The 144,179-nt window shown below is 39.0% G+C and overlaps 3 protein-coding genes across 3 annotated transcripts; 1 reads left to right on the top strand and 2 right to left on the bottom strand.

Moving 5' to 3' along the window:
• Positions 1-45,480: 45,480 nt before the first annotated feature.
• Positions 45,481-50,633, top strand: LOC117714362 (spermatogenesis-associated protein 31D1-like). Its single transcript, XM_034511085.2, has 4 exons — positions 45,481-45,691; positions 46,349-46,391; positions 47,214-47,274; positions 47,541-50,633. Exons 1-4 carry the CDS (start codon positions 45,506-45,508, stop codon positions 49,924-49,926), a joined length of 2,676 nt encoding a protein of 891 aa, XP_034366976.1. The 5' UTR covers positions 45,481-45,505; the 3' UTR covers positions 49,927-50,633.
• Positions 50,634-56,208: 5,575 nt separating this feature from the next.
• On the bottom strand, positions 56,209-64,488 carry LOC117714377 (putative serine protease 47). The gene is made up of 4 exons (XM_076938841.1): positions 63,034-64,488; positions 60,579-60,856; positions 57,801-57,964; positions 56,209-56,690 (listed from the first exon to the last, which is right to left on the bottom strand). Exons 1-4 carry the CDS (start codon positions 63,297-63,299, stop codon positions 56,373-56,375), a joined length of 1,026 nt encoding a protein of 341 aa, XP_076794956.1. The 5' UTR covers positions 63,300-64,488; the 3' UTR covers positions 56,209-56,372.
• Positions 64,489-71,459: 6,971 nt separating this feature from the next.
• On the bottom strand, positions 71,460-134,713 carry Slc71a2 (solute carrier family 71 member 2). The gene is made up of 12 exons (XM_034510408.2): positions 134,245-134,713; positions 119,400-119,495; positions 105,745-105,807; positions 90,316-90,443; positions 86,799-86,913; positions 83,839-84,057; positions 82,353-82,466; positions 80,766-80,837; positions 78,511-78,623; positions 76,109-76,206; positions 74,279-74,421; positions 71,460-73,358 (listed from the first exon to the last, which is right to left on the bottom strand). Exons 1-12 carry the CDS (start codon positions 134,353-134,355, stop codon positions 73,110-73,112), a joined length of 1,521 nt encoding a protein of 506 aa, XP_034366299.1. The 5' UTR covers positions 134,356-134,713; the 3' UTR covers positions 71,460-73,109.
• Between the last annotated feature and the right edge of the window lie 9,466 nt (positions 134,714-144,179).

The following is a 144,179-nucleotide window of genomic DNA, read 5'->3' as shown; positions in this document are numbered from 1 at the left end:
TCAGTGTGAGAGCTACTTTCTACTAGAGCTGTGCTCTGATCACTCAACCTAGTTTCCAGAGTACATCATCTCTGTGAATTAAATTGTTGGATTTATACTGAATTTACATATGATTGTGTTGTGCTGGTAATAACTCGGCATTTATCTGAAGTCACTAATTTTTATTTTGATTTAAGATTTCCACTTTACTGCTACTTTGACTTTTATTTTATTTTATTAGATATTTTATTTACACTTCAGATGGCATCCCCTATCCCCACTCCCCCCCACCCCCCTTAGGAAACCCCTATCCCATGCCCCCTTTTCCTTTTTGCATTTATACATTTTTTAAAAATGTTAATCATAGGCTTTATAAGTTTGGAATTGTTCAATCAGAGGTGTAACCCACTGACCGACCTAGATATAACAACTACCTTTGACTGGTGGAGATACATGAATATCTGCCTCCCTGTCTCCCCCCTCTTTCTCTCTTTCATCACCTAGCTTCTCCTCTCCTTCTTCTTCTCCTCTTCTTACTCCTTTTCGTCCTCTCAGTACTCCTCCTACCTTAGCTCCTCCTACACATCACCCTTCCTGTTAAAATGAAACTTTTCTCTCAAAATACAATTAGAGCATAATTGTGCAATTTGTACCAGTGAGGTACAGGATAGTCCTAATACCCAGTCCATCCTTTTGTTGACTAACCAGCTCCTCTGTCATCTATTCTAACTAGAACATTTAGTTCTGAACCTGGCTTTAGGATGAATGTCAGCTGACGACCATCCACTCAAATCTTTTCTCTTAAGGTCAATAGCTATATGTTTTCAACCCCATCAAAATCCAGAATGACTGAGTTAACTATAATTGTGGGAAGCACAAATCATAGTTTCTAAAACTTAGCCAATTTATAGAGACCTCTGACCACCTGGACACTCGCTCTACTTCAAAACGTTGGAGCATCTGTTCTTCTGCCTTCTAGCCCAGGATCTTCTGACAGACCTTAGTGCTGCAGAATTAAGGGCTGATTACTCTGTCTAGGCAGATATAATCAGTCGACTATTCTGCAAGTGTGTCCTTTTCTGGACAGTAATTTGTCTGTAGAAGGAAAGTGGCAATTCTTGCCTAGTGGCTGTCTCACCACAAATGGAATAACTCCAAGGATGCTCAATTTCTTCTTAGAATTCAATATAGGAAGCTGTCCGGAGCAGACAGGTCTCTAATGAAAATGAACATTAATACTGAAATGTTTGTCATGTCAATTCTAAGGATTTCTGATGTTTTGAAAACCAGCTATCCATGTAAGGTAATCTGGACTGTTGCCTGTTAACTCCACTCAGCTATTTCTAAATAAAACATAGAGAACACCCTTATAATAAACTCCAAGTCATGAATTTGCTATAGTCCCTTAACTCACAGGCTGACCTTCTCAAATCAGTTTAAGAAAGTTAAAGAAGGACTGGGTCTAAGCTTTGTATTCCTAAATGTGTTCTACTGGTACAATGCCTATGAGAGTAACAATATTCGTCTCACTCTTATATCACTAAGAAGCTCATGCCAATGAAAACCTTAAAATTTGTAAACAAAGTAAATTGGTGCCATTTAAGAATTTATATCTTCATCTTGATATTAATTATACAGATTTCTACTAATAGGTTATGGCTATGCAATAAACCCTAGCTAATCCTCTCTATTCCGACAAAACCACTACTTTTCCCTAGAAAGACAGCCCAACATTTACCACCTTAGTCCCCATGCCCAGGAATAGGGGCGCTGACTCTTCATTAGCTTCTTCAAGTTGATTATGGGCGTTGAAATATTAGAAGAGGAGTGGGGGGGAGAGCAAATTGACAATCCTCTGATGCTGTGTCTTCACTGCCTCCAGATGGAATTCCTGGACCTCAGAGGTCTGAGCAGGTCTGCCCAGCTTGCTTGTTGAGTAGATACACCAGGGCTGATCATTCTGCAATATACAATTCTCAAAACAAATTTTAGTATCAAGATAGTTTTTTTTTAAAGAGGGCTGACATTTTATTAAGAATGTTGGTTCTACCCGCTTTTCTATTTTTTCTCCTCTTTTATTGGATATAATATTTACATTTCAAATTTTATCCCCTTACCATATTTCCCCCACCACCAAGGAACCCCTTATCCCATTCCCCCTCCTCCTGCTTCTATGAAGGTGTTTATCCACCTACCCCCAGCCCCCCTCCCTAATCTCAGATTTCCCCCCCCCCAGTGCTCAGCCTTCAGGGTACCATTGACCTTGTCTCCCACCTATGCCCAACAAGGCCATCCTCCCCTACATATACTGCTGGAGTCATGTGCCTCTCTATATGTGCTCCTAGGCTGGTGGTTTAGACCCTGGGGAGCTCTGGCTGGTTGGTATTATTACTCTCCTCATGGGGCCACCAGCCCTTAAGGTTCCTTCAATTTACTCTCTAACTCCTCCATTGGAAACCTTTGATCAGATTAATGGATAGCTGTGGGTATCTGTCTCTGGGTATGTCCGACTCTGGGAGACCTCTAAGGAGACAGCCTTATCAAGCTGCTGTCAGCTTTCCCATCCTGACATCCCTATCAGCGTCTATTTTTGGTGACTTTCCATGGAATGAATACCCAGATGGAATGGTCTCCCTACAACCCCCCTTCAGATTCTGACCCACACTTTGTGTCCATATTTGCTCCCTTGGGTATTTAGTTACTCCTTCTAAGAAAGACCTAGGCATCCTCACTTGTTCTTTCTTCTTCATGAGCTTCATGTCATCTGGTAGTTGAATCTTTGTTGTTTCAAATTTTTGGGCTAATCTCCGCTTATCAGTGAATAAATACCATGTGTGTTCTTTTGTGATTGGGTTACCTCACTCAGGATGATATTTTCTAATTCCATCCATTTACCTAAGAATTTCTCGAATTCATTATTTTTAATAGCTGAGTAATATTCCATTGTGTAAATGTACCACATTTTTTGTATCCATTCCTCTGTTGAAGGGCATCTGGGTTCTTTCCAGCTTCTGGCTATTATAAATAAGGCTGCTATGAACATAGTGGAGCATATGTCTTTGTTATTTGTTAGGGCATTTTCTGGGTATATGCCCAGAAGTGGTATAGCTGGGTCCTCAGGTAGTGCTATGTCCAATTTTCTGAGGAACCGCCAGACTGACTTCCAAAGTGGTTGTACCAGCTTGCAACCCCACCAACAATGAAGGAGTGTTCCTCTTTCTTCACATCCTCGCCAGCATCTACTATCACCTGAGTTTTTGATCTTAGCCATTCTGACTGGTGTGAGGTGGTATCTCAGTGTTGTTTTGATTTGCATTTCCCTGATGACTACGGATGTTGAGCATTTCTTAAGGTGCTTCTCGGCCATTCGAGTTTCCTCAGTTGAGAATTCTTTGTTTAGCTCTGTATCCCATTTTTAATGGGGTTATTTTGTTGTTTGGCTTCTAATTTCTTGAGTTCTTTGTAAATATTCGATATTAGCCCCCTATTGGATGTAGGATTGGTAATGATCTTTTCCCAATCTGTTGGTTGCCATTTTGTCTTGTTGATAGTGTCCTTTGCCTTACAGAAGCTTTGCAATTTGATGAGGTCCCATTTGTCTATTCTTGATCTTAGAGCATAAGCCATCGGTGTTCTGTTCAGGAACTTTTCCCCTGTGCCTAGGTATTCGAGGGTCTTCCCCAACTTCTCTTCTAATAGTTTCAGTGTATCTGGCTTTATGTGAAGGTCCTTTATCCACTTGGAGTTGAGCTTTGTGCAAGGGGATAAGAATGGATTAATTTGCATTCTTCTACATGTTGACCTCCAGTTGAGCCAGCACCACTTGTTGAAGATGCTGTCCTTTTTCCACTGGATGGATTTAGCTCCCTTGTCAAAGATCAATTGACCATAGGTGTGCGGGTTCATTTCTGGGTCTTCAATTCTATTCCATTGATCGTCCTGTCTGTCTCTGTACCAATACCAAGCAGTTTTTATCACTACTGCTCTGTAGTACAGTTTGAGGTCAGGAATGGTGATTCCCCCAGGAGTTCTTTTATTGTTGAGAATAGTTCTCACTATCCTAGGTTTTTTGTTATTCCAAATGAATTTGTAAATTGCTCTTTCTATCTCTATGAAGAATTGATTTGGAATTTTGATGGGTATTGCATTGAATCTGTAGATTGCTTTTGGCAGGATAGCCATTTTTACTAAATTAATCCTGCCAATCCAGGAGCATGGGAGATCTTTCCATCTTCTGAGATCTTCTTCAATTTCTTTCTTCAGAGACTTGAAGTTCTTGTCATACAGATCTTTCACTTGCTTGGTTAGATTCACTCCAAGATAATTTATTTTATTCGTGGCTATTGTGAAGGGTGTCATTTCCCTGATTTCTTTCTCTGCCTGTTTATCCTTTGAATAGCGGAAGGTTACTGATTTGTTTGAGTTGATTTTATATCCAGCCATGTTGCTAAAGTTGTTTATCAGGTTTAGGAGTTCTCTGGTGGAAGTTTTAGGGTCACTTAAGTATACTATCATATCATCTGCAAATAGTGAAATTTTGACTTCTTCCTTTCCTATCTGTATCCCTTTGACTTCCTTTTGTTGTCTAATTGCTCTAGCTAAGACTTCCAGTACTATATTGAATAGGTAAGGTGAGAGTGGGCAGCCTTGCCTAGTCCCTGATCTTAGTGGGATTGCTTCAAGTTTCTCTCCATTTAGTTTGATGTTGGCTACTGGCTTGCTGTATATTGCTTTTACTATGTTTAGATATGGGCCTTGAATTCCTGATCTTTCCAAGACTTTTACCATGAAGGGATGTTGAATTTTGTCAAATGCTTTCTCAGAGTCTAGTGAGATGACCATGTGGTTTTTCTCTTTGAGTTTATTTATGTAGTGGATTACATTGATGGATTTCTGAATATTCAACCATCCCTGCATTCCTGGGATAAAGCCTACTTGATCTTGATGGATAATTGTTTTGATGTGTTGTTGGATTCGGTTTTCGAGAATTTTATTGAGTATTTTTGCATCAATATTCATAAGAGAGATTGGTCTGTAGTTCTCTTTCTTTGTTGGGTCTTTCTGTGGTTTAGGTATGAGTGTAATGGTAGCTTCATAGAATGAATTGGGTAGTGTTCCTTCTGTTTCTATTCGATGGAATAGCTTGAAGAGGATTGGTATTAGGTCTTCCTTGAAGGTCTGAAAGAATTCTGCACTGAAACCATCTGGCCCCGGACATTTTTTGGTGGGAAGATTTTTAATGACTGTGTCTATTTCTTTAGGCGTTATGGGACTGTTTAGGTGGTTTATCTGCTCCTCGTTTAACTTTGGTACCTGGTATCTATCTAGAAAATTGTCCATTTCATCCATATTTTCCAATTTTGTTGAGTATAGGCCTTTGTAGTAGGATTTGATAATTTTTTTAATTTCCTCTGTTTCTGTTGTTATGTCTCCCTTTTCAGTTCTGATTTTATTAATTTGAATGCTGTCTCTGCACCCTTTGGTTAGTTTGGCTAAGGGTTTGTCTATCTTGTTGATTTTCTCAAAGAATCAGCTCCTGGTTTTGTTGATATTGTGTATAGTTCTTTTTGTTTCGACTTGGTTGATTTCAGCCCTGAGTTTGATTATTTCCTGCCGTTTACTCCTCTTGAGTATACTAGCTTCTTTTTGTTCTAATGCTTTCAGGTTTGCTGTCAAGTTGTTAATGTATGCTCTTTCCACTTTCTTTTTGTGAGCACTTAGAGCTATGATTTTTCCTCTTAGTACTGCTTTCAATGAGTCCCACATGTTTTGATATGATGTGTCCTCATTTCATTTAAATCTAAAAAGTCTTTAATTTCTTTCTTAATTTCTTTCTTGACCAAGTTATCATTGAGTAGAGCATTGTTCAGTTGCCAAGTGTATGTCGGCTTTCTGTTGTTTTTGTCCATGTCAAAGACAATTCTTAATCCATGGTGGTCTGATAAGGTACTAGGGATTATTTCAATCTTTTTGTATCTGTTGAGGCCTGTTTTGTGACCAATTATATGGTCTATTTTTGAGGTATGGAGAAGAAGGTATATTCTTTTGTTTTAGGATGAAATGTTCTATAGATGTCAGTTAAGTCCAATTGGTTCATAACTTCTGTTAGTTTCATTGTGTCTCGATTTAGTTTCTGTTTCCATGATTTATCCATAGCTGAGAGTGTGGTGTTGAAATCTCCCACTATTATTGTGTAGGGTGCAATGTATGCTTTAAGTTTTAGTAACATGTCTTTTATGTATGTGGGTGCCTTTACATTTGGGGCATAGATGTTGAGAATTGCAAGTTCCTCTTGGTACATTTTTCCTTTGATGAATGTCCTTCTTTATGAAGTGTCCTTCTTTATCTTTTTGATTACTTCTGGTTGAAAACTGATTTTATTTTATATTAGAATCGCTACTCCCGCTTGTTTCTTGGAACCATTTGCTTGGAAGATTGTTTTCCAACCTTTTACTCTGAGATAGTGTCTGTCCTTTCCACAGAGGTGCGTTTCCTGAATGCAGCAAAATATTGGGTCCTGTTTACGTATCCAGTCTGATAGTCTATGTCTTTTTACTGGAGAATTGAGTCCATTGATATTAAGAGATATTAAAGAAAAATGAGTGTTGTTTCCTGTTATTTTTGTTATTGGCAGTGGAGATATGTTTGTGTAGCTACCTTCTTTTACGGTTTTTGGAAGATTACTTTCCTGCTTTTTCTAGGTTGTAGTTTCCCTCCTTGTGATGGAGTTTTCCACCAATTATCCTTTGAAGTGCTGGATTTGTGTTGAGATACTGTGTAAATTTGGATTTGTCATGGAATATTTTGGTTTCTCCATCAATAATGATTGACAGTTTTGCTGGGTATAGTAGTCTGGGCTGACATTTATGTTCTTTTAGGGTCTGTATGATATTGGTCCAGGATCTTCTGGCTTTTATGGTCTCTGGTGAGAAGTCTGGTGTAATTCTTATAGGTCTGCCTTTATATGTTACTTTGCCTTTTTCCCTTACTGCTTTTAGTATTTTTTCTTTGTTTTGTACATTTGATGTTTTGACTATTATGTGGCGGGAAATATTTCTTTTCTGGTCTAAACTATTTGGAGTTCTGTAGGCTTCTTGTATATTTATAGACAGCTCTTTCTTTAGGTTAGGGAAGTTTTCCTCTATAATTTTGTTGAGGATATTTACTGGTCCTTTAAGTTGGGAGTCTTCCCCCTCATCTATTCCTATTATCCTTAGGTTTGGCCTTCTCATAGTGTCTTGGATTTCTTGTATATTTTGGGTTAGTAGCTTTTTGTATTTGCATTTTCTTTGACAGTTGTGTCAATGTTTTCCATGGTATCTTCTGCACATGAGATTCTCTCTTCCATCTCTTGTATTCTGTTGGTAATACTTGTATCTATGACTCCTGATCGTTTTTTTTAAGTTTTCTATCTCCAGGGTATTCCCCCTTTGTGATTTCTTTATTGTTTCTACTTCCATTTTTAGATCCTGCATGATTCTGTTTAATTCCTTCTCCCGTTTGGTTGCATTTTCTTGCAATTCCTTAAGGGATTTTTGTGTTTCCTCTTTAAGGGTTTCTATCTGTTCTTTGAGAGTGTTATTTATGTCTTTCTTAAAGTCCTCTATCATCATCATGAGAAGTGATTTTAATTCTGAATCCTGCTTTTCTGGTGTGATGGGGTGTTCAGGGCTTGCTATGATGGGGGAACTGGGTTCTGATGATGCCATGTAACTTTGGTTTCTGTTGCTTACGTTCTTGCGCTTGCCTTTTGCCATCTGGTTAAATCTAGTGCTACCTGTACTTCTGTCTCTGATTGAAGCCTGTCTTTCCAGTTGTCTCGATTGTGTTTGGTCTTCTAGGAGTCCAGATGTCTCTGTGATTTTCTCCAGCTGCCCTGATTACAGTGGTATCTCTAGGATGCCTCAGGATATGGTGCCTCCAAGGTAGTAGTCCAGCTAGATGTCTGCTGTTCTGGGTGCAGTGTCTCCTCTTGGATATCTCAGGATATGTTGTCTGACACTCTGAGTTCATTTGTTCCTCTGTGGCTCTGGGTTGAGTGGACCTTCCAGTATGTCTCAGGCGGAATCCGGGGTCCACACAACTGCAGACCTGGTAGAGGTCTGGTCCTGGCCTCAGACCCGGGAGATGGGCAGAAGGGGGGTGCTAGCCGGCAGGGGCGCGGGGGGGGGGGGGGTATCTGCTGGATTCTGAGCACTCAGGGCACCCAGCTATGAGCTCAGGGTAGTATGTGGGTTTTCCTACCTAAAGCTGGTTGTTGGATCTGTGGATGCCCCAGAATGTCTCTGGCGGAATCCGGGGTGCACTTACCCTCAGGCCTCAGACTGGAAGAGGGTCGAGCGGCGGAAGGGGAGTGCTAGCGCTGGCTATAGGTTCTATGGATCCCCCAGAATGTGTCTGGCGGAATCCGGGGTGCACTCACCCACAGGCCTCAGACCGGAAGCTACTTTGACTTTTAAAAAGATTTGCCATGTTCTTTTCAGTAATATAAAATGTTGTAATTATAAGTTACTCTCTTTATAAATGATTACAAAATCTGATATGAATTAATTTGTAGGTCACTTTATACCCAGTCGACGTTACTGTGGTGTGAATTTGCAGATCAGGTTAATGTGTGCTTTTTCTAGATAATAACTTTGCTATAAAAATTAAATGAGAGCCTCCATTTCCATATGCTTATTTTTGTTGAGACTTTTATCACTGGCTCACCATTTTGGGAATCTAGGTCCTAAAAAGAAAGGCATTTGCAGATAATTTAGAATGTTTGTAATAAATATACATTAAAGAATAATCTGAGAGGTAATGTCCTTCTGGGGGCTATGATTGGTAGTTAAGCATGTCTTCCAATTCTTAGAAAGATTCTCTTTATGGAACCTGAAGTGACTATATTAGTCAAACAGGACTCCCAGTGGAGGAATGGAGACACCAACCCACCTAGAAAACTTTTGACCCCAAATTGCTTCTGTCTAAAAGAAATTCAGGGACAAAAATGGAGCAGAGACTGCAGGAATGGCTAACCAGTGACCAGCTCAACTTGGGATCCATCTTATGGGTGGGCACCAAACCCTGGCACTATTACTGATGTTATGTTTTGCTTATAGACAGGAGCCTAGCATGGCTTCCCCTTGCCAGCAGCTGACTGAGACAGATGCAGATATTCACAGCCAAGAATTGGACTGAGGTAGGGGACCCTTATGGAAGAGTTAGGGGAAGTGAAGAAACTGAAGGGGATGGCAACCCCATAGGAAGACCAACAGTGTTAACTAACCTTGATCCCTCAGAGCGTCCAGAGACTGAACCATCAATCAAAAAGCCTATACAGGCTGGTCCAAGGCCCCTGACACATATGTAACAGAGGGCTGCCTTGTTTGGCTTCAGTGGGAGAGGATGTGCACTTGATGCTCCAGAGAACTGAGATACCCAGAGGGGCACCCTCTCAGAGGCAAAAGGAAGGGCTTATGGGAGAAGAATTCTGCTAGGGGGAATTAAAAGGGGGATAACATTTGGGATGTAAATAAATAAAATAATTACTTAATTTTTAAAAAAGATTCTCTTACACCCCTGAGTAAATAAACCCTACTTATGCTCACCTCCTCACTGAGTCACTGTGGAAATTAAAAGCACTATACATACCAGTCAAAGATGGTTTTTATATCTAGGTTGGGTATTGGGTTACGATTCTGATTGAGCATTACCAAACTTATAAATCCTTTGATTAACATTTAAAAAATTGTATAAAAGCAAAAAGGAAAGGAGGGGCATGGGACAGGGATTTTCTAGGGAGGGGAAATGGGGAAAGAGGATGGCATCTGAAATGTAAATAAAATATAAAATAAAATTTTAAAAAAATAGAAAAAAAAGCACTATACAAATACACTACTCTGAGATCTTAATTACTAAAATGAACTTTGTCTAAGAGTTAGAGCCTGTACAAGTTAATTTGTGGGAATGAGCTGGAGACACCAGGGTAGGCCTGGGGCTGTGAGGACCAGGTTATAGCCCAATCTACAATTGCTGACCAAGAGTTTGGGTCACTGGAAGCTGTTTGGGGCCAGTATCTGTTAGGGTTAGCCTGGGCCCTGAATCCTCAGACTGTGGATTCATGGGGATTGTCTGAAACATCAGTTCATTGGTGTGAGCTTGGAGCCTGAGACCTTGTGGCTAATTTGACTTGACACCAGATAATGGATAAAGCTTTTAGTAACATTCAGGGTTTGTTTCTCTCTCCTTCATTCATTCAAAGTGTATCTCTTAGTGCTGTGCTGGGGGACTGGGGAATGAGTAATGAAAAAGTGTCTTCCTGCCCTCTACTTTGTATCCTTTCTTACTTCTGCCCCACACTCTTTTCAATGTTTCACCTTTATTTCCTAGCTCTTATGACAGTATTTATGCACACAGATATTTGTTGCAACTGAAGTGTTTTAGGATATGAGCTCCGGAAATCCCCATTTAATCATTTGCTGATGTTATTCTTTGCTGCTTCAACTGTTTTTATTTATTTATTTTTTTAGTATTCCAATGTATTATGAAAAGCTTGCAACATGACTCACCTTACAAAATTATTCTGAAAGCAGTTACTTTTTAAAATAGATGTCCCATGCTGTGAAATATCAACTAGGTCCATTGTTTTGCCTGCATCTTGACTCTGCTTTTAGACAATGTGTCACTGAGCATACATCACATTTAGCTTCATAGTGACAGGGAGATATTAAGAATTGGTTAACTACTGGCCTGCATGTAGCAACTTCTATAAACTTATAATAAAAGGTACATTTGTGAATGCATGGCTGCTTTGGGATTGCCCAGCTACTTTGAGAGCACTTAGCTGCTTTTCAAGCACCCAGCTGTTTGGCATCTATTATATTGCTAGACTCTCAACCTAGAACTGACCTTAATACATGCATGTAATTAAAATGGTATAAAAGCATAAAGGAGGAGGGGGGATGGGATAGGGGGTTCTAGGGAGGGGAAATGGGGAAGGGGATGACATCTGTATTGTAAATGAATAAAATATCCATTACAATTTTTTTTAAACTTCAATATATTTTTGTCATGTTCTTCCCCTTCTCCAATTCCTTTTTAGTCCTCTCTCCTCCTTAACCATTCAATTTTAAGTTCCTTCCACAAAAAAACAAAAACTCAATGCCACCAAGAAAAAAAAATAACCCCCTCTAAAAACAACTACAAAAAAACAAACAAAAACAGCAACAAAAAACCCCACCAAACTGTAACCAATAAAAGCAAACATACACACACACACACCACCACCACCACCACCAACAACAACAACAAAACCCTGTAGAGTCCATTATATGTTGGTTAACTACTCCTGAATATGATGTGTATTTTGGAGTGATTGATATACCCTGTCTCACTCCGTTGGAGAAAATTGATTTTCCCTCTCTCAGTTCAGTTGTAAATTTTTACCTCAGTGAGTAGGCTTTTATTAATTTATTCATTTTTAATATATAAAAATATATAACAAGACAATACAAAAAAAAATTACATCAAAGTTGAACAAGACAAACTAACAGAAGAAAAAGAGCCCAAGAAAAGGTACAAGTTTCAGAGACCCAGTTGTTAGCATACTCAGGAATACCATTAAAACACTAAGCTGGAAGTCATAATATATATTCAAAGGACCTGGTGTAGACCCATGTAGAAATTTGAATGACTGAAAAACACTTAAAGAAATGTTTAACATCCTTAGCCGCCAAAAAAACACAAATCAAAACTACTTTAAGATTTCATTCTACACCTGTTAAAATGGCCAAGATGAGAAAAACAAATAATAGCTCATGCTGGCGAGTATGTGGATTAATAGGAATATTCATCCATTTTTGGTGGAAGTGTAAACTCATACAGCCACTATGAAAATCGGCGTGGCAGTTCCTCAGGAAGTTAAGAATTGATCTACTTCCAATGGAAATGGAATTGAAGACCCAGAAATGAACCCACCAGCCTATGGTCACTTGATCTTTGACAAAGGAGCTAAAAGTGTCCAGTGGGAAAAGGTCAGCTTTTTCAACAAATGGTGCTGGTTCAACTAGAGGTCAGCATGTAGAAGAATGCAAATTGATCCATTCTTATCTCCTTGTACAAAGCTCAAGTCCAAGTGGATAAAGGACCTTCTCATAAAACCAGATACACTGAAACTAATAGAAGAGAAAGCGGGGAAGACCCTCAAATACCTAGGCACAGGGGAAAAGTTCCTGAACAGAACATCAATGGCTTTTGCTCTAAGATCAAGAATTGACAAATGGGAACTCATAAAATTGCAAAGATTCTGCAAAGAAAAGCACACTGTCAATAGGACAAAACAGCAACCAACAGATTGGAAAAAGATCTTTACCAACCCTACATCTGAGAGAGGGCTAATATTCAATATATACAAAGAACTCAAGAAATAAGATTCCAGAGAACCAAATAACCCTATTTAAAAAATGGGATACAGAGCTTAAAAAAGAATTCTCAACTGAGGAAACTTGAATGGCTGAGAAGCACCTAAAGAAATGTTCAACACCCTTAGTCATTAGGGAAATGCAAATCAAAACAACCCTGAGATTCTACTTCACACCAGTCAGAATGGCTAAGATCAAAAACTCAGGTGACAGCAGATGCTGGTGAGGATGTGGAGAAAAAGGAACACTCCTCCATTGTCAGTGGGATTGTAAGCTGATGCAACCACTCTGGAAATCAGTCTGGCTGTTCCTCAGAAAATTAGACATAGCATTACCTGAGGACCCAGCTATACCACTTCTGGGCATATACCCAAAAGATGCTCCAACATATAACAAGGACACATGCTCCACTATGTTCATAGCAGCCTTATTTATAATTGCCAGAAGCTGGAAAGAATCCTGATGTCATTCAGCAGAGGAATGGATACAGAAAATGTGGTACATTTATACAATGGAGTATTACTCAGCTATTAAAAACAATAAATTCATGAAATTTTTAGGCAAATGGATGGAACTAGACAATGAGTGAGGCAACCCAATCACAAAAGAACACACTTGGTATGCACTCACTGATAAGTGGATATTAGCCCGAAAGTTCACAATACCCAAGATACAACTCACAGACCACATGAAGTTCATGAAGAAGGAAGACCAAAGTGTGGGTGCTTCAGTTCTTCTTAGAAGGAGTAACAAAATACCCAATGGAGCAAATATGGAGACAAAGTGTGGGACAGAAACTGAAAGATGGGCCATCTGGAGACTATTTCACTTGGGTATTCATCCCATGTGCACAAAGCCAGAGGCTGATGTGGATGCCAGGAAGTGCATGCTGACAAGAGCCTGATATAACTGTCTCCTTAGAGGTCTGCCAGAGCCTGACATATTCAGAGGCAGATGCTGACAGCTAACCATTGAACTAATCAAGGGGTTCCCAATGGAGGAGTTAGAGAGAAGATTGAAGGAGTTGAAGGAGTTTGTGGCCCCATTGGGAGAGCAGCAATATCAACCAACCAGAGCTCCCATGGTTTAAACTACCAGCCTGGAAGCACACAGGGAGGAACCCATGACTCCAGCTGTATATGTAGAGGAGGATGGCCTTGTTGGGCATAGGTGAGAGAGGAGGTCCTTGGTCCCTTGAAGGCTGGATGCCCCAGTGTAGAGAATTCGAGGGCGGGGAGATAGGAGTGGTTGGATGGGTGGGGCACATTCTCATAGAAGCAGGAGGAAGGGGAATAGGATAGGGGATTCCTGGGTGGGGGTGGGGAATGGGGAAGGGAATAACATCTGAAATGTAAATAAAATATCCAATAAAAATTTAATTTCAAAAAATAAAAGTATAAGAAAATCAAAGTTCTCCAATTAGATATTATGCATTTAGTAATTACTTTGATTTACATATTTACACAAGCTCAAATACCTTAAAAAACACACATTTTACCAATAAAGATATTTATCCCCACTATCATTATTCTCTCCCAATTTAACATGACTCTGTCTCCTTCTTAAAACCCTTAAGGTCTACTTAGTGCTACCAGTAACTCCTCAGCTGGGGTGGGATAACCTGCCTACCTCTATCCTCTCTCTATGCTGCTATTCTGTCTGGATTTATCTTGTGCAGGTATTATGCATTTACTCACAGCTGCTACTGGTTTATGTGTTAAACTGCCCTGTTGTGTCTGGAAAATACCATTTTGTTGTAGTCATTCACTGCCACTGGCTTTTATAATCTTTCTATCTCTTTTTCTGCCATGATACCTGAGCCTTTTGGGGAGGAAATGATATGATACAGATGTCCTATTTGGGGCTGATCACTTCACAATCTTTTATTTTGTGAATATTTACCAATTGTGGGTTACAGTTAATCATCTACTGTCAAAAGAGAAACTTCTGTATATAGTGTTAATAGGTGTACTAATCTATTAGTATAAAAATAAATCACTAGCAATTAATTGAATATTATATCCATTTAGCAGAATAAGATCGAGAGGTTCTCCTCTAAGGTTTATGACCTACCTAGACTCAGGTTTTAGCCCTCTTGATGGTTCTGTCTTGTGGTGCAGGCATTAAATCTAAACAGCAAGTGGTTACTTAACTTTATATTTGTGCTACTGTTGTACCACTGGGCCTTTGTCAGACTGGTCATTATTGTAGCTTACAGGTTTCATACTGGGTAAGATTACTTTTCTTCCCCAGTAGCACACATAGCATCTTCTAGCACTATGAAAGCTAGTCAATAGGAAGAAATAGGTACTAATGGATCATGAAAGGTTGAGTGAGTGGGAGATAGAAGGGCAGGGTAGAAAAACTATAAGGAGTAACTGAAACTCTATTCAAATTTTTATAATATTTTTAATTCTTTTAAAAATTTCCCACAAATGAATTTTTCAGAATTGAAAATATACGAGCAAAAGACGAATAAGACAATGTCCAAATAAAGCTGTTTGAGACAAAAAGTCTACAAAAAATATTCTTGAGTTTGTTTTGTGTTGGTCATATACTGTGAACATGGAGCCTTCCTTGAAGTGTGGTTAATATACCTAATGAGACTCAATTAGAGAATAGTAATTTTTTCTTGGCAAGTAAGTACAAGTTGTGGTCAGATAAACCTTTCAGTCTCCTGCATAATTCCCAGAGTTCTAAGGTGAAGGTTTGATGGAGACATCCCTTTTAGGACTGAGTTCTCCTGATATCTGCTGGTGAGACTCTGTGTTAACTGCCATCTACTGTGAGATGCTGCTTTAGTGATGTATGAGTGAGGAACTGATCTATGGTTACAGCAAATATCGTTAGGAATTGTTTTATTGCTTTGTTTCTTTAGCAGAAGAATAGTGTTTGGTTTTCCCCTAGTGCTACAATCTGTCAAGTCAGTCATGGATTCTATCTCATGGACTGGGCTTTAAATCTAATCAGAGAGTGGTTAGTTAATTCTAAAACATCCATGACATTATTGCACCAGCCTATCTTACAGGCATGTCACTGTTGTTGATCACAGGCTAATTAGCTATGTTGATGATTTCCATTCTCTTCTGGTAATATTCAGAGTACCTCCTAGTACTTCATCTGGTAGTACTAAATGAATATTTGTCAGCCGTGAAACCTCTCATTAGTCACCAGCCCAAGTTTTTCATCTTTAGTGAGATGTTTAAGTGCTGTATTCAAGAACAGAGGCTAACCTCAGTTTGTGGAGAGCAACAAATAGTATTGGCAGTAGATTAAGCTGTTTGGAGGTTTCCATGGGGGTCTTTTTGGCCAGTGGCTTAATTAGATGTAACCCATTACTGGAACTGGAAGTTTTACTTAGCATAAGATATGGCATTGTCTTATCCATTATTTAATGGGTCAATTTTTAGTTCGTATATATTTTAGGAAGCTTCTTCAGTAGCAGATTTCCATATAGGCCTGTAAATGCCCCTCATTATTAGTTGATCTTCCCCACATTTCCTCCTTTCCCCAATCCTTTCCATTCTCTTCCCTATTTAATCCTCTCTCTCATCTCCCCTTGTATCTTTATAACAATATACTCTATTTCCCCTTCACTGGTATATCCTTTCCTGTAGTTATTTACTAGATGCCTAACCTCTGCAGGTATAAAAATTATAGTATGCATAACAAATGCTTAAAAACTAACAACCACACATAAGAGAATGCATAAAATATTTGCCTTTCTTAGTCTGGGTTATCTCACTCAAGATGATAGCTCCATCCATTCAACTAGAGATGTTGTAATTTCATTTTTAATAGCTGAATAATAATACACTGTATAAAAGTGCCACATTTTCATCATCCATTCATCAGTTAATGGACATCTAGGCTATTTCTAATTTCTGGCTATTGTGAATAGAGCAGCAAATGACTCTTAATGAAGAAGTACATCTGCAATAAAATGTAAAGTCCTTTGGGTATATATCTGATACTGGAATATTACTGAGGTAAATATATTCCCAGCTTCCTAACAAACTGCCACACTGATTTTCATACTGTCTATAAAAGTTTATACTCCCATCAGCAATGATCCCTTTCCCTGAGTCCTCTCCAGCATGAGATATCACTTGTGGTATTGATCTTACCATTCTGACAGGTGTTGGATGGAATCCCAGGGTAGTTTTGATTTGCATTTTCCTGATAGCTAAGGGTGCTGAGCATTTCTTTAAACATTTCTCAACCATTTGAGTTTCCTCTGTTGAAAATTCTGTTTAGATTTGTACCTTGTTTTTAAATTGAATTTTTGTTTTTAGTACATAATCTCTCAAGTTCTTTATATATTTTGGATATTAGTCCTCTGTTGAATATGGAGTTGGTAAAAAAATCTTTTCCTGTTCTGTAGGCTACTGCTTTGTCTGAATGATGGCATCCTTTGCCATTTTTCAGTTTCATGAGGTCCAATTTATTGTTAATCTCAGTGCCTATGCTAATGATGTTCTGTTCAGAAAGTCTTCTGTATCAATGAATTCAAGGTTATTCTAAACTTTGTCTTCTATCAGATTCAGTGTGGCCAGTTTTATTTTGAGGTTATTGATCCATTTGAATTTGTTTTGTGAAGAGTTGTGAATACGGAAGTATTTGCATTCTTTTACATGCAGATATCTGCTTTGACAGCCATCATTTGTTGAAGATGCTGTGTTTTTTTTTACAGAATATATATTTGGCGTTTTAATTAAAAAAATCAGGTGTCCATAGATGTGTGTAGATTTGTGTCTGGGTATACAATTCAATTCCGTTGATTAACGTATCTGTTTTATGCCAATACCATGCTTTTATTATTATAGCTTTGTAGTACAACTTGAAGTCAGAATTGTGATATCTCCAGTAGTTCTTTAATTGTTCAGGGCTTTTTCTCCATTTTTTGATTTCTGCTCAGGGATTATTTTTTGTGTCTTCTTGGATGTGGTTAATTTCTTTTTTTTATTTTATATTTTATTTACATTTAAGATGCCATCCCCTTTCCCCATTTCCCCTCCCTAGAAAACCCCTGTCCCATGCCCCCTTTCCTTTTTGCTTTTATACAATTTTTTAAATGTTATTCAAAGGCTTTATAAGTTTGGTAATAATCAGAAGCATAACCCAACACCCAACCTAGATATAAAAACTATCTTTGACTGGTGGAGACATGTGAACATCTGCCTCCATGCCCCCTCTCTCTTTCTCTCTCTCATCACCTAGCTTCTCCTCTACTTCATCTTCTCTCCTTACTCCATCTCTTCCTCTCAGTACTCCTTCCCACTTAGCTCCTCCTACATATCACTCTTCCTGTTAAAGTAGAACTTTTCTCTCAAAATACAATTAGAGCATACTTATTCCTAATTGTACCAGTGAGGTACAAGATAGTCCTAATACCCAGTCCATCATTTTGTTGACTAACCGGAACCTCTGTCATCTCTTCTAACTAAAACACTTACTTTTGATCCTGGCCTGTTTTTGTTGTTGTTGTTGTTGTTTGTTTGTTTGTTTGTTTGTTTTTTGGCTTTAGAATGAATGTCAGCTGTAAACCATCTACTCAGATCTTTTCTCTCAAAGTAAATAGCCAGGATTGGCTATGAGACTATAGGTCTTCAACCCCATCAGAAATCCAGAATGACTGAGTTAACTGAAGTTATGGGAAGCACTAAACATAGCTTCTAAAACTTAGCCAATTTATAGAGACTGCTGAACACCTGAAAAGCCCCTATACTACCGAACGTTGGAGCATCAAATCTTCAGCCTTCTGGCCTAGAGTCATCTGACAGACCTTAGTGATGCAGGATTATTAAGGGCTGATTACTCTGTCTAGGTAGATATAATCAGTCAACTATTCTACGTGTGTGTCCTTTTCTGGACAGCAATTTGTCTGTAGATGGAAACAGGCAATTCTTGCCTAGTGGCTGTAACGGATGTGGTTAATTTCTTGTCACTGAGGTTTTCTACTGCCTTCTGATGAGCTTGACTGGTAGAAATTCTTCTTTACCATGGAGTGTTTTTCTTTTTCTGTTGATTGTGATTGATAGTTTTGCTGACTGTAGTAGTCTGGGATGACATTTTAGCCTCTCATAGTTCGTATAACATTTCTCCAGGTCATTCTAGCTTTATGAGTCTCCATTGAGAAACTAGATCTTATTCTAGTGAGCATGCCTGTATATGTATGTTACTTGGCAATTTTTTCCTTAAGGTTTAGTACCTTTTCTTTTTTTTTTTTTATACAGCGATTAGATTACTATGTGTCCTGAGAAATTTATTTTCTGGTCCTGTCTATGTTCTGTATGCTTCTTGTACCTTAATAGGTACTTCCTTCTATAGGTTGGGGAAACTTTGTTCTATGGTTTTGTTAATAATGTTTTTTTTTCTGTGCCTTTGATATAGGTTTTTTCTCCTTCATCTATCCCTATTATTCAAAAATTTTGTTTTTTTCATAACATCCCATATATGTTAGATGGTTTTTGTCTGTATACTTTTTAGATTTATCATTTTCTTTGACTGAGGTATTCATTTCTTCTCCCTTATTTTCAACACTTGAGATTATCTTGGGCTGGAGAGATGGCTCAGCCATTAAAGGCTAGGCTCACAACCAAAAATATAAGATTATCTCTTCTGTGTCTTGTAGTCTGTTGGTAAGACTTATCTTTGAAGTTTTTGTTTGACTTCCTAAATTTTTTTGGTACACTTTTTAAGATTTATTTACTTTTTATATATGAGTAGTACACTGTCACTATCTTCAGACACACCAGAAGAGGGCATCAGATCCCATTACAGATGATTATGGGGCACCATGTGGTTGCTGGGAATTGAACTCAGGGCCTCTGGAAGAGTAGTCAGTGCTCTTAACTGCTGAGCCATTTCTCCAGCCCCAACTTCCTAAATTTTTTATTTACAGTTTTACTTCAGTTTGGTTTTTTTTTGTAATTCTCTTTCTTTGTTAAATTCTGTTTTGATGTCTTTAATTTTTTTCATTAGTTTGTTTAACTCTATTTTTGTGTTTCATGATCTTTATTATAGGATTTATTCACATTTTTATTCAATTTATCTATATTTATTCAAATTTCTTGAACATATTCATAATTTCTATTTTGAAGTCTTTTCTTGTGTTCAATCCTATATTGAATTTCTTAGGGCTTACTATAATATGGTTATTGCTAGGCTCTGATGAAAGCATATTGTCTTTGCTATTCATGTTTGTCTTTTTGTGCTGGCTTCTAGATAGCTGTAATTGTGATGACTGAGCTGTTTCTAGGTGCTGATTTCTGATCTTGTCATTTGTTCAGTCGGTATTTCATTTTTTGGTTGTTTTTTTCTGCTCTCTGGATTCTGGGCAAGTATGGTGGCTGTGGTATTTGTGGGTGGAGAATGCTTCTGCAGGTGTGTGGTAAGAAGAAAGGAATGAAGATGAACTAGGTGGAATGGTTGAAAAGAACTGGGGGAAAGAGCTAAGTGAATTGGGTCAGCACCAAGAGGTGGACTCTCCCAGAATTACAGGTAGGAGGAGGGGCTCTTGCAAGGAGGTTTCAGTAGGACTAAATCTGAAGAGATAGGGATGAAAGGGCTATTTGGGTCCCACCAAGAGGTAGGATCTTCAGTGACTGGAGTTGGGGTGGGATAGGGGTCCTGCAAGCAGGCTGTTACAGAGTTGAGAGTGAGACTTGAGAGACTGTAATGGAGAACAGGAAGGATAGTAAAATGTCACTTACCTGAGTCCCAGTCGAGGGTAGCTACTGTGAGTCTCTGGTAGGAAGTGTTTCTGGGTATCAGCAGCAGAAGAAGTAGAGATAGCTGCAGAGGAAGGCTGAGAAAGAGTCTAGAACAGTGGTTTTCAAACTTCCTAATGCTATGACCCTTTAATACTTATGTCGTGGTGACTTTCAACTATAAAATTGTTTGTTGCTACTTCATAACGGTAATTTTGCTACTGTTATGAATCATAATGTAAATATCTGTGTTTTCTGATGGTCTTAAGTAACCCCTGTAAGAGGGTCCTTTGACCTCCTAAGGGGTCACAACCCACAGTTTGAGAACCACTGGTTTTGAGAAAAGAGTTAAGCTTTCTACTCAGTTTATTTACATGCTTTATAGATTTGTTTAAATGCTGTGTGATCTAGCTATCTGGAAGGAAAATCATCTATATCCTAACACCACACATATAGAGAGGAATGGTTGGCAAGAAAAGCAATGGTTATGTTCCTTAATGGCAACAAGCCTATAAGGAAAGAATTAAGGGTATTCAAAATAAAAGTAAAGAGGAAAATTTCTAAAACAGTAAAAGTGTATAAAAGGCAGGAAAGAAACCCAAAGCTATGTAAGGGAATGCATATCTGTAATCTTATAACTTGGGAGACAGAGGCGGGCTGATCAGGAGTTTCAGTCATCCTTGGCTACATAGTGAATTTGAGATTAGCCTGGTCTGCAAGAGACCCTGTTTCCTCAACAAAAATGAATGAATGAATGAATGAATGAATGAGGATAAAGAAAAGAGAGAGAAGACCAGAAAAAGCACTTTAAACAGAACACATGTCTATACACAGATTTGAGTTTATGCCTTATCTTTGGTTTAAGGGTATCCCATGATGTAACAAAAATATCCATTCTTTTTCTCTGGTACAGATAGTATAGAATCTCACATGGACATTTAATTCATAGATATAAATTTCTTTTACACATAGATGAATTTTCAGAGGTACTCTTATGCATAATTTCTCAAAATAATTGATACAGGCAAGACGGTACACTGAAGTACTCATATACTGGCCTCTTGTGGTTATACTTGGCATGGTGTTAGCGAGTAATATTACCACACACAGTAGCCTAATGTAAATCCACTGTCTGCTTTTAATTAGGACCCTCATGCTACCTTTAGAAGGAGCAGAAAATAGCAGTCAGGGATATATCTACTACTTCTTGTGACCCTGAGACCACTATGTCTTATTTCTAGCTCAACCTGAACATTTCTTATATGAGAGGAAAGGGAATGTCAAATGCTGGGATGACTCCTTGTGTAACACTTTCCCCATTTTACCATGGGCAACTGAATCCGAAAATTCTAGAATAGTTTCTGGTTCATATACAGTGGTAAAAGTTTGTTTTTGAGCCTGAGTGTCAAGGCCTTAATGAGTCATGGTGGAGACTGTAGTAAGAGAAATGTGGAGAAAAATTCAGAGTCTGAAGACACCAGCTAAACTAGAGGCATCCAATTTGTGAAAGATGTTCAGAGAACAAAATAACCGGCCAGCAGTAGCTTATAAGAATTATAAGAACAATTGTAAAAACAGTTATTAAACAGTTAGGGTTTTAAATGCTTTTTTCAAAAATCAATAATGTATAATTTAATCAGTTTAATCTATAGAGTAACATACATTCCATGCCACTCTTTCCAATAAACCCCTCAGCTGCCAATTATTAGAGTCTAACCACTGTAGTCGGGCAAAGAGACAAAGAATACTGTTAAAAGTGCTGCCCATCACCAGGTAATTCTGGGTGCTCCTAAGCTGTGTCTCTCACACAGGAACTTGAAAGCTTTGAGGATATGAGAATATGTGTCATTTAAAAATACACCAACCAACTGCTGAACAAATAAACAAGCCCTAGATAGGAGAGGTCAATACCTAAGAATAGTTGTGTATAGATTCTAAATCATTTTGTTTCCAATAAAAACTTGATATTGGAGTGCAGAAAAAATGAAGGAAGTAGGCAAGATAAACTGCCCATAAGAATAACCAGAAACCGGGCAGTGGTGGCGCACGCCTTTAATCCCAGCACTTGGGAGGCAGAGGCAGGCAGATTTCTGAGTTCGAGGCCAGCCTGGTCTACAGAGTGAGTTCCAGGACAGCCAGGGCTACACAGAGAAATCCTGTCTCGAAAAACCAAAAAAAAAAAAAAAAAATAGTCATTATAAATATGTTCACTGATGGGATATGAGTTACTATGACAATGAGTCAAGGCTAAGGCTCTGGAGAATTGAATCACAAAGTTGGCATTCTCCAGGACCCCAGCCCTGGTTGGCATAACTCCTTAGGGCCAGCTTGAGGAAAAAGAAGACCAAAGTGATTCCTCCAGGGAGCATACATGCAGGCTCTGATGGCAAGCACTTCACAGTCACAATACCCAACTTAGCTGGACACGCTCCCCTCCACATTCCCCCACCCCCAAAATGGGTTTCCAGCTCATGTTCCCAGGTCTACTAATTAGAGTACTATGATATTGAATTAGCTCAGAGTACATGAAGTGGAGGCCAGAGAAGACTAGACAGATGGAGATAATTGAGTTCAAGACAGAGATAGCCAAATTGAAGCCAGTGCTGCCAGGAGATATGTGGAGGAGCTGCAGCAACACCAGAAGCAAGGATGTAAGAGAATATTCCAGAACTCAAGCATGTCCACAGTGACAAGTGGAGTGAGGTCTACCACCACAGGGAACAGTGTAAGACACTGAGGTGGAATAGAAAGAAAACTCAAGGGAAGCTTAGCATGCTTTTTGCAGATAGAGCATCAAGTCTCTACTAGGAAAGAAAAGCTGCCCAGAGTAAAGGCCTCAATGATATAGCAATAAATAGAGATATAAATGACTGGCTTCTGTTGGGGTGACATTTTTTTCACATTGTATAAAGGTGTGTCTCTGTATTTTCAATTGTTAATTCTGCATCAGCATAGAGCTAATTGTTGGCAGGATTGTGATATTGTCATTTCTATGGCCCATTATTGGGTTTTTAATTTGTCAATACTTGTCCTTCCACATCTGCTCAAAAAATGAAAGTCAGGCAGCCCTCATTACCTAAAGGCAATCCTATGAGATGGATCAGGTGTTGTCTTACTGCTCATTTGTTATAATAAAGAACAGAAGCAGGAGAATCAGAGAGAGAAGGGAAGGAACAGGAGGGACTAGAACAGGAGCTGGGAGGTAAAGAGCTAGCCACTTGGAGGGGATACAAGCCAGGAAGTCAGGTTAAGTTAGAAGCTAGCTGAGAGTATGCCCAGGTTTAAACTGTATAGAAGTCTCATGTCTTATTTAAACCACAAGCAGGGTCCATGAAAGTCCTGCGGTAGGTTCCTGTGATTAAGAAGGCCAACATATGCCAACTGGAGACCAAGAAAGCTGGTAATGAAGTCCAAAGACCCAGAGAACAGGCACTCCAATGCTCAAACACTGGAGAAGATGAAAATTCTGAGAGAATAAACCCATCCTTTCCTCTTTCTGATTGGTAATGTGTGTGTATTAATCAATTAACATTCTTGGAACTGTAAATGCGAGTTTGGAATCATATGAGCATTTAGGAAATGTGCCCAAGTTTCCAGATCTTCGAAGGCTCAAACTGTTTTTACCAGTTCTCTCAGCCTCACAGCTGAAATGCAGTGGTTCTGAATGACCTCACTTCCACTCAGTAGCTGCTTTATTTATGGGGCACTGTTCCATTGAAACACTTTGGTAGTTAGTGAAAAAAGGAGGTCCTGAGTTTGAAGATCAGGGAGGGGCATATGGGATGGTTTGAGGGAGGAAAGGGAAGGGGGAACTGTAGTAAAACCATAATCTCAAGCATTAAAAAAAAAGACAACACTTGTATGACTTCCAGATGGACAAGGTTGTCTTACATCTCAAATAGAATATGTGGTTTAAAATTTAATAATGTTTCCAAAACTGGTAATTCTATAGTAAACTAATTAGTCACTTATCCTATAAAATATAAATTTTTCCAAGGTAGTTACTATTTGAGCCTCTTCAAATAAAATTGAACGCATATGTAAGAGACACAATTTCCACCAATGAGTCTATATAACTTTATATTGCTAAAAATCATATATTTAGAAATTTCTATCGTCACTTTTATTCAGTAATTTGATCCAGTGCTCAGTCATAACCAGTAAATAGCCTAATTATAGTGACAGTTCTCCTAGGCACACAGAACTGTAGCTGAGAAAATGAAGACAGATTTTAAAATTCTTGTAAAGAGCATTCTGCCCTTTTTTGTGTTGCACTCTCTAAAGCTGAAGCACATGATCACTTCCTGAGACCTTTCCTTGAAATGGAAAAAAAATCCCTCTGAATTCCAAATATCAACTTCTACAAGACTACAGACTGTGGACACCTCAATTTAAAAAAAAATGTTATACTGATTATTTCTTTAAAATATTATTTAGCCCAAGGTCAGGAACAGATGAGTTCAGTCTGAGCACCAAGCTCCTCTTTGAGCATAATAGACTATGCTGCCTCAGAATGACATCTGAAAACTCATAAATGCAGAAATCCATTAAAAGTAACATTGTCCTTACCATTTGCCTTCTAGAATATCTTCAAGAATCAGCACAATCTAGTCTCTATAGTCAGTCTCAGACATTTTATAGCTTAAAAGTCATTACCAGTGATTTGCTTTCAGTATTGTCAAATATAATTTTGTTTGGAAATTGAATTTCATACTTACCTACATTTGTAAAATTAACTATCCTGTTACTTTCTTGTTTTAAGTCACAGAACTGCAATTAAAAAATTTTTAAAACCATTTCTAAATGCATACGTCACTTATAATACAATTCTGCAAAGACAAGCATTGCATCCATTATGATCTTTTAAATAGTTAAATACAGACATGCCAGTTTAAAATGTAAAATATTAGATTGTTATTTTAGATGCATTTAGAGTATTTGGCTCATTTTTATGATTTTGCATCTTAAAGAGACTAATTGATAGAAATAAAAGTTGTCTTATTAGATATTGTAATCTTAATTATTTGGGACACCCCTCAAAGATGGTTTACATTACAGGTAACTGATTAACCATGAATATAGCTGTTACTGGGTGCTTGCCCAACATGGTCAGAGAACTGGGCTTGATCCCTGTACCACAAAACTATTGGATAGTGCAGATTTTATTTTCTTCAATGGATTATCCAATTGATTAGACTATTTTGTGTTGGAGCCAAATTAGACATCACAGGTTGGGGGTGGCATGATGTGACTTTGAAGATTATATTTGTCCCTGGTCCTTGGTCTTTGTTTCTCTGCTTCTGAGCTGTCCGTGAATCAAGCAGCTTTCCTGAACCATGCCCTATGGCCTCAACACTGTGCCTCATCAAAGGCCTAAGAGCAATAGGGTGAGCTGTCCATTAACTAAGTCCTTTGAAGATGAGTCCATAAACATCCACTTTTCAATTTGTTTTTCTTTTTCTTTTTAATTTAAAATAAGTGTGTGCAGGTGAGGCTTACGAAAGAATATGTGTGAAAATTAGAGGACAGCTTTCTCTCTTCAACTGGCATCAAACATAGCTCATCAGACTTGTATGGCAATAGCTTTTACCCACTGAGGTGTCTTGCCAGTCCAAGCTGTTGTCAGGAGCCATAATGGGACAAGCTAATAACTAGAAGGTGATCCTCCTGAGATGGCCTGCTTTAAATTATTATATAATCTGTGACGGGTGCATCCTTATTAAGCAAAGCTGTAAGGGATTCATTTTAGGAAAGATTCCTGCTATTAATAGGCTTTTCCTGTTATTATTAAACATATATAACAATCACTAAGTAATAGCACACCCCTTTGGAGAAGATCTCTGCAGATCCATGAAGTTGTACTGTCTTATAGTGATGCTATGTAGACAAATAGATGACTTCTTAAGTTTTTATGATAATCCTATAAGAATTCCTAAAATTATATCAATGATTATTAAGCTCTTTTATAGTGGGACTGTTATTAGGTCCTTTTCTGATAGACAAAACTGCAATGAGAACTCTTCCAGTCTCCCATTGTGTCACCAGTTAATCACTCCTAGGTAGTATCCAGACTTTCTCCTACTCAGAGCACATTCCAAGAGGTTGTAAAACAATTAACCAAAGGTCATAAAAAGGGAACTAATGGTTTATTATAGGTGCTAGGACAGAAGATAAAATATCAACTGGGTTTATTATACAAAACTTCACTAATAACATAGTTGTAGTTTTAAACCTTCAGTGAACCTGTGGAGCTGAGACAGGTGATGGATGTTTAGCCAGATAATTACTCCTAATGGATATGCATGTAAACATTCTCTGTTGTAAACTTCTATTTCAATTTATGATTTGATTTTTTGTGTGAACTTGTGATGAATTTTGTAACATGTGATCATGTATTCTGAAAGGTGTATAAGTACTGAGGACAAAGAGATGAGAGATAAATAGAATAGAATTTTTTCTCTTTCCCTGGATAGAATAGAATTTTTTCTCTCCCCGACCCCCCAGATGAATTTTTTTCCTTAGAATAATTTTTCCCCTTTCCCCACTTAGGATCTTCCCATTTTCCCCCTTAGATAGCTTTCATAGGAAACTTTTTACAACTTAGTAATAAACACTGTAATCATTTTTCTAAGTGTCCCATTTTCTTCCTGCCATTCCTGACAAGCAGGTAGAAAGATAGAGCCATGTAGTTCCTACTGAAATAGTACAAAGGCTATTTACCCTTTGCTGTTTGAGGAAGAGGTGCTAAGTGTCAGAAACTGCAGTTTTTGGCCTCAGAAGATCACAGAAGGCAGGTCAGCTCCAATAGCATAGTAACTTAGATAAGTAAACGTTTTATTATACAGCAACCCTAAATATCTTGTAAAACAAAGTCTTACCCCCAATCTCACAAGACCAAGTCTTACCCTCCGCCTATGCTCTTCCCACTGTGCTACCTAGAGGAACCGACAAGAAAGAAGAATTCCCCCTCTGGGACTGGCCCTCAGCAAGCTGGGTTTTTTAAAAATATATTTATTTTATTTTTAGTTGTGTGTATGTAGGGATAGGTAGGGGTCTTGTGTAACATGATGAACTATGTTTCTGAACATGATGCAGATAGTGCAGGTATTAAGACCAAAAATTGATAAATAGGCCCTTGTTAAGTTAAAAACCTTTGTACAGCAAAAGATGACATCATTTGATCAAATAGATCCTGCAGAATGGAAAAATCTTTAAGAATTATAATCTGACAAAGGGTTAGTATCTAGAATATATAATTTAGAAAAAAACTGACCATAAAAATCAATTATGTGTATAAAACTAAACAGAAAGTTCTAAAAAATATAAAAGCAAATGGCTGAAAAATGTTCAACATCCTTAGTTATCAAGGAAATGCAAATTAAAACTACTTTGAGATTTTATCTTACCCAGGTCAGAATGGCTAATAGCATTAAAACAAATAAGAACAAATACTAGCAAGAATGTAGGGAAAAAAGAACACGTATTCACTGCTGCTGGAAGTGCAAATTGGACACTATGGAAACCAGTGTGGAGGGGCCTCACAAAGCTGAAAATAGATCTACCACAAGATCCTGCCGTACCCAAATGACTCTACATCTTACTGCAGAGATAGTTGCTCATCTATGTCCATTTCTCTTTATTCATAATAGCTAGAAATTGATAACATCCTAGATGTCCATCAACTGATGAGTAGATAATGCAATTGCAATGAAATTTCACAAGAAAATATTAGAATAATGAAATGATACAATGAAATATTATTCAACTGTTAAGAAAAATTAAATTATAAAATTTCCAGGTAAATGAGTGAAGCTAGAAATAATCACCCTGTGTGAGGTCCCAAACCAGAAAGACAAACACTGTGTATTCTCTCTTATATGCAAAAGTTAGCTTTTAAGCTTTCATTTACAATATCCATAAAGTTTAGGTGGCTGGCAAGAGATGGGAAATTCTTCCAATGAAGGAGAAAGAGGTTATAGTGTTTTAAAAGGGGGAAATTAGAACAAGGGGGTTAAATAGGGGTAGGGTAGGAGAGCAGGTAATAGAAGAAATAAATATAAACATTTATAAAAGATGAAAAGTCTAAAATATACTAACTTCCCACTGTGAATAATTGCATAGAAACAAAAAAAGTGAACCCCAAAGAAATAAGCAAGGATGAGTGGAGAAATGGTAGAGAAAGGATGGTGCAGAGCTTGTCTCACGGGCATGAGACTCCAGAGCAGGAATGTGGTACTTGAAGAAGGAGAGTCCTCCCCTACAGCAGTCCCTCAACCTCTGCTATATTCAACTTTTCTCCTGAACATCATCTATCCTTCTCATTTTGTAGACTTCATTGTTTCAGGAGATATATTAAAACGGTGGCACCCAATCTGGCTTCTGTTTCAGAGCCGCCATGTTCCCGACTAGCCTAGGTCTGTGGCCATGAGCAGCAGCATGTTCTCGCTCCTGTCACAGCTCAGGCCGCCGGTTCAGTCTGCAGGCTCAGGTGGCCAGAGACATTGACCCTGCTACCCACGAGATGCCAGCGTGGGAGATGGCTCTGCCAATCTTCCACGCTGTCTCCACAAGGCTGGGCTGAGCCCAGATCATCCCGCCATCCACACGGACTCAGTAAAAAATGAGACTCTAATGCTTAGATTAACCAAAGGCTTTATATGTTTGGTAATGCTCAATAACAAGATGCCCACACAATTGGAGGTGTTTCCCAATTAACTAACCTAGATATAAGTTGATACCCAGGACTGCTCTCCATCCAAGCGCGGTTCTCCATCCTCCTACATCTCTGCCTAGATCCTCTTGTCCCTTCTCTTCCTCTCCTTACTCCTTCCACCTTAGCTCCTCCCCACTTGTGGGAAATTTTCCCACTACACTCCACAATTGAGGGCTACACTAGATTTGCCCATCTGATCATGATGTACACTTGCCTTATAACCAAGTTTGATTAGGTATCTCTGTTTGAAACTGCTCAGTCTAATTGCATCATTTATTAAGCATTAATAAATATCAAAAACAGTACAGATCCTGGTAGAGACTCAAAATCTGGGCATAGTCTAAGGACTGTGCTACTCGCTGTTCAGAATTCCACTTCTGGCCCTTTTCAGGAAACAGCAAGGGGTCCAGATGGGCAGAGATGGCAGAAAAACCCAGGGCAACAACAAAATCACAACAAACAGCAATTCTGTGACACTTTAGACCTTCACCAAGATGTGGTCCTTGTGTCCAGCAGGCTGCCCAGATGACCAAGTAAACTGTTCTGCAACAGGACACACCAAGCTCTCAATGTTAACACTAAGCAATGGCATGCAGATCTGAGTAAGGAATTCTCTGCAACCTTAAGTGCCTGCTGAAATGAATCCCATCCACTCCAGTCATTTGCTTTATCTCTTGGAGCTCACTTTTGGGATTTGTAGACTTACCAACTGGGGACTAGTAGAAAGGTGCAGGGACCTCCCTTCCTGTTACCTGGCACCAGCTAAGCCCACCTGATCATTAGGTTTCTAAACCCATTTATTACTTTCATTTGAATCTACTTATTTTTTATTCATATCCTACAAAATCCCTGTTAAATCTGACAGATGTGACTTCAACTCTCATTATGATCTGTATTTCTCTATTTAAGGTGAATATGCTAACTTTCTATGTGCTAAGGCTGAGTTTTGAGATGTGAAGACACTTAAAGTTGTTTTCTTACTATGGCCCAATCTTCATATAGATTGATTTATGTATTTATATAGTACCAGCTCCAAAAATGCTTCCTGCCTGAAAGTCAGGTTTCCATAGCAGTGCAGCTGTTTTAGTTTATTTGGATTATTATTCTGTATCTCACACTTATCCATGTATTTCTTCTTATCTGTATTTAATATAATATTATAATAATAGAATTATAATTCAGGCCCAGTAATGCTATCCATAATGATAAGTCCTGACTCACCAAAACTATGTGAGGTAGTAAATGTTATTTTCTTCACAGATAAGTTGGTATCAATGTTTTATAGAATAATAGAAACTTCAGGATATTCATGCATAAGTTATCTCAAACAAGGCAGCTCTGGGAATTGAAGCTAGGGTCCATCATCTTCCTCTACTGTACTCCATACTCCCCGGCCCTGTATTTTGAGACAATATCTCTTGCTGAACCTTGAGCTTATCAAGTCTATTCCATTGGTTTTCCAATAAGCCCCCAGAATTCACCTGCCTTTACTTCCTCAGCCCTGAGATGACAGGCACACATCTCTGTGCCAAGACTTTTACATTGGTACTGGGGATCTGAACTAATATCTTCATGCTTGTGTAGCAAGCACTCTATCTCCCTGAATCCAGAATAAGCATTTTGTAAGATTAAGCCCAGAGCAATGAAGTTCCATTACACATTATTTACTTGATTCACTGTGGTAAAAATTATTAGATCTTCAGAATTTATTCATCATGTGACTGAAAATCCATTCCCTTTGAACCATTGCACCACTATTTCCTCACCTCTCAACACCTAGTAGTCATTATTCCTTTTATCAAATAGGGGTAAATATTTTGGTATTATATATGCTACACATAACATCACTTTCTCTGTGCCAGACTTCTTTCATTTAGTATAATACCTTCCATTTATGTCCATGTTGTCATTAATACCTAGGGCAAACTATGGATTAAAGATTTGATTCCAAACCTTGCAAATATAAAGTCTCCCATTACTATGCTCCATGGTATTATGTAGTTCAATAAACTGCAAGACCACCTATGTAGACCTGCAAACATAAAAGTCTATCATATGCCTCAGATTTTATAAAAAGACATGGGCTCCTATGAAGCTTCTCAGAAAGCCAGATGGTAAACTTTCTATATGTACACACATGCACACACACACAGAGATGCACACACACACACGCACACACACACACACACACACACATGAGCATACACACATCAGAGTGAGGAACATGAAAAACAGCCCATTCCCCCCCCTCCCCAGAACACACCATCTGTAATGAACTTCAAGGAGACAAGGTGCCTATCATGGACACTCATCACAAGGAAAAGAGTTCTCTCCCCCAGAAAACATCTAAGCCAAGTTTCTCCAGTGCCCAATCCCAGAGTGTGACCACAGCCTCTTCCCACACATAAGGCAGGGATGCAAGAGGATGAGAAGAATGATGAATTGTTTCTGAAAACTATGTTGGTGCCTGCCTCTCCAAAGGAGAAATCACACTTCCTAGAAGAAAGAGACTTCAATAGAAGGGGAGTAGAGTCACATAAAACCAGATAGGTGTGGACCAAAATACACTTTGATTTTAATTCATGCATTTTCTTTGCATGAATTAAATGTTCTTTGCAACTTACTTAAAATAATTATACCCATTTATGGGAAATGGAACTTACAATCCAGAAGGACAAAGTGAGAGCTTCCTTATTATCTGGAACCTGAGAAAGTTGACCTGGACATAGACAATAGAGAATGGTCACCATTAGCTGTAGAGGCATTGGGGAAGGGTTGATTAAAGGAGACAAAGGTTCAGAAGGGAGGAATCAGGAAACTATGACACAGCAGGTTCAGAAGTTAATAATAAGTACTATATAGTCTAGTTTCCAAAAGAGTTTCTTCATGTCTTTTCACTTTTAAGTGATAAGACTGCATGGGCACCAAGGCATGGAGTAAGAAATGTACCTGGTGTGGATTGAGACACCCTCAGCACGAACCAGACAATAACCAGACAGGTGGCAATGTGCCTGCATGTCTAACACAGAGGCTGTGTCTCACACAGGTGTAGGTAAACAAACAAACACAGTTTTTTTTCCACAGAAAATCCCAATTAGCAGGGAATCTGACTCAAAGCTAGTGTTTCATTTTATCCTTCTCAGAGTATGAACATGAGTAAAAGAATGCCCAAATCTGCCTTCTAACCCTGTCTTAGTTATTTTCTATTGTTGTGATAAGACAGCATTACCAAGGCAACTTCTAGAAGAGTTTATAATGGCAAATACAATTTCAGAAGACTAGATTCCATGATCATCATATCAGGGAACATGGCAGCCGACAAGCAGGCATGGCTGTAGGGAGGTGGTTCTGATGCTAAGGTCCTGTTTCCCATTTGGTTCTTCATCGATTAGTAAAGATGTCAGGGGCCAATTGCTGGGTGGAAGAAAAGAGGAGGCACTTCTGGGTCCCCGCAGGCAGATTAAGAGATGCAGGAGAGGAACGGAAATTTTTGCCATGCTTCAGGGGGATAAAGGGGCCAACCATGTGAGATCTCAAGTAGAGCAGCCTTAGGCCCAGGAGATTAGAAGCACAACTAAGTGGAGGGAAGTTTTGGGTTGCTGAACAAGAAGGTAACTGAACACCTAAAGTTGAGGGCAGATTTAGTAGGTGCTGAGCTAAGAATACTGGGAAGGGCACACTAGCTGAGGGAGATCAGGATTGCCCAGCCATTAAGCCAATAAAGCAGGTTGAAAATTGGGCAAGGTGCGCGTGTGTGTGTGTGTGTGTGTGTGTGTGTGTGTGTGTGTGTGTCTGTGTCTGTGTCTGTGTCTGTGTCTGTCTGTCTGTCTGTCTGTCTGTGTGTGTCTGTGTGTGTCTGTGTCTGTCTGTCTGTCTGTCTGTGTGTCTGTCTGTCTGTGTGTCTGTGTTTTTCATCTGCAGATCTGAGGGAACTGGTAGCACAGTCTGCCCAGAACATTAAAACAGGGTAGCAAAAGCTACATGCAACACATGGCCCTGGAGCAGAAACTGAAAGCTTACATCTTGATCCACAAGTGTGAAGTAAAAAGAATTAACTGAGACTGGAGTGGATTTTTGAAACCTCAAAGCCCACCCTCTGTGACACAAGTCCTCCAACAAGGCCATACTTACTAATCCTTGCCAGATAGTTCTATCAACTGGGGACCAAGGAATGAAACATGTGAACCTATGCGGGTCTTAGCCTCATCTTCAAAAGAGCATCAACTACTTGATGAACACTGACTCCTCAGATTTCTAGGCCAGGGCTTGGATGGGAAAAGGAAGATTTCCCACAGGAGGAAAGATTTCTTCCACCAGAGACACTATCACAACCTACCTACATATCCCAGGGCAGGTTAACCAGATTGAGAACACAGTCCCCAAGTAGCCTTATGCTCCAAGCTGATGATGTTCAACCTAGTGTCCATCTCTACAGTGATTACGTCAGAGTCCACCAGGTGTAGGTTGTGAGTCTTCTGCACTGGCTTTGGGAAAGCCTTTGTCCCTTTAGAGCTTCAGTTTCCCCCATGAAACTAGGCTGGCAGAAGCTCTCCTCATATCTGTGATGAGCTAGAAGAACAATCTTAAGTGAGGCCTTGGCCCCACATCAGTTACTCACTGTGAGATGTTACAGCTGTTGGTGATGACTGTGGAACCTATGTTCTCAAGTGGCCAGGTTGGTGGACAACTTCCATGGAGTAAGCATGGGGAGGCAGGATAATATGTAGTTAGTAGGCTGTAGGATTTCTGTGTTGGGCAGCTTTCTGACATCCTTTTCAGTATGGGTAAATCCTAAGACCAGACAGTATCCCCATAGAGAGATGTATCCCCTTGTTCCTCAGTCTGCTCTGGCTACTGTTGGTTTATCTTCCTGTGTTCATCATCCTTCCATTATCCCAGTCTTAGAGACCTAGGCCCACTGCATGATGTTTTAGCGAATCAGAAAAGAAAGGGTCACTTTTGGGTAGGAATGGTTGGCTGGGAATATGAGTACAGACTGGGGTAGCAATGAACACTTCAGCCTGATGACAGCTGGCATGAAGAAAGCCAACAGTGCCTCAAGTGCAAAGTCACTGCCCAGCCCAAGGCTGTTATTGAACCTACAGAGATTCTGCTGCCTTTGCTTCCATTCCAAAATAGTAGGATTAAATGCATGTGCCAACATACTCGGACTAAGACTATTTTATGAATGAAATGAGGTTGGGAAAAGAAATGCTACCATGTATTCTTCTGTGGACAGAAGGTAGTGGAGTGTGGAAGGCAGGAATTTGCAGGCACATGCCTAGAAACAAGTCATAGAACATGAAGAAGTGTAGCAGGATGGTATCCTGCTGCTGCTATTTTATTTGCAATAAGCACGGTGATTGGGGAGGAGCTAATGTGGGAGGAGCAAAGAGAGGAGAAGAAGAGGGGAAGGAAGAGGAGGAGCTGGCAGGAGAGGAGAGAGATGTAGCAGCCATGGAGAACTACACATGGGTCCAGAACAATTTATATCATAAAGTTAGATATTGGGTAACCACTCTAATTGTGTGGGCATTTTCTTAATTGAGCATTTCCAAATATATGAACCAATTGGATACCTTTGAGCTTTGAGAGTTTCATTCCATGGGGAGCCTTGGGCATGGTGGGTATTGTCCAGGCCTCAGCCAAGTATTGTGGAGACAGTGTGGTGGACTGGCAGAGTGAACCACCATGCTGGTGTGTCGTGGGTCCTGGCCGATTCTAGCTGTGGCCCACTTGGCTTCTGGCCACCAAACATTGTGGCCTGAGCTAAGCAGAGCTGCACTGCAGATTGGATAGCAGAGCTGTGCTGTGGCTTATAAATTTTTTCCCTTTACACAGAAGTTCCATTCCTAACCCTGCTCTCATGGGATCCCCAATTTGGATTCAGGGTGAGTAGCTTCTTACATAGCATAGATCCTAAACTTTCAAGCCCAACCAACTAACAGAGTTTTATACAGTTGGATTGAGTTTTATACAGTTGTCCACTATCTCTTCAGGCTGGCTCAATGGAGTATTATAGGTCAGTGAAAGTCTGGATCTTGAACCACCTGTAGCCTCAACAAAGCACTCCGTGGACAATCTGTGGTAGCTACAGTACCTCAGCCCCTGACTTTCATGTCTGTAATAATCTCTCTTTGTATTAGATTTCCAACCCATCCATGTACTTGCTACTCAAGAAGTATACCAGTGCCTTTGATTTGCCACCTACAAGAAGAGAAGCAGTAATTAATAGGCCCATGAACACAGCCCACTCACCAGCTGTCTGCCTGTATATTCCTCATGCTACTTGAGGGGACAGATAAACCCACTAGCAGCTAGAATGTCTCTGGACCTTTGTATACATTGCTGTCTACATAGCTGTCTGCCTTACAGCAGAGGAAAATGAGTCTCAAATAAGTTGAATAGCTTCCTCTTGGGGTCATAGCTTATTTGGTCAGGGAAATCTTTAAGTTCTGAACTAAGCCTTTGGTTCCAGTCACAATGCCTATAGTGACAAGGGGCTGAGTTCCTTCAAGTCCAACTTCAGACTTCAGATGTGGGAAGGTAGAGTGCACATGTCCAGGCATTGTTATTGGTGAACTGCCTCTGGCTATCTTCTTTCAGGAGCTTCTGCCAGAACAGCAGCAAGACCAGCTAGAATGAGCATGCCCTGCTGATGGAAGCCTATATGGTGATTCTGTTTCTAGCTACATGGTGGTTTATAAGACAATGTAATAGGATGCTGAAGGCTCTTCTTGTCTATAGGGGGAAACACCCAAATAAACGTACATAAGACTTAAGAAGTGGAGAAAGACTTAGCATCTGAAGCATGTAAGGAGTGCATGGGTGTTATTTCTAAAGCAATGCTCCTAGAAGGAAGAAAACGTGGGAATTTTATTTTGGGAGCCCATACATATTCATACAGGTGTGGATTCATTCCTGAACATGCTTAATGAGGGAGTTAACTATATTCCTGAGCATGCTCAGTAAAGGAGTACACAACAAGTACCAAGGCCAGTTCTATAGTGCCACAATTGCTCATGTGAAGGTAGTAACATGGGAAGGGCAGTACAAGCAACCTTTGTATGAGGTCCAGTGACCATCAATGGGTTCGAGCTCGGTTATAAAACGAAACACAAGAACCCATCAAAACTGTGAGGAGGTATGTGTTCTAGGCACATCCTTGTAGAAGGCAGCATGAATCCACAGTCTGTACCCTCAGATAAATACAGAGAGCCAGGTTAATGAAGGGCTCACACTGCTCACACATCAGGAGAGCAGACACAATTGAAGTTTTGGAATCAGCATATGTGATCTTCATCCTTTCAGCTTCAGTGCCTGGCTATACTGCCTTCAGTCAGAAATAACACTTATTCAAGCATGTGGGACTTGTGATTTTTAAGATGCTTTGGATGAGGAGTGTGGAAATACAAGAGGGCTGGATCCATGCCTTGTAGGAGGGAAGTGGAAGTGACAGTGTTAGAGATGTTCTCTGTCCTACACTATTGTTTAACCACTAGACTAGATTCTCCTGGGATCCTGCTGAGAAGCTTGGCAGAAGGGTCCACTCAACTCTCTTTGATATCTTCATCGATCACAGATTACTTAAGTAATGCTCTTCCTCTGATAGCTAAATCTCCCCTACCATGCTCTGAGTTCAGTGGATTGAAGATGAAATGTGCACAGACAACTGAAGAGTGAGCTCATATCTAGAGGTTATAGAGATCTGAGTCTGAAAGGATAAGTGAAGAGTGGCAATCATAGGAGGAATTGAATCAAGGGAAAGAGGGAAACTGAGCCATGTTCCCCAACATTGTTGGTCCCCTTGATCATGTTAGCTAAGTAGAAGATATACATTCAAGGACTCAGAGACATAGGAGTAGCCAGAGGTATTGAGTGAAGTGAGATCAGGTCTTTAAGTGTATCTGAGCTCCTTTTCTTTTAAAGCCTGATCTGTCTGTCAGACACAATCCAATTTTAGAAGTGAGAAATTCCCTGCCTTCTGCCTCCTCTAAAAAACACTCAAACAGAAATCCAGATACCTAACCTAGAGGCTCATAGCTAGATGCACTGTTAAGACTAGTATTACAGTGATGCACCCAAAACAGGCTGACAGTGTCCCCTAGCCAAGAATATATATCATGTAAAGCATAGCAACTCACCTATAATTAGGTGCCAGATATACATGTAACTTTTATTCACCTGATATAAATGTTGTCTGAGGCTTACTGCCGTAGTCTGCTAACCTAGGCCTAGTCCTAGAAACTTCTAGCCTCTGTACAATCTAATCTAAGCCTAGAATGTTTCCAGCTTCTGAGACTTGCTGCTGAATAAGTTCACCCCTTTCCAGCTCTTTCTGAAACTCTGGCTGGCTGGTTCAACTCAGCTGTTCTGGCTCAAATTCCTCTCCGAGATAACTGATTCAATCTGGCTTCTCTCAGCCTGGCCTTAGACTAACTCTGGCAATCTATTCTAATCTTCTGCCTCCTCATTCTCTGGCTCTTTATGTCTTCACTTCTGTCTAGCTTGTTCTCTTTCTGTAACCTGTCTCAGTGCAACTGTTCCAGTAAAACTGCTTCCTTTCTTTTTCTTTTTTTCTGTGCTGCTTTCTCTTAAGTAGCCTCTTTTTTTCTCTCTTCTCTCATGAGAGTTTGGCATATACTGTTTGTTAAATCTTTCTTGGATTAGTCACTTCATCTGCTATACACAATTAGACACCCCTTTCAAACATGAGTGCTTCCTTCTACAAACTAACTTTACCATCACAGCTTGAGACTAAAGGTATATACTAGGGTGTGTCTGTATTCCAGCCTGAGGGATTAAAGATGTGTGCCAAGGCTGAGACATATTACAACTAGAATCAGCTGGGTTTTTTAAAAAATAAATAACACAATCTTTGTATTCACAGTATGATCAAATATCTTGCGACAATCACTTAGGAGATAGACTAGCATCTAATAAGCTATTCAACTCCTCCAATAGCAGCAGATAGCCTCACTACCCTTTTCTAAACAAACAAGCTTATGTTGTCATATGGGAAATGTGAGGAGTCATGAGCCCTTTGGCCAGACCAGATGTGTCAGTAGTGGGCTCATGGTGCAGGGAACCTTTATATATATAATGGATTTTTATAAATAACCATCTATTCTTTGTTTATGATTAGAAAAAGACAGTGAATATATTCACTCAGGAGATCATCTTTGTCAGTGGTGAAGAGTAGAAGGTCAGATTCTTCCCAAAGATGACATCTGTGGAGCACAAATCTCTACTTCACAGAACTAGCCTGATTTGTCCTTTAAATGTTATCTGCAACATGCTTGGCACCTTGAGCTTCCCAGGATAACAGGTTATGTTTTCTCCCTACCAGAAAGCTTCCAAATAATCAGCACCTGCACCATGCTAACCAGTTCCTATTTCACTGTCCCAACAAGGCATACAAATAAACTAAGTCTTGCACCATGTTTTAAGTTAGTGTTGGGAGTTCACAGTCCACCAACATTATGTAATGCATTCAGGATTTGTGTGCCTTTCAGCATACAAATTGGGAGCAAAGGGTCAGTAAAGTTCAACACAAGGTTACAAAGCAAAGACAAAGCAGGGCGGGTAGGAGTTGGAGATTCCTGTCACTAGCAAGTCTTCCACAGTTCTGAAATCTACCCTCATTTCTAACCCCAGTCAGTCATAAGATACTGCCCTCTGCTATACATACACATAAGTCCATAAATTTCAATGATTCTTTTTTACCCTCAAATGAAACCCCAGAAAGCTGGAATCCAAGTCAGAAGAATTTGGGCAGCTTCTCCAGCACATCAGTGCCAAGAACTTACAGGAGAAAGATTTTGTAATAGGTGAGCTAGCCCATGCCCAATATTAATTGTGAAAAGCCTTTTCCTGCAATAATAACTTTTCTTGATTATATCACTAAAAATGTTACACTTCCTATAAAGCCTGCCTAAACCCTTTAGGAACCAAAGATTTTTTTTTCCTGCAAGTTAACTCCTACTGCCAGAATAGGATCTGAGAAATCCAGATGACTCTTGGGAATTCTACTTCCTTATTAAATTGTAGTTTGAGTGTCCTTTCCCTTTCTTGTACCATTTGCCCCTTGGTTAGAGTGGGTCATAAATGCTTTCATTATATTTACAATTAACTCACCACACATGACCAGATACAAAATGTGCAACTCTTATATTATCTGTCATGTTTGAATCTATGAAGCATATTCCACAACTGTTCATTTTGTTCCCAAAGTTTAGTACAAGAGATATCTAGAATGGACCTTTGTACTTCCTATGCCTATATGTTTCCTAGTCTACTAGAGTCTTCATCCTCTTCATTCCACTGAATTTCTTCTGGGCAAGACCAAGTAGATTTGTGAATCTACTTAATCCTAAAGCATCATCTTGTTCTCATGGACTGGACCTATAGGATATATCTGGTATTTTCTTTGATATCCTTCTTTGTCATTTTCCTTCCAAAAGGTGCCTTTCCAATCGCCATTGTTCATGGACCTTACTCTGATCACTCTATGAATGTGACATTTCTTTGCCATATTGAATCTTGGGCTTAAAGGGCAGGTTTCTATTTGTGTGTGATAAATAAAGACCTTGAAAACAAGGGAGGCAGGTTTAAACATTCCATCTGTTTCCACTTTTGTTTGAAGTATATATTTTCCTCTGAACAAGAAAGGGCTGAACAGCAAAAGATGAGGATGTCTGAGAATCAAAGCTTATGTAGAACATTATCAAAGCCAGAAGACCAAGTTTCATCCAGGTGAAGGAAGAAAGGTTGACATCTTCTATTAATGCTAGAGTCCAGTGTCATAATCTCAGGAACTACACAGGTCTGGGAACACTCTCAAGCTAACTTCTTAGCACTTATAAAGAGGTCTCACTGAGGGCATATTCACTGGTAGCCAGGCACTGAGACATCATCCTCACATGGTAGGCTCCTTCAGAGCTTCCAGAACTTGAGGTTACTTAACTCTGGTCAAAGAAATGAGTAAAAGTGGTGGTTGTCATGTCCATTAATACTCTTCTGCATTGCTAAAAGTAGACTGGCTTAGAGTCCCATGTGTTAAATATGGACAATGTAGAGTCAGTGATATCCTTGCGGAGAATGTAGTATGGTATGTAAGCATGAGGTGAGAAGAACATTCTGAATCTCTCTAGGTTCAGCACTGAGTATCTTTGTAATTGGAGAAGTAATTTTTACCCCCTGGGAATAACCTTTGTGAGCAAAAGATACGTCTATATTGCTCTTCTCCATTGGCTCCAATGAAAGCATGTGTTACAGTATGACACAAAATATTAAGTGAATATTTTTATACATTTCCCATGGAAAGTGGCATATAGAGTATGAGCATTTTTATTGCTCTGTAAGAACTTAAGTGACTTTTGGGCCCTTTTTCTTCTACACAGATTTTGGGATCCTTTGTCAAGCACACTAAGATAATTTGTTGTTTTTTTATGATTTATTCATTAATGTTCTTAGAATTTTGCTTATGTTGATTTCTTGTCCTAACATGTTAAATCTTTATAATCATTAAGATCTGGACTTATGTCCTTTGACTGTTAAATTCCTTATTATATGTCTTGCATTCTTTTAGTTTAATTCTAAGGGCTTTGACTATAGTCATCTTTCAGTTCATCATGAGGTTGATATCTTAGTGTCTGAATCTGTTCTGTGATGCTTAATGAAAACTGTGAAAGCAGATACCAAAGTGATTTACTTCATACTTCATTCAAAATGATAATATTCAGAATTCTCACTTCGTAAGACTAAGATGTAAACATCAACCATTATTTTGAACATTTAAAAAGCAGAGGCAAACATGTTTATTAAGAGCTCACTTTGTACCCAAAAATACATTATAAACTTATAATGTAAACAGCATTTGTCAAAAATATTTAAGGTTTTTTTAATATTCTTAATTTTTAAGAAGTAAATTAATTCAGAGACATTAACTAACTTTATAGGTGCCATCTAACTGTGGTGTCAGTATTCAAACTCAGGACTGCTCTACTGATTCTAAGTTTTATTAAATCCTGCTTTATCTGAATAAAATTTTGTGAGCTAAGAAAACATGGAATCCTTTAAATTTTCAAATAGAGACTAGCCATTTTAATCCCATCAAATAACTCTAGAGAGCTATACAAATGCTGCTAGCAGGTCATCCTTACTGTGTGTTTAATAAGTATTATTAAACAATTTTTTGCATTAACATCAGCAAAGGCTGAGACCTCCAATGGGAAGACAGAGTTAAGACCCCTCAATATCACAGCACCAGTGTTCAGTCTATGTATGATGCACCTATTTCCAATCAGATACTATTACTACTAATTCTACTACTACTAATAGCAATAATTTATTCTTCATTCTTCTTGGAACCTACTTGGAAATATTTTTGTCATCTTTATCTTGATGAAAATATTAAATTAATTAATTATTTAATGAATAATTTAATTGAATGAATTTAATTAGAAATTCATTTTCTAGTTTCTTTTAGATTATAATATATACTATGTCAGGTTCTGCTACAGCCCCAAATCTGTAGGCTAGTTTAAGACCTCCATTCCCCCCTAAAAAAAAACTGAAAACAAGAAAATTGACTTATTCAAGAAAGAGAAATGAAACAAAAGAGAAACAAGAGGTAGACTTTATTGGATGCAGACACAATGCCAATAAGCTGAGCCTTATTAATTGGTTCTTATATCAAGACTTGATTCATGGCACAATACATACTCAAACCACTCAGAAAGAAGTTAAGCAGCATGAAATGAAGGATGGTCTAATGCTTTGATTGAAGACAGTATATCCTTTGAGGTGTTTGTTGTCTATGATTGAGAATCTCCTTCTAGTTTCCATATCAGTGGCCTGACAATTTCTTTACAGCAGATGTCCTTCACTGCATGGAACCATTTGCTTTGATATACAGTTTGGGAGACTTGCTCCAGTGTGTTTATTTGAGAATATATTTTGAATATTTATAGTTTTACTTCTATACTTCTATCTATGTTACAGTTTCTCCAAGTTAAAAAAGAAAATGCCAAGTGTCCAATTTTAAGACAATTCAAATCTTGTCATTGAAGAATGTTAGTAACAGAAAAGAAATAAACATGTGGTCCCAACCAACACAAAAATACTGTGATGGGGGCTAGAGAGATCACTCAGTAACTTAAATGCTTAATGTGTGAGCATGACTACCTGAGTTCAAATCCAGCATCCACATAAAAAGCTGCGTGTGGCTACACACATACCTTCAACCCTAATGTTGTAATTGATGGAGAAAGGAGGATCATTGGGGCTAAGTGGTTGCCATCCTAGATCTAGGTTCAATGAGAAATCATAACTCAAAGGAATAAGAGTGGCAGAAGAAGATTCCCAACATCAATGCATGGGCATACACACACACACACAGAGAGAGAGAGAGAGAGAAAGAGAGAGAGAGAGAGAGAGAGAGAGAGAGAGAGAGAGAGAGAGAGGCAGGGGGGCAGGCACAGGTCCTCACTCCACCAAATATTGCCAAAGGATCTTTTTAAATTGTTGTGGAACACAAAGAATTTTAAATTTACCATTCAACTCTAAGTACACAGTTCAGTATTAAGTATATCCCCATTGTAATACATTGAGCTCCAAAACCTTATCATCCTACAAAACAAATTATGTTCCAATAAACAGTTGGTCCCCATTTCTTCCCTCCCAACCCTTAGCAACATGAATTGAGTTTTTAATCTTTGAGTTTTACATACAGGAATCATGTAGTATTTGTAGCTTTGAAACTGGGTTACTTTGTGTAATTTAATATCCTTCAAGGCTTATCAAGGTTAAAGTATGCGTAAGAATATTCTTGGGGTGGAGGGGAAGGTGTCAGGCAGGGAATAGAAAGTCCCAAGGAGAAGGAAGAAAGGTCATTATTCACTCAGGCCAAGGGCCAGTTCCAGAGTCAAGACCACTAGAAGAGCCCTTCTTCACGCTGCCATGTCCTTAGCCAAGTGTTCAATGGCAGGAAATGTGTCTGTATCCAGATGAGATCCATCATTAGGTGCTTTGTCATCTCTGTAGCCAAAGCTTAACCATAATTCCCTTCCAGAGAAGATAAGTAAATAACAAAGAGCTTTAAATTTCCACTAAAGATTTTTCTTGAATTCAGAAATTATCCTATGAAAGTTCTCATGTGCAATATAGAAGAGGCCAATGCATGACATGAAACTGGCAGAAACTGTAAGCAACAAATTTTTGATAGGTAGCCTGAGGCATATAACCCTGCAGAAATAAGATCATGGAGACAGCAAAACCAAGATAAAGAGTCTCTTTTCTGAAAAAGTAAATTTGAGATGGGATACAGTGGCCATTAGCATGATGTTACATGAAGATGCCAGAAATTAGTCATATTCTTGAGTTCTAAGACTATCACAAGGCCACTGTGGCAATTTTGGTAGTAGTGGGATGATTATGTGGACTATGGGAAAACTGGTAGCAAAAGGTGTGTGCAAGAATAAATGAAGGACATCCAGGGCCAAGTGCTCTGATGTGCCTTCTATCTCCAATATAGAAAACTTAACAATATGGCATCCAAAGATAACCATCTTGAACATCAGGAACTGATGACTAAGGGGTGCACCACAGAGGAACTAAGTATAAAGTGAAAAGAGAAGTATTGCACCATGAATGTGCACCTCTTGTTTGGTGGACCCAATTCTGGAGAAGAATATGCTTCCAGGTGACTTCGCCGTTGTTCCTTTCCTTACATGATCCTTCATCATGATCATGTTCCCCTCATCCACTGTGATATTTTGATCATGAAATAGACTATTACATAGCAGCTTGCTTTCTACCTACCTACGAAATGGATGTCCATGGTTCAGGTTTAGATTTGTGCTATATTAGAACATTTTGTTTTGAATTATATGTACTGATCAAGTTCTAACACTCTATATTAGTTGGGAAAACTAAGGACATAGCAAGACCAATACTGTGAGAACTTCCCTAGCACTACAGGTGAGGGTAAAACAGAGATGAACAGATCGGGGTGAACATTGCCTATGAGCATATTTAAATCACTTGAGAAATTAACAGGATGTTAGTGACAATCTCATTTTCATAACCATAAACTAGACCCTTTCTTTAGAAATGTTCTTTCTTTATTGTTTGTTTCTAGCAGAATTAACCTAAAAATGAAATGTTTGGGAGGGCATCTAACTTATCCTTTTTTGGATTGTCTAAAGAAAGAATAAAAAGATAAATTTTTTCTATCAAAATCTATGCTGAGCTGAAGTATTTCAATAACAAAAGGAACAACATTGGAAAGACAGAAGTATGATAAATTGTCCTCAAAAACTATAGTGAGAGCAGGGTATGGTGGCATAGCATACCTGTGAGGATCAGGAGTTCAAGCTCATTCTCAGCTACAGAGTGGGTTTGAGGACATCCTCCATCACATGAGTCCCTGTCACCAGTCAGATAACCAACCAAAACCAAAGTAAAAGTCTGCTGAGAAACTGAGTGTGGCAGTGTAGATGTGTAAGTCCAGCCCTTGAAAAGATGAGACAAAAGAATTGCTTACAAGGTCGAGGACAGACTGGGCTAGATGGTGAGACCCAGCTTAGCTTGGGCTATAAAGTGAGACTTGTGTTAAGCAAAACATAAATGCCACTTGATGTGCACAAAGCTAAGGGTTAGGGTCAGGCAGCAGATACAGATGTATACACATCACTATTTCCAGGTAGGAAAAATCTACCTAGAAAGTTAGTGGAGGATGGATGTTCAGAGTTCAGAGGATAGAGGTAAGAGAACAAAAACTAGAAAAGAAATGTGGTTGTGAAATCTTGGTCCACCTAAAGCTTCAATAGCTTCAGAAAAGTAAATGGAATAGCCCACTAACCCAAGAGGTTTGAAGTTGTAAGTTTGTATACACATGTTTTATTTATGTTAGTTTTGTAATTCAGCCTGTCCCTCTAACTAAAAACACTAAACTCTGACTGAAGCAAAGTTTGCTATGGTAATATTCACAAAAGTAAATGTATGGGGAAATAATTTTGTTCTATAGCTGAATGAGAGGGAAAGCCATTCTGTGGAGAAAAAAATAGTATATTTGAACAGTGGTTTTCAACCTTCCAAATGCTGTGACTCTTTAATACAGTTCTTCATGTTGTGATGAACCCCAACCATAAGATTACTTTGTTTCTACTTCATAACTAATTTTGCTACTGTTATGAATCATAAATATCTGACATGTAGGATATCTGATGTGACCCTTGTGAAAGGGTCATTTGATATCCAAGGGGGTCACAACCCACGGCTTTGAGACTGCTGTGTTAGAGTAAAGACATTTGTGCTGCTGAGACTAAATATCTGGCCCAAAGCAATACTTCCAGGCATCGTTTGGGATGCTCTACTCTGGAGAACTGAGTGAGTCCAATTCAAGAGCTACAAACACTAAAGAGGAATGGGTTGTCATCCAGATTACAGAACGAGAAAGTTCCCTGAGGAATATAAAGTGAGATAAGAAGGGAAGGGTGGAAACAGAGCAGCAGTCTCAAGCAGAGGTCAGTGATGGGACTTAGAGGAGGGGGAGGGGGAGCTGAAGGCTCACTCTTCTCTCTGTCCTCACAAACCCTCTATGACTCTCCCTTGCTCTGTGATGCAGACCTAGACCTACAGTGAGGCCCATGAAACCTCAGAACTCAGATACCTCAGGCATTCATGTGACTCAGTCTATGGAGAACATCTTCTCTTTTCTGAATAGATATATTGAACCATGGTTAGGCTTTGGATCGACATTCTTGAATACTGGCTCCAATTACATCTTTCTGAGTGGAGTGGGGTTTATTCTTCTATACCTATGGTATTTGATATTGAAACCATTCTTCCCACCACCTTGGAAAAGTCAGGACATCAAAAAGGTGAGGATGTATGATGAACCCCAAGAGATATTTTTTATTGGTATACTACAGAACTCAATGAGTACTGGATTAGTACTGGATGAGTTTGTCTGTCTCAGAGACCTGACTGAAATAGGATGCTGGGGAGAGGAAAAAAAAAACCATTGCTGTCCTAGGGCATGAGTCCTGGCATGGGAGAATACAGAGAGGACTAAAGTTTTCACTTAAATATTCAAAGGAGAATAGCTTCTCCTGGTGAGCTCCTGAATGAGCATCTGAGGCTTAATTCTCACCCTGCATGTACATTTACCCAACTATCGTCCAGGTTGAGCTGGTCGGGAAAGCAGTGCTGACTTCTTAGAGACTCTGAGAAGAACCTGAAACCTGAGCTTTGTCCCAGTAGACAACAGTATCTCCAAAAGAGCACAGATGTTGTTGCTGGCCTCAAATTTCTGACTGATAATCTCAAGTATGGCTCTTAAAGACAAAATCCTCCTTTGATTTCCCAAAGAAGGGGGAAAAAGCATCAGGTCATCTCCAAAAGTTAATTTAAGAAAGGACTAAATTTCATTAACAACAAATGTCATAATATTCTTGGTTTATAAAATCTGGGTTTCTTCAGAAGATAAACACCAGGAAAAAAATTCTAACACCTTGTTCATTTCTCTATATTCACAGTGGCAGGGCACAGCTAACAAAGGAAGGAGGAGGTCATTTAAAGGTAGGTATCTATCTGTTGGACCTCCTCTTCCCAGTTTCCCATCCTGTCATTTCCATAAGGTCCTAGGTCTATGATCTGAGGATGTAAAGTTGCCAGATTGTCAACTGCCAAGAAATAGTCCTCAAAGGAGAGACTCACAGGAAGGCAGCATGATACACATGCCAGAGTCAGTTCTCTCTCTGTGTGCACTCCTGTGGACATGAAGCTGCCATGCACCATCAGGACAGTGGGTTCCACATATATAGTGAGCACTGGATATGTCCAGGGAGTACTATGTGTGTGTTTGGTTTGTTGGTTGATTGTTTGGTTGTTTTGGAGCTGCACATTCCTGCCTCCTGATATGATACACATGCTTGACACCTAGGTACCCATACGCCTCTGAGGAAACCAAGACTTGTGTGCTTTACATGGTGTTTTAAGTACCATTACATGGAACAATGTAGATAAAGATACTTTTTATATAAAATCACATAACATGTGAGCCATCTTAATGACAATTTGACCGTGTCCACTTTCTTGCTTTGCTAGTTTCAGACTTTAATAGCCTAATGACTCCTTTTGATATTTTTTTGTTTGGTTTGGTTTGGTTTGGTTTGGTTTGGTTTGGTTTGGTTTGGTTTGGTTTGGATTTTTTGAGCCAGGGTTTTTCCATATATCCTTGGCTGTCCTGGAACTCACTCTGTAGACCAGGCTGGCTTTGAACTCAGAAACCCGCCTGCCTCTACCTCCCAAGTGCTGGGATTAAAGGTGTATGCCACCACTGCCTGGCCCTTTTGATATTTCTACCTTTCTTCCCTACAACTAATACTTCTGCTTTCCCAGGTTGTAGAATTACCCAGAGAAAAACACAGGAGCAGAGGAAGCTGTTGTCTGTTGTGCAAAGGTGATTATTCCCCTTTTTTTCCTGGGCCTCAGTTCTTTATAATCAAAGCATCACAGAGACACAGCACAGCTTGCTCTTGTCATGGGAAAGGGTACCCAAAGGGACAAATGAAAAGCATGGAGAGAGATTATAGCCTCTCTGGAAGCCATGGGTGTCATAAAATGAATAGATATTTACAAGCTTTGGGTATCTCCATCACAGCTAGGCAGGCAGGCTCTTTTCAATGCTGGTCTTTATAACAAAATTGACATTTCTATCTCCTGCAGCCCCCTAGGTGAGCCGTATGATTCCTCCAACTTTCGGCAACTACTATGTCCAGATCCCTTCTGTGGTGTGTGTAATGGAGCAACTGCTAAGATCAGTCGTCTGCTTTCTCTGACCACCTTCCAAGACTGTGCTGCCTCTATGTCCAGTATGGACTCCACAGTTTCTGTGACTGAGACATCACTGACTTTGTCGATTCCTCTCTCAGAAAATACTGTAGGATATCCAATTTCAGACCCTACATATGAGCCTTCTCTACAGTCTTCCTCCATTATTTCACCTCTCCAGAGTGTGTACTTGGAAGACACACTTTCTGCCTCTCCACTGGCTGACTCTCTACTATCAGAGCCTATTCCTCCTGTGGATGCTAAATCCCCACTGGACTGTGATTCTTTCCATCCACTTGACTCTTTGCCTCTTCCACAACAACATGCCACTCAGGAAACAGAATTGCTTCTCCAACCAACAACTGTTCTCTCTCTGGTGGGCAGTCCTAGCAAGCTTCTCACTAATGTCCCAATAAACAACAGTACTTGCAGTTCAAGTCATGCAGTGTCAGAATTCATCCAGCAGCGGACTTATACAGGCAACTCTTCCCAGTTGGAGGCAGCACATTCGGTTAATCAAGAGCTTCTTGATCTCCCTTCTGAATCCTACCCATGGGGAAACACCACAACCTATCTCACATTGCCTGGACACCTTCACTTTTCCAGCCTTGGTGCTGTAGCACTACTTGAGACACAAAATAGAAGGAGGGCTGATTCACTTAAAACTTGGAGGAAAACCTCAGAGTCTGATCATCAGAACTTGGCAGTTTCATGTCCTTTGGGGAGCAGAAATGAGAGACTTCACACACTCCAGCAGTTGTCTTATTCCTCTGAAGATCAGTTAGAGGATAAACACACCCAGTTCTTCTGGGGACCCCCTTCTCTACACAGTGAGTCCATGAAGTCTCTTGCTACTGTGTTAACTGACAGTTCCCTGACCTCTGGATGCTTCAACAAATTCTCAGATTCCCCAGTGCTTACCCACCACACACCTCTGCCCTTGCCTGAAAGTCAACTATATAACTTGCCCCAAAGTCTGCACCAATCTCAGTCCCAACCTGTCCCTCAAGCCAACCCCCAGGCTCAGCTTCAACCCCCAATTTCAGTGATGTCACTTTCTCATTCCCAACTTAGGATCTGTGGAGTGTATTTTCACAGCCCCCAGGGTGAGGCACAATCTCTTGAGCCATCTACAATCCACTGCCTGGAATACAACATCTTGAAAAAGGAACAGGAGAGAGTATGGGGTTTACCCACTGTGGTCAAAAACTCCCAGCAAAAATTTTGTCCCCCACCTCCCGATCCCTCATTGGTCAGTCGTCCCTCCAAGACCCATGTTCCAAGGTCCATTTCTCTTGAAAACTGCTTTATCACCAGTGAGCTCCGAAAGAAATTTGAGCACCACCTTCGAAAGAGGCTCATCCTACAACGCTGGGGCCTGCCCAAGAGGATCGGTGAGTCTCTGTTATGGATGAATCCTCAGGCAGAACTTCCGAAGTCACCCTCATCCAAAAGCAACTATGGGCTTTCATGGATCTCTTGCTTTAAGCAACAGGGCAAGAAAGACCTACACAACACTGTGTTGAACCAACCTGGAAGCTTCCCAGCAAAGCAATTAGAGAAGAAACTGTTGAAAGCAAAGGGATATAGCCTAAAAACTGTTCAAAAACAGCAGACATGGAGTAACACTAAGGGCACTCTAGATAATGGTCTGAAATCTGACTTTGAGACAAACCTAAAATGCCACTCAAACAGTCTTCCATGCAAACCTTCAGGGACCTCAGAGGTGAGCCAATGTCAGAAAAAACTTGAAATTTCTCTGAAAGAACATTTGATCACACATCTAAATGAAACCAATGAGGGTCAGATCGATAGCACTATGTCTAGATCAAGGCATGGTCATTTCCCTTTTACCTCTTGTGTGGACAAGGAAGAACACAAAGCCCAGAAGCCTTCTGATAACATGGATGGGCGTGTACAGAGCATATCTACAGTGAAAAAGTCTGTCATGCAACAGACATCCTTTGTCTTAGACAACATCAGTCTGGAAGAGTCAAAGGGCAATAGACACAGCTCAGATGTGTCCAAAATGTTGGCTGAGGTTGGCTTTGTGCCATCGGGTAAGAGACTAAGTTCTGGTAAAACAGTCCAGGGCTCTCAAGTAACAAAGATGATTGACAAAAAAGTATTCGTATCCAATAAAGTCGGTAAAGGAGGGCAGCTCAGTGGCCTTCAACCACGTTCTACCAAGATCTTGAATGCCAGCCAGTGTAAGAGTGCTAAAGGTACAGATGGGAATACAACAAAAGCACAAAATACACCATTAGCTGGAAGGGCCTAAAGGGAATATCAGGTCCCCAGGAAAGTCAGACATCTGACTTTTATGGTCAGGTGTCCAGGGAAGAGAAATTTAAATCAGAAAGCAGTCAGCCCATCCAAGGTCTAGGGCCCCAAAATGACATGCTCCCAGATAAATTCACTTACAAACTGTTACTCATTTGTGACCAGAGCCTTTCCAGTGGACCAATGAATAATGCTCGGGTGTGTCAGGTTTGCTTGTCCACAGCAGAGTTTAGTGTAGAACAGCAAGAATAGCCCTGGATGCCTCCAGATATCTTAGACAAGTACCAGAACAAGGACTTCCCTCCGTCTGCCCAGAAGGCATACCATCTAGCCGGCAAAACAGGAGAGCTTGGTGCAGATGATGCTTTTATTGGTCAACAGAAATGGATAGGAGACAGCGCAGACAGATCCATATTGTTCCAGAAATATGTGGCTTTACAGAAGAAGCTACTGTGTCAGAGGCAGTGCCTATTCATGCCCCACAGTAGCCAGAGATTCACCAATATATCACCTGTAGGTGTCATTTTGGCCAGGTACCTTTAGTTGCTACCTTGAGTTGTAGACTCTGTGTCAGGAAGCCCATCTCAATTTTACAACAGAAAATGCTTTTACTGAATTTCTCCCAGAAAAAAATCTCTCCCAACCTCAATACTCCATTCTTTATTGACAATACTGATTGACCCCAATAAATGTTGAGATAAAGTGTTTCTGTGTGGGCATGTGCTTTCTCCATGTGACATGGCTTTCAGATAACATGGGGCTTGTGCTCAGGAAAATGGACAAGTCAGTTTTGCTCTCACTTATTTCCTCTTTGGGCTTCTGAAGTATGACTTGATTTCCTGAGCCTCTTCTTGAAGAATGGGTCTGATATGTCCCTAAAAGAACTTTCACTCTTTGGTGATTTGTGGAGGCTCTCTGCTTCATACCTCTTAGCCTTATTGCAAATATATAGCAATCTGTATCTTCTCCCTCATCGACTTTCATATCCCTGAGAGCAGAGGTCTTCTTACTAGAGGTCACCTACAAAGAACAAGTACATTTGTGAGATTTTTAGGGTGATTTTGTCTTTTCTAATGTACAGAATTTAATACCATGTACTTTGATCATTTTCACCCCCACTCCTCTTCCTAACTCCTCCCATATATCTTATGCAGCTTTGCTGTGAGGCCATAACACAGCATAACTTCTTAATTCTGACCCAGAAGGAGACAGCTAAAGGGGAGAGTGACCTTATTTCTCCAGGCTTAGGACATGATCTTTTTGAAATGATCAGCGTCTTAAAGGGGCAGGCCCATTGACAGCTTTTAGATTGTCTGCCCTATGAACCAACAAAAAGCCCAGTAATAAGAAATGAGTATTTTTGCTTATTGCCCTACTTAGGTTGTATATATAGCTTAAATCTTAAAAGTTATTTTGTTATAGCCAAAAGCTGAAAACCACATTCAATGAAATTGTATAAAAATCATGAGTGTCCATTTTTTCTTTATTTTTCTATCTGATCTGTTTACTTAACTGTTTTGACCCCGATTCATAAGGACATTACCTATATGTTTTAGGCTACAAATAACTTCGCTTATTTTGTTCATGATTTATGCTATATTTAAATGTCTTAATGTTTTAAGAAAACAAATATGTGTATATTTCTTCAAGCTACAGTGTTAGACTGCCCTGGCATGATCCTAAGGCCTATCTTGACCTTTACCTCAAGAGTGTCATTTCCCTGGCTAGAAAGGTAAAGCAGACAAATCCTTCAGGAAATCTATGTCATCTATCCCTGTGATGGTTTGTATATGCTTGGTCCAGGGAGGCATACCTTGTTGGAGTAGGTGTCTCACTGTGGGTGTGGGCCTTAATCCCCTTGTCCTAGCTTCCTGGAAGTCAGTCTTCTGCTAGCTGCCTTCAGAACAAGATGTGGAACTCTCAGCTCTTCCAGCCCTGCATCTGTCTAGACGATGCCAAGCTCCTGCCTTGATGATAATGGATTGCACCTCTGAACTTGTAAGCCAGCCCCAATTAAATGTCATCCTTATAAGAGTTGCCTTGGTCATGGTTTCTGTTCACAGCAGTAAAACCCTAACTAAGACCATCTCTGACCCCACAAATGTCTCAGGTGGGAACTTATAAGTGACTAAGCAAGGTAGACATTCTTGAGACTTATTCATATAAGTAGGCTTATATGAATGTTGCTTCAAAATATCGTTTCTTTTCAGCTAAAAATGTATGGTGTAAACTGAACATATTCAGAAGCATTTCTGTTTACCATTTAAATCATTTATGTATTCTGAGACTTTGAACTAAATGCCCCCAAAATGAGTCTACAATAGCGTAAGATGAATATGCATAAGAATTGGCCTATCCACTGGTCAGTGGTGTCGCATGCCTTTAATCCCAGCACTTGGGAGGCAGAGGCAGGCGGATTTCTGAGTTCAAGGCCAGCCTGGTCTACAGAGTGAGTTCCAGGACAGCCAAGGATATATGGAAAAACCCTGGCTCAAAAAATCCAAACAAACAAACAAACAAACAAACAAAGAATTGGCCTATCCACATTTGAATACGAATAGCCTCCCATAGTAAAATCCCATGCTTCCTCTGTTTAAGGGGAAAACATTGTTTTAGAAATCATTCCCATTCTTTACTCAACTCACTTGCTGCACACAATTTTTTACTCTACTTTTTGACATCATGGCTGTGCCTGTTTTGGTTTTTTATTCACCAAGTTTTGAATTCACCAACTCAAATGCATTTGGTTTCATTCCCAGCACCATCTCTGACTGAAGTCAGCTCATTTCTTTTCACTCCAAAGTATGACCAAACTTTACTTTGGCAATATGAATAGTAATCATTGTATCATCATGGAGGGCAGGACTAATAATAATTCTTTATAGTCTTCCTCTCTGGTGACACTCCCCCACCCCCAGTATCTAGCAAGCCTAATCCCAGGCTCACTGGCACTATATTATAATATGTCCCAGAGTTGATATCTAATGCTCATTCCCAGGATATGTCAGATTAAGACTTTACTAGAAATATGAGGCTTGGGCAGCAGGTCTATAGGCACATCCTGTGAGAAGAGAAGGTGTTCAATCCTTAAGACGTCTCTGAGGATGATTCCTGTTCTAATACTTACTACTGATACCCTCTGTAGGTAGTTATTCAGTACTAATAGATCTTAATTTACCTTCACAAGAATATGAATAATGAGTACTTCATATGGTATGAAATAATAGATAAATCAGGATAAGCTAGAACTGAGTTTTGTTATGTTTTTTATTGGGCTATTTATAGATTGAGATTCACAGTTTAGACTGTAGAAACATTGTGGTGGTCTGCATAAGAATGATCCTGTATTTCTTTTAGACAGGACAAGTTTAGGGTCAAAAGTTTTGTAGATGGGCTAGTGTCCTTATCCCTCTACTGGGGATCATGCCTGAGTACTGGAGGTAGTCTCTTTAGGTTCTAAGTCCCCACTGTTAGGCATCTTAGCTAAGGTCACCCCCATTGACTCATGGGAACCTCCTTCATCTCAAGTCTCTGGTACTTCCTAAAGATCCCATCCCAACCAGCAGCTGCAGATTTCCATCCATTCTCCTGGCCCTCTGGGTGTCTCTTCTGTCTCTCCCCACACCTGTCCCTAATTCTCCTCCCCCCTCCCAGCCACTTCCCTCCACCCTGTGCCTCCTATGACTTTTTTGCTCCCCCTTCTAAGTGTAATTCAAGCATTTTTGCTTGGGCCTTCCTTCTTGTTTAACTTCTTTGTGTTTGTAGGGTATAACATGGCTATTCTGCACTTTATGGCTAATATCCACTTTTCAGTGAGTACATGGAGCAAAGACTGAAGGAATGGCCAACCAATAACTGGCCCAACTTGAGATCCATCCTATGGGCAAGGACTAATCTTTGACATTATTAACAACACTCTATTATGCTTTCAGACAGGAGCCTAGCACAACTGTCCTCTGAGAGGCTTTAACCAGCAACTGGTTGAAATAGACACAGTTACCCACAACTAAACATTGGACAGAGGTCAAGGACTCTTATGGAAGAGTTTAGAGAAGGATTGAAGGCCTTGACAGGGATCTGAACCCTACAGGAGGACCAACAGAGTCCAACTAACCTGGTCACCAACCAAAGAAGACACATGGACTGGAATGAGGCCCTTCATACATATGTAGCAGACTTGCTGCTCAATCTCAATGTTGGCTCCCTAAGAACTGGAACAGAGGCTCTCTCTAAAACTGTACCCTGACTATGGTATCTATCTCTCAACAGGGCTGCCTTGTCTGGCTTCAGTGGGAGAGGATGTGCCTAATCTGGCAGAGACTTGATGTGCTATGGTGAAGGAATATACCAGTTTGGGGGGCGGGGGGCACCCTTTCAGAAGAGAAGGGAAGGGAGGATGGGAAAGGGTCTCTGTGAAGGGGAGACTGGGTGGAGGGCAGCGTTTGGGCTATAAATAAAAAAAGAATGACTCCCATAGGCTCATATATTAGAATGCTTAGTCACCTGGAAATAGAACTCTTTGAAAGGATTAGGAGGTGTGGTCTTGTTGGAGGAAGTGTAACACTGGAGTTTGGCTTAAAGTGTTCAAAACCTCGTGCCGGGCCCAATGACACCCAGATTTTTAGAATGTGAATAGTCTGAGGAGCTGTCATGGTAACTGTAGGGCCAGTGAAGGAACTCATAATTTATATTGAACCACCTGAGCTTCCTTGACTGAAGAATATGTATGGAGCATACCACTGTCAGCCTAACTCCTCCCCAGGCTTTAGAGCCCTAAATAAAGAGAAGAGACTACTAACTGGCATCACAGAGTCTTAATGAATTTTGCTGCAAGACCCCATGACCAGGCTTGTCTCAAGGTGAATTGTTTTGAGTTCCTAATCCCATAGATCTTGGAGCAGCAAGATCCAATACTCATACAAATGTATAAGTTGCTGTAGACATGGAGTTGAGGCCAGATGCAGGGGCAGGGTCTGCCAAGAATGTCTAGCAAAAATGGACTAAGATGTGTGTGTGTGTGTGTGTGTGTGTGTGTGTAGAGAGAGAGAGAGAGAGAGAGAGAGAGAGAGAGAGAGAGAGAGAGAGAGGTAAGAGCAAGGGAGACATGTTTTTATGCATCTCAGGCTCACTCAAAATTTACTGAGTATCCGAAAATGGTCTTGAACTTCTTTCTGTCACTACCTCCAAAGTCCAGGGATTTCAGGTGTTAATCATCATGCCTTGTTTATGCAGTGCTGGGGATCAAACTTGGGCTTTTTCATGCTGGACGTGCACTTTACAGACTATCTCTCAGGGAGTATACTTTCTTGAGTGTCCACAAGATCCTTTTGTGATGAAGTCCTGCTGTACAAGCATCAAAAGATTGCTGCTAGTACATCTGTACTAGCAGTAAGAATCCAGGAAGTTTAGAAAACACCAGGACTAGGAAAGATTTGCACTGAACCTCATGAGTGCTGTTTGGTTCCTGTGGACCTGGGGTAAATGGGAGCTGCCCTCTTTATTGAGAATTCTAAAGGCTGGAGTGGGCAGCATCTGAAAGGCTTTTTAACTCCTGTGGGCCACATAAATACTCTGTGCTGGGTACACTTGTAGAAATAATAGGCTCAGAACACCATTTTTAAATCTTCCTAGATTAGTACTGGTCAACTAAACAAAGGTTACTGTGGATAGAGAAAGGTGTGGTTCAGACATCAGGGACCAGGCTCATGGGAAGAATGGGGCCTCTAAGAATAGGTGAGGGAGATACTGAATATTCATCCAGTAGAGATTTGAGCACTGTTGGCTTAATATTTAGTCTTCATCCAGGCACTAGAGCCACTTCTGTCTTGTTTTGACCAATGATCTAGTTCTCCACATCATCACATGTCACGTCTATCCCTGATCCTAGCCACACAAAATCATTTAAAATAGTCCCCCAGGTTCCCTGTACATTGGCTCCTCTTCGCTAAAATCCCAGAAGTGCTGCTGCCCTACCCACAGGAAGAGGCCCTTGTTCCCTTGTACTTGAAGGCCAGATTTAAAGTTTTACTATCACTAAAGGATTTGACATCCCCCAAGGCAGGGACAGTCTACAAGGCCAGATAAACTTCACTGTCTTTCCAGGATGCACCCTTACTCCACAGTATCCCTGTAGTGCATTACCCCATTCTCCTGTGTTTTCCTCAAGGAGAGTTTTCTTGAGGTGCTCCATCTTCTCCCTTTTGAGGGATGATGGCTAACTCCATGGTAAGTGTGGTCACTGAGGGATATAGGAACCCTACAAAGGCAGTACAATCAGAGATGAAGAAAGATAAAGCTTTATTGGTAGGTTTTTCTATGCTTTTGGGGGGTAGTAACAGTGAATAGCCAGATACGATGAGGAAAAGGTGCAGATGGTAAACAAAGGAGTGGAGGCTGTATCTCAGGGAAAAAAGGCTAAGTAAGGAATGCTTAAATGCCTGGTGCTCACCTTGAAGCCCACTGTGGAGCTTCAGGGATAAATAGCAGCAGGAACCAGATTTGTGCAGCCATAAGGATGCTGCAGGGTTGTGGGGAGCCAGCAGCCTTGAGAGGTTTGGATTGAAGTTCTGTGTGAAGAGACATAGATCCTGGTTCTGGAAGTGGAGTGAGTCTCTTGACTTGGCTGATCCAGTCAGTGAAGTAGGTGATCCTGGTGAAGATGCTGGGGTAAATGGGATGCCGACAGTCCAGGCCCCAGCTGGCCAGTCCTACCAGGACCCATACACTGATGTGGTAGCAGATGAGGGGACCCCCAGAATCACCCTGAAGAGAGAGAGTAGTTAATCTGAGATATGCTTTGGGCCAGAAATATCAATTGCCTGTCAGGACCTTACACAACCCCATTAGGCAAAATCTAGGTGAGGGACATTGGAGTTGAACAGTAAGAATCTTCTAAGTCAGTTTACCAGGTAGATGAGGACATATATCAGGATATAAACATATGGACCTTCCCCAACATTCCCTTTGCTTGCCATGCCTGATTCTAGAAGGTAAAATTTAGGGACTTGAAAGCAAGCTGGTTCTGCTAACACCTATATATAGATCCTAGCTATGTAAACCTTGATCTGTGACAACATATCCAGTTAACTTTTCTGCTTTTGGTTACCTTGGCCTGAAATATTTTCTCAATCTATGAACTGGGAGTCTTTTAAGAATGTCTATCCTCTAGCTAGGTAAAGGCAGTTCATATCACCAGGCAATAGGCAGGAGTCTTCAGAACACTGCCAGAAGTTACTGGAGTTGTTAAATACCTTTAGAAAAACCCCTATGGGGGAAACAAGTCTATAATGGAGACTGTCATCTCAGGAGGCTGAAGCCTGCAGAGATGGGGATGGAATTGGAGTCCAAACATCTAGGCCCTTGTTGTACCACTTTACTTCAGACTAGCCATTTTTCCTCTCTGGGATAATTTGCAAGACAACCCTTCATGTCTAATAGTGAACTTTCATCTATACCATATAAAGATCTGAGAAACCGACAACCCAGCAACAAAGTAAGAAACTTAAGATTTCACAGTAGATAACATATGACAATGTACAGACAAAATAAACTTAGTAGCAAAGAAGGAAGATGGGTACCAGGAACATGCTGAGTCAGTACTAGAAACTTTACCAAACCATTTAATTACAAATTACATATTTCTATATATGCTATGCCTCAATAAAAGGTATAAAATATGCAACAAAAATTGATGTTAGGATTTTCTAAAGGAACAACTACCCTCAAGGAGACTATTGAGGCATGAACCCAAGAAAAACAAATAGTGATAATGAAACAGGAAGGGTCGCCACAGAGACTAGAGGTCAATACAGCCACCCTTGGAGGAACTGAGATAAAACAGACGTGGGGAGAGCACACTGCTGCCTTACTCACCCTGCAGATGGACTTTCCTGTGGAAAGGCCCCCTGCACACAGCATCTCCTCATGTACATAGTTCCTGCTTTGATCTGCTCTTTGCCCATATAAGGCATCACAGAGCTCGTTCTCAATGATGCCCACCTCACCCTCCTGGAGTGAGAATGGTGGTGACAGTTTTGCTGTGAAAATAAGGAGGAGGTCAGTGATGGACACTGTGGCTTAGTTGGGAAAGTCCAGGCTACTCTGACTGATGCTCACGCTGAGTATCAGATTGTTTCCATCTTCTATCTAGTCCTCATGAACTTCTCTCCTTTTTCTCAGAAACTCTCACTTACCATCTTTGCCTCTCTCATGGCAACAAATCACATAACTAGTGTATAAAAAGGCAAAACCCACTAACACACAATGTGCCCAGTGTTGTTCAGCAACCTTTCACTAACAGTTTTACTTTCATGAACAGTACTATCCATCCTCTATAATCCATCTCTATTCTGTCTTCATCTACCCATTAACCCACACACCTACTCACTTCCATTCCCTTCCTTAGTTTATCCATTTACCACATGTATCCTTTTATCCATCCATTCTTTCATTAGTATCTCCATCCATCCTTCCTCTTCTTACCTGCTAACATTTCTCTCCACAACATCCAGGCACCCATCTTCCTTCCTTCCTTCCTTCCTTCCTTCCTTCCTTCCTTCCTTCCTTTCTTCCTTCCTTCCTTTCTCTCTCCCACTCACCAGACTGCATCTCACTCACCCATCCACTGACTATATCACCAGTCTATTCATCATTTATCTTTATGATAGGTAAAATGATACAAAGGAAAATTTTTAGTAGGGAAAATCTGAGAAAATAAATTTGCTCATTAATGTTAAATAATACAGGGAAAGGTGATTGTATGGATTACTTAAGCTCACAAAATTAAGTAAAATTCAGATAGGAGACTGTGAAAAAAGTAATAGATTGTGCCAAGACTAGAGGGAACAAAACATTACATAGAAAAAAAAAAGTAAAGCAAGGGTCCTGGATGAAAATGGATTCAACATATTCAAGTAGTACCAGGGAAGCTGGGTTTGGGTATATGAGGAAAGTAATGGAGGAAGCAGAGATGGATCTGGGTGCGCTCATCACATAAGGCTTTATACCATGACAGAGATTTTTATTTTTAATGAAGAGCACTAGTGAGAAGGTAGGGAAGGGTCCTGAAAAGAGAAATGGTATGACTATGTTTTAACATGATGATGATAGCTACATGGAAACTCATATAGAAGCACACAAGAATAGAAGTAGGGGACCATTTTGGAGACTACAGTAAATGAGAATTAAGTATGCCAGAGTGAAGGGCAGCAGCACAGTGGAGTACCCATCAGGTACTGGACTGGTATTGTAAAACAAAATGTGGGCTCTGCCTTCAAGAATGTGGGGAGTGGGGAGTGGGGAGGAAGTGGAAATAGAAAGAGAGAGATGGAGAGAGATATTAATTTACTGGACAAGGACAAGGATGCTAAAATTAAGCAAAGTTCCTTAGAAAGACTTGTTTTTCCCTGAACACCCAAAGTATTTCTTTTGAGAAGAAATATGCCAAATTATGAACCTACAAACAATTAAAATCTACATTATTTTTCATTTACATTATTCCATAAGTATATTTTCCAAGTAATAATTCTTTAATAAATACTTGTGGGTATGATTTTGCATAGGCTCCACTTTTATTATAAAATAACAAAAACAAGTATTTTTAGTGTCTCACTGGTAGAGCATTTTTTAAGTATGTATGAAATACTGGGACCAATCCCCAATACCAGAAACAAATAAGCAAACAAAACAAAAAAGATTTCTCCATTATGTAATTCACGTGGCAAGACTGTAAAACAGGATAAGACCCAGCTGAGATTAAGTGAGATTAAATACTCTGGAGCTACAATAGTTCTCAATCATTCGTTCTCAGTGGTCACACACTACATGTGACTTTCCACTTTACCCAAGTACTTACCAAGATATTCAGTAATGCCATGTATTAGACTTTGAATAGAGTGTTGAGGCCAATGTATTTTAGGCTTTGCCCTCAGCCTGTGACACTATCGGTCATAGAATATCCTATTGGTAAGAGGTAGATCATAGTGGAAGCAAGTTAGGTCATTGGGCATGTGTATCTATTAAGAAGGTATGAGTACATTGGCCTCTTCTCTTCCTCTTTTTGTTTCCTGATCACCATATGGTATACATCATTGTTCTAACACACATTTCCTCACCACAGTGTGCTGTATCACCTGGGGTTGTCCAAACCAGGGCCAAATGATCATGCACTTGAAGCTCTGAAACTATGAATTAAAATGAACCTTTCTTTTAAAACTGATTACCTTGGGTATTTTGTTAGTGCTGGAAACCTGACTTAACATGGAATGGGTTGGCTGCCACACATGACCTTTGAATTTAATCAAGTTTCCTCACATCCGTGACTGATTAAAATCTTGGAATAAAAAAATCATTAATATTTAAGAAACCCAGATTTTTGATGGCAAATGTCAACAGTTTCCCCACTTTCAGAACCTGAGCTTCAGGAGGGTTTGTGGCTCTGGACTCTCACACTTTCAGAGCTAGAAGGACCCTAGAATGGCCTTTTCATGTCATAGGCCATAGAGGTGAGGTACAGAAGGCAATATATCCAGTGACTTCAAAAACCAGCCTGGGTCTCTTGCCCGCTGAGTCACTCTTTCCTTCCTCCTTCTGCACCTCTGGTCTTCCTCCTCTCCCTACCCTCACTCCCTCTCCAACTTCTCTTTCCCTTACTATCTTCAGAAAGCATTCCCCAACCAGTTATCCAACAGGATGTGTGGTTGTAGAGCTGTGTGTCTTTAGATGGGAGGCAGGCAGGTGCAACATAGGATGTGAAGTTTACAGCCAGACGCAGCTGCACCATTGCAATGTCACTCCCAAAAGAATGAAACTTCTCAAAGTCTGGGTGATTGATGATATGGTTCACAGAAATCTTCTGAGTGTGCTTTGTTTCCTGGTACAACTGATTATTTCCCAACAGCACCTCAAAGTCCTCTGGGGCCTGGGATTTGCTGAAAGATAAAGAATTCCATCATCACCATTATCTTTGAGTAGGAGGATATCCCTGTCTTCCTGAATTCTCACGTATCACTGGTTACTCTGCCCTGATTCCATTCAGCTTGGTCTCCCCCTTTCTGACAGTCAAGTGATATGGTAGTTTAAATGAGAATGGTCTCCATAGGCTCATATATTTGAATGTTTGTTCCCTATCTGGTGGAACTCTTGAAGGATTAAGAGATGTGGTCTTGATGGAGAAAGTGTATCTCGGAGGTGGTGGTAAGCTGTGAGGTTTCAAAAGCCTAAGTCATTCCCAGGTCTCTTTTCTCTGTCTCTCTGTCTCTGTCTCTGTCTCTGTCTCTGTCTCTGTCTCTGTCTCTGTCTCTCTCTCTCTCTCTCTCTCTCTCTCCCTCCTCTGTGTGTCTGTGGATGAAGATGTAAGCGATTAGCTACTGTTTTAGCTGCCATGCTCCCTGTTGTAATGGTCATGGACTTTAGCCTTCTGAAACTGTGAGCCCCCCCCCCAAACATTTTATTTTATGTTTTCTTGGTTATAGTGTTTCATCATGGCAATAGAAAAGTAACTAAGATAGGAGCCTTCTTTCTGCAGGCTGATGGATATTCCACTCAAACCTTATGACAAAGTATTCCCCCATTACATCTTAGAACTGAAGGAACAAAGAATTCCAGCACTGGAGGGTCCTTGATAGGATAGGGACATCAAACTAACCTTTTTTTTGTTTGTTTGTTTTGGTTTTGGTTTTTTTTGTTGTTTTTTGTTTTTTAACTTAAGAAAAACTATGGCGAATCCTAGTTTTACAATTTGAATTTTAAATGTCTCCTAGGTCAATAACTAAAGGCATACTCATTAGCCTGCGGTACTACACAGAAAGGGTGGAACATTTAGAAAGAGAGCCCTAATAAAAGAAGCTATGTCATTAGAATGTTCTTGAAGTCCTTCTTCTTTTCCTAACTAGCAAGAGGTCAACAGGCCCTATCCATCATATGTTCTTGCTATAATGAACTGTTATTATAGACAAAAGAAACGGCTAACTTTGGACTGAAACCGTAAGCGAAAAGAATCCTTCTTTTTGTTCATTTTCTAAGTTATTTGATCATGGAGGTGGAAATCTGTATCTTTTCCTGACCTTTTTGCAATGGATTGCTTCTCTACTTGGTAATAAGCATTCATATAGGATTTGGTAAATGCACACACATATAAGGGAAGCTTCCCTTGTTTGTGACTAGGACAGCCTATGTTTGCAGCTTTGTTCCCATAGCTCCCACACCAGGAGACTCTTCACCCACTCAGCCTCTCCTTTTCATAGCCTCTGCAACTCCTTTGCCCTCCTCCCAGATTGCAGCATCTTTATAGACCTATCTTCTTTATCTTCTTTAGGATTGCCCTTCTCACACACTTTGGCAAGTCTCACCTGCATCATACTAATTGAAGCTTGTTCCTTCTAAAGAAAAAGAAATCTTGACCTGGAATCTACTACATTCTGTTCCCTAAAGGGTCTCAGGTGAATTCAGTGCAGAATAGGTGCCAACAGAATTAAACTAGAATCTCAAAATCAATAAGCAAAGTTTCAGTTCCCTGAACTAGATTGTATAGTACCCATTCCCTCTGGGTCCCTCCAGAAGCTAGACCCTCAATCAGGTTCCAGAGAGCCAGAGGAGGTAGACTCTTGACTGCCCATATCATTTTTTTCAGATCTAGGGGCCTGCATTTCCCATCCATACAGCCTGACAACGGCATAAGCATGACCACAGTTTTTCTCAGGACTCAATTTTACAAAATTGGTAAGAAATCATCCAGCTGCTAGTCATATGTGGTCTTTGCCTAGAACCTGGCTCACAGGAGAGTAAGGGAAAATAAGCTGAGGTCTACCAGTAGAGATCAAAGCATGGCCAGTCCTCTTGGAAAACATCTGTGTTAACAGACATGAAAGAGAGTATAAGGATTTCTACAGGAACTGAGAATGAAAGATATGAAGACCTGGGAAGATGAAGGAAATTCTGATGACAGGGTTGTGGGTCAATGAAGGACCAATGTGTCTTTAATAGAAGTAAACTACCCCAGAGAAAGCCCAGAGGAGAATGGCATATTATTTCTAACCTTTCTCCTCACATTCTACATCTTTCTTAACACCCAATCCCTCTCCGGGGGCTCCTGATAAAGTAAACTCACTTTCGAAAACAGTGGGCTGTGGAAACCAGCCAGTGGGAGTCGATGAGGACAGCTCCACAGAGATGCACGCCCCGGTACAGCAGGCTGGCCTGCCATGGCCACTGGCCAGCCAATGTGTCCTGGCCACCGAACACTTTCCCAACCATCTTTGGCTTCCCACACACTGTGGAGACACACCCCATGCAATCTATTAGAGACACAGTCCCTGAGGGGCAGAATAATACCTCACGGAGGCTCCTCCTCCACTTCACAGATTGGAAAGCCATAGCAAAAGACACGTGACTTGTGTAAGTGACTTCGGATGACTCTGGTCTCTGCTTTTACTGGCTATCACTTTGGACATGAAAAGTTCAGCTAATGGCTCTATGGAAGCAAGAGCCCGGGAGTCTGGGAAGATGGGATGGGGTAAATAAAAGGGTGGTCCCAACAGCCCATCTTTAAGTGGAACAGATGGGAGCCCCTGGGATTTCACTCCCTCAACAACAGAGCTAGCTCTATACTTACTTTTCAGATCAAAGAACTAGAAGTCTCATGGGTTACTGATGTTAGTTGCTCAATGCCATGGTTTAATGCCCTGGATCTTGGCAGTTTGTTTTTACCTATTCCCAGGAATGGGCACTCTAAGCTTTAGGGAGCTTTGTTCTTTGTCCCTACTCTTAGGAATCTCATGTTCTCTACCAGCACCACTGGGACAGCCTTGGACACTTTTTTGGTCCCGTGGCACCACACCAGGCTCTAGGGTGTAGAGTCAGTCCATGAGTGGGAACCTAAAGCCCCTTGATTAATATTTTCTTTAGGGCCACCTGGTTCTGAGGGGAAGACAAAAGGAAAACCACTTCCGGTGCCTTACCCGGACTTTATGGCCTCCACCCGTATTCATTGCCCGCCCACTGCCTTTCAAACAGACCTGGACTGTTCGCAGGATCCTGGTTCCTGCTGGCCAACGGTTCCCAGCCCTCCTGTGGCTGCGGTCTTCCTGATGCTATCCCAGGAACCATTGAAGGGCTGGGGATGCTAGGCTTTAGGAAAGAACTGGCCTTGGGGCTCAGGGGCAGCAGTAACAGCAGAGGCCAGAGTAGGGGGCCGGGCCCACATGGGATCCTCACCGCTCTAGTGCCCATCCCAGATGCTAGGGCCAGTGGGGAAGTTGGGTGTGACCTGGACTTGACCCCACCCTGACCCGGGCCTGACCCCTGCTAACACAGTTCTGGAGACAGGCTCCTAAACCTTATTTGGATTCAGCCTCCCTACCTGCTTTTATCCCATCGGGACTCTTCCAAGACCACAATGACCCTGGTTCTAATTTCTGTCATTCTCAGCCTCTAACACACGTTTAGTGTAGCCAGCAATAATACAGTGGAAGATTCCAGCACATCAATGAGCAAAAGGCAGGGAGTCTAAGCACAGAAAATAGGAGATGATATGAAAAAGGCAATTCAGCTGGGGATGTAGCTCAGTAGTAGTAGTAGTAGCCCGAAGTCACTTACACAAGGACTTCCCCGTGCTTGTATGAAGGTATATGATTATGCATGCATAAATTTGCATATAAACATATGTGAGTTTATGCATATTTGCTTGTGTAAAAGTTTTTTCCTTCTGCAAGTTTCTTCTCCTGGCTCAATAAAAGTTTATTGCTCCAAACCTCTCTCCCACATGGTTTCTGGGCAGGAGAGAAAAAAGGCCTAGCAATTAATGCTTTACTTAATTCCCCACTGTTAGGCTACAGGTATTAATTATCCAAGCCAGCGGGTTTTTAACCTGGTAAGCAAGAAAGTTATTAGGATTTTGTAGAAACCAGTAGCATTCAGCATGCAACATAGATTTGAAAGGTCAGAGACCATCAGTTTTTAAAACTATGTCCAGAGACCATCAATCTTTAAAGTTACCTCTACATCCAATTCTGTGTCCCCCTTCAGTCCATTGCAGGCTGGGCAGGCTCCCAGCAGTGTAGCCCTTTTCTGCTTCATCCAGTGTGCATGTGTCTGTGTGTGTGTGCCTGACTTTTTCCTCCCCTCCCTTCCCCTCCCCTCCCCTCCCTTCCCCTCCCCTCCCCTCTGATCGTCTCTCTTCTCTTCTTTTTTTTTCCTCTGTGAGAAAAAAGCATGATTTGAAATCCAGCATGGTTTGAAATCCAGGAGTCTATGAACGACAGTGGTGATGGTTGTTGTTGTTGGTGGTGGGGTGTGTGTGTGTGTGTGTGTGTGTGTGTGTGTATGTGTGTGTGTGTGTTCCAATAAAGCCTGTTACTATGGGATGGAAAATGGTCCAGTTAAACCTGATATTTAAATGTAATTAGGGCTGAAGGGCAGTGTCCAACAAGATATGGATTCCTACAATTTGGGGGGAGGGTCAAGGTGGGATGTGATAGTGCAGGACCTTTTACCTTCCATTGTATATAGATATGTAGGGTATGAAGGTATACAGCAGGGACTGATAATACTGGGCAGCATCAAGGGCTGTGGTTAGCATGTCCTGTTTAGAACTGTATATGGGATGGGAGCAGGGTCTCCATTTGTTCCTGATACAGTATTTTATGTGTTGCTGTAGCCAGGAGTGATCATGTTCATCAGAATATACCTAGAAGTTTGTATGTGTTGGCATCTGTGTGTTATTAGTAGATCTTGATGATAAATATAGTATATGTGAAAGAGGCTGCAAATGGTACTGTCCAGCAGGATCTGGTATGTAGCATTATATGTTGGAGTGTTGAAGATGATGTCTAATAAGTGCATATGCCCAGAAGTTTATGTGGGGTCATAAAGCTGGGGGCTAGGGGAGTACATCCAACAAGATCTGATACATTAAAATGTGGGGGTTGGGTGACAGTTGTGCTGCCATTCAGGCCTGAAAAGAAGCAGTAAGACTTATTACCTTGCAATATATTTGAGAGCATTGGTGGGTGGGGGTGTGCAGTGTTTAGCCTGATACCTAGCAATGTATGTGAGTTGGCAGCAGGGCTGGGGAATGGTATAGCAGGGGAGAGGGAAACTTGTGTCCAACAGAGCCAAATTCTTAGCACTTTATGTGGAGAAAGGGGAGGGGTCTAGCACAATGGCAGGAGTCAGATAAATATACTTCATCTGTCCACATAAAGTGTTAAGTTTCAGGTCATGATAGTCATACTTTACGTGTTGCTGACCAACATACACTGATAATTTAAAGTCCATGCAAGATACCTTCCTGTCACCATCTCATAAATGTTTGAGTATCAGGCCCAACTAGATTAATAATTACATTGTATGTAGTAACTCACATACAATGCTATATAACATACTCTCCAGGATATTCCACTACTGTTTCTTCCAACCATCATACATTGCTACATATCAGGCCCTGCTGGATGCCAACCAACAGGCACTGCTTCACTACACTGCTAAGGGGCAGGGTATGCAGGGGTATGGAGTGGGGTTCAAGCAAGTCCTGATAGATAACAGTGTATGTGAGATGACAAAAGAGTTGGGATGTCCATCAGGGCCTAATAATGTAGAAGCTTTTATGTGGAAGTGACAGGTTATCTTGGTGGCAGAAGGAAGTGTCTAGCTTGGCCTAATTAATACCTAACACCTTATGTGGGTGGGTTACCACCACCCAACTCACACTCCTAGGGATTAGGCTACAGCCTCTCTATACTCTTAGGTATCAAGCCTTGCTAGACTTCCAATTAGAATCACAATACTGTTAGGGATTAGGCCCTGATTGTATCTGGCTACTCATCATATCTATATATACTTCTTAGAGAAACTGTATTAAAGGGTCTCATTAGGAAGACTGAGAATCATTGTGCTAGACCCCTCCCCTTTCTCCATATAAAATGCTAAGAATCTGGCTCTGTTGGACACAAGCTTCCCTCTCCCCTGCTATACCATTCCACATTACTTCTAGTTGTAGGGATATGCTGGACATGTTCCTGTCACTCCTTTGCTTCTAGGTACCTGGGCTTCTATCCAGCCTCCTAGGCTGTTGTCCCACACACAATAGCTATCAGAACCTACTGGACATTCTACCTCTACAACCAACCCTTATACAATGATAGTTTTCCAGCCCTGATGGAGACTCCATTGTCTTTTGTTGCACACACACACACTAGTACATACCCAGTTCCAGCTCAAAACCTCCATTTCATCCCACATTTTGTGTGCAGTGAGAGCTTGATACCCAAGATGCAGTGCAATTTATCAAGCTCCACTGAACACCACCCCCCATTGCTGCCACATATAAAAGCATAAATATCAGATGGTAATGCACTGCCAGGTATTAGGCTCCTTTGAACATCCATTCCACATAAAATTCTAGATATCAGATCATGCCAGACAACACCTTGCTACCACTTGCTTTACTGCTAACAATCAGGCTCTTCTGGACACCTTCCCTGTTGCTTCCCCCAAAACACTACTAAGTATTGTCCTACTATCTCTCCACCTCATATGAACTACTAGATTTCAGGCCTTGCTAGACACCCCCCCCCCACACACACACACGCTGATGCCCACACACAGTAGTGCTATTTATCAGGCCCTACTTAACACCCCCTGCCCTAACCCATATATATTGCTAAAACTTTCTCTATCTCCAAATAAAGTGCTAGTATCAGGCTGCTTTGGTTATGCAGTTCCATCCCTATCATATCCTGACATAGACTGCTAGATTTCAGGCCATGCTGCACATCACCCCTAGTTAACCCACATACAAATCCTAGGTATCAGGTCTAACTGGACCGTAGCCTTAGGTCAGTCCTGTATATACATAGCTAAATATCAGGCAGAATGTGATGGTAGGGTTGGGGGTACCCAACAGGACCTAATACAAAGCATTCTTTGTGGGATTTTGGTGTAGAGTAGTAGCATCTAGCATTGCAGGTAGTGAGTTGTGGAGAACGTTCCACAAACTGATGAATAGCAGAGTATGCTTAGCAGCAATGGGTGGTGAGGTTGTCTAGTAAGGCTTGATATTTAGCATTTTATGTGGGGCAGTTCATATATTGGGAGGGAGTCCTTTTGTACTTGAAACAGTACTTGTACATGGGGCTTCCAAGGGTTACTGGGTATCTAGCAGAGCCTGATTCCTAGCAGTATATTTGAGCTGTAATGGTAGAGTGGTGGCCAAGAGGACCTTATAGTGTATGTGATGATGTGGCAGGTAGGTTCAGCAGGGTCTGAACCTAGTATATGTGGCTTTGCCAAAGGATAGTGTCCAGCAAGAACATATTTCAGATATACATAGGTATATCTTACATTGGTAGAAATCTTCATAATTGATACAAGGTTGAAGTTATAATCTCTTATACTGGTACAAAATTTATTTTGTACAAATTTAAGGTTTTCACTGGTATGTGTTTCTTATTGATATAAAAGTGGGATTGATATTGTTACTCTCATAAAGGCATTGTGCCTATATAACTCATTTAGAAATACAAGGCTTAGACCCAGTCCTTTTTAAACATTTTTTTTTAAAAAACTGATTTGAGATGGTTAGCTTGTGAGTTAAGGTCCTATAGCAATTGCATGGCTCTGAGCTCACTGTTAGGGTGTTTTCTAGATTTTAATTAGAAATAGTAGAAAGGAGTTAATAGACAACAGTCCAGATTGCTTTACATATAGTTGGTTTTCAAAAACGTTAGAAGTCCACAGAATTGATGTTACAAGCATTCTTGTATAAACATTCATTTTATTAGAGGCCTGTCTGCTCCTGACAGTTTCCCTGTCTTGGATTCTAAGAAGAAATTGAGCATCTTTGGAGTTACTCCAGTTGTGGTGAGACAGCCACTAGGCAAGAATTGCCTCTTTTCATCTACAGACAAAATACTGTCCAGAAAAAGGACACACTTGCAGAATAGCTGACTGATTATATCTGCCAAGACAGAGTAATCAGCCCTTAACAATTCTGCATTACTAGGTCTGTCAGATGATCCTGGGCCAGAAGGCTGAAGATCAGATGCTCCAACGTTTTGAAGTAAGGGACTGTCCAGGTGTTCAACGGTCTCTATAAATTGGCTAAGTTTTAGAAGCCATGCTTTGTGCTTCCCATATCTTCAGTTAATTCAGTATTCTGGATGGGGTTGAAGACGTATAGTCTCACAGCCAACCCAGGCTATTTACTTTGAGAGGATAGTTTTCAGATGGTTTTCATTCTAAAGACAGGACATAAGCCAGGTTCAGAACTAAGTCTTTTAGTTAAGAGAGATGGCAGAGGTTCTATTTAGTTAACAAAAATGATAGACTGGGTATTAGGTCTATCTTGTACTTTAACAATTACAACATGGTAATATAGTTTGTGTTCAACTTATATCTGAGAGAAAAGAGTCTGTTAATTGGACAGAAAGGGGGAAGTGTTGTGGATAGCCCCAGCCTTGTATTTTGATTCTGGTTCCACTTTCTTGGGAGGGGCTGCAGAGGAGGAGTCAGTACACAGGTGACTTCTTGTAAACCTTCTGTCTACCTTAATTTGTAAAATAAAGGGCAGTAGAAGGGGAGGTGGAGAAAAAGGCTTAGGGGAGGAGAGAGGAAGTCCACAGAAGAGGAGGTCTACAGAAGAGGAAGGTAAAGGAGGAGGAAGTCGATGGAGGAGCAGGAGGTGGCAGGACAATGGAAAAGCACATGGCCTGAAAAAAACGCAAGTTATAAGGGATCTCATAGCTGGGGAATAAAATCTGCCCAATCTAGGCATGCAGTTTATATCCATAAATATTGAGTTGTGTTTTCCATGACTGGTCTTATTTGGGTCGGAGATTTACCTCAACAGGGTATGTGTGTGTAAGGTTGTCAAGTAGGGTCTGATATCCAAAATGTATGTGGTACAGCTACAGTGGTGAGTTGGCCAGTTAAGGCTTAATACTTTACACATTTATATGAGATGCCAAAAGAGGAGTATTCACATAGAATAAAAATCAGCAGTGTATATGAAGCAGTGATAGTGGAAGGTTTGTCCAGAACATACAACTTTTAGGTATCAGTCCTTGCAGGACACCTCTCACTCCACATGTACTTGAGGTATCAACCTCTGCTGGACATCAAGTTCTGTTGCCCTCTAGCACATACCCCATATATATTGCTAGCTAAAAGGCCCTGATGGACTCCTGATGCCCAGATACAGCAGAAAATCCCATTATTTTAGAGCTATTAGTCTCATGAGATGACCACAAAAACCAGCAGCAAGAAGAGAAGTGAAGCTAACTAGAGCTTTGAAGACAAGCACCTCTGTGCTGCTGAGGTGAAGTGACTCAAGACCCTTTTAGAAGCCTAGAAAACCATGGGTGAATCTCAGACATTGTGTTATTTATGTATTTGGACTTTGGTTTTGGTTTAACTGTGATTGTGCCCTGGTTCTTCCCTCTTGAAGTAAGTACCTATTTGAGATTTTACAGAAGCCCATAGTTGAGAGTTTTTTTAGTTTTAAAAGTCTTAATTTTAAGAAACTGGATGTTTTAGAGACTGAACTTTTAATGTGTTTAAATTTGTAAATTTGTAAAGTTATATTAAGGTGAGATCTTGGGGATGAATGAGAAAAAGGTGGTTTAATGGTAATAGTAATATATTTTTATGTCAATTTGGCAAGAGGCCAATTGTTTTAGGTGGTTTTGTATCAACGTGACATATGCTAAAGTCATCTGAGAGGAGGGAACCTCAACTGAGAAATTGCCTCCATAAGATAAAGCTATAGGGAAGCTTGTAGTGTGCTTTCTCTTAATTAGTGATTTATGGGGGAGGGCCAAACCCATTGTAGTTCACCCCTGGGCTGGTGTTCCTGGGTTCTGTAAGAAAGCAGGCTGAGCAAGCCATGATAAGCCAGTAAGCAGCACTCCCCCATGGCTTCTGCACCAAATCCTACTTCTAGGTTCCTGCCCTGTTTGAATTGCTGTGCTGACTTCCTTTATTTAAAAAACAGTGATGTAGAATTGTAAGCCAAATAAATAAACTCTTTCCTCTGCAACTTGCTTTTTGGTCATGGTGTTTTATTGCAGCAACAGAAATCCTGACTAAGTATCCAGCAGGGCCTAAGTATCTAGCAGGGCCTGGCACGTAGCAGTGTATCTGTTATAATGGCCTTGAGTAGAAGTCTTCAGAAGGCCTTAACATATAGAAGTTTATATAGGGGTTGGAGGGTGTCTAGCAGGACATAATAAATGGATATAGTGCAAGAGCAGGAGTGTCTTAAGTATAGATTTGTGCAAATGAGTACAGCTAGAAGGTGTCACATTTCCTGAAGCTGGAGTTGCAGTGGTTGTGATCCTGCCAATGTGAATGCTGGATGCTAGGAATTGAACTCTTTCCTCATCAAGAACAAGTATTTTCTCCAGATTCTGGTTTTTGTTTCGTTTTTGTACCATCTAACTATTAGGAACAAGAGATATTTCTATACCCATAGCAGCAGTGTTCAAGTTTCTATAAATATGACTTATGTTTGATGAGCAATTTTCAAGAAACTTTAAATCATTTTTAAAACCATTTTTTAATTAGTTGATGGATTACTAACTCAGTTATGTTGACAACCACTTCTCCAAAAAGAATCCAAAAGAGAAATGATAGAAATTGTTTTTAAGCCATGTAAGTATCCATTGAAAATTTATTATGCATTAGGAAGCTTAACCTAAAAACCAACAGCATAGTAAAAAGATATGTTATATCTGTTCATGACAGAACAGGCTTCAAAATATATTTTCCTTTAAATGTATTCAGTCAATACATGATCCCTTATAAAAGTTGTATATATTTTTTTCTGTCAATACCTTCATTATTTATAAATACAAGATTTACACAGCACCCCCATCAAAAAATTAAAATCCTTACAAATATCTACATGTTTTCATACCTATAAAACTTTCAAAGGAGTACTTTGTTGAAGATAGGCCCAAGTTAATAGTCCATTTACTGTGCAGCAAAATATAAAATCTGTAGTTTTCTTTGTCCATAAAACATCTCAAAAATTAGCAAGACACTTATCATGAAACTGAGCTTCACTAACCCTCATATTATAGACAGGAATTTGAAGTGCGCATTCCTAGGGGATTCAGAGAAACATACCAAGATACAGATTAGTCAAAAACAAACACATTCTACATTAACAGTTAAGGCAGGAGTATGGTAAGGAAAACAGAAGTAGAACAAGGAGACATAAGGAAGAGCATACAGTAACATATGAGTATGAACTTAGAAATAAACTCCATTGCTATCTGTTACTCTCTCCCCTTTTAGTAATACTTAAAATTTTAAAACAAAATAATATACAAAAAACTTTTCTTAAAGTATACTCTGATTTCTTTGTTGCCATTAGAAAGCTTCATGGTTGGTTGTTTTGCCTTGAGACAGAATATTAGTATGTTGCCAAGGCTAACCTCAATCAGGACACAAAGTCCAAGAATCTGAGCTGCTTGTTCAACATAATTTGAATTTTCTAAGAAAGATTTCCTTTATCTGATAAAGGATCATTGATCAATATTAATAATGTTCATTTTCAAGAAGCTTAAGAAGTAGAGAAAATAAAGGGAAAGCAAAACTAGGTTTTCATCAAAACTCTGGACAAAGTCAGTAGATCCCTAATACCAAGTGACTCTTATCAACTCATCAACATTTACAGACTAAGAGGGAATGATTCACAGAAAGACAATGAAAGGAGGCAGTTAACACCATTGCCCCAATCTTCTACCAAAAAGGGCATAGAAAAATTGCTGTCACTCTTACTCTAGTTACTGAAGGGAAAGACCACCTTTCCTACCACAGACATGATTTTTCTATTAAAGTTTTAAAGTCTAGATTCTAAATAACCTTGAAGAATTTTCAATCTTTCCTAGAATATATAAAAAGAAAAAGAAAGGAAGGAAAGAAGGAAGGAAGGAAGGAAGGAAGGAAGGAGGGAGGGAGGGAGGGAGGAAAAGAAAGAGAGATAGAGAGAATAGGAGTAAAAGAACAGAGAGAGACAGAAGAGTGAAGGGCAGAGGCATAGGAAGAGTAACTTAGTAACTTGGCCCAAAGGATGCTGCTAGCATCGCCCCTCCAGCACCATGAAGTCTCCGCGTGGTGCAGCTTCCTCTATGGCTCTCAGAGATGGTGTCTGCATAATCTCCATTATCATAATCTCCTGGGTTATAGCTCAGTGCACTGATTTCCAGGCTCTTCAAAGGAAAGCTCCCAGATGTTGCTATCTTGCAGTAATGGCTCAATGTCCTCATCGCTGCCCTGTTCAGGGGGCGTGCTTAAGCTGCCACTGATGCTGTTGTTATGTTTTTGAACTCCACTGGTTTTACGGTATTCAGGGATGAATAAGGCAACCAAAAAAGACATAAGAACTATACATGCTCCAAATAAAAACGGCGGGCCTGGGATGAAAGCTCCCTGATGGATTAAAAAAAAAAACAAATGAAGACAAAGTTTAGTTAAGGTTTTTTGTTTTGTTTTAAGACAGAATCTTGTGCTATTTAGAGTGGCCTTAACATCACAACCCTTTGCCAATATCCCCCCAAATGCTAGGATCAGAAGCATGCATTCCCATACCCAGCATGGTTAGGCTCTATTCTTAAACTCTAAATTAGTTTTGAATAATTTTTTTAAAAAGCCACAATGCAGTTAATAGTTTTCTCATAAGTCTGTATATTTCAATAAGCAAGGCAAATTCTAATACAGTTTAATGTTTGGAAAATAATATAGAGTAACTAATCATAAATTAATAGAACATAACCAATAATGTCCAAAAACAACATTTTTCTGTAATCTTTTCCTATGACCTCAGATCATGCATTTCTACATATGAACATTGGTAATTTCACGCTTATGCAGAACTCTATATTAAATATTTTTGTTTCTCTTTTTAAAAATGAAAGCACATTAGCAAGTTTTTTTTTTTTTTTTTTTTTTTTTTTTAAGACAGAGTCTCTTGCAGCCCAGGCAGGCCTCATACTTATGTAACCAAGAAGGCACCTGAAATTAAGATCTCTGGCCTTTACCTTCTGAGGGCTAGAATTATAAGCATGTACCATCACACTTTTGAGTTTTGTACATTTTAGGCATGCACCTACCAACTGAGCTACATTCCAAGTCCCTTTAGTTAGATTTTTAGGTAACTTCTTTTTAGATTGAATTTGGTCAGACAATAGCATACTATTCATAGTGACTATATAGGTGAAAAAAGAATATAAAGTACAGATACATATTTTCTGATTCCAAGTAAAACAATAATAAACAAATAGAAATTTAAAGCTATAAGATTGTGCAATAATCAAATACAACCATTATTATAACACAGATCACCAAATTACCTGTAGGGGATCATCATCAGAATTCAACTTTGGGCCCAACTCACTCAGTTCAACATGGAACATATAGAATATGAAGCCATATAGTGCTGGCCCTAGGCCATTGCACAGCCCTCGTATTCCAGTTACGATCCCCTGGGCAACCCCTAAACCGCAAAGAGAGGGATATCAGTCTTCTTAGAAAAGTGCTTCAGCCTACAGAGCTGACCCAACATCTCTATCCCATTGTGATACACATATCTGACTGGACCGAGTCATCACAGCTCAGGCTAATTATGTTATAGCATCTAACAGTCATTAGGTTTCATCATGATATTTTCATTCATCATACAAATTTTTTTTTGGATATACTATATTGAATAGGTTTACAAGGAGAAAAAAATAAACTCAGTTTCTGAAATCCTTTTGGACTAGATCTACAATTTAATGGAAATAATAAAATATAATCCTTTATGAGGTAATTTAATTTTTTCTATGGATTAAGACTTCCTTGTCCCATTTAGTTGTTCATGTACAATAAAAAAAAAAATGTCCTTTCCTCAGACAGTTTAGAATACAAACAGGCTCCTCCTGCCCTTAGGTTGTCATCTGCAATCTTCCATTTCATGCAGACCTCCACTCAAAAATTCTGGAAGCACCAATTTCTAGATATCTCTACTTTCTAATATGGCAAGCAAAACATTAATATGAATATGGATAAATATGAAATGTATATTTCTGTAAGTCAAAATCAGTCAAATTTAATAGTATTCATACCAGCTGAGTTACTGCAGTTAATGGTGACACACAAAGGGTGTCACTTAAAGTACATAAATCTAAGAATGAAATATATATATACACATACATATATACACATATCATGTATATATACATATAACATCAAATTCATTATGTGGAAAAATAGGTATAATGATAATAAATATACTCTCAAATTTTAATTTTTATTGAAAAATTTAAAAGTCCTCTTAAAAGTTTAAAAAAAATTCCTTTTAGGGACAGAGGTCTAGCCTATTATATTCTAGGCACTGAGTTTGACACTGGCATGAAACAAAATCAAGCCACTATGTTTATATATATTATTTTATGCATGTACACACACACACACACACACAAACACAAACACACACACACGCATGCATGCAAGTTCTCTAAAATTCTCCATTTTCCTATAACACAAATAAATATTACAATGAATATTTACAGTGAAATAAAAAATGAAATAAAATCTCCCACTTCCTGGCTACAGTGAGGTGGGCCATTAGAAGATGGAGAAAAAGGGGTTAATTTTGGCATCAGAATTTTCTAAAAAAGAAAACAGGCAGAGGAAGAAGAAATAACGTCTATTTTCTACACAGTGGTTTTAACTTATTTCATCTCTCCTTATATCCAATTACTAAAAACCAAACAGATTTTTCTTTATCCTTTCAAAGATCCATTTCTTAAATTAAGCTTCTAAGACTCTGAATTATTTCAACTTAACTTTAGTGGATATTCCATTACCAATTTGCTATTAATAGAAATCTGCTGAAGTAAGATTATACACTGGTTAATCCTGATGGCAATATCGAATCAGAACTGAGACTGGAAATAGATCTTTGCTATCTCTAACTCTTACTAATGTAATAACCTGACTGGCTGAGTCTGGATTGCTAAAGTGTGAGTGTGAGCAAGGAGGCAAACAGAGCTGTACTGACAAAATAAGCAGGTACACTCTTAGGACAGGGGCCACTACTGTCAATTGCTATTACTATCGTTGTGGGGAACGCATGATTTCATACTTCAGGGCAGAGAGGTTCCAGCTGAAGGCACAAATGCAAGGAGTACAAATCTCACCTTGCTGATCTGACTCTGCATTCCGAGAGATGAGGGCACTGACTGCTGGGAATGTAATGCTGGACATGGCAGCCACAGTTCCTGCTGCCCACATCATCCTGGAAAGATTAAGAAAAGCTTCAGTCAGGCTTTAAGATGCTTCTAGTCCATATGGTCAGTGGTAATAGTACAAATGCTTTGTAGTTTCTTCATTTCCATTATATTGATTTTTTTCCCTCTTTAAAGATAGATTTCCTGGGAAAGACATGGCTTTCTCAGTAGCATCCAAAAGGTTCAGGTAGAAGTATCCTGAGTTCAAGGCCAGTCTAGGCTATAAAGTAAGTCTCTGTGTGAAAGAATCCATACTCTTACAACTGATCACAAGTTGCTCACTGCCATTTTCAATTGTAGGCTCAATAAAGTACCTAAAAGAATATCTGGGTTTTCTTTTTTTTTTTTCTTATTTGTTTTAAATAAATACCACACCTCTATCTACCTCCCTCTCACACACACCTCCACTGACTTCCTGTCTTTCATAAATACTCTTGGGCTATGTGGTCTGTCAGCCTCAATACTGCTGTCTGCTACCAAATGAATGAACGGAGACTGTCTGCTTCAGATCTTAGTCCTTTCCTCAGTTTGGGGAAAAATGTTTATGTGTGAGTCATAATGATATGAGAAGTAAGGTCTAAGGCTCTTATTGAGCTATATATTTCCTTGGGATAGTCTTTACTGAAAATGAAAAAGAATCTCATTATCATAAAGTCTTTTTAACACTTAAAGCATTTTGACTAGCTAGATAACTGAACCAGAATTCACAGGACCTCACCCCCAACCCCTCAAAAAAAGAAGAGGACCAGCGGAAGTTAATCTTAGGCAAAATGTAATACAGAACAAATGTTTCAAATGAAATTCAGCATTTCATATATCTTCTTCCCAACTAATCTCTATTGATATAGAACATTTCTAATAGCTCCACTTATGAATGCAAAGTAGAAACTAATTCATGTCTAATATGGAAAGTGAGACTCTGCAGTAACCAGCAATCAGGTTCATAAGGAAACTTGCCATACCAAAAAAATAAAAAAAAATTAAAAAAAAAAAAAAGGAACTCAGGACTCTTTCTGTTCTTTTTTATTAATAGGCCTTAATTTGATCATTCTTTCCATTTACAGGAAGCTAAAATATAAATACTTAAAACTAACTTAGGATACTCACGTGACTTTGGAGAAGGCATTGGTGTTGATCACTGATTTATTTTATGATAGTTATATTACTAAGTTAAGTATACCAGCAAAGCATGCTGTAATCAGTTGTTATTCAATGTCTTTTTGTTTTGATTATATATCATATCCCGAAACTGTATAAATATGTTTAAGAAGTAGAATTACAGAGGATAACACTTCAGTGCTTACTTTTAAACCAGACATTTATATCACACCTGGATCATCCGAAAAGAGGGAAGGGGAAACACTTTAAGAGTGAGAGGTAGTGCAGCAGTAAAACAGTATTTGCCAGACGTGACAGCACTGTTGCACACATGAACTCACACCAAGACCTGCAAAAGACCTAGCCAGCCAAAGGAGCATGGATGATGAACTCACACCAAGACCTGCAAAAGACCTAGTCTGCCAAAATGCAAGCAAGGATGGAGGAGCTCATGAAGCCTCATCCCAATCAGAAGGGCTAACTGACACCTGACAGCTTCTGTGGAAAGGGGGTGGAACATCGATCTTTAAAGATGTGGCCCATGAGGAACTCATGAGGAACTCATGTTCCAGTAGATGTCCTACACTTCTGCACAGAGAAATAGTACCAAGTGGACATAGTGAGTTTAAAAGCAAAAGATCACATGAAGTAAGGGAAAATGGTAATAGACACAGAGGAGAAATTAGAATGGAGGAAATAGAGAATATATCTAATCAAAACATATATAGATGTTATACTCAAACAGTTAAAAGAGAAAGTGGACACAAAGTCATCTGGTGGCTCATACCTATAATACCAGTATTCAAAAGGTCTAGGCAGAATTACTACAGGTTTAAGACCAGCCTGGGCTACATGACTGTTTCAAAAACCAGATATAAACCCACTCCCCCCCAAAAAAGACAGAAAAGAAGGAGAGAGAGGGAGGAGAACAGAAGAAAGAGATCATGAGCTCATGAGAACTTTATTAGAGGGCTGGTAGATGATAACACACATTCAATTAAGCAACGACTCCAGATTTAGTAAGAATCTTTATAGGTCATATCAAATCATCTAGTTCTACTCTTGTCCATGGGTGAAATGTTCAATACATCTAACTAATGAAATAACCCTTCTTTTAACATAGTTAAATGATTTTTGCTCCTCTAAGGCTCATCACATCTGTTAATTCAGTCTTTTTATTTGTTTTGATAATATGTGAATTAGGAGAGGCTTACCAGGGCTGAGATCCAAAACCATACCAGGCAAGCTGGAGCATCTGAAAACCCAAGCCAAGGAGGACAGTATTCTTATTCCCTAGTGATCTCATCAATTTGCTAAGGAAGACTGTCTGCAAAGGAAAGAAGACAACTCTGAGAAGCCATGTGAGCACACAAGAATTTGATCACAATCTCAAATTGAGAGCATAAACTCTTTTAGTGAAGTCTACTCATTGATGGCCAAGGACCTTTAAGGGAACATTGACAGTGTATGATCCCTAAGGTCAGGCAGTGATAACTCTTCGGAAATAGAGTTTCAGGAGCTCTAGTGCTGACCAGGGTTTGAAGCTTTTGACCTTCTTCCAGAGAAGCCATCTAGCTGGTTCTCTGCTAGTACCTCTCAAAAGGTTAATACAGTTGCACTCCAGTTATCATGACTGAAAGGACTACACCTTAGTCTTCTTTAGAGAATATCAACAAGCACTTAATGCTCAGCAGTTAACAATTTCACAAAATTAAGAATGATATGAGCTTTAATAAATATATATTCTGTTAAATACAACTTGTAGAGACAGTATGAAAATGAAGATAAAGACGCCTAAAGACAAACAGCTAAAGTTAATATAAAAAACAAATAAAAATCACAATAAACTTGGACATTTAGCCTAAGTTGAATTTGTGGATACAGCCAAAACAAAAACATCATGGAACAGTCTTTGCTTGCAAGAATTCCCAACAGCTTTGTCATTCTTTCATTTGGTAGGACAAGTTAGTTTCCCAGACTTCTAATTTCCTCTGTATAGAGTTAATCACAGAAGAATATGAAGCTTGGCCTAGATGCCATTTCAAAAGAACAAGCCTCTAGGCAATCCACAAAAGCTGCACTGAATGCTCCTGAAAGACAACAGGACATACACCCTTGCCTTTCTGGATTGACAATTGTAATAGGTTGGAAAGCATTTACTGCTATTCACTCACTGCATATATTATAATGTACTAATTCTTATTTGTTTAGTCCTGGAGATAGCAGGATCTGGAAAACATTTATTTCTATCTAACTTTTGCCATTAAGAAAACACTAGAACACATTACTCTGGTTAATTTTACAGCATCTTGTTATTTTTCCTTTAAAATACTTTTTTTAAATTTATTTTTATTGGATATTTTATTTACATTTCAGATGCCATCCCCTTTCCCCATTTCCCCTCCCTAGAAAACCCCTATTCCATCCCCTCTTCTCCTTTTTGCTTTTACACAATTTTTAAAAAATGTTAATCAAAGGCTTTATAAGTTTGGTAATGCTCAATATCAATACAATCAGAAGTGTAACCCAATACCCAACCTAGATGTATCAACTATCTTTGACTGGCGGAGACATGTGAACATCCACCTCCATGTTCCCCCACCCCACCTTCTCTCTCTTATCACCTAGCTCCTCCTTTCCTTCTCCTTTTCCTCTTCCCCTCCTCCTCCTCCTCCTCTCCTTACTCCTCTTCCTCTTTTTACTCCTCCCACCTTAGCTCCTCCTACATATCACCCTTTCTGTTAAAATAAAACTTTTCTCTCAAAATACAATTAGAGAATAACTATACCAATTTGTGTCAGTCAAGATAGACCTAATACCCAGTCATCATTTTGATGACTAACCAGAACCTCTGTCATCTCTCCTAACTAAAAGACTTAGTTCTGGACCTGGCTTTTTTCTTGGCTTTAGAATGTCAGCTGAAAACCATCCTCTCAAATCTTTTAATACCTATTTATTCCATGTTTGTACACATGTCCCAGAAAGTACATGAAGGTCAGAGGATGATCTTCAAGAATCAGTTTTCTCCTTCTACTGTGTAGATTCTGGAGCCTGAACTCAGGTCACTGCTTGGTGACAAGCATCTCTTGCTGAATCATTTCACCACCTCCTTAATCTAGTTGTTTTGGAAGTATGTAAGAAGAGTTGATCCAGAACAAATTACAAACAACATACTAATGAAATTTGTATGAAGTTCTACTGAATCCTGAGGACCCAAATAGTCTGTGAATGACCCAGTTTTGTGTGTTGGGTCCCTGTCAGCTACCTGAATTCAGTGAGGTTCTCTACATGAGCAAGATGCATCCTAGCAAGAGCTAAGTAGCTGAGGCAACAGCTTGGAGGAACTCTTAGAAACTTGTATCCCTGACTTATTATAGATCTGAGGTTATCAGGACTGAAGGAAAAAACAAAACAAAACAACTTTGCCTCTTTAACCCATGTGTTAAAAAAAAAAAACAAAAAAACTCACCTGAGCCACAATGGACAGAATTCCTACCATAGCAATGAACGCTACAATTTTCGCAGATCCAAAACCTATAACCTGTAAAAATAAAAGCAAAACAAAACAAAACAAAACAAAAACCCTTTTGTAATACAGGTATTAGAGATATAATTAATAAGAAATGATAGGAAAAATAATTGAGGAAAGTTTACAAAAACAGTAGAAATTAGGACAGAGAAACTGAAAAAAACCTACAATTTATATTTAAATATGACATAAAATAGTTGTAATTAGTAGGCATGAATTGTGAATTTGTTTTAAAATGTTATTATGCCTGATGTTTAGTATTTCCTCTCTTAATTAGTCTATCTCAGTTTGGAGACAATGAAATCATACAATAAAGAAAGTGTAAAAGAAAGCAATTTGACTTTTAATGTTGTCAAAGCAGAACTGGACTATCAATGAAGTCAGTGGCTCTTGGGTCTGGTTGTATTTTAAATTTATGTGGGCAACAGAGAAAATGACAGAAGGAAAGGGGGAAGAACAATAGGATGCCAGAACCCACTGAAGACCAATTACATCAGACTTTGAGGTATGGTCTTAAGATGGGTGTGCTCTAAAAATCTCCCATGAAATTCTAAGTAAGCAGCTGAGTCTGACTGGCAATTGACTTCTAAACCTCTAATTATAACAGTAACTATGAAATAACTAATACTTCTTTAAAAAATTACTTTGTCCTCTACTAAAATTCTATAAAATATAGGAAAATACATTAAAAATAAACTTATACAGGTTTACTTCATAAACAACTTCCTCCCAATCACAATTAGACAATGAAAATTCTAGGGTTAAAACCTCTGGCTTTTCTATTACTACCTCATATTCAATTACAAAATTTGAACTGGTGGGGTAGTTCATGCCTCTAATTTCAGAGGCTTAGAGAGGTGGAGGCAGCCTATTATTATCAGCTGTATTCACTAAAACATGGAAGCAAAACCAACAGTGACCTTATCAAAAACTATAGATTCAACAGTGCTAATGTATAAAAGTATATAGACTCATAAAATGTACCATATGAACCACTTTGGTACCAACTGTGTACCAAAGAGATAATAACAGCTCTGTATCTTCTCTTAATTTGGTTCAATCTAAACCCCATTTTAGAAAAGGGTCTCAGAGTCAGACTTGATGGCAGATGACTTTAATATCAGCACTTGGGAGACAAAGATAGGTAGAGTGCTCTGAGTTCAATCTTAGTCTAGTCTACACAGTGAATTCTATGCCAACTAACTATACAGTTTCAAAAGCCTCAGATTGTTGTTTCTGATAATTCTCTCTGCTAAAGGAACTTTTGCATAGTAGATGTCTTACTATATTGCCCACACTGTTCTTAAACTCTAATATAAGCAACACCCCTGCCTCAGCAAGAAGCTAGGCATCGTTATACATACCTGTAGTTCCAGTTACTTATGAGGCCATCACTGAAATCACTGGATTATACAAGGTCCCTGCTTATAAAGTCTCTAGAAACAACGGTTTCCTCAATTTATCTTAGAAAAATCCCAATCTTTGATATTCTACATATTGAAAGGCTTCTAGAGACCTGCTACTCACCTGCCTGAGATAGAGAAAAAAGCTTGAATACTGCCCAGCTTCAGGAAGGTATGAGAGAAACACTGTGATGCAGATGAGTAAGACAGTAGAATCTTTTCCAACTTTCTTTAATGACTGGGAATAAGCAGAAAGAAAAAACACACATGTCAGTGTTCTTTTGATACTTACTTCACTATATTCATGTATCTTCTATAAGAGAACCTGAACATCCTATAAACAGATCATGAAAAATTTCTACACAATTAAGAAAAATTGATTTTCTCTGGATTTGTAAAGTAATTTCTTTTAAGTGATTTTAACTACAAGGTTTTCTTTCTTTTTCTGACACAGGGTCTCAAGTAGCCAAGGCTGGCCTCAAACTCAATATGAAGCTGAGAATGACTTTGACATTCTGATCTTCCCTTCTGCCTCTTCCATGGTTTTCATTACATATAAATTCACTCTAGTCTTCAAAAACTGTTGATATTCAAGTTGACCACAACCAAAAAGACAATTAGTAAGTTCTAAAATTTTTATTACTGAATGACAAGTGTCACAGAACTTTTAGGTCACCATAATACGCAAAACAACTAATGTCTAATAAAACCTTGCTACATAAGACATTAGACCAGTTAACTTACACATGTTAACTAGAGTCCTTATAGCTGCCCTGAAAAATAAGCCATAATAGTTCTGCTTTACAGAGAAGTTTCTACATATAACTTGATCACAAGGCAAAAAAGGAAAAAAAATTACTTGCAAGTTTTTTACCCATTCCTGCTTCCTTTCCCCAACTCCTCTCCCACCATTTTGACAATATAACACACAAGAGGAACAGGCAAGATCTCCAGGAAGTAATCTGAGTGATCATTTTAGAAAATAATTTCAAGGGATTTGAGGAGATGATTCAGTTGATAAGTGTCTGCTATACAAGCAAATGAAACCAAGTTTGATTTTCAACACTCACAAAAAAGCTAGGTGTTATGGTGCTTGCCTATAACCCTAGTACTAGGAAGGCAGAGACAGGAAGATCCTTGGAGTTTACTGGTCAGGTCGTCTTGCGAGTTTAATGAGCTCCAGGTTCAGTGGAAACTGACTCAAAAAATAAGGCCAACAGTAATAGAAGAAGACAGCAGATATCCACCTGTGGCCTACACAAGCTCACACAACCTGGTTTACAACTGTTGCAGGGAGAGAGAGGGAGGTAGAGATATTTATTCTAGTGTATTTCTTGCTAGTATGATATACTTCCTAATACCTCCCTCTCCAACCATCTTCATTCATTCACTTAATTAAGTGATAAAAACAACCATGTCCTTGAGGGTAACCTTTTGTCTGATGATTTACACAGCTTAATTGCTAAATCTACATGTTTCTCAGTCTCTTAGCCCCTTACTTGTAATTAATGTTTTTCTATTTTTACTGTAAAAGAAATAAACAACTATTGTGAATCCCTATTAGAGAAAAGAGATATATAGGAAATAAATATTTTCATGTCTTAATTTACCGCAAAAGGGTCTGCTTGTTTCCAAGAAATCTGAGCTCCCCAGGAAGCAGGTCTAATTTTCTCTGGCAGAGATTCTGGAACTGCCACCAAAATGAAGCAGATGTCTAGAAGAGCCACCACTGTGGCTACTAGCACAACAAGACTGTCTCCATAATTTGCAGAGAGGTATGCCCCAATGGCTGGGCTGCTAACCAGACTAGCTGCAAAGGTGGCTGAAACCTGTGGGGAAAAGTACAATCACTTAGGATCCTAATAGAAACATCAGTGGAGAGAGCATGCTCTCCAGAGTCCTACACAATGCAGATACACAGCTGCATAGCTACAAATATCCTCTCGTTTTGTTTTTTAACTTATTTTATGATTAAATAGCTAAGCACCATGTACATGCCTGTTACCCACAGAGGTCAGAAGAACTGAAATTGTGGTTGGTTATGAGCTGCCATATGGGTTCTGGGAATCAAACCTGAATCCTCTATAAGAACAACTAACTGCTCTTAACTGCTAAACCATCTCTCCAGTCCTTTCTCTTGGTTTCAGCAAGACAAATGTGTTCCATATAAATTTTAAGAATTAAAAAGAAGAAAAGCAATTTTGCTTAAAAATGTATTCTCACACTGTTAACTAAGTGAAGATATGCTGTGCAGCAATGATTAAAATATAATAGAAATTAACACTGTAGAAACTCTCCGCATAAAACATTCATTGTTATTGTTTGTTTAATTGGAAAACAGACATGTGCAAAAAAGAGTATGAAAAGAAAATCTTGGTTTCCTGAAGGAGTTTCATGTAGTAGAACCAGTTTAAGCTTATCCCTGACTAGCCTACAAATAAATGAGACTCAGACTATGGTTGACTGTCTTAGAACTAAATAAGACTCAGGTTATTTTATTTGGCTTGACAATTACTGGGGGGAACCCCTAATCTACTTTCCCAACTGCTGGTCTGGCTACCTCCCCAGTGGTATACCCCAGATACTTGCCGTTCCCCTGGCCACTGCTGATTGTCCATCTCTCCTCTCATAGTGCCTTTCATGGTGGAGATTAGGGGTTACCCCCACTCCCAGTAATTATCAAAGCCAAATAAAATAACCTGAGTCTCATTTAGTTCTAAGATAGTCAAGGATAAGCTTAAATTGGTTACACTACAGTTTCAGAAAGGAAAACATATTTTAATCTAACCTGAATATCACAAATGCCCTTTAGAATTTAATGAACACATCCTGAAAATAATTGTCAGTAAATTCTGGGTAAGATAGGCTGTAAGGAGGCTACTGGCAAAGGTCCTAGGTCTGAGATAAACCCAGTTGCCTACTGCTGAGCTGCAGGAGCTGAACAGATTACACTTCAGAATTACACTGTATTAGCTGAGATGTTCACTTATTGGCTTCTTGTCAGGTCCCATGAGTAAATACTAATCCTAACTGCCATTTTACAACAAGAAATTGAGCTGGGGATTAAGTAATTAATCGAATTAAGTGAAAGTCACTTCTGGTGACTACTAAAACCCTTCCCATAATCAGCACAGAAGCACTGTGAATTATTTTTCCACTAACAGCAAAACATAAACAGCTAGTAAAATTCCATCGTAAGGAAAAGATAAATGGGCTAGCAGGATGGCTCAGCAGCTAAAGGCGCTTACTGTACAAGTCTGGTGTCTGGCCCTGAAGGGTATCCTGGTTCTTGGGTTGTGGGTGTTTGGCCACAACCCAAGGCCCTGACACCCAGTCGGGTGGAGGGTGTGATTAACAGGTCTCCACCTCCAGAGATTTAAATATTAATGAGTTATCTAAAGGCCAGTTATTCCCTCCCTTCTTCCCCCTCCCCATTTAAGCCAGCCTTCCCCTGGCTTTTTGGGGGCACACACCATCTAGACCCATCCACCACGCCATGAACAATAAAAGCTTTGGATCCCTTGGACTCCACATGTCTCCTGATCTTGCCGCCAGGTTCCCAGACTTTGGAACCAGACCTCCTCGTGTATGTGGGACCCGCCTGCCATCCTCTGGCCAGCGTTGAGGACTTCCCAAATGCCCCGCGCGTGAATGCAGACACACACAGAGTAAATAAATGCCAGAAAAGATAAAAAAAAATTAATCTTAAAAAAAATCTAACCAATCAGACATTATATAAAGAATGTGCCTCAACCTTACATCTTCCATTAATATGTACAAGTTTTATGTTTTCATGTATGCACTAATATTCTATAGTTTAATAACATTGCAGGGAAGTTAGTATGTCCATAGGCATTTCCCATGATAGAAAAGATGGAGCAGAAAGATGAGGTACAGAGTTTTGGTGTTTTTCACAGCTCTGATGGCTAACACAGCCCACCTTGAATGTGACCTTCTGCGCTTCTGACCCAAAAAATGCTTCTGCTGACATTTTCAAATAATTCTTTCTTCCCCTTTGAAACTATAGTATCATTGTCATGCTGAGAGAATGAAACTGTATAATATCAATTTATCAAAAATAAATAAATGTCTCCTATAACTTTTGATATTTATTCAACAACTATCGGCCAAGTGAATAGCCTTTCCCCCCCTATAGTTTTATGTCTCAAATGAGTGCCTAAGACACATTGCTGAGATCCTCACATTTCTCAAATCTATTTCTGATGTTATTTTAAACCTCAATTTCCAGCCAATTTTTAATAAAATGGTAATTATTACTCTAGTTTTCTAGTTTTTAGAAAGTCTGCAAGCTGGGCATTATGATGGATGCCTGCAATCCTAGCCCTCTGAAAGCAGAGGGAGGAGGATCTAAAGTTGAAGATACTTACTGAATTTGAAACAGGTCTCAAAGTAACAAAAATTTCTAAGACAGGTAAATTACTAAACACCCATAATACCAGTCCTCAAGAGACTATGAAAGCAAGATTCTAAGTTTGAAGTCAACTTGGCCTATATGGTTTTGTTTCAAAACAAACAAACAAAATAAACAAACAAAAGTTTACTATCTTACCCATCCATAAGCAGTACTTCTTTCATGCTCTTGAGTGAAGTCAGCTACATAGGCAAAAATTACAGAGAAAGTGACTGAGAAGACTCCAGATACAGAAATCATGCCAAAATACCACCTATAAAAAGATTGTTTTAAAAAGAATATGATTAATGATATCATCTTCTACCAATTGAAAGACTATTTAAATTATCCAAGAGAGTTTTGCAATCAAAGTAAAAGATAACCATGTAAATATTATACCCTAATGAAAATAAACTCAGGTATCTGTAAATATACATACTTAAAGGCAAATATAAGATTAACTGGAATTTTGACAATAGTGAAAGGAGTACATTTTGGCAAAAAAAGAAAAAATGCAAAAAAAAAAAAGAATGAAAGAAGAATAGAAGTTTTAAATAAAAAGGAAAGAAAGAAGAAAGAAAAGAAAAAGCTACATTGAGGCCTAATGAAGAAAATTACAAGTCTTTACAAAATTGAAAAACAACCCATAACCATTTTAATTAAACATTATTTATTAGCTAATAAAATTTTAAAAAGCAGTGAATACATGAAACTAGAAGGAATGAGGTAAAATTATTTTCAGATAACATTAATATACCTAGACAAAAGACTGGCAACATGAATAGAATAATTTAAATTAGCAAACAGTATTTTTTTTTTAAATCTCTCACTAGAAAAGCATGACATGTTAATATTTTGCAAAAATTAATTATGTGGTAGAAGATAAAATTATGGTAGAAAACAAATTTACAAATATTAAAAAGAATCCCTGAAAACCATATGAATGTATGTTTCTCATAGATAAAGCATTTCAGCACCAAGGATACTTGCCAGAGACCAGCCCTGGCATTCAGGTACAGAGGTGGGACACAGCTAGGACAAAGGCCAAAGGCTGACGACTTATGAACATGTAACTCTCTTATAGTTCTGGTGGCCAGGAACTGACAACTTCTGGCAATTTAACTCTTACTGTTCTGGGGCCAAAAATGACTTTTGGAATTTTCATAGAGAAAGAAAAATAAAGAACAAAAGTCAGGTATGCACGCGTATGCGTGCGCACATACATACACACACACACACACACACATACACTCACACAATGTCTGGGCCTGACCATCTGTTTCATCAATTTCACAAGTGCACATGCATACTTATATACATACACATATACCTACATATGCATGCATGTACACATATAGACAGATATATACATATAGACATACTGTACACACATATAAACAGACAGACATATATGCATTTGGTGAATGGGGCAGAGTCCCAAATGTATGTATGTATGTGTACACACACACACACACACACACACACACACACACACACACACTTGTTGGATGGAACAGAGCCCCAACAGCCACCCTATATTTCTTCTTTCTAAACTTCTTATACCTTCTTAGACAAAAGTTCTTTATAAAATTACCTCATGGATAAAATGTTACACAAAGCAGTAATTACAGAAGGATATTGATAGTAAGTTCAAAGTAGTACTTCATTCTATAAGCTCATTGTAAGTTCAAAGCAACAGTTTCACATGGCCTTGCTTTATATCATAGTGCACATCTGTGGCTTCATCTTTGGATCTGACCTAGAATGAATGTTTTTCCTTGATCACAAATCTGTCCCAAGACTATTTTTCTTCTTGGTGCAATTTATGAAAGCTCATTGTATCCCTTATTATGTAGGCTTTACTTACTATCCTATGAGGAGGAAGCACATTCTATTCTTGATTCTAACTATATTATATCTTTCAGGCAAAACAACTAAAACCATCTCCTTAAACTTTCTTCTTGGAAAGGTCATCCAGAGACTGCCCCACCTGGGGATCCATCCCATATACAGTCACCAAATCCAGATACTATTATGGATGCCAAGAAGTGCTTTCTGACAGGAGCCTGACATAGCTATCTCCTGAGAGGCTCTGCCAGAGCCTGACAAGTACAGAGGCAGATGCTCACAGCCAAGCATTGTACTGAGCATGGGGTCCCTGGTGGAGAAGTTAGAGAAAGGACAGAAGGAGCTGAAGGGGTTTGCAACCCCATAGGAAGAACAACAATATCAACCAACCAGACCCCCGCCCCCAGAGCTTCCAGGGAGTAAACCACCAACCCAAGAGTACACATGAAGCAACAGCCACATATGTAGCATAGGATAGCCTTGTTGGGCATCAATGGGAGGAGAGGCCCTTGGTCCTGTGAAGGCTGGATGCCCTGGTGTAGGGGAATGCCAGGGCAGGGAGGTGGGAGTGGGTGGGTGGGTGGGGGAACACCCTCATAGAAGCAGGGGGAGGGGAGATGGGGGTTTGCAGAGGGGAAACCGGGAAAGGGGTAACATTTGAAATATAAATAAAGAAAATATCCAATTAAAAAAGAAAAAAACCCTTTCTTCTTAAAATTATTTTAATCAAATCAGGAATTTGATAAAGTCATTAATTCATCTAAATAGCATTAATTCATCCAAGTTCATCTTTATGTTGATCTGAAGAAAATTTGCCCAACAGGGTGGGCTAATGCCCTGGAATCACTAGGCTGTATGATAGTGGCAGGAAAGGCATATCAGCAGTGAGAAGCGATAAAGTCTTTGGGCTGTGCTTCTCCAGAGTGCACCCATCGAAGCCATGCAAAACAGTGGGCCATCTCGAGGAAACTCATTTGCTTTGCCATAGCTTTCCTAGATGGCTTCTGTCAAATACTAGCTAAGATACTATCCCATGGTCTAAAAAAAAAATTAAAGTTAAAACAAGGGGAAAAAAAAAGAAGCTTGAGAAAATCCTAAGTCCTCTAAGACAATTAAATCATCTGGGTTCATTATACTGAAAGAGAAAAACTGATTAAATTCATATCATGTTTTAGAATAAGCTAATGGTCTTTATAGACTGTAGAAGTGAAATAATGCTCATTAGTGCCACAATGCAATCAGATGACAAAAACAGTACTTTCACAAAGTCAGTCAAGCCACAGTGGTGAGGGCAGGAACTGTCAGCACACTTTCAGCACTAACCCCCTACAACTGACATCATGACAAACCTGCTGCTCTTAAAGACACCTTGAATTTCTTCAAGTAAAGTAGTTTATTTTGAAATGGTTAAAGAGTATTCTGCAGATTAAGGTAAAGGCTGAGTTCATAAATGATTGGGATTCAAGTGTTTTGGATTTTTTTCTCCTCTTAGAATTCTGCATGTATATGATGAGCTATCCTAAGCATAGGACCCAAATATAAAATAGAAATTATTCATATTCTATATATAATCCTTATACACATAGTCTAAAAGTCATTTTATATAATATTTGAAATTGAAAAGAATTTTCATTTTTTAAAATACCAGTTCATTATGATGAGGTTTGTATACATTTGACCCAGTCATAATTGTGTTACATCAGTGCTCAAAAACACTGGAATTATTTCATATTTTTGAATATTTGGATTAGGAACAGTGGCCAACATAATTTTATTTACATAGGACTCAAAACACACCAGTATAATAGTGAAGAGTTCAGCAACTCACCATGGGCTAATCCTCATTAGTGGGATAGGGAAGCAGGTAAAGAAGACCGTGCCAAGGAGAAAAGGCTTCCTGCCCCAGACATCAGAGAGAGCGCCTATGAGTGGAGCACTCAGAAAAGAGAGCAGGCCCTAAGAATAAACAGAACAAAGGTTAGATTTAAAATGGAATCCCTCGATTACTTATAATCCTTTCTTTCTACATCTATTGGCTTCAATTCCTCTTATTTTTCAAAAAAATAACATGTGACACTGAATGAGAAAGAAGGAAAAGAATCCAACTTTAGATACTCCCACCACCTCTCCTCCCACCTTCATCAGACCTGCTGATCCAGAAGCATACAGCATAGATTCCCTTCCTGCTCCCATCTTCCTTGCCTCCAGAATCTTCTGAGGTACCCCCAGCTGTTCTGAGCCTTGTGCTATCCTCGCTGCACCCCCATTCTCCCGCTACCTCTCAAACTACCCAACCTGCTGATCTGGAAACATACAGCCCAAGGATACCCATCAGAGGCTTGCCACACCAGGATTATCAAGGTTAGGTTGCCTCCCAATACCTACTACAACAGGAACATACAGGGACTAAAGCCATCAAGATGGCTAAAGCCTTTGAAAGAACATAATCCCCTTCCAGTCTGGACCAGAGCACTGAGCAAATCTTGGGTGGCAGCTCTGCCCCCAACCTCCAAGAACCCAGAGGAAGTGGGGATCCCAGGGGCTCTAACTCGGGCAGTATCTTAGGTAAGCAGACAGCAGGGCCCGCCCTAAACAGGGAGAAACTGAGACCCACAAGGACCCAGGAAGTCACTCTAGGCCCGGAACACTGGTTCCTTCTGGTCTGGGCCAGAGCACTGAGCAGATCTTGGGTGGCAGCTCTGTCCCCCAACCTCCAAGAACCCAGAGGAAGCAGGGATCCCAGGCGCTCTAACTTGGACAGTGTCTTAGAAACTAGTTCTCAGATCTGAGGCCTGGATCAGACCTCTGCCAGGTCTGATGTTGTGTGGACCCCGGATTCCACCTGAGACATACTGGAAGGTCCACTCAATCCAGAGCCACAGAGGAACAAATGAACTCAGAGCATCAGACAACATATCCTGAGATATTCTAGAGGAGACACTGTACCCAGAACAGCAGACACCTAGCTGGACTGCTACCTTGGAGGCACCATATCCTGAGGCATCCTAGAGGTACCACTGTAATCAGTGCAGCTGGAAAAGATCAGAGACATCTGGACCCCTAGGAGATCAGACACATGCTAGATAACTGGAAAGGCAGGCTTCAGTCAGAGACAGCAAGTACAGGCAGCACTAGAGTTAACCAGATGGCAAAAGGCAAGAGCAAGAACTTAAGCAACAGAAACCAAAGTTACATGACATCATCAGAACCCAGCTCCCCCATCAGAGTAAGCCCTGAACACCCTATCACACCAGAAAAGCAGGATTCAGAATTAAAATCACTTCTCATGATGATGATAGAGGGCTTTAAGAAAGACATAAATAACACTCTCAAAGAACTTAAGGAGAGCACTGGTAGACAGATAGAAACCCTTAAAGAGGAAACACAAAAATCCCTTAAGGAATTGCAAGAAAATGCAACCAAACGGGAAAAGGAATTAAACAAAACCATGCAGGATCTAAAAATGGAAGTAGAAACAATAAAGAAATCACAAAGGGACAATACCCTGGAGATAGAAAACCTAAAAAAAAGATCATAGACACAAGTATCATCAACAGAATACAAGAGATAGAAGAGAGAATCTCATGTGCAGAAGATATCATGGAAAACATTGACACAACTGTCAAAGAAAATGCAAAATACAAAAAGCTACTAACCCAAAATATACAAGAAATCCAAGACACAATGAGAAGGCCAAACCTAAGGATAATAGGTATAGATGAGGGGGAAGACTCCCAACTTAAAGGACCAGTAAATATCCTCAACAAAATTATAGAGGAAAACTTCCCTAACCTAAAGAAAGAGCTGTCCATAAATATACAAGAAGCCTACAGAACTCCAAATAGTTTAGACCAGAAAAGAAATACTTCCCGCCACATAATAGTCAAAACATCAAATGTACAAAACAAAGAAAAAATACTAAAAGCAGTAAGGGAAAAAGGCAAAGTAACATATAAAGGCAGACCTATAAGAATTACACCAGACTTCTCACCAGAGACCATAAAAGCCAGAAGATCCTGGACCAATATCATACAGACCCTAAAAGAACATAAATGTCAGCCCAGACTACTATACCCAGCAAAACTGTCAATCATTATTGATGGAGAAACCAAAATATTCCATGAGAAATCCAAATTTACACAGTATCTCAACACAAATCCAGCACTTCAAAGGATAATTGGTGGAAAACTCCATCACAAGGAGGGAAACTACAACCTAGAAAAAGCAGGAAAGTAATCTTCCAAAAACCATAAAAGAAGGTAGCTACACAAACATATCTCCACAGATGTTAGCCCAAAAGCTTGGATTAGCAAAGACTCAACCCACAGACCACATGAAGCTCATGAAGAAGGAAGACCAAGAGGGGATGCCTCAGTTCTACTTAGAACGAGAAACAAAAATGCTCAAGGGAGCAAATAGGGAAACAAAACATGGAACAGAAACTGAAGGAGGGGCCATCAGGAGACCATTCCACCTGGGTATTTATCCCATGTACAGCCACCTAATCTAAACACTGTTGTGGATGGCTGGAAGTGCATAATGTGAGGAACATGATATAGCTGTCTCCTTAGAGGTCTGCCAAAGACTAACACACTCAGAGGATAATGCTCACAGTTGACCACTGATATGATCAGGGGTTTCCCAATGGAGAACTTAGTGAGAGGACTGAAGGAGCAGAAAGGGTTAGTGACCCCAGGTGGAAAGCAACAATACCAAACAACCAGAGCTCCCCAGGGTCTAAACCACCAGCCTGGGAACACATAGGGAGGGACCCAAGACTCCAGAGGTATATGTAGGGGAGGATGGCCTTGTCGGACATAGGTGGGAGAGGAGTTTCTTGGTCCCATAAAAAAAAAAATGAACACACAGTGGGGGGGAATGTGAGGGCGGGGAGGGGATAGTGAGGGGGGTAGGTGCAGTCACTGCCTCATAGAAGCATGAGGAGGGGGATGGGACAGGAGGTTTCTGGGTGGTGGGAGGAAGTAGGCTAAGGGGATAAAATCTGAAACGTAAATACTACAACCAATTTTAACAAGCAAAAAAAAAGTTGTCAGAACCAACATCTTAAAAAAAAAAAAGTCAGCCCCCTGGGGGGGGAATTTTTTTTTTCTTGATACTAAAACTTGTTCTGAGAACTGTATATTGCAGAATACACAGCCTTGGTGTATCTACTCATCAAGCATACTGAGCAGACCTGCCCAAACCTCCAATGTCCTGGAATTCCATCTGGATTCAGTGAAGACACAGCATCAGAGGCTTATCAACTTACTGTTCCCCCCACCCCTCTTCTAAAATCTCAACGCCCTTAATCAGCTTGAAGAAGTTAAAGAAGAGAGTCAGTGCCCCTATTCCCTGAGCTTGGGGACTAATGTGGTTAATAATGGTCTGTCTTTCTAGGGAAAAGTAGTGGTTTTGTTGGAACGGGGGGGGGGGGGGGGAATTAGCTAGGACTTATTGCATAGCCATAACCTATTGGTAGAAATCTGTATAATTATTATCAAGATGAAGTTATAATTTCTTAAATGGTACAAAATTTACTTTGATCTCAAATTTAAGGTTTTCATTGGTACGAGCCTCTTATTAATATAAAAATGAGATGAATATTGATACTCTCATGGGCATTGTGCCTGTATAACACATTTAGGAATACAAGGCCTAGACCCAGCCCTTTTTTGACTTTTTTAACTGATTTGGGACGGTTAATCTATGAGTTAAGGGACTATAGCAAATTCATGGTTTTGAGTTTATTGTTAGGGTGTTTTCCATATTTTATTTAGAAATAGCTGAGAGGAATGAACAGACAACAGTCCAGGTTACCTTACATGGATAGTTGGTTTTCAAAATATCAGAAGTCCATAGAACTGACGCTACAAAATATTTATATATTAATGTTCATTTTGATTAGAGACCTGTCTGTTCCTGACAGCTTCCTGTCGTGGATTCTAAGAAGAAATTGAGCATCCTTGGAGTTACTCCAGTTGTGTGGTGACAGCCACTAGGCAAGAATTGCCTCTCTCCATCTACAGACAAATTACTGTCCAGAAAAGGACACACATGCAGAATAGTCAACTGATTATATCTGCCTAGACAGAGTAATCAGCCCTTAATAATCCTGCATCACTAAGGTCTGTCAGATGATTCTGGGCCAGAAGGCTGAAGATTTGATGTTCCAACGTTCGGTAGTGTAGGGACTTTTCAGGTGTTCAGCAGTCTCTATAAATTGGCTAAGTTTTAGAAGCTATGTTTAGTGCTTCCCATAACTTCAGTTAACTCAGTCATTCTGGATTTCTGATGGGGTTGAAGACCTATAGTCTCATAGCCAATCCTGGCTATTTACTTTGAGAGAAAAGATCTGAGTAGATGGTTTTCAGCTGACATTCATTCTAAAGCCAAAAAAGCCAGGATCAAAAGTAAGTGTTTTAGTTAGAAGAGATGACAGAGGTTCTGGTTTGTCAACAAAATGATGGACTGGGTATTAGGACTATCTTGTACCTCACTGGTACAATTAGGAATAAGTATGCTCTAACTGTATTTTGAGAGAAAAGTTCTACTTTAACAGGAAGAGTGATATGTAGGAGGAGCTAAGTGGGAAGGAGTACTGAGAGGAAGAGATGGAGCAAGGAGAGAAGATGAAGAAGGGAAGCTAGGTGATGAGAGAGAGAAAGAGAAAGGGGGCATGGAGGCAGATGTTCACATGTCTCCACCAGTCAAAGATAGTTTTTATATCTAGGTTGGGTATTGGGTTACGCTTCTGATTGAGCATTACCAAACTTATAAATCCTCTGATTAACATTCAAAAAAATTGTATAAAAGCAAAAAGGAAACGGGGGACATGGGACAGGGGTGTTCTAGGGAGGGGAAATGTGGAAAGGGGATGGCATCTTAAATGTAAATAAAATATAAAATAAAATTAAAAAAAAAAAAGAAAGAACACAATCAACAAAATACAGGACCATATGATACCTTCAGAACATAGCTACTCAACTACAGCAGTCCATGGATATCCAAACACAACCAAAGCACAAGAAAATGACCTTAAATCCAATCTTGTAAAGATGATAGAGGTCCTTAAAGATAAAATTAATAAATCCCTTAAAGAAATACAGGAAAGGGCTGGAGAGATGGCTCAGAGGTTAAGACCAATGACTGCTCTTCCAGAGGTCCTGAGTTCAATTTCCAGCAACCACATGGTGGCTCACAACCATCTGTAATGGGATCTGATGCCCTCTTCTGGTGTGTCTGAAGACAGCGACAGTGTACTCACATACATAAAAAAAAAAATAAAAAGTTTTTTTAAAAAAAGTTTAGAAATACAGGAAAACACAATCAAATTGATGGAGGCCTTTAAAGAGGAAACAAATCATATAAAGAAATACAGGAAAATATAATTAAACAGGTAAAAGAAATAAATAAAACTGTTCAAAACCCAAAAATGGAAATAGAAGCAATAAAGGAAACACAAACTGAGGGAATCCTGGAGATGGAAAACTTAAGGAAGAGAATAGGTACAACAGATGCAAGCATCATCAACAGAATACAGGAGATAGAAGAGAGACTCTTAGGCACAGAAGATACAATAAAAGAAATTGATATATCAGTCAAAGAAAACATTAAAGCTAAAAAATTCTCTACACAAAACATCCAGGAAATCTGGCATACCATGAAAAGACCTAACCTAATTATAGGAATAGAAGAATGTGAAGAGTCCCAGCTCCAAGGCCCAAAAAATATTCTCAACAAAATCACAGAAGAAAACTTTCCCAATCTAGACATATAAGAAAGTAAGGGTTGAGGCTTAATAGTGATGTCTTTGTGTGTCAAGTTGACAATAGGTCAATTGTACTGGTTCATTTTGTGTGTCAACTTGACAAAAGCTGGAGTTAACACTGAGAAAGGAGCTTCAGTTGAGGAAATGCCTCCATGAGATCCAGCTGTAAGGCATTTTCTCAATTAGTGATCAACGAGGTGGTGCCATTTTTGGGTGGTACCATCCATGGGCTTGTAGTCTTGGGTTCTATAAGAAAGCAAGCTGAACAAGCCAGGGGAAGCAAGTCAGTAAGAAACATCCCTCCATGGCCTCTGCATCAGCTCCTGCATCCTGACCTGCTTGAGTTCCTGTCCTGACCTCCTTTGGTGATGAACAGCAATTTGGAAGTGTACACTAAATAAACCATTTCCTTCCCCCAAGCCCCCAAAAAGAAAACTTTCCCAATCTAAAGAAAGAGATGGCTATAAACATAAAAGGAGCTTAGAGAAGATGAATTATACTAGACCAGAAAAGAAAATCCTCCCACCACATAATAATCAAAACACAAAATCTACAGAACAAAGAAAGAATACTAATAGCAGCAAGGGGAAAAAGTTAGATAACATACAAAGGCAGACCTATTGGAACTACACATGACTTTTCAACAGAAACTCTAAAAGCCAGAAGAGCCTGTACCTTGCAACCTCTAAAAAAGCACAGATGTCAACCTAAACTCAATCACCATAGACAGAGAAAAAAAAGTATTTCAAGACAAACTGAATTTAAACAATATTTATCCACAAATCAAGCCCTACAGAAAATACTAGAAGAAAAGCTTTAACTCAAGGAGGATAACTACATCTAAGAAAACATAGAAAATAAGTAATTCCATGTCAGCAAAAACAAGGGAAGTGTACACACACACACACACACTACCACCACCAACATCAAAACATCAAAATAACAAGTAACAATCACTGGTCATTAATATCTCTCAACATCAATGAACTCAATTCCCCAATAAAAAAACCACAGGCTAACAGAATGGATGCAAAAACTGGGTCTATCATTCTATTGCATACAAGAAATACACCTCAGCAATAATATAGACATTACCTCAGAGTAAAGGGCTGGAAAAAAAGTTTTCCAAGTAAACAGACCCAAGAAGCAAGATTGAGTAGCCATTCTAATACCTAATAAAATAGACTTTCAATCAAAATTAATCAAAAGACACAGGGAAGGACACTCCATACACAAAGGAAAAATCTAACAAGATGATATCTCAATTCTGAACATTTATGCCCCAAATGCAAGGGCACCCACATTTGTAAAAGAAACACTGCTAAAGCTTAAATCACACATCGAACCCCACACCTTTATAGTTGGAGACTTCAACACACAACTCTTACCAATAGACAGGTCATCCAGACAAAATCTAAGCCAAAAAATAATGAAACTAACACACATTATGAGTCAAATGGACTTAACAGATATCTACAGACTATTGCACCCAAACACAAAAGAATATACTTTCTTCTCAGCACCTCAGAGAGCCTTCTTCAAAACTGATTATATAGCCAGTCATAAAGCAAGCCTCAACAGATAAGAGAAAATTGAAATAACACTTTGCATCTTATCAGAACACCGTGGACTAAAGCTGGTCTTCAACTACACAGAAATACCAGAAAACCTAAGCACTCATGCTATGGCAGGGAGGGGGTGGTAAAGATATTTATTACAGAATTAATTTTGTTAGTATGATATAATTCCTAATACTTCCCACTCCAACTTCCATCTTCATTCATTGAAATTTTATTAAGTGATTAAAAACAACCATGTCCTTGAGGGTAACCTGGATATTTATTTTGTCTTTTATGATTTACACAGCTTAATTGCTAAGTCTATATATTTCTCTGTTAAAATCATAAAAAGAGAACTTCAGATCAATTTTGCTTATAAATATCCATGCAAAAATAATGAATAAAACTCTCACAAAGTCCAGGAACACATCAAAAAAATCATCCACCATGATCAAGTAGGCTTTATCCCAGTGATACAGGGATGGATCAATATATGAAAATCAATCAGTGAAATCCACCATATAAACAAACTGAAAGAAAAAAATTATGTGATCATCTCATTAGATAATGAAAAAGCCTTTGACAAAACTCAACACACCTTCATATTAAAAGTATTAGAGATACCAGGAATACAAGGCACATACCTAAACATAATAAAAGCAAAACAAAGCAAGCCAACTTCAAATTAAATGGAGAGAAACTCGAAGCAATTCCACCAAAATCAGGGACAAGGCTGTCCACTCTCTCCCTATCTATTCAATATAGTGTTTGATATTCTAGCCAGAGCAATAAGACAATGACAGGAGATCAAAGATATACAAATCGGAAAGAAGTTAAAGCACCGCTATTGTCAGATGATAGGATAGTATACACAAGCCATCCCTAAAATTCTACTGGAGAAGAACTACAGCTGATAAACACCTCAGCAAAGTGGATGGACACAGACTTAACTCAGTAGCCCTCGTACATACAAATGATAAGTGGGCTGAGAAAGAAACTAGGAAAACAATAACCTTTGCAATAGCCACACAATATAAAACATCTTGGTGTAACTAACTCTAACCAAGCAAGTGTAAGACCTATATGACAAGAATTTCAAATTGCTGAATAAAGAAACCAAGGAAGATATCAGAAGATAGAAAGATCTCCCATGCTCATGGGCTGGTAAGATTAACATAGTGAAAATGGCCATCTTACCAAAAGCAATTTACAAATTCAATGTAATTCTCATTAAAATTCCAACATAAGTTTTATAGACATTGAAAGAACAATTTCTCAACTTAATATGGAAAATTAAAAAACAGGGTAGCAAAAAAATCCTGAACAATAAAAGAACGTTTATAGGTAAACCATCCCTGACTTCAAGCTGTACTACAGAGCAATAGTAACAAAAACTGCATGGTATTGGTATAGGAACAGACAGATTGGTCAATGGAATTGAATTGAAGATCCCGAAATAAACCCAAACACCTATGGACACTTGGTTTTTTATAAAGAAGGCAAAACTATACAATGGAAAAAAGAAAGCATCTCCCAACAAACTGGATGTCTCTATGTAGAAGAATGCAAATAGTTCCATATCTATCACCCTGTAAAAAACTCAAGTCCAAGTAGACCAAAGAACTCAATTTAAAACTGGATACATTAAATCTAATAGAATAGAAAGTGAGAATAGCCTTGACTTCATTGGTATAGGACACAATTTCCTGAACATAACACTAGTGGCTCAGGCTCTATGATCAACAATTGATAATGGGACCTCATGAAACTGAAAAGTTTCTGTAAGGTAAAAAACACTCATTAGGGCAAAACAGCAGCCTACAGATTGGGAAGGGATCTTCACCCACTCTACATCTATATCCAAAATTTATAAATAACTCAAGAAGTTAGACACCAACAACCCAAATAACCCAATTACAAAATGGGGTACAGAGCTAAACAGAGAGTTCTCAACAGAAGAATCTCAAATGGGCAAGAAACACTTAAAGAAATGTTCAGTCCTTAGTCATCAAGGAAATGCAAATCAAAACAGCTCTGAGATTCCATCATACAGAATGGCTAAGATCAAAAAATCAGGTGAAAGCTCATGCTTGAGACTATATGGAGAAAGGGGAACACTTCTCCACTGCTTGTGGGAGTGCAAGCTTGTACCACCACTTTGGAAATCAATTTGGTGATTTCTCAAAAAATTCAGAATAGTTCTACCTAAAGACCCAGCTGTACTACTCCTGACTAAAAGATACCCCATTATACCACAGGTTCACTTGTTCAACTATGTTCACAGCAACTTTATTCATAATACCCAGAAACTGGAAACAACTTAGATGTCTTTCAACTGAAGAATGAATAAAGAAAATTTGGTACCTCTACACAATAGGATACTAAACAGCTATTAAAAACAAAGACATCATGGATTTAGCAGGCAAATGAATAGTACTTAAGAATATCATCCTGGGTGAGCTAACCCAGTCCCAAAAGGGCATGCATGGTATGTACTTGCTTGTAAGTGGATAGGAGCCATAAAATTCAGGATATCCATGTTACACTCCACAGATCCAAAGAAGGAGGGCCCAAGTGAGGATGTTTGCATTTCACTTAGTAGGGGGAATAAAATAGATGTTGGAGGCAGATGGAGAGAGAGAGAACTGAGTGGGAGAAGGGATGGGTAGGGGGATGGGATAAAGATTCAGGATCAGTTGTGGGGAGAGACAGGCCAGATGGCCATAAGAATGAATGGAAAACTCCATCTGGAGAGGGTAGCAGTGTGGGGAGCATCTGTGATGGGGAGGCTCCCAAGAATCAACCTTAGCTGAGATTCACATCAGTGGGGATATAAAACCTAAAGAGGCCACCACCTGTAGCTAGGCAGTGGAGCAATAGGAATACCAACCAACCCACCCACAAAACCTTCAACCCAAAATTTTATCCTGCCTACAAGAAATGCAGGGGTGGAGGATGGAGCAGAGACTGAATGTCAACAGTAACAGGACCAACTTGAGACCCATCCTATGGGCAAGCAACAATCCCTGACACTATTAATTATACTCTGTTATGATTGCAAACAGTTCAGCATGGCTGTCCTTTGAGAGATTCTACCCAGCAGCTAACTCAGACAGATGCAGAGACCTCAGGCAAACATTGGATGGAGCTTGGGAACTCTTATGGTGGAGCTGGGGAAGGATGGAGGGCCCTGTGGGGATAGGAACTCTACAGGAAGACCAACATAATAAACTAACCTACATTCTTGTGGCTCTCAAAGACTGAACCACCAATCAAAATGTATAGGTGGGCTGGACCTAGACACCCTGCATATATGTAGCAGATGTGCATCTAGGTCTTTTTGTGGATCCTGAACAACTGGATCAGGGGCTATCCCTAAAGCTGTTGTCTGCCTGTCTGTGGAGTTTGTTCCCTTAACTCAGCTTTCTTGTTGACCTCAGTAGAAGAAGTACCTATTCCCACAAAGACTTGAAGTGCTAGGGTGGGGTGATACCCAGTGGTCGGGGGCTCCACTCTCAGAGTAGAAGGGTAAGGGAATGGGGAAAGTGACTGTGAAGGGGGTTGGGGTGGGGGGAGCAGGGATAGTGATCAGGATTCAAAGTGAATAAATAAGATCAATTAAAAAACAAAAAGAAAGGAAGACTCTAACTTTAACAACACAGTTGAGGTTAATGGGAGGCAAAACAAAACCAAACTACTCCTTGCCCATAATTTGCCAGTCACTGCTAGCCATTTTTAAATTATTATCTCCAATAGGGGGTAGGTGGGCAGTGGATCGATGAGACAGATGTAGAAAAGTATCTATATGAACTTGGGTAATGGTATATGGGTGGCCATTATATTATTTCTGTATTTAATTTTTGTAACTTATTTTTAAAATTCTCTACATATCATACAAATAAAACTTTCCCAAATCTAGCCCTTACACATATGTTATGCCATCACTACATGTAACACTTAAAGGTTTCTGAATATACCATGGTTTGTTTGTTTGTTTGTTTAAATGGGCATATAAATATAAACACTTCTGATGCCACACCTAAAGCCAGTAAATTGCTGGGTTGTTTTTTGTGTTTTGTTTTGTTTTGTAATCAGGAGCAAAAAGCATCCAGTCTCTTAGATATTAGAACAGAGTTCTTTACTCTATGAAGAGGAAGAACCATTACAGACTTCTCCCACCTGGTATCTATCTCTTTTAGTGTAATTTCAATACTCTACCGAAATTTTTTGTTACTTTGTTTATCTTCTCTATTGGATTAAAAACAGATTAATGCCACTGGGTGTGGTTCCCTTTCAACTCTGTACTCTTGATACCTGTAAAAGGGTCTTATAAATAGCTTTCAAGAATTAGAGGTAAATTAAAATTTTAATAGGAAATCAACTAACTAGAAAGAAAACAGGAATAGGTTTCAGTATTCTATTGATAACATTTGAAAGGTCCAAGACAGCAGACTCAGGCAAACTGAAGTAGTGGAGGCAAGAGATGAGACTCAATGGAAAAAAGGAAAGCTAAATTTCTGGGCTCTTATTATTAAAAAAAAAAAAAAAAAATTCAGCCAAGCAATCAAATCGTACAATTCCTGAGTCACAAATTTAGTATATTCTCATATTTAAGGAAATTCACTCAATCTTCCTTCTGTTACTGCCATACTAACAGCTAAAAGATTGCAAAGATTACAGAAGAGAACCTCAGATTTCACACCAATCAGCTTCGTAAATTAAAAAAAAACAACAACACAAAACACCCTTGGGGTTTTTTTAGGTTTGGTTTTATTTATGTATATGTATAACTGTGTGAGTTTATGTGCACCACATATGTGCATATTTCTGTAAAAGCCAAGGGCATCAGATCTTCTGAGCTGGAGTTATAGGCAGTTGTGAGCCCACCTGATACAGGTGCTCTCAAGTGAACCTGGTCCTCTGCAAGATCACATGTACTTCTAACCATCTCTCCAGCCCCTTAAAAAACATCTTATGTTGTTTAAAATTAAGTATAAAGATGTGAATACCTAGATAGTAAATCAAACTAATAAAATAATACAAAGAAATGTAAGATAGAAATAACCAGTACCAAAGCTGTAACAAAAATTCTTAAAGTACAAAAAGAAAAAAATCAGATGTTCTTATTTCAGATTTCATACTGTGCTTTATTTTCAAGTTAGTAGTCAAACCCAGGGCCTTGGGTATGTGAGGCAAGTGTTCTATTACAGATCTACATCCCCAGCCCCACGTATGCCATATTAAAACAAAGTATATGGAAAAGTTACACTTAAAATAATCTAGTTTTATAGGATGGTATAATCTCCTAGATCAAGAATTTACATTACATTTAAGTACTGTTTAAGTCAAATTCTCAGAGACAATAACAACTATTGAAAATACATTCTATATGATGCTAAGACATAATTTTATAAAACCTGAACTTCTTCAGAAATCTTGTATTTCCTAAAAACCAGACTTTCTTCTGTTTAGAGTTTTAATGACCCTAACTGTCTCTTCATCACAGTAGGCTACAGACTCAGAGCTGAATATTAAGTTGGACACTTTGCAATTTGATTTACTGAGCAAGTGCTTCCTCAGTACTGAATCTGCAGAGTCCAATTTGCAATTTTAAAAGGTTTTATAATTAAAACCAGAGTGACAGCAAAATTCTGGAGCCATGCAAACAGTACATAGTATGACCTCCTTAAACCTCCTATGGAAAAAGAACAAACTCAAAATTGCCCCTGCTCTGGTCATGCCTACAGATGAACACAAACACTGCTGAATTTAGGGTTACAAATAAATTCAGTCAATAGGCAAATTGTAATTATGGAATACAAAAGTAACAAAATTGACTATATTCATATTACTGGATTCATTATTAATATAGATAGCAAAATTAATCAGTAGTAGTATTTCAGGTGATATAATTAGCTAGTAAGTTTGTTATGGATTTAAAGGTTCTCATCTGACAACACAGCAATTAAAACGTCAATTCAATAAACTATAATTGTTTTATTGTTGTTTAGAGGCAGGGTCTCATTCTGAATCCTAGGCTTGTCTTGAACTCATTGTGTAGCCAAGATTGGTCTTAAACTAGGGATCTTTCTGCATTAGCCTAAGTACCAAGTCTAAAAAACTTCCTAAGGCCTATAAAAACAGCAATTATAGTTCACCTAAAGCAAATACATAAAAAATTTATAATTATCAGCCACTAGAAGTTTTAACATTTAGCATATACAGTTGGTACAGTAACTGATGATATCTTTAAAAACCTTAAAACATTTTTATCTTCAAATATTATCATGAAGCTTGCACCTAACTTTGTAGTAACATGCCAACCAATGGCAAATGTAGTACAATTTGTATTTCTGAAACTTCATTTTTCCATGAAGTTAACATTTTATGACAAGTTTTCAGTTTTCTTTAATAAACATAGAATATACAATATGTAAACATAGTTTATCCACCAAATTAAATTTACTTTTGTTTTTCAAATGCTAAATTTATCATGAGATAAACTACATATGTGTATGTGTGTATGTGTGTGTGGGTTTTTTTTTTTTTTTTTTTTTTTTTTTTTTTTTTTGGTTTGGTTTGGTTTGGTTTTTTGTTTTGTTTTGTTTTTGCTTTTTAGAAAATCTGGCTTGTTTTGTCAGGCAGTTGGATGTGGGATAAGACAAGGTTTCACTCTGTGGTCTATGCTAGCTTGATATTTGCTTTGTAGGTCAAACTCTTGAGCCTCTTACTTCAGCTTCCAAATGGTATAAGCATATGCCATATAGCTCGTTGCTAACACTGAGGAATGTTAACAGACCTATGTTTTACTATAGAGTTCTGACTTTTTATCTCTAACATCAAAACAAAACAAAACATTCAATTATTAAAGTGGTTAAGTATAAACTATTCACTGCAGTTCAATATTAAAGTTCAGCAGTTATTGAAATTCAGTGTTTATTTGTGCTCTTGAATAAACCAAAATTCTGTTTCTTTTTGTCTTCTAGAATAACATTACTTTGTTATTACAGTCAAAATTCTTAATCTCAAAAAACCACCCAAAGATTAATATTAATTTTAATTAACGCTGCTCAAAATACTAAAGTATGATTTTATTTTGAACTATATTAACACACAGTATAATACAGACAAGTATTTTATAAGCTGGAAAGTCTAAATATAACTGCCATGAATTTTAAGTTAAAATCATAATATAATATTTTAATCTTATTCATAAATTTTTGATATATATTTTATTAACACTGAAACAGAGAAAGAATTATATCAAGTCAAGGAAACCTAGGAAAGTTCTGGACTAAGCATTGGCCTGGCCAAAAGACTATCATCTCCAACTGGATTGTTTCTTTCTTCTTCAGTCTCAATGTCCAAGAAGACAGTAGAGTTAATTCATTTTATTTTGTTGCCTGGCAGAGCAATTAAAGATTTATACATCATAATTAAACTCTTGTAGATTGTCATGTATATATAAATAAAAATGGCCTAAGGCCTTTTGTAGGTTTAACTTTCCTTTTTCTTTCTTCTGTCCGTGTTCTTCATGGGTTCTTCTCCTGTCTCCTAATATCTTCCCTGGCTCAGCTCAGCTTTCTCCTGTCTCAACTGTTTCCAACTGTTTTCTCACTGTGCTCTCTCACCCTATTCTTCTGTCTACTCCTGAATCCTGACTCCTGAATCTTACTCCCCTCCCCATCTCTCAGTCTCTGCTGGCTTTTTATATTCTCCCCATTCCCAGAATTCCAAGAGGCAACCAGCACTGAAGAGCATAGAGTCCTTTAAAGGGCCAGGCACACAAAAGATATCATACTATAACATGTAAAGAATTCACTGGGCTTTTTAAAATTAAATTATTTATGCCTAATAAGTATTTGTGCTATATTTTGATCTTTCTAGGGATTCCTGATTTGAGCTCATAAATTAGCACAATTGTTCTTACCTTTACACCTTGAATGAGACCATTCATGAGGAATGTGTGTTGAGGAAATGTTTCATGTAAAACCTATAAAAGCAAACAAACATCAAGATATATTCAAATACAAATTAAAGGTGAAGATTTTATACTTTATTATGGGAAGGCTAAACAAAGAAGATCAGCCGTAAAGACAAGTATCAACTATAAATGAAATCTTAAAAAGACAAACAAATGAACAAATCCCTTCAGTCAGGGCTACAGAGTAAAACTCTGTCTCAAAAATAAAATAAGTATCTTGAAGACATGAAAAGGCAGTAACATAATAAAACACTACACAAGAACCAGACAAGGTAAGCCCTAGGACTCATAGATGCTTTGTCATAAATTTCAGCTAAAGGAGTAGCCAATAAAAAATATATTTTTTGCTCCAACATAAGTATTTATTCCCAAAGAATGATAAAAAACTCAAGGATGGACCCATGTTTATCACTTGAGGATAGTCCAGAAAAATCAAGCCTTAAATATGCATTATAGCAATCCTAATCCAGCTTGTAGAAAACTCAAAAATAGCTTTTAAGGAAACATTTTTGCCCAAATATAATGATCAACACACACACACACATATATATATATATATATATATATATATATATATATATATGGGGGAAAGAAGACACTGTAAGTAATAAACACAAAAAATTTGATTTAAGGGGAAAAAGTCCAGTGACTTGAGAGATGGCTCAGCAGTTAAGAGTACCTGATGCTCTTTCAGAAGATCCAAGGCTGCATGGGATAATTTACAACTGACTGTAGCTCTGCTTCAGAGGATACAGCACCCTTTAAGGCCTCTGTGGGCAGCTGCACCCCCATGCACATGCTACACTGACCTGATACATACTCACAAGTATCTTTTTTTAAAAGCCCTATTAAAATGTGAACCAAATATCAAAGGTACATATCCCTCATCAAAGTTGACACTTACATAAATGTATGAAAAAGTAAAATATGTCATTTTAAATTGTATACCAAATCAAGACACCTATAAGACATAAGACAATCTAGTGAATCTATTAGCCAAGATTTTTAAAAAACCAAAATTATTACACTAAATACAAACAAGGATAAGGGCAACAGAAACCCTCATGCACTATGAGTGGAAATACAAAATAATGCAGTTACTTTGTAGTTTATTATAAAGCTAAACATACATTTAGCATATGATCCATCTCTCATGCTCCTTGGCATTTGTAGAAAAAATTTAAAAGTGTAGCTACACAAAAACCTTTCTGCGGATGTCTGATACACAACTATTGCTGAAAAAACCGAGTTATTAATTGTTAAAAGGGAAAAAAACTATAAATGCATACTTCAAAATAAAAGAAACCAATCTGAAAAGGCTATATTCTGTAACACAATGTTCTAAAAAAGAAACATCACAGAGAATAGTAAAAAGATTACTGTTTGTCATTGTCATGTGGACTGCCACTGTAATAGTTGATTTTGATAAAGAAGGAGGCTTACATGGATCATGGCTGCAGAATACAGAAACCCTATCTACCTTCCTCTCAATTATTTTTTTATTTCACATATGGAGAAATACTCATCACTACTCACTTAGATACATTTCTTAAGTAACATTACAATTAAATTATACTAGCAACTAGGTACTTATGCCTCACATTTAAACATTCACATTTTAAGCAAATTTACACAAGCAGCTTAACTGTTCAGAAATAGAAGAGGCCATAGAGCAGCTTTTCAGCTGCCATTTCAGAGTCTGCTACAACATTCCACCATACCAAAATTATCTTCTTTGGACATTAATGGAAGCTTCACTAGAAATTATAACAGAAGAGGTAAATAAGACAATGAGGGAGGCAGTGGAACACAGGTGACTGGAGAAAATAATACAACTGTGGTATAGGAATCTGCAGCTAAGAGACAGTCTATGTCCACCTCTCCCTAAACTCATTTTCGTGAAGCAGCTACACAAGATTATGAAAAGTGTCCCATGAAACTTGAGTGTGGTAGAAGGAAAAAGGTGGGAGATATAAGGAAAAAGAAAAACACAGGCAGCTGGGGAAAAGACCCATCCCCAGAACCTTAGTCACAGAAAGCTCTGTACATATACTAACACACCAAAATACCAGCAGCTAAGACCACCAGCTGCTCTTCTAGAGGTCCTGGGTTCAATTTCCAGCAACTACTCTAACCCTGAATATCTGTAAAAGGAATCTGATGCTCTTTTCTGGCATGCAGGTGTACATGCAGCAAAGCACTCATACATAAAATAAATAAATAAAATAAAACAAACAAACAAATAAATAAAAATAGGAGCAAAATTAATTCCCAAAACACTAGAGAGAAGGTTGTAATACTAAGGAATTCTGTCAGAAAGTGAACTTGTAACAGAAATGCTACTGATTTAACTTGTTTGAATTACAGAGACCAACAGTTTCTATCCCCCAAAACAACAGTATCTCCCCAAATAAGAAGAAACAGAGGTCATAATACTATTTTGTTGCTCATTTTTCTTTAATTAATCCCCCCCATATTCACACTTTTATACTTTATTCTTCATTGTTGTTTTAACTTTTATCGTGCTCTGAAAAGCTTTTATATATGTTCTTCTACAATATTGTGTGCTACTTCACATACCCTAGCTCTATAAAATTTTTTAATTCAATCTTATTTCATTCTTTCTTTCTCAGTAGCTATAAAAAAGTACCAATATAAAAAAAAGAAAGAAAGAAAGAAACCTATAAGTTATGGTTTCATTAACCAGTAACCATGAACCTTGAAAGGGACACAAATGTACAGATGTTTCCTACTACAAGTTTCCTACTATAAAGGCTGTTGTCCAATTGTATAAATTATTGCAGTCAGCTTCTCCCTGAAATAGTAGTAGGAAATAAATATCCAAATGAAGATATGTCAGCAGAAGGATTCACATAAACAAAACAAAACAGCAACAAAGAGTGGAGCAAGTGGGGAAGAGATAAAACTGAAGGACACCTCCATCCCAACAGATGTGCAAATTACAAAAAGAAACCAGCCCTCTACAGGCTCACTCTTCCTAAATACAGTAAACAAAAGGAAGGAAGATAGCTAAAATGCCAGAAATATACTTCATATTCCTACTTTAAAAATGACTCAAATAAGCAGAGAATGAAGTAAAGGAGTCAATTCAAGATGACCTACTCAAGATTATTACCAATGCAGACAAAATTGTTATCAGAAAAAGAAAATGAGCAAGTTCAGCCTCTGAAAGAGAACCAAACTCAAATTCTGAAAATGAAAAAAAAAAAAAATCAACTGCTTAAGTAAGATAAAATAAATAAATAAAATTAAAACAAAAGAGAGTGGAAAGCATCATAAGCAATAAAACCAAAGACAAGAAAATTACAAGGACAAAGAACAAGGCTAAAACAACAGTGTATTTAGACATACATACAGATTAAAAACAAAAACAACACCCAAAAAAGTCAACAAAGATGATCAAAACTTCCAATTCAAGAGACCAAAGACCAGAAAAAGCAGAAGGGGCAATTGAGGGCTAAGTATTAAGTAATGACAATTTATATCATGAAAACATGTTGAGATCTCATCAAGACTCGTGACCCCGACTCTATGTGAGACATACAACCCCCAACTCATCATTCGTGAGTGCATTTCAGTCCATGAGGGGCAGGCATGTGTCCAGATGGGCAATGCCTGCTGGGAGCTCTACTGTCTGGAATATGCGATTCAGCCTGCTGGCAGATGCCCAGTGATAAGACCATTAGTGGAAGGGATGATTCCTTCACCATCTTCTTCTATGAAACTGGAGCTGGAAAACGTGCCTTGGACAGTTTATAGATCTGGAGCCTACTGTAATTGATGAGATCAAAAATGGCCCTTACCACCAGCTCTTCCACCCAGAGCAGCTTATCACTGGGAAAGAAGATGTAGTCAACAACTATGTCTGTGGTCATTACACCATTGGCAAGGAGATGCTGGACCAGATTCTCAAGCTGTCTGATCAGTGTACAGGACTTCAGGGCTTCCTAGTATTCCACAGCTTTGGAGGGGGCACTGGCTCTGGCTTCACCTCTCTGCTAATGGAATGGCTTTCTGTTGACTACGGCAAGAAGTCCAAGATGCAGTTCTCCATCTACCCAGCCCAACAAGTGTTCACAGCTGTAGTGAAGCCCTACAACTCTATCCTGACCACCTATACCACCCTGGAACACTCAGACTGTGCCTTCATGGTGAACAACAAGGCCATTTTTTTTTAATTGGATATTTTATTTATTTACATTTCAGATGTTATTCCCTTTCCCCATCCCTCCCCAGAAAGCCCTTATCCCTTCCCCCCCCCCCCTACTTCTACGAGGATCTGCCCCCACCCACCCACCCACTCCTTCCTCCCTGCCCTCGAATTCCCCCATGCTGGGACATCCAGCCTTCACAGAACCAAGGACCTCCTCTTCTACCAATGCCTGACAAGGCTATCTTCCACATATACAGCTGGAGCCAGGGGTCCCTCCAAGCATGTTCCCAGGCTAGCAGTTTAGACCCTGGGAGCTCTGGTTGATTGGTATCATCGTTCTTCCAATGGGGCTACAAGCCCCTTCAGCCCCTTCAGTCTTTTCTCTAACTCCTCCACTGGGGACCCCATGATCAGTTCAATGGTTAGCTGCAAGCATCAGACTCTGGCAGAGCCTCTCAGGAGACAGATATATCAGGCTCCAGTCAACATGCACTTCCTGACATCCACAACCATGCCTGCGTATGGTGGCTGCACATGGGCTGGATCCCCAGGTAGGACAGTCTCCAGACAGCCCCTCCTCCAGTCTCTGCTCCACACTTTGTCTCCTTACTTGCTCCCGTGAGTATTTTGTTACTCCTTCTAAGAAGGACCGAAGCAACCATACTTTGGTCTTCCTTCTTCTTGAGCTTCATGTGGTCTGTGAGTTGTATCTTAGGTATTATGAACTTTTGGGCTTTATCCAATTATCAGTGAGTGCATACCATGTGTTCTCTTGTGATTAGGTTACCTCACTCAGGATGGTATTTTTCTAGTTCCATCCATTTGCCTAAGAATTTCATGAATTCATTGTTTTTAATAGCTAAGTAGTACTCCATTGTGTAAATGTACCACACTCTCTGTATCCATTCCTCTGTTGAAGGACATCTGGGTTCTTTCCAGCTTCTGGCTATTATAAATGAAGCGGCTATGAACATAGTGGAGCATGTGTCCTTGTTATATGTTGGAGCATCTTCTAGGTATATGCCCAGAAGTGGTATAGCTGGGTCCTCAGGTAATACTATGTCCAATTTTTTGAGGAACTGCCAGACTGATTTCCAAAGTGGTTGTACCAGCTTACAATCCCAACAATGGAGGAGTGTTCCCCTTTTTCCACATCCTCACCAGATCTGCTATCATCTGAGTGTTTGACCTTAGGTATTCTGACTAGTGTGAGATAGGATCTCAGGGTTGTTTTGATTTGCATTTCCCTGATGACTAAACTAAGGATGTTGAACATTTTTTTAGGTGCTTTTCAACCATTTGAGTTTCCTCAGTTGAGAATTCTTTGTTGAGCTCTGTACATTACAAACAGTAAACCATCTGAATAATACCTTGTGGCAGTTTGAATGAGAATGGGGAACCTATAAGGATAGCTTCATACATACCTTCGAACCTATTGATGTAACTGTTTGAGAAGAACTGGAGGTGTAGTCTTGTTGGAGAAGGTGTATCACTGGGGGTAGGTTCTAAGGTTTCAAAAGCCATTTCCTGTTTGTTCATTCTAATATATTCATATTCTCTCCCCCCACCCCTCTTTGTTTTTTGTGGATCAGGAGATAAGTTCTCACCTACTGCTCCAGTGCTATGTCTGCCTTCCTACAGCCATGCTCCCTCTGGAAGTGTAAGCCAATGAACTCTATAAGTTGTCTTGGTCATGATGTCTTTTCAAGGTAATAGAAAAGTACCTAAGACACACTTTAAATGCAAATATCCTCAGCTCAGCAAGTAAAGAGGCAGAATAACTAACTGGATTGATAAACAATATACAACTATATCTGTTGATTCTAAGAATCATGCCTCACTAGCAAAGATAGCTATAAAATAAGAACCAATGGTTAGATGTTAATATATCAAGCAAATGAAAGCTTAAAACAAGCAGGCATACTTATTCCTAGATATGAAAAAGTAGACTTCAAACCAAAGCTAGTTCAAAGATACATAGAGTATTACATATCAATAAAAGAAATTAGTCATCAAGAAAATATAAAAACTATAGATATTTATGCACCTAATTGGAAATAGATATAATGCATCTAACTGGAACTCGTGATGTCATAAAGTAAACACTAAGACATACTAAGTTAAGATAGAACTAACAATAGGTGGTTCACATCCTACTCTCATTTTTGGGGTGGTCTTCCAAACATCATTTTCATTTTTACATATTATATTCTCTTCTGAGTTTTAATTTGAAAGATTTAAGTTAAATCATAGCACCAATTACTTGGATTTAAGATATCTATAGAAAAGCTGAACGTCTACACAAAATATTTCATATAATGGATAGGAAATAAATATCCTTAAAATTTCCCTAGGACCATTTGAAAAAATTTTCATATTGTAGGCCAGAAAACATGCTTTGACAAAAAAAAAAAAAAAAAAAAAGGAAAATAATCTCCTCTAATCTGGCCCAGCCCACAATACAATAAAACAGTGTGAGAAACCACAGAAACTATACAAATGCTTGGAGAATAAACAAAGATCATTGAAAAAAACATAAAACAAAAACAAAAAGGAAAAGATTTGCTAGACACAAATGAAAATGATAACTTTTCTGGGATACACCTATGGGGACTCTGAGAGAAATGTTTCATAGTTTGTAAGAGCAAATATTAAAAGTTAGAACATGAAGCCCTCTGGACAAAGCCAAGATGCCCTCCCTGAGCAGCCTGCTATGGGGGACCTTCACTCTCCCTGCACCTCTCCTCCCACCTTCATCAGAGCTGTGAATTCTGAACCACACAGGTAAACTTCCCTTCTCCCACTTATCTTCCCTGCTTGGTAAGTTTTCTGGGCATGCCAAGCTATCCTGAACAGTCTGCTAGCCTAGGTAAACATTCATTCTCCTGCCACCTCTCTGCCCACTTTCATTAGACCTGCGCTTCCTGAATTATACAATCCCATGGATCCTGAATCATAAAGATGTGCAAATCCAGAACCATACAGCCAAAGGATACCCATCAGAGACTTGCTAAGTCAGGACTATTAAAGTTAACCCCATCCGCCCAATACCTACTACAAGCCATCAAGATGACTAAACGCCCTCGAAAGAGCACAATCAACAGAAGTCAGGACAATATGACACCTTCAGAACACAGCTACCCTACTACCGCAAGCCCTGGATTTCCTAACACAACCTAAGCACAAGAAAATGACCTTAAACCCAATCTTGTAAAGATGATAGAGGCCTTTAAAGAGGAAACAAATGGGTAACTTAAAGACACACAGGGAAATACAATCAAACAGGTAAAAGAGAGAAATAAAACTGTTCAAAACCTGAAAATGGAAATAGAAGCAATAAAGAAAACACAAACTGAAGGACTCCTAGAAGATGGAAAAGCTAGAGATGTAAATAGGAACAACAGAATATAGGGGATGCAAGAAACTCAATGTGTAAAAGATACAATAGAAGAAACTTACATCACTTAAAAAGAAGTTAACTCTAAAAAAATTCCTGACACAAAACATCCAGAAAATCTGGCATACCATGAAAAGACCTAACCTAGGAATAATAGAAATAGAAGAATGTAAAGAGTCCCAGCTCCAAGGCCCAGAAATATTTTTAAGAAAATCACAGAAGAAAACTTTCCCAACCTAAAGAAAGAGATGCCTATAAACATACAAAAAGCTTATAGAACACCAATTCTATAGACCGGAATAGCTTATAGAACACCAATTCCAGAAAAGAAAATCCTCCTACCACATATAATCAAAACACAAAAATGACAGAACAAAGTAAAAATATTAAAAGCGGCAAGGGGAAAAGCTCAGATAACATATGAATGTAGACCTATTAGAATTATACCAGACTTCTCTCTTTTTTTCTTTTTTTTTTTTTTTGGTTTTTCGAGACAGGGTTTCTCTGTATAGCCTTGGCTGTCCTGGAACTCACTTGGTAGACCAGGCTGGCCTCGAACTCAGAAATCCGCCTGCCTCTGCCTCCCAAGTGCTGGGATTAAAGGCGTGCGCCACCACCGCCCGGCTATACCAGACTTCTCAACAGAAACTATAAAAGCTAGAAGGGCCTAGAAAGATATCTTCAACCACACACACACACATACACACACACACACACACACACACACAGAGATGCCAAACTAAACCTCATCACCATAGATGGAGAAAAAACATATTCAAGACAAATTCAAACAATATCTATCCACAAATTCAGCACTATAGAAAACTAGAAGGAAAAGTCAAACCCAAAGAAAACACAGGAAATAAGTAATTTCATACCAGGAAAAACAAGGGACTCTGACACACGCAAACATACACACACACATACACACACACACACAGAGAGAGAGAGAGAGAGAGAGAGAGAGAGAGAGAGAGAGAGAGAGAGAGAGAGAGAGAGAGAGAGAGAGAAACACCACCAACATTAAAATAACAAGAAGTAACAATCATACTCTTCTATTCTGAGCCTCCACCTAGAGCAGTCCTGAGGTGTCGGCTCTGCACCCAATCCCCCAAAACCCAGAGGAGGCTGGACTCCCAGGAGCTCTAACACTCCCAGGAGTGTAGGATGTTGAAGGAGCATGGTGGCTGCTAGAACGACGGGTAAGACATGCTGATGCTGAGAAAAAGAATGATGCTAACCTATGAGCTTGCTGAGAGTGCTGACAATCGTGACTGGGAAGCTGTATTAGACATATGTTCTCGACCCACCATTGCTTACCTATACCCCTGATGGGACAAGCTGCCTTGCCTCAAGATTTTAGACACTGTAGAACAGAGTCAAAAAAAGAAGTTAAATGACTCTTGTATTGTTCTTAAATGTGACCAGTTATCCAGGCTCAATCATAGACTGGTCTAGAATTCAATCCAATATTGGAAATAATAGTCTTCATTTGGAAGTCTGGATCTGGACATTTTCAAGACATATTTAGAAGTTAGCTGCAGTCCTCTATGATGCCATGCTAGCAAGCAATAAAGTTGGGGCAGGATCTGGATTTCAAACAGATGTTAGCACATGTATTAAGGCTCTTTTAATTACTTTTGTTTCTTCTACAGTATTTAATGTAAACTTCATTGATTGTACACCTTCCAATTGTGTTTGTGTTTTGAAATCTGGCATGTCAGTTATGGAGGTCTATCATCCAGCTTTTGTTTTATTGCCCTGAGTATCACAGAACCTTGATATTCTAAAAATAGCTTGCAAGTACTGGAAGAAATGAGTCAGGCTTTAAGCAGAAACAAGAAGGTAGTGGGCTTGATTATTGCTGGTATAACAGCTTTAATTACATTACTTCCTAGCACCACTGCTTCTGCAATTGCTTTGCCACAAGAAGTTAAGACAGCTACTTTTGTTAATCATTTAACAAAAAGTGTTACTAATGTTTTGAATATACAAAAGAATTTAGGCATTTGGAAGAAAGGATTGATGCTCTTTATCCTATTCAAATTGTTGGAAAGAGGTTCAGAATTTTAAGAGTAAGGAGCCATCTTGAGTGTCATGCCAAATACCATTGGATTCATGTTAGTTCTAAAATTTACAGTGGTAGTCATTATAATTGGAAAAAAGTTTAAAGACACTTGTAGTGTATTTGACATAATTCTAACACCTCTCTAGATGTTTTATGAATTATGAATTTCAAGAGCTTATGAATTTCAAGAATGCTACTCTGCTGAGCGTTGATGTGGTAGATACTGCTGATAAAATTGCCCATGGCCTGAGGCCAGTATTTCTATTTTGGCCAAGCTTCAAGAATGGCATCTATAGCTTGATCATGCTAGCCCTTTTTGTCCTGGGATTACTTTTATTCCTGCACATCATGTTAAAGCTTGTCTTTAACAACATCAACATGTTGGCAGCCAAAGTACATGGCTTGAACCTGAAAATGGACCGACCCCCCCCCCCCCCAAGAGTTATTAAATTAACAGGCTGGCAAGCCAAGGACAGGTAAGATTCTGCACAAAGCCTTACCAACCTAAGACAGAAATGCATTGCTTTTGATAATGCATATTCCATGACAGGTAAGGAAGGCATCCTTGTCAGAACAACCTAAGACAGGCTCAGTCTTGTTAATAAAATAAGGGGGAGAGGTGGAAAGCTTTTGGGGCTGCTAGCAAGAATCTGACATGGGCCAAGGACAAGGAAATGGGCTGCTTGGCAGGAATATGACATTGGCCAAGGACAAGGAAGTAGGCTTCAGGCAGGAATCTAAATCTTAGGCTAAAACTAAGAAGTAATTTCAGGCAGGAATCTAAACATTAGGCTAGAACAAAGAAGTAATTTCAGACAGGAATCTAAATTTTAGGCTAAAACAAGGAAGTAAGACTTCAGACATGAAAATGACTTTGGCCTAGGACAGGGAAGTTGGCTCAGATATTTTAGTCATCCTGATAAGCCCTTAGAAACAGTGATCATGGGAATGTTCATGGAATTTTGTTTACTGCCTTGCTTGCTCTTTGACTATTTGTGTTTATTGTCTTGCTTCTTCCTTGACTATTTGCATCTATTGTATTTCTAGTCCCTCATCCTAGAACTGACCTTAATACTTGCATGTAATTAAAATGATCTAAAAGCAAAAAGGAGTGGTGATGGAATAGGGGGGCTATCGGGAGGGTAAATAGGGAAAGGGGATGACATCTGAAAATCTGAAATGTTAATAAATAAAATATCCAATAAAAAAAAAAAAGAAGTAACAATCACTGGTCATTAATATCTCTCAAAATCAATGGACTCAATTCCCCCAATAAAAAGACACAGGCTAACAGAATGTATGCCAAAACAGGATCTATCATTCTTCTGTATACAAAACACACACCTTAGCAATAAAGATAGACATCACCTCAGAGTAAAGGGCTAGAAAAAAAGTTTTCGAAGCAAACAGACCCAAGAAGCAAGCTAGAGTGGCCATTCCCAGGAGCAAGTATACTCAGGGGAGACCCCACCCAATGCAAGGAGAATGGGAGGGAAAATGGGGTGAAGGTTGGGAGGGTGTGACTGGGAGGCAGGTACTGATCAGGATATAAAGAGAGTAATTTAAAAAAATTTAGATCACAACCTAATGACATACCTCAGGAAGACCAACAGAGTCAACTAACCTAGACCCTTGGAGCTCTCAGAGACTGAACCACCAAGCAAAGAACATACACAGGCTGGACCTAGGCCTCTCCAAACATATGTAGCAGATGTACATCTTGACCTTCATGTGGGTCCTGAACTGGAACAGGGCTATCCCAAAAGCTGTTGCCTATAAGTGAGACTAGCTGGGCTGCCTTGTTTGGCCTCAGTGGGAGACGAAGCACCTAGAAGAGACTTGAAGTGCCAGGGTTGGGGAATACCCAGGGATGCCTCTACATGCTCAAAGAAGGGGGAGATGTGGCAAGGATTGTGGGAGGGGGTGAATGGGAGGGAGGCAGTGAGTGGGATGTAAAGTGATTAAGTAAAAAAAAAAATTAATTAAAAAAAATAAGGCAAACTAAAAATGCAGTAGACAGCAAGAAACAACAAAATTAGGATAGGAACTAATAAAGATTAAATATATATGTGTGTATATTATATGTGTATATATATATATATATATATATATATATATATACACACACATATACATATAGTAAAAGAGGAGTTCTTTGAAAAGAGATATAATACTGACACATTCTAGTGAAATGAATAAAAAGAAAGAATAGACAAAATTACTAACAATTGAGATGAAAAGGTATGTTGCAAGAGACTATAATGAACTGTAAGGGGTTTTCAGGAACTTTAAAAAATTACAGTTCAATTAGCTGAAACAAATCTAGAAAAAATGTGGATAAATTCCTAAAAGCATGTAATCTCCCAAAATTAAATCATGTGTACAGGGAGATATAGACCACAAAAACAAAAGGGGACCATAAAGGAGAAAAGAGATTTTAAAGGAGTTCAAAGACCAAAGGGCTAGTGAAGGAAGAAAGGAGAGTAACATAAGGTACTGAGGGAAAAAGATTAATAGCAACAAGATATATATGGAAAACATTACTTTTGTACTGGCTAGTTTTATCTCAACTTAACACAGGCTAGAATCATCAGAAAGGAGGGAGCCTTAACTGAGAAAATGCCTCCATTAAGATCAGGATGTAGGTAAGTCTGTAGGGCATTTTCTCAATTAGCAATTTATCGGGGAGGGCCCAACACATTATGGGTGAGGCTACCCCTGGGCTGGTCATCCTGGATTCTATAAGAAAGCAGGCTGAGCAAGCTATGAGGTGCAAGCCAGTATGCTAATTTCAAACAGATGAATGAAAAAACTGAATAACAAAATAAAAATAGGGCCCCTGTTAAAATGTCAGAATGTCGCAAAGATGTTAACTACTTGGAGGATTTTGGAATTTATAAATTTGGAATTTTGGTATTCTTTGTTCAGTTTTCATTCTTCACTGTTCTCTGGCCTACGCAAACACATACATGTATGCATGTATACAAACAAAATAGTAATAATGAAATATTCTCTAAAAATGTATGCTAAGGTCTTCTATAAGGCTAACTAGCTAATGTCCACCCTTTAAACTTCTATATTAACTATAAGACAAAAATTGAATGTATGAAAAGGACCTGTCTGCTATGGCAAAATAATGACTAAGAAGAGAGAACTATTAGTGCTTTTGTTTGTTGTTTATTTTGTTTATTTTTTGAGAGACAGGATTTCTTTGTACAGTCCTGGCTATCCTGGAACTCTGTAGATCAGGCTAGCCTTAAACTCAGATCCTACCTGTCTCTGCCCTCCCCAGTGGCATAAACCACTATACCTGGCCTATTAGTTACTTTTAAAAATAACTAAAGACAACTGAAACTTAATTTCAAAGACATTTAAAACTTACCTTAAGTGTTAAATAATTCTTAAAATCTGTACAATCCCACATCCCACCCCTGATCCCTACAATTCTTCTTTGGTACTTGTTTGATGATATATGCATATACCAAACATCTTAGTTCTTGTCAAATATATATGTGGCTAGAGAGATGGCTCAACAGTTAAGATCACTGTTGCACTTCCAGAGAATCCAGACTCAAGTCTGAATACCTACGTGGTAACTCACAACCACCTGTAATACCAGTTTCAGAGGATGTGATGTGTCTCTCACACTAGCCATGTCTCCAGAAGTAGGGATGCAAGAGATACACAGATATACATGCAAACAAAAGAGTCATTTACATAAAAATTTTTAAAAGAAGCAATTGTTTAAAAGGAAATTCAATATTTGGTTTAAAGAAATGGCTATAGAGAAGTTATCAAAACCAGGCATATGTTCATTTTTATATTCATCATTATAAAGCACTTACCAATTTTCTATTTATTAGGTCCTTAAATCAAGAACCATTAACATCTAAATAAAGAAACAATTTCAACAATGCCTTGTGTTTCATATACACCATATCTAAAGGTCCAGTAGTACTTACAGTCAACATTGGAGTTGTTAACAGGCCCCACGCAAAGAATTCAAAGAAGATGACAATAGCAGCATGGTAAACACTTGGCTGGCCAAAACCTTGTAGCTGAAAAGGAAAGAAAGCCATTAAAAACAATAATAAACATAAGATATTATTATCAGTGGCATGAAGAAATATACAAACTTTGGATCACCTCTATCACTTAAAATAAAACCACACTGGGGACCAGGATACAGCTATGCATTGGTTATTTTTCATCACTGTGATAAAAGCCATGACCAAAAGCAACTTATGGAAGAGTTTATTTTAGCTTACAGTTGCAGAAAGAGAATCTATAATGGCAGAAGGTAGGGAGGGGAAGCATTCAGAAGGCAGCTGGAGCAGATGGCTGAGAGATTACTGAAGAGAGACTAACAAGACACTTCTCACCTGTGGTGGTTTGAATGTGCTTCCCCCATGAGAAGTGGCACTATTAGGAGTTGTTGCCTTGTTGGAGGAACTGTGTCACTGTTGCAGCAGGCTCCTAGTGCTCAAGCTCAGCTCAGTGTGGAAGAGAGAACCTCCTCCTAGCTGCCTGCAGATACCAGTCTTCTAGCTACCTTCATATTAAGATGTAGAACTCTCAGCTCCTCCAGCACCATGTCTGCCTGCAGGCTGCCATAGTTCCCACAATGATGACAATGAACCTCTAAAACTGTAAGCCAACCGTAATCAAATGTTTCCCTTTATAAGAGTTGCCTTGGTCATGATGTCTCTTCACAGCAATAGAAACCCCAACTAAGACATCACTCAAAACAACAATATTCCACTCTCTGGCAGCCTCACAGGATCACAGCCATTATCATAATGCAAAATGCACTTAGTCCAACTACAAAAATCCAGTAGTCTTTAACAGTTTCAACACCATTTAAAAATCCAAAGTCAAAGCCAGGTGTGGTAGCACACCTTTAATCCCAGCACTGGAGAGACTGAAGCAGGCACTCTTCTGGGGTTAGTGTTATGCCAACCTGGTCTACAAAGAGAGTTCCAGGGCAGCCAGGACTACACAGAGAAGCCCTGTTTTGGAAAACAAACCAGCATAAAAATGTTCATAGTCTCCTTTAATACTCAAGGCAATTTCTTGACTGTGACTCCTTGTAAAATAGAAAGGCAAATTACACACTTCTAACATACAATGGCATAGAACATACATTTCAACTCCTTCCAACAGAGAAGAATACAAAGCAAACACAATCACATCCTATATTTCCATGTCCATTAACAGAAACTTTAGTTTCAAGGGGTTTGGCTCATCCCCTCTAGTTTTGCTGCTTGCAATCTCTCTAGGGCTGGTCTTATGGCTCCATCATCTCCAACATCTCAGTGTCTCCATTGTAACCCAGGCTTCTTGCACAACTTCACTCAATGGCCTCTCTGGGCATCCTGGCCTCTTAGGGACTTCCTGCAGAAACTCCAATGTTACTACATATTGCCTGGCCTCAGCAGTTCTCTGTAGTCATGGAAGAAGAACCCAAAATGACCTTATACTTCCAAAGCCAGCACAGTGTGGCTTATACTGCTATATTCCTGCTAATTCTACTACCAGTTTAGAATGAACTCTCCTTTCCCTTTAACTACATTAGCTACGAGTTTTGTTAAGTTGAAACAATTGCTTTCCAGGAGCAAATCAAATCAAAACAAAACAAAAACCCTAGGGCAGTGGTTCTAAACTTGTAGGTCACAACCTTTTGGGGACAGAAGGACCCTTTCACAGGAGTCACCTAAGACAATGGGAAAACACAAATATTTATAATAGTAAGAACATTACAGTTATGGAGTCACAACAAAAATAATTTTATGGTTGGAGAGCACCATTTATAAAGGGTTGCAGCTTTAAGGTTGAGAACCACTGTCCTGGGGCTTTTCCTTTTAGGAATTGGAAGCTTACTGTGAAATATGTGTGAGGTGGGGTGAGGGGTATATTGCCCTCAAGGTACCCTTCCCATTGTTCCAAAGAGAGCAGAAGGCCTCTCCTTAATGGTGCTAATCTCTTAATTTCTACTCTTTAAGCACAAGCCTTTGCTATAAGGTTAGGTCCTACTGCTCCTTTAAGATCTCCTATCCCTAGTTCCCCTTTACACTGTTATTTTCTGAAGGACTTCTAATAAATTTATGACTTGTTTCAATTTGTCATCTAACTCCCTGGAATGGAAGTATCCTCAAAAAAGTAAAATATTCTGCCTGTTATCTCCTCTGATCCATCCCAAACATCTATTCTGTAAAAGTCTGTAGTATAAACTGAAGACATGACCACTTCATGATAAGGTTTAGGGGAAGGTGTCTTGGGCTAAAGAACAGCTATGAAGTTCAATCCTTATAGGAGCTAAGTCTTAGTAGAACTATCTGTATATGCATGCACTGACTGTCGTCATGTCCCTGAGTGGAATAGTGGGCCTTTTCTATGGAACAGATAGACAGGCAGCTTTAGAAGTAGCATTTAATAAAGGACCAGTGAAGCTACAGTATGCATTGTCAGCCACACAGATGCATGATCATCATGCAAGTGATATTAATTGTGCAGTTACTTCTTTTATTAACTCTAGGTTTACAGAAAGATACTATCATAGCAAGTCACTTATAAATTTGCCTAGATAATAATAATGTGAATAACTTGATACTTCCTATAGTGTATTACCTTAAGTCTGTCACACCACTGGGGATTACAAAGAGACCTGATCAAGATGCTCACTAATAACTGTCTCTCCAGTTATTAGCTGCCACAGAGATCACTGAACTTCTGAGGTAGCTAATGTTTGTCTTAAAGATCGTTCCTTCAAAGGACCCCTCAGCAAGAAGCTTGGAGGAAGAGAGGGAGTTGAGAGGAATGAGAAAGGACCCTATCTTATCCAGTTATCACATGGTGCTTCAAGTGTTTTGTTTTTCTCTCAACCTGGGATTCTTTTTCATGAAGTTCATTAAAATGCAGGCATATGGCTGCAATGCTGATTGACTATAAAAACAGACACACTGCAGTGGTGCCTACCTGTAATCCTAGCACTTGGGAAGCTGAGACAGTAGAGTTGTAAATTTGAAGCCATGCTATTTCTAACACTTTGAAAAACAAAACAAACAAACAAAAAATATCTACCTTATTGTTTACTACCATTGTACATTTATATATTACCAATTAGAAATTACTTATGTTGAAAAATACCTCTCCTAAAATGTAACCATGTACTTTGTATTTTTAATATAATATCTACCAAACTTTTTTCCAGATTCACCCCAAGTTCTGTACTGTTCCCAACTTTGTGTCCTTTATTTTTAATTTTTGTTTGTTGGGTGGGGGGTTGGTTAATTCAGCTTGTGCTTTCACATCATAGTTCATCATTAAAGGAAATCAGTAAAGAACTCAATCAGGGCAGGAAACTGGAGGCAGGAGCCAATGCAGAGGGCCTGGAGGTATGCTGCTTACTGGCTTGCTCCTCATGGCTTGCTCAGCCTGCTTTCTTATAGAACCCAGGACCACCAGCTCAGGGATGGCTTCACCCACAAAACACTGGACCCTCCCGATCAATCACTAATTAGGAATGTTCTACAGACTTTCCCACAGCTGGATCTTATGGAGGCATTTTCTCATTTGAAGCTCCCTCCTCTCTAATGACTCTAGTTTGTGTCCAGTTGACATAAAACTAGCAAATACAACTGATCCCTTGTCAATTTGACACACAAACACATCACTTTTCAATTAGAGCCTTTCCTTTCTTATTTATCCCTATGGTGGCATATTAATGTTAATATTTATGAAACATAAATAATTTTAAATTCACACATAAATTCCTTATAAATTGAAACACGTTAAAAGTTCAGTCTTTTTAAAATATCCAATCTCTTTAAACATACAAAAAGTTTTAAAAGTTAAAAGTTTTTCAATTGTGGGTTCCGGTTAAAAGGTCAAAATTAAGTTAAAAATACTTTCTTAAAGAGAGAAGAATCAGGACACAGTCACAATCTGAACTAAGCAAAACCATACTCTAACAATCTAGATCTGATATAGCCAATAATCCACTAGGCTCCTCCAGGGGGTCATTTCTCCAGCTCTATCCTCTGCAGCACACAATTTGTCTTTTAGGCCCTGGCTGGTTCCACTCCACTGTTGATGCTATTCTCGATGGTTATCCCAGTGTACTGGCATCTCCAAAACTGCAGGGCAGGGGCCCCTTGCTGCGACTGGAGTGTACTTTCACGAGTAGTCTCTTCAAGAACTCCAGCTCTGACACACAGTGGCAAGCCTCAGCTGCTCTTTATGACACCATCATAACTTCAAAACAAGCATCATCTAAGTAACTACCAAGTTTGGCTGCTAGCACAAGGTAGAGCCTTGGCCATAGCATATCTGGAACAAAGCTGTGTGTGCTGCTGACTCTCAGGAAACACTTTCCAGAAGATTTCACATTGATGACACTCTTCCTCCTCCCTTTTGCCTTGTTGGCCAGGCTGGCCTCAAACTCACAGGGATTTACCTACTTCTCCCTCTAGAGTGTTGGAATTAAAAGCATGCACCACCATAGTCCAGCTGCTGCTCTCTTTTCTTTTTTTCCAACATTTTTATTGATTATTTGGGTATTTTATATAATGTACCCTGATTGCATTTGCTCCCCATCCCTCTCTTGTGCCCTTGGCCAAAAGAAAAAGAAAAAGAAAACACCAAGTCCAATTTGTGTTGCCTATATACTCATCGAAGCACAACCAAACTCCCAGTGGCCAGCCACTTAAAGATAACTGAGCCCCAGATACCACCACCACCACAAGCCATCAATTGTAAAGAGCACATTTTATCATTTTTATCACAACTTTTAAGGACTCATTTCAATGGCTTCCTGTCTAGACTGTTTATTGAGGGGAGACACATCTTCCTTCCAGCCCACAACTCATCTCTAGGCAGACCCCTTCCCATACCCTGAGACACCTTGACTCCTAGAACTCCTTCACAACTAGGATATAGACTCAAAAGAGGTACAGGATCCAGTTAGAAACATCAAAAACAGGTAACACCTGAGATAACCAGATAGTGAGAGACAATCTCAAGAGCATATGCAACAGAAACCAATGCCACTTGGCACCATCAGAACCCAGTTTTCCCACCACAGCAAGCCCTGGATACCCCAACACACCTGAAAAGCAAGAGTCCAACCGAAAATCCTGTCTTATAAAGATGGGACATAAATAACTCCCTTAAAGAAATAGATAAGCAGGTAGAAACCCTTAAGGAGAAAACACATAAATCCCTTAAAGGAATACAGGAAAATACAAACAGGTGAAGGAATTGAACAAAACCTTCCAGGATCTAAAAACTGGAAATAGAAACAATAAAGAAATCACAAAGGGAGGCAATCCTGGAAGTGGAAAAGCTAGGAAAGAGATCAGAAGTTACAGATGCAAACATCACCAACAGAATATAAGAGAGAGAAGAGAGAATCTCAGGCAGAGAAGATACCATAGAAGATATTGACACAATGGTCAAAAAAAAAAAAAAAAAGTGAAAAAAAGTTTCTAACCCAAAACATCTAGGAAATTCAACACAATAAAAAGACCAATCCTAAGAATAATAGGAATAGAAGAGAGAGAAGATTCCCAACGCAATGGGTCAATGAATATCTTCAACAAAGTCATAAAAGAAAATGTCCCTAACCTAAAGAAAGAGATGGTACAAGAAGTCTACAGAACACCAAATAGATTGGACCAGAAAAGAAAATCTTGCCATCACATAATAATCAAAACACTAAATGCACAGAACAAAAAAAAGAGTATTAAAAGCCCTAAGGGAAAAAAGCCAAAAAACATATAAAGGCAGACCTAACAGAACTGCACCAGACTTCTCAACAGAGACTCTAAACGCCAGAAGATTTTGGACAGATGTCATACAGACCCTAAGAAAACCACAAATGCCAGCCCAGGCTACTATACCCAGCAAAACTCAATCACCATAATGGAGAAACCAAGTTATTCCAAGACAAAACCATGATTTAAACAGTGTCTTTCAACTAATTCAGTCCTACAAAGGATAACAGAAGGAAAACTCAAACACCCACCAACAAAGAGGGAAACTACACCCATGAAAAACCAAGAAATTAATCATCTCATAACAAACCCCAAAGAAGAGAACCACATAAACATAATACCACCTCTAACAATAAAAATAACAAGAACCAACAATCACTGGTCTTTAATATCTCTCAACATCAATGGACTCAATTCCCCAATAAAAAGACATAGGCTAACAGACTGGATACTTAAACAGGACCCAGCATTTTGTTGGATACAGAAAATACACGAGTGACAAAGACAGAAAAAATATCTAAGACTAAAAGGCTAGAAAAAAAAAATTTCCAAGCCAATGGTCCCAAGAAACAAATTGGAGTAAAATAGACTTTCAACCAAAACTTATCAAAAGAGATGGAGAAGGACACTTCACACTAAAAGGAAGAAAAAGTTGCTGCCATATGCTAAGAAATAAAGAGCTGTTTAAAGGGAAGAGTCTCTGTTTTTTGAGATGTGAAGCACATGTTTGTCCTTTAGGCTGCTCATCTTCAAACGCAATTGAGATTAAAGGAAAGATTAAAATCCTCTATGATTAAAAAATACAACAAAGCATCCATCTGACCCCACTGCTTCAGAACCAGAATGTAAACCACACAGAAAAAGAACTGAGAGCGTCTATGGAATTGGTGGACCATAAGGGTGTTTGCTTGTTTGTTTTTAGGCAGCAAATCATTTTGTTCAAACCAACAGAACTTTGGAACTCGTTTTATTTAAAAAGCAGGTCTCGAACAGATGCTCCAACGTTTTGAAGTAGAGGGACTGTCCAGGTGTTCAGAGGTCTCTATAAATTGGCTAAGTTTTAGAAGCTATGCTTTGTGCTTCCCACAATTATAGTTAACTCAGTCATTCTGGATTTCTGACGGGGTTGAAAACTTATAGCCTCATAGCCAATCCTGGCTATTTTACCTTGAGAGAAAAGATTTGAGTGGATGGTCATCAACTGACATTCATCCTAAAGCCAGGTTTAGAACTAAATGTTTTAGTTAGGATAGATGACAGAGGTGCTGTTTAGTCAACAAAATGATGGACTGGGTATTAGGACTATATTGTACCTCACTGGTACAAATCGGCATAATTATGCTCTAATTGTATTTTGAGAGAAAAGTTTCATTTTAACAGGAAGGGTGATATGTAGGAGGAGCTAAGGTGGGAGGAGTACCAAGAGGAAGAGACGGAGTAAGGAGAGGAGGAGAAGAAGGAGAGGAGAAGCTAGGTGATGAGAGAAAGAGGGGGGAGACAGGGAGGCAGATGTTCATGTATCTCCATCAGTCAAAGATAGTTGATATATCTAGGTTGGGTAGTGGGTTACACTTCTGATTTAATTTTGGCAGATATAAATTCTAAAATCCTAGGGGTATTTCATTTTCTTTCCAAGAAATCCATTTCTACATTTCTAAGAAAAAAGAAAGGAGGGAGTAGTGAGAAAATGGGGGGCTTTGGGTATCCATAGTATTCTCTTTATAAATTAAGTGGCACTGGTATTCCCTCCAGATTCTGGTGATATAGGACAGAGATTCCCTCAGGGTGGTAGGGTCACCTCATTCTTAGGGAAATATTCATCAAACACTACTAATGCGAGAGAGAATTAGCCAGTCCAGGGTTCTCCAAATATAACACACACACACACACACACACACACACACTCTAGAACAAAGAGGAATATTATTGAGTGTGTAAGAGTTCTCAGCAGAACTGGAGAGCATGTGCAAGTTGTGGTGCAAACAACTTCAAAGAAAATTTAGTGACAACAAAAAAGTAGAATGCAGAGAAGAATGAAGGTTGAAGAAGGAATTAAAAGTGATTTCATTTGTATCTCCTTATTTCCATGCTGCTGGTGCTGAAATGCAAGATCCCAGTCAATGTTATGAAGAGTATTAGAACAAATTCTCCAGGTCTACAGAGGAACAACATGAGTATAGAACACTTCACAGAATCTGACTTACTTTTCCACCTACTTTAAGTTTGAGTAGAAGCAATTTTTTAGCTCAAAGCAAATTCATGTTAACATACCACCTGGCTGGAGGTGGAGTGGCTAAACCAAGTACCATAATATGCTGTTTAGGTTTTGTTTTTGTAAACTTGACACAAGCTAGGGTCATTTGGGAAGAGGGAACCTCAATTGAAAAAATGCCTCCATAAAACTAAGTCTGTAGGCAACTAAGTCTGGAGGTCATTTTCTTAATGTGGGAGGTTACAGCCTACCAGGGATAGTGTCACACTGAGCAAGGAGTCCTGGGCTATATAAAAATTCAAACTTAGCAAAACATGGAGAGAAGTTCAATAGGCAGCATTACTCATAATCAGTGCCTCAGTTCTTGAGATCAGATTTATAGCCTGCTGGAGTTTCTGCCTTCCCACAATGATGGGGACTGTGATTCAGATGTCTAAGCTAAATAAATCGTTTTGTTCTTGTAGTCACAAGAACATTCTCTCTTGAATGAGAATGACCCCACAGGCTCATATATTTGAACAACTGGTCCCAGTTGGTGGAATTGTTTGAGAAAGATTAGGAGGTATGGTCTTGTTGGAGGTGTGTCACTGGGGACAGACTTTGATGTTTCAAAATTCGATGCCCCTCCCAGTGTCTCTTGGATGGTAGGTAGGTGTTCAGCCGTTCCTGTTACCATGCCTTTGCTCTACTATCATGGACTCTAACCCTCTAAAACCATAAGCTCAATTAAACACTTTTAATTATTTTATAAAAAATATAAACTTTATTTTATAAGCTACTTTGGTCATGGTATTTTGTTACTATAAAAGAAAACTAAGACACTTCCCAAGTTGTTTTTTGTCATGGTGTTTCTCACAGCAACAGAATCCATAACTGGAACACATAACAAAGTCATTCAACATGGAAGTTTCTCCCAGACCTATTTTCTGTAGATGCTCAAACTAGGCAAGTACTGTAACCAACCTGGAAGGAACAAATATATTCTAAGAGACAGTTTGCTCCTTTCTTTTGGCTGTTGAAACAATGATCCCCAAGGGACCAGAATGTCTATACAAGTATCTTTTTTTCTGGGGTGGGGGGTGGGGGGTGGGGGGGTGGTAGTAAAGTATGTTCCCAACCAAAGGAGGAATTTCTCACCCAGGAAGGGACTGCACACATTTATGACTGGTCAGACCATGTAGGAATACTGGAAATTAGACAATGATGGATCAGTAAGAGGCAGGACTATACCTTAACCAAGACTGCTTGTTTATAGCTAACTTTTGCCTTCTATTTAAACTTAAATGTCATGTCACAAGATCTCTTTATTGGCTCATCTTCCCAATGTAACTACAATGTTCTAAGTTTTCTTTTGTTGTTCTAAGACAAGGCCTCACCCTCAAGCTGGCCAAATATGAATTTAAAGTCCTATTCCTTTAGCTTTAACCTCTGGACCTGAGTGTTTCTGTCATCCTGTTTTAGGATTGAACCTAGATCCTCTGGAATGCTAGGCTGGCACTCTATAAATGGAGACACATATATCCACAGCACACCAACCCAGCCACATTAAATGAATCTCCTTTCTCTGTTCTGCATTACTACTAATATCTTTAATTGGGCTACTAAGGACCTATTTACTTATGCCATTATTTTATGTCTAACAATTCAGCTAATGGATATGGCCTCTATAATACCTACATTTCAAGTGGATTAGTTTTGGAAGACTGCTGACATTCCTTGGCTTTGTCCCAAATTGCAGCATTATGTTGGCAAAGTCATCAAAATATTGAACTTCAGGTTTCCAATTAAAAAGAAGAAAGGACATTTAGGAGGTCAGAAAAATTCCAGAATTTAGGTAAAGTACTGATACTGTGCTTCCAACATTAAATTCTAACAAAAAACAGTACTCAGGGTTAGAGGCAATTATCTGCATTTTATAGATGAGAAAACTCAGATATAAACAATAAATGAGCTGGCATTCAATCAAAAATGGTCACATATCTCCAGTGTGTGTTCCTGTCCATTATAATATGCTGCTTTCCTTATACAAATAGAACCAGCATATACAAGTGGCAGGCAGCCTGCACCACAGAAATCTGAGCAAGAACTGACAGTAATCAACACTGGCCAGCTTCTCAAGAAAAGAAAGATTCAGATCTTCACTTAGCATTCACCCTTGTTTCCTACACTAAAAAGTTTGGCTTGGCTACTGTGTAGTTCCCAACAGTGCTTTTATCCCTTTCTCAATATAACCTGTTGGGGTATGCTGTATGAAATTGTGTCTCTGTCCTTCCTCACCTACCAAAGGCATTCTCTGGTTGGCTTTAATAAATATCTGATAATCACACAGCTGGGCAGGAAGTAGAAGGTGGGATTTCCTGGGAAGGAGAAAGGAACTCTGGGAGGAGGAGGAGGAAGAAAACCTTTTTACCGAGAGAATAAGAGGAGACAACCATGATCACAGGCCTGGAAGGTATAGCCATGTGGCTGGATGGAGCTAGGTAGTTGAGTTAACTTAGATGAGCTAGTTGAAAATCTGCCTAGCTAAGGCCTAAGGCTTTGAAATATTAAAAGGTCTCTGTGATGTTATTTGGGAAAATACTGGTTAAGGAATAACTGTTGCCATATTAATTAATTCCAGCATTAATTAATATATACAAAATTTTAATAAATCATTTAATCTACATTACCTGAAAAATTTAGATGAACTAGGGCATTGACTTTTCTCAATCTGATCTGTCTGTCGGAAAAAGACTGTTGTTCCAAATGTGATCCCCAACTTTAAGATCAAAGTACACAGTAAATACCAATCCCTGCCAGCATGGAAAATGAGAGATGCTGTCATCTTGCCTTGATCTCGATCTAACATGCAGTCATAGACTTTCTTGGGAAAAAAAGAAAAAAAAAGCCTTGGCCCATTTTCTTTCTTTACAGGGTGGTCAACACTAAAGAACAGGTGGCATGGCCACTTCAATAAATGAAATTTATGAGAGAAAAGGTTATTGCTTTTTAAGGGGGTAAAGAGGATACAAATGTGTTATTAGTATCAGATAAAATGTTTCAGTCCCTTGAAGGAAGCTATATTAATTACTTAAGAAAAGAAAAAATCTATCTTCAGAACTCTAAATTTAATTTGAGTGCCAGTTCTGCAATATAAAATAAAAGTTAGCTATGGAAAATAAAGTTCTATATATCTGTTGTAAGCCATTTACTTATAGCTAATATCATATTTATTATATAGCCAATCTTCCATAATTTGTAACTTCCGCAATCCATCAACAGACTCAACTAATTATAAATTGAAAATATTCAAAGATAACTAGAAATTCAGAAGTTTTTCTCATCATTATTCTCTAAGTAATAAAATAACAGCAATGATTTATATAGCATTTTTATTGTATTGCATATTATAAGTTATCCAGAGATGATGTATAGATACTTCTTGGCCTGATAAACTGTTAAACAATTGTACGACAAAAAAAGGGGGGTGTAAAATCAAACAATTATTGACAATAAGTCATAAATAAATTTATTTTAAAATAATTCTTTGATATATATATATCACTATTAAAGATGAATTTTAATACTAACAATATGAATATGCTTTATATTTACTTTAAGTAGTAAATATTGTCTAAATATCCGATACTCCATCACACATGGTTTATATTTAGACTTTATAATTGTCAAAGCTGAGACTGATAAACTTTTTACCTGAGTGCTGAGAACATGTCAGGTCTGCATGATGGGGCTGCAAGCACTTTTTCCTACTGAGCCATCTCAAGAGATATCAAATGTCACTAGAATAGTACTGATTATATGAGTCTCTTAATCAGTGGTCTTTACTGAAATCCAAATATTGGCTTCTTGGAGTCCGTTCCATGAACAAATCTTGGAAAATTATACTGAACATTCTATTTTCTTCACAATAAATCATTAACTGTCATCAGATGCCAAGAATAAATGGCTGCAAGACTAGAGAGATGGCTCAAATTGTTAAGAGAACTTGCTGATCTTCTAGAGGACCCTGATCTGGTTCCAGTGCCCACATGGTGGTACACAACCATTTACCTCTCTAGTTCCAGGGAACCAATGTTTTCCTCTACCTCTGCAGGCAAGCACATTATGAGGTCTACATACATACATACATACATATATACATACATGCAAGCAAAACACTCATATGCATAAAATAATCAAAAAATTAAATAACTGTAAAACAACTTTCTTTATGTGGTTATAAAAACTACATATAACAGAAAGTATATATTCAATAATCAAAATAGTTTTGATAAAACACCTAAAATTGTGTATTAACTCATAGCAAGGAAGAACAGAAAGATTAAAATGTGCGCATAATTGACAGACTCCTCTGTCTTAGACAAAGGATCTCATGGAAGAAATAACTGATTCCATGAATGCTTTAGGTCCCTTCTATTTTTCAGATGATGTCTTTTTGACAATGGTTTTCAAGTTCATATATCTTTTTGCTTACGTGGTAGAAAAAAAAATGCTGGTTGAATAAGAGTCCTGTGCCCAGGCAGTCTTCCCTATGATTAGTAGCAATATCAAAGAATCCAAAAGTATAGTTATTCCCCAAGAACTAAGGAAAAAAATAGCTCATTAAAATAAAATCAAATCATGGAAGTTACAGTATTTAAAAGTAATTCTGGAACTATGAAAATAAAAAATATAATTTGGAAGTACTGGCACATGACATAAACACCAATGTGTTTACACCCTCCATTGAACCCTGCACATGCTAGTCATCTCATTAACTATATGGAAAAAAGAAAAGATAAAAGAAAAAACCAGTATTCACAGCAATCAAACATGGCTGTACCTACTTCTCTCAAAGTTGAGGAAAGAATGTGAGTAATTTACCTTTGCCCAAAATTAGATAAGCATTAGGATCCAAAGAAAGGTAAGGAGTCCTAGAGAGTCTAGGTTTCTTTAAATAAATAACCCCACAAAAGTTCCTGCTTGAAGCACACTGGCTTTAGATTAGAGTCTGGCTCCTTTCTAAATTAGAAAATGGAAAAAACTGAACATTTTTATCATGGTAAGGGTTCACATGTATAATATGACCCTTCAGAATCCATACATGGGCTGAGGAGATAGATCATTCAGTAAATACCTGATATACAAGCAAAAGGATCTGAGCTCATATCTAACATACATATAAAAAGCTGGGCAAGGTGAATGTGCTAACCCAAGTACTGGGAAAAGGAGGAAGGGATGGGATGAGGGCACAAAGATAGGAGGATCCTTGAAACTCGATAACCAGCCAGTCTAGAAAAGCTGTGAGCTCCAAGTTGAAAGAGCTTTTGTTTCAAAATGTAAGGTTTCAAAACATATGTACTCCTGAACCCACACACATTATACATAAACAGTAAATATATAAAATAAATTTAAAAGAGTAAGGTAGAAAGAAATAGAGAAACGATACCCTACACTGACTTATGGCTGGCACATGCCTTAGGCTATTGGCTTGTCCATTAATTAGTACTGTCCATCTACTAGTGGAAGCCAAGAAGGGGAACTGGTAATTTAGTTTCATTTAAAGGGTAGAAAGAAGTGTAACCTATTTAATGAGAAAAACAATTTTAGAGAACTTACCCCACAAGGTAAGCTTTCTACACACACACACAAAACAAAAACAACAACAAAAAAAAAACCTTAGCTTTGAAAAAAAAATTACCTCTCCCCTTACCTCTCCCCAATGCTCTTTAATACATGACCATTTTACATATCAGGCACTGAGTGGTAAAACTCTGGTAGAATCAGGACTAAAAACCAGCTCTAGTCTAGGTCTAAAACATCAAGGAAATGAACCACAAGAATGCAGACAGAACAAAACTTTAAGGTCTGTTCTTTGCAGACTTTTGAGAGTTGCAGCAATTTTGTACCTAGTAAGCCCTTACTAAAATACCATGTGGTTCTGTTTTACCTCAATATTTTTGCATGTTTGAATTTTGACTTAAAATTTCATTCTGCATACTACTTCTAATTCTCTACCCTCCCAACTCTACCAAAGGTGAATTCACATAGTCAAATATGTACTTGTAACCACTTACTATTCTTTAACAGAAAATAAATATGCAAGATTATACATATCTTTATTTAAATTCCTATTTCTCATTGGACAAACTTTCCTATAGGAAAAGTTGCAAGTTTATACTCAACTCACTGCAAAACTTTCTTAAGCTTTAAGTCCTAAGTACATCCTTCCCCAAAAATCCTTTTTATACTTGTGACTGAAGAAATGACATTCCCTGTGCTTAGTTTCCAACCATTTTTTAAAAAGAAGAAGAAAAAGTGACACTGATAAGGTCTGTACTGTGAATCCAGGTCAGGGAAAATATGCTTTCCCTAGCTGTCAGTCATCTCAACTTTACTTGTTACTAGAGATCAGGCTGAACGTTCACCTTCAGGTACAGAGATCTTTAGCTTCCTCTTAGCACACCAGGGTCTCTTCTGAAACCAAGAGAAGGAGGAAGTATCAGAAAGGCGCCTCCCACTTTGACCTCCAGCATCCCTGTAGGCTATTCAGGAAACTGAGTAAAACGACGGTTTTAAGACACCCCCCCCCCCCAACACACACACACAGTCTAAGTTGCTTTGCAGAAAATATGTTCCCAGATTTCTGTAAATTGACACAGGATGGAGAACTCCTGAGATATCTAAATTATATTTACTGTCCCGTGTCTAGTGGCTTTTTAGTCAATAACCAAATCTCCTGGAGGTTCGTCTAGGGAGGAATTGCTAGGAAAGCTAGCTTCTCAATGAACCTGGCTCTCCTAGAACAGCCACAATTCCAATCCGAACCCAACCAAAACTTACCCAGCTGCCGCTCGCGGCCTGAGCGCTCCCGCGCTTCTCAGGCATGGCTGACGCCTTGGGTGAGGCCACCGCCTTCCACCCCGGCTCCTCCGGCGACTCCTCCGTGCTCATGCCGCCGTCATGCCAGAGCAGGTTCGGATCGCTCCAAGACACCGACGACGCCGCGACTGCGGCGGCGGGGCCCGAGCCTTCATGGGCTCCGCGGTCCGCAGCGGCCTGCCGCTCCGGCGGCGGCGCCAGTGGCGACACCGGCTGCTGAGGGGACGCCGAGGTTGAATCCGTGCAGGAAGCGAACAGGGCCTCAACTATGCAATGGTGGTGGTGAACGCAGGACCCCGACACTGGCAGTGAGTAGTTATCCGAACAGTCTGGAGACAGCGTCCCGCCCAGAGAACTCAGCAAAGGCAGCTCCCGCCTAGAACGCCCACCCCTCTCAAGTAGCTCAGGCAAGCTCCGCCCCGTCTGCGTAGCGCATCAAAAATACGTCATCTTCTAGGGACTCCAGGCCTATTGCATTTTACCGAGACTGGAAGGACAAAAAGCCTTCCTGATTGGGCTAGACAGGCTAGTGACTGAGTCCTAGGGACTGTTTTCTCCTATCCCGGGCTAAGGTTCCAACTGCAGGTCACCTTCCTTTTTTTGTGGGATTTAGGGATCTGACTTGGGTCCTTAGGCACCATAGAAACTGAGCTCTTTCCATCCCCCACACCAATTAAATAATTAATGATGATAGTTATAAAAATGAACTGACACACAGCCCCTGGATCTGGAATCCTTCAATGAGGAAGTGGTCTACAATAGAGAGGATTTCAGAAGCCTCCAACCATGCACTGATTAATTAAAAAAAAAAAATCCACAGTATATTGCTCAGTGGTAGAGCACTTGCCTGGTATTCGCTATGCTCAGTCCCCAGAAACAGGCACGCATGCACAAAGCTAGAAATTTCTTCTCCACAATCTCAGGCAGACTGTCCTCAATCCTTCTCCATATATGACCCAGGCTGGCCTTAAATATATGATAATGATCTTATCTCAGTCTTTCCATGTGCTGGGTGTAGGTTTAAGCTACCACACTGGACATTGTTCTCAACTGTTAAATATAACTGGAGACAATATGTTAAAAAGTCAAGCACATTTACAGATTTCTGTCATTTTTATAAATTATATTGTTAATCTCACAGATGTGAGACCACCAACCCAAATTATGTCCAAATTAAAGCAAGATTTATTGTGTGCAAACCAGAGCCAAATCAGCACCTGTCTCCCCCTAAAATGGGGTTCATCATACCAGTCCCAATCCAATTTCTTAAGCCCTTTATATAGGGCAAAACCATAGGGTGGGGGATTTTGCATGTACTCATAGTTACAGAAGTGAGACCAGGTGGTTAAGGTTAAAGTGGGTCATGGAACAATGCGTATAGAACATTCTCAAGAACTGGTAGCTAGGTCGGGGGGTGTTACAGTACATTCTATGGCTACTGGGGTAGAGTGCAGCCCAACACTGAGAAATATATAAACCTCAAGTTTTATAGTAAATAGAAACTTAACTTGGCTGTAGACTCAAATTGAGATGGGCTGGCTTCTCAATATCCTTTTAATGAGCCAAAGTTTTCCTCCTGTTTCAACCATGTTTTGTTGATTCTGAGTCTGCCTTCCATAGCTACACAAAAACATCTAACACCATTTGGTTAAAATGCCAGCCTGACCTCTTGTCTTTCAGATATTCTTTGATTGAATTCCGGATTGTGGAAACTCAAATTAAACTTCAATGATTTAAAATGTAACCTTGAGTACTGGTGGGATGGCTCAAAACTAAAAGCACTTGTTGTTCTTGCATAGGACAGAAGTTCTGTTTGCAGCACCATCACAACTGTAATTCCAGTTTTAGGGGTCTGACACACTCTCTGGGCTCAGCATATACATGGTACACACACATACACATATATGCAGGGAAAACACATACACATACAAGTATATATAACCATGTTTGACAGAACATGGGAAATAGAGTTGGGACATGAAACTCACCAAGCACACCACCTTTAAGCCATTTTTATTTTTATTTATGTACATAAGTCTGAGTGTTATTTGAATGTATGGTGCACATGGATGATCACGAATGCCTTTAAAAAGCGGCAGATTCCCTGGAAGTAGGGCTATAGGAAGTTGTGATCCACCCTGCATAGGAGCTGAGAACTGAACTCCCATCTTGGAAATCAAACTCAAGTCTTCTTTAAGAGCAGTGTGGGCTCATAATCGTTGAGCAATCTGTGCAGATTTGTTTGGTTTTGTTTATCTTTGGAGGTGGGGTTTACTCAGTAGCCCTAGCTGTCCTGGAAACACCAATGTAGATCAGGATGGCCTGGAATTCACAGAAGTCTACTTACCACTTCCTCCAGAGTGGGGTGATTAAAGGTCTATACTACCAGGCCTAATCTCTTACTTCTTTAAAAAAAAAAAAAAAAAGAATAATAAATAAATAAATAAATGAAATTACATTTATTGCTGGGTATGTTGTTTTATGTATATGTGAGCATACATGTGCCACAGCTCATGTGTGAAGGTTAGAGAACTTTTAGCTGTTTCTTTACTTCTTTCACCACATGAGTCCCTAGTATTGAACTCAGGCATTCAGGCTTGGAGTAAATTTCCCTTTTCTCTTAACCAGTTTGCTAGTCCTTTATGACGTAATTTTTTTTACAGATTGTTTATTGTATGACATTTAAACCCTGAGAATTGATTAATTATGTTCTAATTCAAGTGGAAACCATGTATTCCACATATTTGGCATCTTATAGGCTTAGAAAAATAATGATTCTCACTAACCAATATTACCATGTTTGATCCAGGAGTGATTTGTATGGACTCATGGCTTAGATTCATATTAATAAAAAGATACACAAGAGGAAATATCTGTCTCAGGGTGGAAAATAACTTTGTTAAAAAAACAAAATGAAGATTAATTCTTTCTATTAGATTTCTACAGTCATATAATAGATAGATGATAGATAGATAGATAGATAGATAGATTCCCAAATTTACTTATATACACTACTCTTATTCTCAGAACATGGATTAATATCTTACAGAATGTGTAAAACACAGTATGGAAAGTAATGCTTACATTTCTTATTTTTGAAAGACAGATGTTAAGCAATAGAAAGATACTTATTTAAAATTACAGCATAAAAACTTTGGGGAGAGGGCTGGTGAAATGGCTCAGTGGTTAACAGCACTAACTGCTCTTCCAGAGGTCTTGAGTTCAATTCCTAGTAACCACATGGTGTCTCACAATCATTTGTAATGGATTCTGATGATTTCCTCTGGTGTGTCTGAAGACAGCTAAATTGTATTCATTCAATTGTATTCAAAATATTTTGGAGAGACTCCCATAGTGAGTGAACTAGCATTTTATAAGAAAAGATAGGTTGAGTATGATGGTACATGGCTTTAATTTTTCTAGTACTCTGTAGGCAGAGGCAAGTCAAGGCCATCCTAGTTAACTTAAAAAGAGTCAAGACTATCAGGGCTACATACTGAGGCCCTGGCTGAAAAAAAAAAAAAAAAAGGAAAGAGAAGTTCAGGTTGCCCAGGTAGACAAAGAGTTAATTCTCTTGCTATTATCCCTGTTTTACATCTTCAAATTATAAGCTGCTGCTAAATTGCTGTCCCTGCATTATTTACAATATGAGCAACACTATCTCTACACCCAAAGTAGAAACTAGTATTGATGTAGGTCACTCCCTTCTTATCTCAGCCACCCCCTCATGATCATTCATCAAATGTTCCATCTATCTCACTCACCTCCTACCCTTATTTTCCCACTCCTACTTATATCCAAACAACCACTATGCCCTATTTCTTACAAATCATTCTGTGCCTGTTCTTCACCACAGTATTGCCTTAATTCATAGCCTTCTTATTACTTACCTGTGTAGTATATTATCTTTTAGATCCATTTTCAAATAAGCATTCATTCTGAAGACAAAATAAGTCTTTCTAAAACACAAAGGTATCTTATTATATCACATCTGTGCTTTCATTAAGGATTAGACTGCTCGTTATTATGTCCAGTGCAGCTTAGGCTCTGACTTCTTCCTGTATCTCAGCCTCATTTGACACCATCTATTACTTATGACATATTGTTCCCTTGCCTTGTGATGCTTTTTCACTTCAAATCCTCCTTTTCTCTTTCCTCTCCAGCATTGCAACAGCTCCTGTTACATCAACACTTGGCTCAGGTATCTTCTCACCAGATGGTGGCCGTGGTGGCTCTTAGTATCACCTTCATTTTGCTTGCACCTTCTGTGCACTTTGTGTAAGCTTTTTCTTTAACATTTACAGAAATACATCGTGGTAGAAACATGTATGCAAAAAAAAGTGAGCATGTGCCTACACTAAGTTTATCTCATTAACAAAAGAACCCAAGCCAGGTATATTGGTTCATGCCTTTAATCTTAACACTCCAGAGGCAGACAGGTCTCTGTGAGTTCAAAGCCAGCCAGGTCTACAAAGTGAGTTCCAGGAAAGTTGGAGATACATAGTGTGACCAAGTCTCAACAAAAGCAAAAAATAAACAAGACAGAAAAACAAAGGAACCCATAAAAATAACTTAAAGAGAAAATTTGAAAATCTAAGATTTCAAAGGTAGTGCAAACAAGATACAATAGCATGTTGCATAACTAAATTGAGTTGAACTGAATTTAATCTGTGGCACTGCTGGTTGAACACACAGGTACTTGCATGTTAGGTATGTGTTCTACCATTGAGCAGCACCTCAAGCCCAAGGTCTGAAATCTAGGAAGTGGCTACTGTATTAGATGCAGTCTTAGGGGTTGGTTTTTTTTGGATATTTTATTTACATTTCAGATGCCATCCCCATTTCCCCATTTCCCCTCCTAGCAAACCCCTATTCCATCCCCTTCCTCCTTTTCACTTTTATACAATTTTTAAAATGTTAATCAATGGCTTTATAAATTTGGTAATGCTCAATAACAAGATGCCTATATAATCAGAAGTGTAACCCAATACCCAACCTAGATATACCAACTATCTTTGACTGGTGGAGACACTCAAACATCTGCTTCCATGTCTCTCTCTCTCTCTCTCTCTCTCTCTCTCTCTCTCTCTCTCTCTGTGTGTGTGTGTGTGTGTGTGTCTTTCTCTCTCTCTCATCTCCTAGCTCCTCCTCTCCTTCTCTTCCTCCTCTCCTTACTCCTCCCACCTTAGCTCCTCCTACATATCACCCTTCCTGTTAAAATAAAACTTTTCTCTCAAAATACAGTTAAAGCATAACTATACCAATTTGGGTCAGTAAGGTACAAGATAGACCTAATACCCAGTCCATCATTCTGTTGACTAACCAGAACCTCTGTCGTCTCTCCTAACTAAAACACTTAGTTCTGAACCTGGCTTTTTTCTTGGCTTTAGAATGCATGTCAGCTGAAAACCATCCTCTCAAATCTTTTCTCTCAAAGTAAATAGCTGGGATTGGCTATGAGACTATAAGTTTTCAACCCCGTCAGAAATCCAGAATGACTGAGTTAACTGAAATTATGGGAAGCACAAAGTATAGCTTCTAAAACTTAGCCAATTTATAGATACCGCTGAACACCTAGACAGTCCCTATACTAAAAAACATTGGAGAATCCGATCTTCAGCCTTCTGGCCCAGGATCATCTGACAGACCTAGTGATGCAGAATTATTAAGGGCTGATTACTCTGTCTTGGTAGATATAATCAGTTGACTATTCTGCAAGTTTGTCCTTTTCTGGACAGTGATTTGTCTGTAGATGACAAGAGGCAATTCTTGCCTAATGGCTGTCTCACCACAACTGGAGTAACTCCAAAGATGCTCAATTTCTTCTAAGAATCCAAGTCAGGAAGCTGTCAGAAGCAGACAGGTCTCTAATCAAAATGAACATGTTTGTAAAGTCAATCCTGTGGACTTCTGATGTTTTGAAAACCAACTATCTATGTAAGGCAATCTGGACTGTTGTCTGTTAACTCCTCTCAGCTATATCTAAATAAAATATAGAAAACACCCTAACAATAAACTCAGAGCCATGAACTTGCTATAGGCCCTTAAATCACAGGCTAACCATCTCAAATCAGTAAAAAAAAGTTAAAAAAGGACTGGGTCTAAGCCTTGTATTCCTAAATGTGTTATATAGGCACAATGCCTATGAGAGTAACAATATTAATCTCACTTTTATATCAATAAGAAGCTCATACCAATGAAAACCTTAAATTTGAAATGAAAGTAAATTTTGTACCATTTAAGAAATTATAACTTTATCTTAATAACAATTATTATATATATTTCTGCCAATAGGTTATGGCTATGCAATAAATCCTAGCTAATCCTCCCTGTTCCAACAAAACCACTACTTTTCCCTAGAAAGACAGCCCAATATTAACCACCTCAGTCCCCAAGGCCAGGGAATTGGGGTGCCGAGCCTTCATTAACTTCTTCAAGCTGATTACAGGTGCTGAGATATTAGAAGAGGGGCAGGGGGAAGAATAAATTGATAAGCCTTTATCTTCTGTATCTTCTGTATCTATCTGTATCTTCACTATATCTAGCTGGAATTCCAGAACATCAGAGGTTTGAGCAGGTCTGCTCAGCTTGCTTGATGAGTAGATACACCAAGGCTATGTATTCGGCAATATACAATTCTCAAAACAAATTTTAGTATCAAGATAATTTTTTGTTTGAATTCTGGAATCTAGTCTTCTGACAGCCGGCCTCTGTCATGTCTAATCCATATAATTCTGGGAGTTTCTATGAGGGAGTGCTCCCATCATTCTCCCATTCCTGCCTCCCTGTTCTTGAAATTCCCCAACACTAGGGAATCCAAACTTTCAGGCACCAAGGCCGTCCACTTCTACTAATGTGGCAAGGCCTAATAAATAATATAATGTCAAAGAAAAATAGTCATAGCAACTTTCTAAAGATATTTAGATAAGTTGTTGGAAAGTGATCTTCTAACGTGATGTCATATCTATCTAAAGATTGATAAGACATCTTTCTTTTATTCCTAAATTTGTAATTTATCTCAGCACTGTGCTTTCTTCTCTCTCTCTCTCTCTCTCTCTCTCTCTCTCTCTCTCTCTCTCTCTCTCTCCTCTTTCTTTGTTTCTTTCTTTTTAAAATAGACTTCACAATGTATCACAGGCTGACCTGGAACTCATGGTAATACTATTGCTTCATCCTCCCAAGTGTTGGGTTTACAGGTATGCGTCACAACAGCCAGCAGTACTGTATGTTTTTACTCATTCTGTCCTGGCCCACACTATGAACTCTGGAAACCTATGGCTTTGGTGTTCAGTCTAGAGTATATATTTTCCAGGTGATATGTAGATAGTTTCTCAGAGTTCATATGGCCCCAAATAGCTTGCAAATAACCAACTATTAAGCCTTTGTTCTAGAGCAGTGGTTCTCAACCTTTCTAATGTTGTAATCCTTTTATACAGTTTCTCATGTTGTGGTGACATCCAACCTTAAAATCATTTTATTATTACTTCATAACTGTAATTTTGCTACTGTTATGATTTATAATGTGAATATTTGATATATCTGGCCCCCAAAGAATGCTGCCCTAGAGTGTACTCTTTCCTATAGTCAATCTGGCCCCTAAAAGGTGTCCTTGTTCTAAAAGTTTTTTTTTTTTTTATCTACCTTTCAGTGACTCTTCTGACATATAACCAATGCCTCCTATCATTTCTTATGTTAATTGTTATGCACACTGGTATCTCATCATCTCAAGTGCCAGGCAAGAACAACAACACTGAAGAATACCACCAAAGAGAAAACATTGCCCCAAGAGCATCCTTTTATCCAACATGAAACTGACCCTTGTCAAATCGCCTATTGGAAACTTTGAATACCACATCTATTGTAATTACATATAAAATAAGAACTTTTACAAGATGTGATGATAAAAAAATTGTTTATATATCAACATTTAGGAGGTAGAGACATGAGGATCAGGAGTTCAAGACCAATCTGGGCTACATGAGACCAACTCTGATGTGCGTGCACACACACACACACACACACACACACACACACACACACATTTATAACTTGTGGTAATATAGTCATAACAAAGATTGTTGTTTTCAAATGCAGATTTTCATTTTATTAAGTTCATATTGTGTTGCTGTGCACTGATCGCTACCATTGATTTCCATAATTTTTTGAGCATCTACATTTGAACTCAGAATCTACAAAAGACCTTCTACTTTCTATTCCCTTCTGTCCTTGAAAAATGACATTCTGCTGATTCTTTGATTGTGATTATTTTAGATACCTCAAATAAATGAAATTATTTCAAATTTATCCTTTTGTGTCATTGTTCATACTTTGTCCTTTTAAAACTGATCAAACTAAATGCATATACTGCATTTAATTATACATTTTCAATGGGCATATTTCTACCCTTGTCTATTATGTATAGTGTTTACCCATTAATTAATATGCAAGTTTTTGCTTGAACACAGTTTTCCATTTTGGGGGTACGTGCCTAAAGAGTAGAATTATTGGCTATTTGCTTCCTGCTTAACTTTTTAAGGAGCCGCCAAACTTTTTACTTGTGGCTATCCTACTTTATATTTTACCACCAGTGTGGAGGGAGGAGTTTACTCTTCACATTCAAACCAACACCTATTATTTTCAGGTGGACATATATATCTGGGTAGAGGATTTACTCAGATTCACTCTTCAGCGTCAGAGAAATAACACTATAACAGTAGTACAGTGGCTGGAGAGATGGCTCACCAGTTAAGAGCACTAGATGTTCTTCAAGAGGACCAACGTTCAATCCCCAGCACCCACACAACAACACACAATGGTCTGTAACTCAAATTTCAGGAGATCTGCAGGCACCTAGCATACAAATAGTACACAGATGTACATGCAGGCAAAACAAAACAAAAAAAATTAAACAAAACAATTTTAAAAGTTTTTAATTTTCAAAAATTTAGTTATAATGCCATTATCTTTATGGACATTAAATGGTACCTCATTGTGAGTTTTATTAGTAGTATTCTGTGACAATTCCATATGTGTATAGGATACATTCTGGACATATTTATCTCTTTACTTTTACATAACCTTTCCCCCACCTGATCCCTTTCCCTACCAAGTCCTCATTCCACTCTCATGTCTTTTTGTTTTTGTTTTGTGATCCACAGGGTTTACCAGGGAATGACATACATGACCATGTGTGAGAAGGATACACTGAAGCATGAGTAACTCACCAATGGTTATATCAGTGAAGACAATGACTTACTCCCCAGTAGCCTTTGATTGTCATTATCTTTCCTGTGCCCCCAAAACTCCTGCCCATCTATGACTGAGTGATTAAAGGCTTGGCCTTGTTTAGGTCAGATGTAGGCAACCACAGCTGTTGTAAATTCATAAGATGGTGTTTCAGGGCCCCCTTTCTGTTGCCGGGTTTCTATATTTTTTCCACCACCTTTTCTGATCTTCTCTGAGCCATGAAAGAGATGATATGAATGTGGTGTTTAAAGTTTCCAATGTCTTTATTTTTATTTGTAATGCTTTAGTGATGTAGCACATTTTTTGGTGTATTTGTTGTCTATTTGTATATCTTTCAGAAAAATGTCTATTCAAGTCCTAAATCTGAGGCAGGAGGATTGTTCCATTCAAGGCCAGCCTATGAGACCCTGAAAGCTAACCAAAAAACCAAACAACCCAATCAAAAAAATGAGTTATAGAACTAAACAGAGAATTCACTAGAGGGGAATCTTGAATGGCCAAGAAGCACTTAAAGAAGTGTTCAAAGTCCTTGGTGATCAGGGAAATGCAAATCAAAACGACATTGAGATTCCACCTCATACCAATCAGAATAGCTAAGATCAAAACTCAGGTGACAACACATGCTGGCAAGGATGTGGAGAAAGAGGAAC

Source organism: Arvicanthis niloticus, chromosome 8, assembly GCF_011762505.2.
Source record: "Arvicanthis niloticus isolate mArvNil1 chromosome 8, mArvNil1.pat.X, whole genome shotgun sequence".
NCBI classification, from domain to species: Eukaryota; Metazoa; Chordata; class Mammalia; order Rodentia; family Muridae; genus Arvicanthis; species Arvicanthis niloticus.
The sequence above is the reverse complement of the archived record's forward strand: the minus strand, read 5'-3'. Positions and strand labels throughout refer to the sequence as shown.

Coding starts and splice junctions, on each gene's coding strand:
- LOC117714377 (XM_076938841.1), bottom strand. CDS start 63,299: ATGGCTTTCCAATCTGTGAAGTGGAGGAGGAGCCTCCGTGAGGTATTA. Junction 60,857..63,033: donor ACAGCCCACTGTTTTCGAAA/GTGAGTTTACTT, acceptor TTTATCTTTCAG/CAAATCCCAGGCCCCAGAGG. Junction 57,965..60,578: donor GGGAATGCTTTCTGAAGATA/GTAAGGGAAAGA, acceptor TTATTTTCACAG/CAAAACTGTCACCACCATTC.
- LOC117714362 (XM_034511085.2), top strand. CDS start 45,506: ATGGAGAACATCTTCTCTTTTCTGAATAGATATATTGAACCATGGTTA. Junction 46,392..47,213: donor AAGGAGGAGGTCATTTAAAG/GTAGGTATCTAT, acceptor CTGCTTTCCCAG/GTTGTAGAATTACCCAGAGA. Junction 47,275..47,540: donor CTGTTGTCTGTTGTGCAAAG/GTGATTATTCCC, acceptor TATCTCCTGCAG/CCCCCTAGGTGAGCCGTATG.
- Slc71a2 (XM_034510408.2), bottom strand. CDS start 134,355: ATGAGCACGGAGGAGTCGCCGGAGGAGCCGGGGTGGAAGGCGGTGGCC. Junction 90,444..105,744: donor GTCTCATTCAAGGTGTAAAG/GTAAGAACAATT, acceptor GTTTATTCTTAG/GGCCTGCTCTCTTTTCTGAG. Junction 74,422..76,108: donor TGCAGAGTCAGATCAGCAAG/GTGAGATTTGTA, acceptor TTTGCGGTTTAG/GGGTTGCCCAGGGGATCGTA.